The sequence below is a fragment of the Podarcis melisellensis genome (genome assembly GCF_964234715.1).
Source record: "Podarcis melisellensis genome assembly, chromosome: 5".
NCBI lineage: Eukaryota > Metazoa > Chordata > Lepidosauria > Squamata > Lacertidae > Podarcis > Podarcis melisellensis.
In genome coordinates, this window is record NC_138537.1 from 3,826,748 (window position 1) to 3,940,655 (window position 113,908).

Here is a 113,908-nt window from a genome sequence, read left to right on the forward strand (position 1 = left end):
ACTCAAGTGCAACAGCACTCCCCCCTTCAGCAGTTCCCAGCAAGTGAAAGTCAAAAGCATTGCTGCCTCAGAAAGTGGAGGTACCTTACTGGTGGTTGGGTCTTTAAAGGGGTAATAATCTGCAAAATAACATGTTCCCACTTCCTGATTATTGCAAAGAGAGGAATGGAGAGAGGAATACCAGCATCTCTACCCAAAGCAATTGAGAAGGCAGCACATTTTAAACCTGGCCAGTGTGAAAAAGCCTTTTGATTTTTTAACCGCGTGCAAATTCCCCCAAATGAACAGCTAACCAAGGAGGATCATCATGAGAAAAGGCTAAGGGGCAAGGTTGTGCAAGGGTTAGCCTACAGGTTTAGGCCTTTGGGGGGGGGGATCATACAGTTATTGCTTTATCAAAGCTAATGCAGAGTTGTATCCCAGTTGGAGGGTGACATTCGAAGATGAATGGGTTTAGGGATTCTCTGGTCTGACCACTCGGACCTCGTCCCAGTCAGCTGAGCAAGTTACAGTATGCAGAAGTATTTTCAGCAGAGTGAAGGTTGGGGGCTTAATGCAGGCTGAGCCAGAGATCTGCATCCTGGCAGATCTTGCCATTGGTTTGCCCCCTTATTCAATTAAATCCTGCTGACCTAGTTGTTATGTATTGAAGTTCTCACCCTGGCCACCAGGAGTATTGTGTATGTAGTTTTCACTCAGGTCCACGTCAGTTATTTTAGGGAAACCCTGGGTTGTTGTTGCTACATTGTTGACAGCCGGCTGCCTATAAAAGCAGGCCGGCTGAGCTGTTTGCTGTTCAGTTTTCTGTTCCAGCTTACAAAATAAAGAGCTGCTTTGGAGAAATCGCTGTGTCGTCTGCCATGTCTACCCACTATTTAACACTGGTGACGAGGATGGGATGGATGGACATCAGAGCACAGCCAGATGCAGCCACCCTCTGAGATGAGCTGAATCACGGAGCTGAAACACTGAGCGAAATCACGGAGCAGAACCAATTCAGAGCTGACCGTCTGGCTAGAGCACGGTGTTCCATCCATCGCCTCCACGTCGGCATCGGAACCATGGCTTCACTCGTGCCTCTACCGCTGTTTGCCCCAGCCTCTGAATCATGGGACTCCTACCTCACTCGGTTTGACTGCTACCTCCAAGCAAATGAGCTGACAAGAGTGTCTGTAGAGCAGAAGCGGGGCCTCTCCTCAGCCTTTGTGGCCCCGAAGTGTTCGCGACGGCCCGAGCATTGGTTGCGCCTCTAGCAGTCCAGGCAGCATCTTGGGTTGTTGTTGCTACATTGTTGACAGCCGGCTGCCTATAAAAGCAGGCCGGCTGAGCTGTTTGCTGTTCAGTTTTCTGTTCCAGCTTACAAAATAAAGAGCTGCTTTGGTGAAATCGCTGTGTCGTCTGCCATGTCTACCCACTATTTAACACTAGTAATGCAAGGGGATATGGCTGTGCCTTTCTTGTCACATTTTACACCACTCGGGTTAAGTGGTATAAGCCTTATGATTACAGGGCTTTTTATTCACAGTAACTGTAAATACAGTTTTCTGGATAAGGGTGTCAGGGTTGGAATAGCTGCAGCTTTTTAATATATTCCCCTCAACTGCCGGCCCGCGCTTTGAGGTCAGTGGGGAGGTCCTCTTTGTAGTGCCACTGATGGGCATAGTTCATGCAAAGTAGGCCTTTCTTGGTGCCCCATTTTGTAATTCCCTCACTCGGAAAGTTGGGTTGGACTCCCCCATTGATCAAGATGCACTTGTTTGCCCTGGGACATAACTGGAAATAAGGAATTCTTTAAAGTTCCAATATTATTGCCTGCTGCATTCAGATTTTTTTGTTTTAGACATTGGCCGGTTATTTTAATTATTGGTTGTTATGACTATGTTTTTATTTTTGTTGTACATTGCTTTGAGCTCCAAAGGGCGGAAAGATGGTTTACAAAAATAAACCATATTTTATGCATTGCGATAAATGAAGGATAGACGCAAACACAACCCCCCCCCCAAATGACACAACTATTTGTACTATTCAAAATAATACACCACTTCATTCATTGGGGCGAAAAGGCGCGTCAGAAGTGGGCAACCTGTATATCTTTTTATTTACTTATTTTAGGATTGCATGGAATTGCCATGGCCTTCGGCTATTTAATTTTATTTATTTATTTATTTTAAAATTATTTATTTATTTGCTTCCCGCCCATCACTGGGTAGGTTTACAGCATGGAAACTCAGTACAAAAACTGCTTTAAAAAATAACTTAAAAGCCAGAAAAATGAGCTTGTGGGACTCCAACTCCCATCAGCCCCAGCGCAGCATGACGGGAGTTGTAGTTCAGCAGAAAGAAAAACCTTCCCGGTCCGGGTCTAACTCCCTTGTCACTCGCCCCGCCCCTTTCCCTGCAGCCGCCCGGGTCCTTCCTCCGCGCAGGCGCGTTCCCCTTCCGTGACGCCCTCAGCGCGCGCTTCCGCCCGGCCCGCCTCCCCTCCCTTTCCCCGGCCGGCGGCTTCCGCGGAGCATGCGCAGCTTGGCGGGGCTCCTGAGGGAGGAGAGCGCGGGGGGTGGGGGAAATGGCGGCCGCGGTGCTGGCGGCGGCGGCGTCGGAGGGCGGCGGCGGCGGCGCGGGCGGAGGAAGCAGCGGCTGCTCCGGCGGGGTCTCCGGGGCGCTGATGCCGGGGGGAGGCGGAGGCGGCCTGGGTTCGGGGGGCGGCGGAGGCGCTGCTGCCTCTTCGGCGGGCCCGTCGTCGTGGACGCGCTCGCTGGAGCGGGCGCTGGAGGAGGCGGCGGCCAGCGGCGCCCTCAGCCTGAGCGGCAGGAAGCTGAGGGACTACCCGCGGGGCAGCGCCGCCAGCCACGACCTCAGCGACACCACGCAGGCCGGTGAGGAGAGGGGAAGCGGGGCGGGGGGGGGAGAGGGAGGGCTGCGCCCCCGAATATATGGGAGGAGGAGCCCCCAAGACCCTCTGGCGGCGGGAGGGGGGCAAGGGGTGCTCCCCCCACCCCTCTGTGTTGGGGGGCGGCAAAGGGTGCTCCCTCCACCCCCCAGTTTTGGGGGGGCAAGGAGTGCTTCCTCCACCCCTCAGTGTTTGGGGGGCAAGGAGTGCTCCCTCCACCCCTCAGTGTTTGGGGGAGCAAGGGGTGCTCCCCCCACCCCTCAGTGTTTGGGGGGCAAGGGGTGCTCCCCCACCTCTCAGTGTTTGTGGGGCAAGGGGTGCTCCCCCCACCTCTCAGTGTTTGTGGGGCAAGGGGTGCTCCCCCACCTCTCAGTGTTTGTGGGGCAAGGGGTGCTCCCCCCACCTCTCAGTGTTTGTGGGGCAAGGGGTGCTCCCCCCACCCCTCAGTGTTTGGGGGTCAAGGGGTGCTTCCCCCACCCCTCAGTGTTTTGGGGGTCAAGGGGTGCTCCCCCCACCCCTCAGTGTTTGGGGGTCAAGGGGTGCTTCCCCCACCCCTCAGTGTTTTGGGGGGCAAAGGGTGCTCCCCCACCTCTCAGTGTTTGGGGGAGCAAGGGGTGCTCCCCCCACCCCTCAGTGTTGGGGGGGCAAGGGGTGCTCCCTCCACCCCTCAGTGTTTGGGGGAGCAAGGGGTGCTCCCCTACCTCTCAGTGTTTGGGGGCAAAGGGTGCTTCCCCCCACCCCTCAGTGTTTGGGGGGCGAGGGTGCTTCCCCCCACCCCTCAGTGTTTGGGGGGCGAGGAGTGTTCCCTCCACCCATCAGTGTTTGGGGGGGCGAGGAGTGTTCCCTCCACCCATCAGTGTTTGGGGGGGCAAGGGGTGCTCCCCCACTCCTCAGTGTTTGGGGGCGAGGATGCTTCCCCCCACCCCTCAGTGTTTGGGGGGCAAGGGGTGCTCCCCCCACCCCTCAGTGTTTGGGGGGCAAGGGGTGCTCCCTCCACCCCTCAGTGTTTGGGGGGGCAAGGGGTGCTCCCCCACTCCTCAGTGTTTGGGGGGCAAGGGGTGCTCCCTCCACCCCTCAGTGTTTGGGGGGCAACGGGTGCTCCCCCCACCCCTCAGTGTTTGGGGGGCAAGGAGTGCTCCCTCCACCCCTCAGTGTTTGGGGGGGCAAGGGGTGCTCCCCCACTCCTCAGTGTTTGGGGGGCGAGGATGCTTCCCCCCACCCCTCAGTGTTTGGGGGGCAAGGGGTGCTCCCTGCACCCCTCAGTGTTTGGGGGGGCAAGGAGTGTTCCCTCCACCCATCAGTGTTTGGGGGGGCGAGGAGTGTTCCCTCCACCCCTCAGTGTTGGGGGGCAAGGGGTGCTCCCCGCCCCTCAGTGTTTGGGGGGGCAAAGCGTGCTCCCCCACCCCTCAGTGTCTGGGGGCAAGGGGTGCTCCCCCCACCCCTCAGTGTTTGGGGGGAGGGCAAGAGGGTCGCCTTCAGGGGCGCTGGCCCAAATGGCCCTCTCTGCGCCCCTCCACTTATTTATTTTATTGACTGGACTGCTTCGTTGGTCGCATTCATAGCCCGCCTTTTAATCTGAAGGTGGGCATACATGGTTTCCTTTCCCCGCCCTCCTCCTGCCATCTCCACAACACCCCTGTGAGGTGGGCTAGGCTGAGAGAGGCAGTGGTTGCCCCCCCCCCCGTGAAACTCAGTGAGCTGAGTGGGGGGACGGGACTCGAACCCAGGTCTTCGTTCCATGCGTCCTTGGTTATTCTGGATTTGGCTCCACCTGTTCTCTGCGCCACAGATTAGGATCCGTTGTTACAAATATATCCCGTATTTTTCCTCCGTGGGTTTCATGATAGGTCAGTCGGGGGTCAGGGTCATTGGTTTGAGTCCCACATTGGGCAAAAGTTTCCTGCATTGCAGGGGGTTGGACTAGATGGCCCTCGGGACCCCTTCCAGCTTTAGAAGTCTATGATTCTATGACTGAAGGGCAGTGTGTATTGTTTTCCCCCTCTCCGCCTCTTCAGTTAACCCCCAAAACAACCCAGTGGGGGGTGGGTTGGGCAGAGAGAGGCAGTGGCTGGCTGGCATCCAAGGCCACCCATTGAACTTCATGGCCGAGTGGGGATTTGAACCCTGGTCTCTCCCAGGCCCTAGTCTGACACTCCTTAACTACTGCAACCCACCGGCTCTCTCAGTTTTTCTATCCTTTCTTTCCAGTGGGATGCAGCAGCCAAAAAAGCTAATGCAATTCTAGGCTGCATCAACAGAAGTTACAGTGTCCAGATCAAGGGAAGTTATAGTCCTTCTCTATTCAACCTCGGTCACACCCCACCTGGAGTAACATGTCCAGTTCTGGCCACCACAATTTAAGAAGGTTGTTGACAAGCTGCAGCATGTGCAAAGGAAGGTGACCGAGATGATCAAGGGTCTGGAAACCAAGCCTTGTAAGAACGGTTAAGGGAGTTGAGTATGTTTAGCCTGAGGGAGAGTAGACAGAGAGGACATATGATAGCCATCTTCAAGTATCTGAAGGGGTCGCATGGAACATGGAGCAAAAACTTTAGGAAGGACTTTCTGATGGTAAGAGCTGTTCGACAGTAGAATGGACTCTCTTAGAAGGTGCTGGGTTCTGTTTCCCTGGAGGTTTTTTTTTTTAAAAAAAATATTTATTGGGGTTTTTAATAAAAGAAATACAAAAGTGATAAACAGCATTGCTTTGTTTTAACAAAATTTCATAACTTCTTTAGACTTCCTCACGTCTCCCGCTCCCACTTACATCGTTGATAAATTTTTTCAAGCAAATTATCATCTTATTTGCAATTTTGTAACCACTCATTTAAATATAATATAACAATTCTCCAACAGATTTTGTTTCCCTGGAGGTTTTTAAGCAGAGGTTGGATGGTCATTTGCCAGGGATTATTTAGCTGTATTGCATCGGGTTGGACTAGATGCCCCTTGAGGTCCTTTCCAATCCTACAATTCTATGATTCCTCCTAGGAGCTCAGTGTAGTGCATAGAGTTCTCCCCTTCCCAATTTTATCCTCAGAACAATCCTGTGAGGGGGGTCGGACTGAGAGTGACTGGCACCTAAGGTCACTCATTGAGCATCACTGAGTAGGGATTTGTACCCTGGCCTCCCAGGTCTTCATCCGACACCTTTAACCACGATGCCAGAAAGGCTGCTTTGTAACTCTAACCAGAGCAAGGCGAAGGCTGCCTTCCTTCCTTCCTAGTTGGGTTGTGTGTGTGTCTGTGTTGGTGAGCCCCAAGAGCCAAGGATGCTTCGCAGTGCTGGTCAAAATGCGCAGCCATACCTGTAGACCACCCTAGTAAGGCTGCTAGAACCCTATTTACTGGGGAGTATGCCCAATTGATCTCCCTGGGACTTACTTCTAAGTAAACATTGCCCTGCTATTCCACAAAAAATGTGTGGATTAGTGAATTGTTTCATGCCAGTTTGCATGAATTGGGATGTTTGCAAATAAATGCAGTTACCAGTATTGCGGTTAATTTCAGATAGGTGGTGTTATGATTGCAGTCTTCAAAACACTTACTGGGGAGTAAGCCTCATTTGAAGTCAGTAGACTGATCTCTGAGTAAATAAGCATAAGTTGTGGGCCGCTTATGTGTGGATTTTGTATCTGCAATACAAGCAGTTGTATATTACAAACCACCAGCACTGGATGCCAAAATGGTGTTGAATGTATTATGTGGTGTTATTTATGAAATATTATACTTCTGGGATCACAGAAAATGAGAAAATGATCCTGCAAAAGTAGAATGGGGAAAAATGTTTGTGTAGCTTAAATATTAGATTTATTAAAAACACTTAGAATCATAGAATTGTAGAGTTGGACGGAACACCAAGGGTCATCTAGCCCAACCCCCTGCAATTCAGGAATCTCAGCTAGATCTTATATGACATGTGGCCATCCAACCTCTGCTTTAAAATCTGCAAGGAAAGAGAGTCCACAACCTCCTGACGGGGACCGTTCCACTGTCAAATAGCTTTTACTGTCGGAAGGTTTTCCCTGATGTTGGATCAGAATCTCCTTTCTGGTAACCTGAAGCCATTTGTTCGAATCCTACCCTCCAGCAGGGCAGGAAAAAACAAGCTTGTTCCTTCTTCCATGTGACAGCTGTTCTAACCTGCCTTTGTGTTCAAAGGGACCCCCAAGATGCCAACATAGCACCATCAGTTTGGTTATATGTACAGAGAAAGAGGTGCAAAAGGCAGGTCCCTGCCCCAAGGAGCCTTACAAACCAAACTTGATCAAGGGGAGAAGGAGAGCTTTAGCTGAGAAATGATTAATATGAGCAGTTGCACACACGAAGGCTTTGATTCAGCTGAGGACTGTAAAGTTTCCTTCTTTTCTACCGTATGAGTGTGAAAAGTGGTGTACAACTGCCACTCCCTTCTCCACAAATCGAAATGATTCAAAATAATTTTGAAAGCATAATGGGTGGTGGTGAATAATGGTCTTGATCACTGGAGAATTAGGGAGTCCCCGAGGAAAAGGAAAACCCCCACAGTGGAATAGTCCACCATCTGGAACGCTTCCCTGTTCTGCCCCTACCCCGACTTGAGAGGGTATTTCATGAGACCCTGTAGGCTGGGAGAACCTGCTGGAGAATAGATGGCAGCATTTCAAGGGTGGCATCTAGGGTGGGCACCGGTAGAGCTGGACCCAGGGATCTGTGAGGAATTGAAAAAGCAGGACACTTTTTTGTTGTGGGATAGTGAAGACTTGGAGCCTGGGGACTGGGTAGGACCTCTTTCACTCTGCAAAAAATGCTGTCGCATGAATGTGTATTTGTTCGTTGTACGGTTGAAAATTCCACTCTAAATATGGGCTTGACGGCCTGGTAACTGCCAATTTCATAGTACGCTTACACAAGCAAATGGAGCCCAATTGTGGCAGCCTGTATTTAGGATGGGTAGAATAATTCAAAGTAGATTAAGTATTTACAGGTCTGTCTAAATGAGAACAAGCTGTCAAACTGGACTATGTGGGATAAACAGAATGCAGATGAACCCAGATGAATAGTCAAATAGCCAAGAAAGGGGGGGGGGGGAATTCAGTGAATGGAACTACAGTGTTTATTTTGTATCATTTGACATGTGACTATGTCTAGAAGTGTTTATTATAAATACAAATACTATGAGTCATCATTGTGAAACGTCTTAATCTCCATTGTTAGATGAATTCAGATGTTACCATCTGTGGCTGCAAACTTGATTCTGATACAACTTTTTGCAAAATTTGTGTGGTTTGAAACAGGTTTGCTGGCAGAAAAAGATCAAGTTGAAAGATTTCTGGATATGAAACCTGTGGGACCTGGGTTCAAAAGTCTGCCTGTGGACCTGCAGAGTGATCTTGGGATAGGTCAGCATTAAGTTGTGTATAGTAGGGTGTAAGCTGTGCATAACAGGGTGTACAGACCAGATTTCCTCAGCTGGAATGCTGTACTACATCTTTTCATGTTAAGAATACTGCGGACATTGTGAAGATGGTAGAACCAATCATATATTTGTTGTGGTAAACTTGATTTTTAAGGGATTTTTTAAAACCTGGCTAAAAATAATATTTGAGAAATGTAATACTATTTTTTAAGTACTACAGATCATATTTCTTTGGATAAAAACCAACCGTCCTGCTTTCCTCCAAGTCCTCGGATACATTCTCAGTAATGCCATCAACCCTGTAAGTTGGGCTAGAAGTATTATTCCCCTATTACTGATGAGGGGTGAAGCTGAGAGAGAGTGGCTTGCCTAAGGCCACCTAGTGAGTTGAGCTGGCTGAGCTGTGATTTGATCTGGGGACTTTCCGGTTCATAGCTCATGCTCTTATGACTACCGCAGTTTCAAAATGGGAATATGGCACATGGCCTCAGAAGCTTAGAAACAAATTAAGTGAGCCTACAGCTGTAAGCCCTGAGCATGCTTGCTTAAAAGTAAACTTGCTGTATTTAGGCTGCAGGTGTAGATTGTCTGACTTCAGTTAATTCTGCTTTCTTAAGATGCTCGGCTGTGGTTTAGCACTTGTGGTTCACAGCACAATGCAGTACGGTTAAAAATCCATTCCTGTCTGTTCTCATCCCTTCATAATCAATAATTGCTTACGTTTTTCCATTCTCCATGCTGTTTGGGACAGGCAATAATGTTACATACTCACCCCAGTCCCTTCTCCATATTTAAAATGTCAGCTGTCATTAGTGCTGCCAATTGTGAAGTAAGGCTGGAAACAGCTTTTATTTAGCACCTTTGAGAAGATCGGTGGCATCTAGTCCTTTCACCAGCTTTTGCCCCTTACACTCTTCTGTTAGAAAACCAGAGCTGTGAGGTGCCACACAAAGTGATGCACAGGGCTGATAACATTGTATGTCAGGTGCTTATACTGTATAGATCTGAAGTATAAAGCAGAATGTTATTCTGCATGAAGAAAATTAGCTGCTGGAGTAGGAATTGTTTGCTTACAAGATCTAGTTCCAACTTTTCTATTTTTGAGGGTTTTGTAATACTGGAGACTGCCATACATACATAAATAAATAAATGCTGGCAGTGGGATAAAACTAAGGGGGCACATTTAATGAAATGAAACTTTCTTGAGCAGAAATATAAAATGTAAACAAGCCCTTAAGATGCAGTAAAATATAAGGAACAATAGTTAGCTGTGGCATCTGCTCCTTTTAAAAAGTTTATTTGGAGATAGAGTTGAGAGATGTTTAGTTAGATTTAAATGAATAAATAGATGGTCCGAATGTCATCAGACACTTACCTAAAACAACTGTTAATCTAATGCCTTTCCGTGCAAAAACGTCTCTTAATTCTATTCCCTGTCAGTTTACATTTAAGCCTCTTACCCTTATTTTTACTACTTCCTTGTCAATCCCTAGCCTCAATCTTTAAAAAGAAAGTTCCCAATGTAGATTGAAACCTTGTTGGTTCTGTATAGTACACTGCATGCAGTAGCAGAAATGCAGGATTCAACATATTGTAGTGAATGAAGTGTTGCATAGTTGCTTCCATTGGATGAAGCCAGAATGCAGGCTTTACTTAAAACATGTATCTGCTTTGAAACCCTTTAGGCAGCTCAAAGGAGTTAGACTGCGCTATAGATCATCTTTGTAAAATGGTTGTTCATGTGGCCACTTATGTGAAGAAAGAATTGCCTTCAGACAGAGAAGCTCTAAGAACATAAGAAGAGCCTTGCTGGATCAGGTCCAAGTCCCATCTTGTCCAGCATTTTATTCTAGGACCTGAGTGCAACAGCAGTCTCCCCACCATGGTTCCCAACAACTGATGCTCCATGTCATACCTCATCTGGCAGTGGAGGTAGAATATAGCCATAGTGGCCAGTCTGGTAGCCATTGATAGCCTTGTGCTCCATGAATTATCTAATCCCCCTTTAAAGCCACCCATATTGGGGGCCTTGACTGCCTCTTGTGGGAGTGAATCCCATAGTTTTAGCTATGCCCTCTGTGAAGAGGTCCCTCTTTTTTTCTATCCTGAGTCTCCCAACATTTAGCTTCATTGGATGACCCTGAGTTTTAGTTTTATGAGAGAGGGACAGAAACTTTTCCCTATCCACTTCCTCTGCATCATGCATAATCTTGTACACCTCAGTCATGCCCCCTGCCTTCCTTGCCCTTTCTTTTTAAACTAATACGCTCCAAATGTTGTTTCTCAAAGGAGAGTTACTCTGTTTTCTGAACCTTTTCCAGCTCTGCAATGTCATTTTTGAAGAGAGGTGACCAAGGTGGTCTCCCTGGTCAGTCACAGCTGGTTCAGACCCCATATGTGAAATTAGAATTTCTAGCCCCAGTGTGCTTGCCACGTTGGCCTTTTCTAGGCCACAAATGTCTTAACAAATGGGTATGTGTGCTCTAATGAAATCTAGGCATGTTATTTTAGTGGACTTGTTTGCAAGGTTATTCCTGGATAGTACATAGATCAAGCCCAGTAGGGCTGTTACAGTGTGAAGCTATTCAGCTGCATTGCGAGTTAACAAATGGGGAACAAAGTATGTGGCATGCATGGACCTTTCATGGAATCTATTGTTGTTTAGTTGTGTCCGACTCTTCGTGACCCCTGGACCAGAGCATGCCAGGCACTCCTGTCTTCCACTGCCTCCCGCAGTTTGGTCACTCATGTTAGTAGCTTTGAGAACACTGTCCCATCATCTCGTCCTCTGTCGTCCCCTTCTCTTTGCGCCCTCCATCCTTCCCAACATCAGGATCTTTTCCAGGGAGTCTTATCTTCTCATGAGGTGGCCAAAGTAGTGGAGCCTCAGCTTCACGATGGCTGTTTATTGCTGCTGCCACTGTAAGGTTGTAAAAGTGGATAGTACCAAGGTCCTGGAATGACCCTGTTCTACAGTTTTCCTGACTGCAAGAAAGCAGCTGTATGCACAGCTTTATTTTCTAAGCTTTTAATCATTGTTTATGATCATCTGGTTGTGATAAGATGGTATTTGCAGGGAAGCAGATTTTAGCTCAACATTAGGAGAAACATCCTAACAGCAAGAGGAGCTCAGTAAAGGAGCAGACTTCTTCAGAGCTGGTGGGCTGTCCTCCCATTGCTCTGACCCAGCTCCTGCCAGCGTAGTAGTTCAAAAGCATACCAGCGAGAGTAGATAAATAGGTACCACTATGATGGGAAGGTAAATGGCGTTTCCATGCGCTCTGGCACTCATCACGGTGTCTTTTTGTGCCAGAAGTGGTTTAGTCATTCTGGCCACATGTCCCGGAAAAGCTTTCTGCAGACAAACGCCATCTCCCTTTGGCCTGAAACTAAGCAGAGATGAGCGCCTCACCCCATAGTCAAATTAGCTGCCCAGGGGTCCTTTACCTTCTTTTTACCTTCTCCAGAGATATTAAAGCAGAGGCTGGATGGCATCTATCAGTTACGTTCTACTTTATGCGGGAAGGTTGAACTAGGTGACCTCCGATGTCTCTTCCGCCTCGTAGGCTCTTTGCTGATTTCTCATATCAGGTTATTTGACTTAGTTTTTCCTCCACCCTCCAGTCACTGTCCTTTCAGCCTAACCTATTTCACAGGGTTATTGGGAGGATGAAATGAAGTGGGAAGAGCTACAGATGCTGCCTTGAGCTTGTTGGAGGAAAGTTGGATGATAAATAAAGAAAATAAATAATAATAGTAATGTTCTAAAAGTAAAAAGATCTTAGTTCATCAGAACCATGTGTTCAGTGTTGTTCTCTCTATTTCCAAGGCAAATATAGCCTTCACTGATCCATGGATGAGTGGATTCAAAACAAGGTTGTGGCTAGACAGCCACACAGTGCTGTTAACCTGTGTATTGCAGGTTCAGGGAGTCAAGACCCTGTGCTGCCTTACCGTAAGATAAATTAAACTGTGGTTACACTCCTTTTACCACTTGGTAAGCTTGATTGTTTTCAAAATATGTCATAACATAGCCCTGTCAGGTTAAATACTTAGCAATTAACTTGAGGATATCCCTTTTTGTCTCAGCTGCTGTGTCACAGATAGCTTAACCTTTCTTATCCTAACCATGCAGTTGAAAATAAGAAGACTAAGGTTATTATTAGAATAAAATCAAGATGTAAAACGACAAAATACCTAATAAAAAGAACAACCCAATAGCCCCCCCTCCCCCGCCAAAAACAACACCACACATTTTAAAAAGGCATAGGATGTAAATCGGCTCAACCAATGGCCTGGTTAAAAAAAAGGAACGTTTTTGCTTGGCACCTAAAGGTGTATAATGAAGGTCCCAGGCAAACTTCCCTGGGGAGAGCATTCCACAAATGGGAAGTCACTGCAGAAAAGGCCTGTTCTTGTGTTGCCACCCTCTGGACCTCATAAGATGAGATCAGGTTCCGGTTAGGCTCATATGGAAAGAGGTGGATCTGTGTCTTCCATCACGATTTACTGGAAATGTCCCTGTTTTCATACATTGCAGGTATTTGTTCCACATCCAACTCCTTTACCCTTCATACCGGCTCTGAAATTGATCTTCATATCAAACAAGGCTACTCTCTTTGGGAAATGTTTCTAGCCTTTATTTTATTTTTAGAATCACCTATACCTTGCTTTGGAAGAGCTCTTAAGTGATAACACATAAAATAATACAAAACGATTGTAAAACATACGTCAATAAAGTCAGCCAGAATTTTAAGTCAAGCTTGTGCAACTAAATTACATTTCTGGGTATAAAGTTTTTAACAGGCATTTAAAATAGTATAGCAACAAGAAGCAATTCTGAGAGAACACTTCTCATAGGCACATGATAGAAAGCATCTGTATAAAATCCTCATTGCAATGAATGATTAGCTGGTTAGAATGATAAACAATAGTCCATTTGTTCTCTATTGTCTTCATTGAGGCTCATTGTACTTTTACAGTAGTTTGTGGGAATACTAGCTGTCACCCAGTTCCCATCCATTCTAATTGTTCAAGAATTGAACAGCATATTGGAGGCAGGAAAAGTTTGGCTTATTTAAAATATTTATGTTGTTCTTAACAGTCTCCAAGGGAGCTTACAGTAAAAGAGAATTTAAAACACTCTAGGATATTTTTATTTTAAAGTAAAAAAGGCTAAGGTAATTGAAAAATATATTGTGTTCCAACTGCTGCTTTTAAAGCGTTTACAGTGAGACATGGGGAAATAGCCATGGTCTGCATTTCTAGGCTTAATGTAATATTTTCTGCTTTGATTAAATCACACTTTGCTGTTTAATTCCAAATTGGCAAACTATGGTCTGCAAACCTCAGTTTGATCCTAGTTTAGAGGACTCACTCAAACTACAATTTGTTAATTTGGCGGCAAATTGCGTCTTCATCAAACCAGGAAATACTCTGTTCACCCCAAGTGCAAGAGCACAGGACTTACTCCCAATTCTCCAAGTCATGGCTTGGAAGATTGAAGAACTTGCCAACTTGTTTATGACTGAGCAATGATTTGAACACAGTGTTTTAGTGAGATCAAATTTTAATCACCTGAGTTGTGATAGCAAGAGGCAAACAGAAATAAACAGAACTAGTAGCAAAGGCAGCTACTATACATGTTGTCAAATATTTACATTGCTGCTCAGCCCATCTTCTGAAAGAGCTAGGCTTAACTAATCAAATTGGTTTGTAATCTGTGATAAATCTCTGCAAGGAGTTGATTGACTCTTTGTGAATTCTTGTTCATTAATTGTCCCAGAATAAAAAGCAGAGGGCTGTGATGATTACTTCAAATAGTTCTTTACTTCATTTTTGAATGGTTAAAATGGTAGTAAAATGTTTCAGGTTGTGTTACAGGCTAGATGACCCTTGACTTCTTTTAATGTTTTAAAAGAATAGCTGGGTATCAGTATTTTCATGTTTGCTCACTGGTAGGTTGTGGGATTTCCAAGTAATAAAATACTGAAAACTGAACTGGTTCTCTTTTTTTCTGCTTGTGAAAGGGTACTTTTTGTCTGAAGTCACATGCATGACTTTTAAGATATCATTTGGTGTTGTCTTTTTAGAGAGGCGGTGGTGCTTTCATATCTTTAAGAGCTAGAGCACTGAAGATGTGTTTAGCCTGTTCCTCGGTAGACGTTTTTTAAATTGGGCAGAATCTGCACAGATGGTTAAAGGGTGAGGAGGAAGGGCAGCAGTAGCTAAAGCTGTAATCAATTTAGTAATAGATGGTTGGACAAAGTGGATTTGGAAAAGAGATTTGGAAAAGCAAAGGTTTTGGCATATGGCGGGCTGCATTTTAAGCATTGTAATCAGCATTATTTCACACCAAAGTAGGACACCCTGTTCAGAACTTTGAAGCCACATTTTATGTGGTCTCTAGTGTCTTTGTGATCCCTGTGAAGAAATGCAGTGCAGTAGACAGGCCAGCCATGTGTAGTCAACAAAAAAGTGGGTCTGACAACTCTAAATAAATTGAAAGAGGTTTCTGAATCCTGCAGGAGTTTTCGAAGTGGGTGAACAATTACCCTGTCCTTATGGAGACCATTTGAAGGGAATGTCATAATGAGCTCATTTGATCTCTACTACAATTTTGCAGCCTTATTATCATAATTTTCATATATTAATGCATAATTACTTGAATGAAAAGACAGTCACTGCTTTCAAACTTCAAGTGACTGCACCTGGTAAAGTGGGAGCAGGGTATTGTCAAAAAATTATGTAACTTGGTTCATTAAGAAAATTCCATTGCTGTTCTGCAGTTTATCTGTTAAAGTTTTTTAGACAACAGGTATCTTAAGTCAGCAAACAATTTTGAAAATCTGATTGAGCCTTGATTCTGTGTGATGGTCTGAAGCTGAAGCTAAGAAGGCTTGGGTCTGGTCTGGTCTGGTCTGGTCTAAGATAAGAATGGTGAGGTATAAATGTAAGAAAAATGGATGGTTCAAACTGAGAGAAGCCAGTGAGCCAAACAAACCAAGACTAATCCTTTCTACTTGGATTTTTTTATTTTAGTGGGATGCTACTGTCAGTGACAGTATAGCACTAGTAAGACAATTATGATTGTTGAGATTTAAAACGAAGAAATAGGTGTATGGTAGCATTAACAATGAAAAATGTATAATCATGAATATGCTTAATGATTATATTTTATGCTGACCTTTCATAATTACTAACCAAAGAAATGATTAAGGAGTCAGTTTTGTAACACCCATGGAGCCTAGTTGAAGATCTAGTGATGTGTCCATAGAAGTATTTTATTACAAATTATTTTCAAGTTATGGCAGAGATGCAAATAAAAGCATGGGGAGCTGCTAGAAAGAGACTCATTTTGTAGAAAAGTGTCCTTAGAGGTTTCAGCCATGCTGTCTCCTCCCTCTTTAATTTTGCAGCCTTAGAGGTAGGCCATGTCTTCAGTAATTCTTTAGTGGTTTGTTCTTGCAAACTATAGTTTTGAAGACGAGTCAATTTAACCTCTATTTTCTGCAAGAGCTTCAATAATATAATCTATCATGGGACTAGATTAAAGTGTGATCTTAACCCAATGATGTTAATCCCACATCAGTTTAACATCTGGAGTTGTTCTTGTAAGTGTTGTGAGCATTTTTGGAAGCCTTCAGTTACAACTTTCTCTTCAGCTCCCTCTTCAGTTTGGGATTCCTGATCTAAATAACAACTTTCACCTGTAGGGTACGCATCTGTGTGTATTGTCTTTTTTCTCTCATGGGTATATAATGCATGCTCTGGATGAGTGAGAGACTTAGTCTCAGTCAGCACCAGTTGTTAGGGCATCTTGGATAGAAATACCTTTGACTCAAATTCTCAGATGAGGTAGTAAAGCTGTACCTGAACCGTACCACTTCTAGTTACATGAGTCCCAACTGGAATCTCAGTTCTCCTCCATACTCCCCATCCCACACACATAGAAAACTGGCTAAATCAGAACACCTGTCTCTGAAGTACCTGATTCTGCTTTACATACAAGGAATCTTTTCTTTGGAAGAGCTTTCAGGCATGTGAGCTCTCACCTGCAGTCTCAGGGTTTTATGGTGTTACTGATTTAGTATACAAATCAAGTTAAAGCAAGCCTTTCCACTCCACTGTGCAAGGAGAGAAGGGACTCTTTGGCCTTGAGGAGGCATGCAGGATGCAGCAGAGAATCTTAACCGAGGCCATAATACTGTATTTTTCGCCCTATAGGACGCACCGTTCCATAAGGCACACCTAGTTTTTTTGGGGGGGGGAATAAAGGGGAAAATTTTATTTTCTCCCCCCCCCCCGGCGCGGGGCTGGGGCGGGGGAAGCTTCCCCCGACCCCAGCCCCCAGAACAGGCAACTCTCCGCAAGCCGTGGGAGCCCGGCACGGAGAGCTGTGCGAAGCCTGGAGAGCGAGAGCCTGCATTCGCCCCATAGGACGCACACACATTTCCCCTTCATTTTGGGTATTTTTGGAAATACGGTACATCCTGCTGCCATGATGTCATGCAGCACAAACAGAACTTAGGATGAAAGTGGGCAAATGGAATCGCTCACTTATTTTAACCAAAGACACTGGTCTTCTGATTGGGACAGAGAGTGATGACATTGTACATCTTAGCCCGGTGTGGCCTGTCATTTAAGCAAGGTGGAGCCAATTGTTTCAGGTGCTCCCACATTGCCTTGCTGCCAATCCCGCCAGGGCCTTGCCCGCACCGCCATCACAGCCACTGCTGCTGCATTGTGGCAGTAGTGCTGGTGTAGTGGCAGGTGAGGGTACAGTTGTGGTGATGGGGCAGGCAGCAGTAGGGGGCATGGTGGGGACCTGGATTTGCAGGGGGAGGGCATAGAGGGGGCGTTTTGGCTGCAGCGGCAAATGTCTTGGGCCATCTTAGGCAACCCTCATTTTAGGCATATATTTTTGTGATGTAATTATAATAATTTGTTAAATTTGTATACAATATACAAAGCACAAAATATATAATAAAAATAACCAAAGCACAAAATACATAAGAAAAATAATCAAAACATAAAAAATAATCAATACAATTAACAATACAAATGTATACACACTAATAAACAATACACTCCCCAACAAGTGCTCCTAAAGAATACTCTAGCTCACAAATACAAAAATCCAAATTAACAGATATCATTTAACAACACTTTAAAACAACCCCAGCCTCCAGATAAAACAGCACCCACCAAAGTTAAAACCCCATCTCTGTTAAAACAGTAATTTTCACACAAGGAGGCTGTCCCACGCCCTCGTTCCACCCCCAAAGTGCTGCTACCAAAGGGATGACACCTCTTAACTATCTGTCCAATTTAAAAAGAAGTCTTCTGAGGCTAAACACATCTTCAGGCAGTGATCTAGCTCTTAAATATATGAAAGCATCACCGCCTCTCTTAAAAGACAACACTAAATGATATTTTTTCTGTTCTTAAAAGTCTAAACAGCAGTAAAGTTAGCTCAGCGTCTGTCTCTAGATAGTTTGATTACTGTACAAAGTGAATTTTAGCAACTATTACATAGCATTGTAGTTTGGGAAACTTGCCTGCAGCAGTAATAAAACACCTCTTAATCAGATTGAGAAAAGATAAAATATTCCAATACATAACAGCTGCTTAAAATTTAAAGGAACTCTGCAAACTATTATTTGTCACCTCTGCCAGAATAATAAAATGTCAGAATAATAAAATTGCTCTAACTTCCTCATTTCCCGCATACTATTCCCTCGCAGTCACAACTAAATCAGATTATTTCCATTTCTGGTGCTTTCTCACACCCCCACCTTCTTAAAGGTGTGTGTGTTTGTGTGCTGCTGCTACTACTTTTCCTGTTTCTTGATACATTCTTCCGTTTTGGTGTTGATAGCTACATCCTGCTTCCTGTTTGCTGATGCTCTGACAACTGGCCCATGTGTTAAATGTTCAAGAGCGAGAAGGGCCTACAGGCACTGTTTTGCTTTTGAAACAGAAGCTTCTTTAGATTTGTCATCTTCAGTTTCTGCAGTTAGAGAAAGATTAGTGTAATTAACGGCTTATCAAGAGGATATCCAATTATTTTGGGTTCATGTGTCCTGCAGTTTTCCTCACCATATGGTAAAATATAGTGGGTCCGGACCAAGAGTGTTTGAAGACCCCCTTCTCCCAAATTGACCAGCCTTTTCATTCAGATAATTGTTGGACTGTTTCTTTTCTGGGGTACCCCCATCTCAGAGCAAAGAAACATGGTCCTCACAGAGGTCTATCTAGTGCCTTCGTTACATTCAGGCACCAGGCAAGACCTTTATATTTCCTTTTACCAGTTTGTTCTGCTCTAGTTGATGAGCTGTTTTGAGCATGTTTTGTGGAAAAGTGGGTTGTAAATAAATAATGCTTGACTACTTTTTGCTAGTTTCTCACATATATAAATATAATAATAGCTGTCTCACCTTAATGTACAGTGTGACCTAGCTTTCGATAAACAGATTAAAAGCTGACTAATGTTTGGATGAGTTGACAGCCAAAGTGTTGTAAGACACAGCCTTTGTGAAATTAGGTGCTGCGACTTGTGTTCTTCACTGCTGCTATGAGCACAAGACTGTAAGAAAGTGAGAGTACGTATTTTCAGTTAGGGAAGAAATTATGCATGCACATTTTATTGTAGGTCACTTGCAATTCTAGAGCAGATTGAGGAATGAAGTAGAGGTTGCTTGATTCAAAGTGCTGCCTTCTCTGCTACCAAAACTATTTTTGTTTATAAGTAAAAAAAAATTGACGTAACTACTTGCAAGCATAAGCTAATGTTGCTTGTATGTGATGCCTGTTTTCGGCTTTTGGGAAGAGGACTGTTTTATCCAAGAAAATTTGCTTCTTTTCCTTGTGCTCGCCTTTGTTGCTGAGATTGATTTCCCAAATAAGTCTTGCCCCTTGGCTCTTCTGAGTGAACAGTTCTTTTAAACAGCTATCTGCTGTGCTTATCACACAGACACAAAAATCTGGTTCTGACTAATCCCAGCTCGGATTATGACTTTCTCCCTGTCGGGCACCACCAGCCTCAAAGTCGGTGGGATGCAGCGTTCATCACTTCCTGTTCAACAGATGTTTCAAAAGGCTTCTGTGCTGTTTTCAAAAAGTTGCTTCCAACCTGCACATGATTGCAGTAAAAGGAAGGGGGAAGAGAGTGCAGTGTTTGTACAGAAACATTTCAGTTGAAGTTCCTTATACAAAAAGTTGTCCAGCAGATGGTTACACCTCTGTTTGTTTTGCAGCTTGTTTTGGTACTTGTTTTGGTACTCAGGCCTCCCTTTGGCACGCAGTATATGTGGCTGCAAACTTGTTTCTGGGCTGTACCTTCTCAGTCTTCAGGTGTGAGCTTATATGATTCATTGCAACTATGTAGAAAATCAGGGTGTAAGGGAGAAACTGCTGAGCCTAGTCTCCCTAATATGCTGATTTTTATGTGCACTAAAGATTTTTTGTTTGCACAGAAGCATTGTGAACCCTTGCTTGCAGTTTGCAGTGATGTCTGCTTTATTATTTTATTCTGCTGTAAGGCTGGATTTAAATTGGCCCTCTGGTTTTGATACATGCTGCGTGAATTGTGGTGGTGATAGTAACAAAGAAAGCTCAGGTAGGTATCCATGTTGGTCTGACGCAGTCGAAATAAATAAAAAAATTGTCCGGTAGCACCTTAGAGACCAACTAAGTTTGTTCTGGATATAAGCTTTCGTGTGCATGCACACTTCTTCAGGTACCTTCAGAAAGCTCAGCCACCCTTGTGTTCTTACCTAGCCATTCATCAGATTTTTCCAAGCAGAGACGAGGCTGCTGGGAACTTCCCCAAACTTGCTGTGACTTCAAGGGCAAAGTCACTCACATCTGGGCTGATCTTGATACAACAATTGGTGCTCGTCTTATAGAGAAGGTGTCTAGTTCACAGATGATTTTCGGTGTGTGCTTACATTAGTTCCTTTATATCTGACCTGGTTGTGTTGTGACTCTTTCGTTTTCTCTTTAGGAACAAAAGCAGCCTCCCTTGTCAACTCTCACACCTGTCAGGCTAATAATACTTTTTATGGGTCTGAGAGCAGCTTCCTTTAAATGTTCTGAGCTTAATTTCTATCTGCATGGAGCTTCCCACTGTGCAGGATGTGTGCAAAAGAAAGGAGAGATTTCTTCATAACAAAACTATTCCTCCCCCCAATGCCACATCAGTGAAAATGGGCACATGATCCGTTTTGTTGGTGTTATAAACTATAATGTATTTTTAAAACATAAATGTGTTAGTTGGAAACTTGACATCCCCGATTTCACATATGTGCCTTGATATGATGGGGAAGCATCAGGTGGAGAGATAATAGGCCTCAGAGCTCAACTGCGAAGGTGACATAAACAATATATTCTTATGTAGTTGCACATCTGATCATAAAGTTGGAAAAGTAGTGTTTTGTTTACAGATTTGCATTTTTTAAAGGGAGGAACCATCAATAAAGTACATTTAATAAGGTTTGAATGTTATGGTCAAATATACTCAAAGCTTTAGTTGGAAATAATGTTATTGGAATATTTGTAAAATATGACAATTTATAGGATGCACTTCTTTTGTATTATTTACATTTTAAGGGGAGAAAGGAAGGTACAGTACTCACTTTTGCAAGCTCCAGTATGCATTAAGCATGTGAACATTTCCTAGGTTTTGTTTATCTGAAATGGAACTAATTACAACGTTGAAACTGCTGGATTTGACTAGAAATGTGAAGACCTGGAGGGGAATGGAAAAGTGGGAGCGGGGCACAGACTTACACATCTCTGGATTTGACTGGTATTATATCCATTCATTATGTTGTTGATTAATTTTATGAAACAACATTTTTAGAAATAGTTATTTGCGCCCCCCCCCCCAAAAATACAGAGCATCAGAAAAATCTCCAGTATGAAAACTTTTTTATTCCACATTACTGTGTTGGGAAAGGTTCATGTAGGGTTCCTGTCTAATCAGAAAGATGAATTTAGTGGGGAGGTTTCTAGTTTCTTTCCAGACCTTCCACTAGATGACCCAAAATACTTGGGATTCTGGTTTACCAGTAATTTAAGACTCACAACATTTTATACCGAATGGATTTTTATTTATAGATGATTAAGATTAATGTCAAAACATTACTTGCATACAGCTGTTTTTTAGGCACTGGAAAATGTTTGTCTCAGTTGTAGCATTTGAAAAGCAGATACAATTTGAATCAAGCCAAGATACTTGTAGCTATTTAACTAGCCATACTCCTTTAGTTCCAGCTTAAATTTACCATGTATTCTTCAGTATGAAGGTGACCTTTTTGACTTGCTGTGTCTAAATTTAAACTTTGGGGAAACTATCTAGTACTTTATTCTTTGGATGGTCTCTTAGACTTGGTTTTCTGAAAGCTTGCGCTGCATTGTTAATTCATGTCTCAACATTGATTTATCTTGTACTGAACCAGTAAGCTGGCACCAGTCCAGTTTTTTTGGTAGAAGCCTGCTAATTGTCGTATCGAACATGGGAGGGAGGGAGGGTTGACTTTAATGAAATCTATTTGTTAAGAATGATATCAGCAAGAACGATGGAGTTCTTAAAAGAACATTAGACTTCAGTCCACCAATGCTTCTTTTCAATGGATACTGTTCTCTTAAAGACATTACGTAGGGTCTACAGTGCAGCAAGGCAATTTGATGACCTTGCTGTGTCACCATATATTGCTGTATAGAACCATTGTATAATGTTAGGCAATAAAATTCCAGTGTCATCTGCAGCCTGTCTGATCATTTACAGTTTTATGCATCCACGTGTTTGAGGAAATGTAGGACTATAAAGCAAGTTTCTTTACAGATAGGTAGCCGTGTTGGTCTGCCATAGTCAAAACAAAAAAATTCCTTCCAGTAGCACCTTAAAGACCAACTAAGTTAGTTCTTGGTATGAGCTTTCGTGTGCATGCACATGGTATCTGAAGACATCACACGGATGTCTGTAATTTAACCCACAGTGCCACCCTCATCCCAAAGGCACACTTAAGCCCCACTAAAAAGCACACAATTGTGCCCCTGCATCCAGAAGCCACTTCACAGGTCAGCCCTCCTGTAAAGTAACAACGCTGGCAGAGTGCTATGAAAGATTTTGATTGGGCTGCTCCCATTGTAACTTTTTAGCCACAACACACACAACATTTTTCCAGCTATAATTATATGTTTCTAGATAGTTCAAGTTGCTCCTCAAACCTAGATACATGTTATTTAGCATTACAGAATGACTGTGTTCTTACCTTTCAAGGTGATTGCAAGGGCAAATCAATACATACTCTACATTTTGCTTTCTAAATTATGATATCTGTGCAGATGTATATATTTGCTTCCTTGGAATTAAATATAGTTTTCAAGTAGACATGAAATGTGTTTGTGTGTGAGAGAGAGAAGATGCACTCTTCAGGATGGAAAGGGAATTGAATGATGGGGTAGTAAGCAAAAGGTTAATAAAATGGGGAAATGATTTTAAATGAGGTTGTGATTCTTTAAGTAAAGCGATTTGTGGGTGAGGTTGTGCTTGGGTGTAAGAAGAGAAGTGCAAAAAGTTTGGGGGTTGCCTGGGAGAGGGCATTCTCTGTGGCAGCCCCTAAGTCATGGAACTGCTGCCCCACAGAGGTGCACCTGGCACCTTCATTATAGTGTTCCCATCATATGCTGAAGACACACTTCCTTTACCCTGTCATTTGCCACTTGAGATGCATATTTTTAGAACCTATCCTATTCTTGTGATGTAATTTGCTTTAAACTTTTTAATATGCTGTACCCGCCCTGGGACCTTATGGTGTAGGATGGGTAAGAAATTATCTCTCTCAAAGCAGGTGGAAATAACACTGGGACTGAATATTAACAAGTTCCTGAATATATGCAAACCGTCCATGACATACATTCAACTTTCACCAAAAAAAGCCATGATTTATCATCCTGGGAATAAACCACAGTTAGCCTCAGACTCATACACTCTTCTTTCCTCCAGTGCAGCTTTTGTTTCCATTGTTTTTATTAACCACAGTTCAGTGTTGCATCTGAACCCTAAACAGTGGCTTGTTTTAACTATGTTTGATTGAACAAGTCACCTTTGTGACCCACGAGAAAGCTTCTGATCTTTCAGCTGTGCCCACAAAGCAGTGAGGAGTCTGAAACTAGCTCCTTTCATAATGTTGTGACATTTGGACTGGCCCAATATAAGACAGCAGAGGGAGGAGGAAGGCAGCCAAAAGCCATGGCCAGCCCGCCTGGGGTCCTGTTGCCCCTGCATTACCCAGACTGACTCTTCATTTTATTTGGCAGTGGTAGCAACAGCACATCTTCAAACCAGGCAGCCATTGCTTCTGGCAGCCTTCCCCCTTCCTCTTGCTGCTCTACCTGCCAGCACCTTACCTGGGTCAACTTTTCATCCTAATTGACTGCAGCTGCTGCTGCAGCAGCTCCCCAGGCTAGCCAGGTAGGGGGAAGGCAGCCAATCGTGCCGGCCACGGCAACTGGATCCTAGGGGCCGAGGAGTCAGCAGCAGGGTGGAGTCTGGGGGTCTGCTGCAGCCTGTTCTGGCTCACTAGGCCTGCCCATCCACCACCTCTTGTCATGCTGTAGTTCACGGTGCCTTCTGTCTAACCATGTGGATTACAGCACTGTGACATTTAGTGAAAATGTATATACAGTATATATGTGGTCACATCTGCAATTGGTGGTTTGTATTCCGTCTATAGGGATGTGGGTGGCGCTGTGAGTTAAACCACAGAGCCTAGGACTTGCCGATCAGAAGGTCGGCGGTTCGAATCCCCGTGACGGGGTGAGCTCCCGTTGCTCAGTCCCAGCTCCTGCCAACCTAGCAGTTTAAAAGCACGTCAAAGTTCAAGTAGATAAATAGGTACCACTCCAGCGGGAAGGTAAACGGCGTTTCCGTGCGCTGCTCTGGTTCGCCAGAAGCGGCTTAGTCATGCTGGCCACATGACCTTGAAGCTGTACGCCGGCTCCCTTGGCCAATAAAGCGAGATGAGTGCCGCAACCCCAGAGTCGGTCACGACTGGACCTAATGGCCAGGGGTCCCTTTACCTTTACCTTTTATTCTGTCTGTATAGAATTGCCCTCTTCAACATGTGAACAGACCTTCAACCTAGAGATGTTTAATGTATTGAAGAGAAGCTTATTAAACTGCTATACTTCATGAGTATGGGCTAAGAATATGTCAAAAGGCTCTTGGCTCTTCCCCTGCCGTTCCTGTTGCTACTGTGAATAACTCATGCATCTTTGCTAATGAGCCCTCACATTTATCCATGTGTAACAATGGCTGCCGTATGACAGAGCTCACATGGCAATGCCATATTAATTTCATTTGACTGGTTTTTAACAGTGCACACGTACAATCATGAGCAAAACGGAAGATGATATGGTGATTAGGACTGGATTGCCAGCAGTTACTGGAAGCAGCAGAAATTTGGTGCAGCTGACGTCTCAAGGGTTATCATTGGTTGGACATAACCTACCCAACAATTTGGTTATGAAATATTGCCTTGCATGTTTACATAGATACCCTGAACTTCCTCTCTAAGAGTCTGTGTTCTCCGAGAAGTTTGCCTCATTCATTTATGAACACAGTTAAACTCATGAGTCACTTCTAAGTAGATTGGACATAGCAGTGGGTAATTCAAGTCCATCCATATGCTTAAAAAAATCCTGTTGCACTTGCACATGCATTGAGGTCCTGGGTTATTTTCACGGTGTAAGAATTCCTTTTCCTTTTCTATAGAATTCTTAGCAGTAGCAGAGACTGACTTTAAGCCTGTTCCCTAAAATCATGAGCGCACTCAGTTTTACCAAATCTTGTAAGCCAGCTGAGACGTCTAATTCACTCCTCAGCATAACTGTCTCGCAACATTTATTTATTTAGTTCAGCTTATTTTAGCCAGCTTGGCTCAGTACTTTCCCCTTGCTTGAAAAAGAAACTTACTTAAGCTGTTGGCAGGGAGCCTGTACTAAAGGGGGAAAATGAAGGATGATTCAACTGTTGTAAGGGAGAGGGGTTTGCTGGAATTTTGCAAAGACCGGGCGGGAGAGAGAGAGAATCCTGGAAAGTACTAGGACCCAAGACCAGTTCTAGCATAGACCACACAGGCTTTCTTTCCTGTAACTATTTCTCTTGTGGCATTTATGTGTTTTTGGGGTGGGGGTAGTTCCGTGAAAATATCAACTTACAGGCTCATTTCTAATTTGCATATATAGTTAACATGTTCCTCATCATTTAAAAGATAATTTCCCAAAGTTTCATTATCTGGGAACAGTTTTCCAAAATGGCGTTTTGCACATGAGTAAAATAAATGTGGATCTCTATCATAGACTCATAGTCTCATAGAATTGTCGAGCTGGCAGTGAATTGTTAGATGTTATATTGATCACATTACATTGGTCACAGGTCATTTGCCAGAAAACCTTTTCTCCACCATTTCCAATAAACACTACTGTTTGATATTTACCCATGAAACATTTGGTTTTTATGTATTTTGCTGCAGATTGATTTTAGAAATCCATTCCGATAGAGAAAATGCATAGCCAAGTTACAGATACTTGAGGCTGAAAACCTGTTAAATTAGTCACATATTTTAAAGCACAATAAAAATAAAGCACTTAAACTATCTTTTCATACTTTTTGATTGTACAGAAGACGAAGGCAGTCAACAAATAGTTTCATATTAATTTCAGTTAAATAATTTTAACTAAAACACAATATATGATTTAAAGAAACTTACAAATGTTACATCAGGCATAGGCAAACTCCGGCCCTCCAGATGTTTGGGACTACAATTTCCATCATCCCTGACCACTGGTCCTGTTAGCTAGGGATGATGGGAATTGTAGTCCCAAACATCTGGAGGGCCGGAGTTTGCCATGCCTGTGTTATATTATTCAACATGGAATCACCTGGGGGTAGAACATCATTTCTGGCCTTCTTCCTAAATTAGGCTTTAAAACTTTGGGCCACGCCCCTTCCTTTGTCATTAAATCAGCCTGAAATCAGGTGTGGGCTGGAAGATGTGGGTCAATTAGTGGTTATTAACCAAGATAACTAAAGGAAACATCAGGTTCAGAGGGCTTGGCCTCACCCCCCATGCCAATATTACCTTTACCTCTTTTTAAATCAATAGGAATTGGATGCAGGTAGCTCTCTGCTGGGTTGCAAATTAAGTCCTTTTATTTCACTTGACATTCATCCATAATTCACCTTAAAACATTCTTGAGGAAAATGTTTGAGATTAAGCACATACTGTTAATGAAGAAATAATTGTGTTGCTATATAGGAGGAATTTTGCAAGTGGAGTTGCTATGAATTCAGCAACACATGACTTGCTTTCTGCTGTAGCAGTAAAAATTGGAAGCCTATTAAAAATAGTCTTTTCCATATAAGGACCACTGTTCATGCTTGCCTGAACTCGTGATAGCAGACAGAACAACCATACAGCTCCGCAGAGTCCCTCTTTTTGCTTATTTTAACCAGCAGGGATACTTTTATTCTATAAAAAGGAATAGCATTTCCAGAGTTCTTTTGGGAAGTTTGCCCTTTCTAATTTGTAGTATTAATATAGGTGGTCTGGCATGTTAGTCTAAAACGACATTGCGATGTTAAGCTACTGTTTTGCTTCCGATTGCCGCATGCAGTGTGTGACTTGTGTACAGGTCTAAGGAATACATAGTCATGACTGCTTAGTCAGGCCTTCAGGTCCACTTGATTTTTCAGGCATTGGTCAGAAGGGGGTTAGGTGAAACTGGACCTTTTGGCTTCCTTAATATATTTGCCACATGGAAACATTATGAGTTGGTCTTGCACTGGAAGTGTGATTTTTGTACACAGGTTTACCAGTTTATGGCCTTTCAGCAGATTTTGTTCTTGAGTTTGCAAACTTGTCACAAATAGGATTTTGGTAAAAAGCCTCTTAATTTTCACACTTTGTGTTTCTGAAGTCCATCTGTGTGCTGGGGGTTCTTGCTGAGAATTTCATTTCACAGAGCAGGGCAGCGGTGCTAGATACATGCACTTATATGTCTGCTATGACAACTGGCCTTTGATTATTTATAATATAATGTAATGTAATGTAATAATATAATATAATATAATACATTTCTATACTGCTTCTTGAATCTAAAACAGTTCCCAAATATTTATTTATTTAATTAATTTGTTAGCTGCCATTCTAAATACAATATTTTCCCGAAGCAACTGAATCACAGCTATGATAACAAGTAGTAACGTGTTTCAGATCAGTTGATCAAAGCCAGCCATACCATTATAAGAACAAAAAATGTAGGCTATGATGGTTATTTGATTTAAAATAATCTTCCATTCTTTGTTTTGAAAAATAAATGATAAATAACAAAAACATTCCACCCAGTTCTCCCAGTGACTGCCTTCATTTCGTGATAAGAGTAATTTAAAAGTTGCACAATATTAATACACTACTGGCATGGTGTTATATTTATAATATTCAGCCCCAATGTTAATTTATTTTCTGCCCTTTGGTTCTTTGTTTTGCCCTTAGCACTTACCCTACAACTGTGAATGCATACAAGCTAGGAATGAAGAGAGTTGAAAACTCCTTCTTAAGCCATGCCTTGTGGGCAGGAGAGATGGTATTGTTTCACAGGGGTTGTTGTTGCAATTTTAAAATAAACCCAGTTCAAAAAATGCTCCTGCCGTAGTCGGCAAGGAGGAAGGCATGAGATCATCCTGCCCTCCTGTTTCAGGAAATCCTCCAAGCATGGAACTAGCAGTATTTATTACAAACCTTATTTAAGTGCTTGAAGAGGAAAACATTCAGTCACATCAAATGCTTCCCTGATTGAGCCTGAGATTTGTTAAGAGGCTGATGGTTTAAGTGATTTTATGATGTTGTTCATTATGTTACGTGCAAAAACAAGGTAATTGAAAAACATAATAAACAGAAGCATTAAAACAATTATCATGTTACATAAATCATTTCTGATGGACAGTATGGAAATCTTTCAGATATAGATAGATATAGATACACACAGAGACACAGAGTGGGAAAAATATTTAATTCCGTTTTACTGGCCTGCCATATCAAGTTCCCAAGATCAGTGGCCGGTGAGATTGGGTTTTTGTTGCAGAATCCACGCAAAAGCTGCTTTGTAGGCTTACTGGAGAGGTCAGAGCAGGCTTGCTCAAACTCGGCCCCCCATAAGCTTTTGGCCTACAACTCCCATGATCCCTAGCAGGACCAGTGGTCAAGGATGATGGGAACTGTAGTCTCAAAACATCTGGAGGGCTGAGTTTGAGGAGCCTGCTCTTACTCCTCCAGTGTTGGTTTTTTAAAAACTCTGTAACATAATTCAAGCACCTTTGCCATTGCTCTACTTTTTAAAATGATTTCCCCATGCAATATTTAAGGCTGATGTTAGGGAGAAAGGAATTCAAAGCACTCTTGGACACATTAACCTGGTGAACAGATCTGGGACATGGATGAGGGACGAGGGCTGGAGCATCAGGCAGGTTTAATTATTTAAGGCCACAAAAATAAGGATCCACAGTGCTTTAAAGAGTTTCAGAAGTAAAAAAAAAAGGGGGGGCAGGTCCATGTCTGCAAAAGGGTTATAATTTAAAACAAGAAAATGGGTAGGTAGCTCAGCAAAAAGCTGGGAGTGGAGGTAGCAAGGGATGAAAGAGGAATTGAGCTCTACGAATCTAATGCGTGTACATCACAGATTTCCTCATAAAATTAGGATATTTTTGTAGAAATGCAGCAAATGCAGTTGAATTGTCTTGTAAAGATGACTGCATCAAATTAGTCTAGTTTGGGATTAATTCATTAAATATTTGTGTATACATAGTACAAGTGGTACTTCGGGTTACAGATGCTTCAGGTTACAGATGCTTCAGGTTACAGACTCCCCTAACCCAGAAATAGTCCTCGGGTTAAGAACTTTGCTTCAGGATGAGAACAGAAATTGTACTCCGGCGGTGCGGCGGCAGCAGGAGGCCCCATTAGCTAAAGTGGTACCTCAGGTTAAGAACAGTTTCAGGTTAAGAATGGACCTCCAGAATGAATTAAGTTCTTAACCTGAGGTACCACTCTATTTTAAAGGTTTTTTTGGTGTGTTTTTTAACACAGACAGTTGGCTAGAGACATTTTCTTCTTTTCTTTTACCCATATGATATTCCCTCCATAGATACTGCTGCCCCATTTTCCCCCCAGTAAGGCTTAAGTTTTCCTGTAGACTTGTGGAAACAGGTCATTCTGATTCCTGAATGCCAGTCCAGAAGAGCAATCACACTCATTCCCAAATCAGCACCAGTGTGATTTTCATTTGAGTGCCGTTCTTTCATTTTATAGAAAATTATATGCTGCGGAAAACTTGCTTGTAGATTTTTTTTTTTACGTGAAAACACCCCAAATGTTTGAGGCACGGTGAAGAACCTGTACAGAGACCTGCACAGTCTCCTCCACCCACCAAACTTCCCGGGAAAGCAGGGAATTTTCATCTCTGAGCTCACTTTATTGAAGGTGGAGACTTGAGGGAAGAAAATGGGCAGCCACAAAAGGGGTGTGTAGCGGCTGTACATGCACAAGGTACTGCAGTGTTGTTTCTTGCTGTTTTCCACTACCGCTCTCAGATTCCTCTTCCTAAACCCCCATTCACAAAAACAGATTTCATTTGTAATTGTTTTGGCTTGGCTTGGCTTGGCAATTGTTTTTTTTAAACTGGTCTCTGCGATTGCAAAATCTTGATAGTTCAGGGGAAAGGAGTTGAGCTTGCTTGACTTCAAAAGAGCTTGGCAAGTGGCACCACTAGAGAAACCTTTTCCTTTTATTGTCCCTTTTAGCTACTATTTACAAAATAGCTTATTTTGAGCCACACATAGCTAATCATTTCCAGGAGGGTTGGCCGTGTTAGTCTGTCAATTAGTGGCGATCTGTTGCATCAAAACCATGAGCTTGATGGCGCCATAATAAAAGAATAGCAAATTTATTAGGATGTAAGCTTTCGTGGACTAGAATCCCTATCCTGCATTTTAATTGTTTTAATGTATTTTAATCTTGTTTTTAAGTTGTATTCATTCAACGCGTTTTTATTATTGGTTGTTAGCTGCCCTGAGCCCGGCCTTGGCTGGGGAGTGTGGGGTATAAATTTTTATTTATTTATTTATTTATTTATTTATTATTATTATTATTATTATTATTATTATTATTATTATTATTATCCTATATCCACATGTCCTACATTACCTGTGTTCTACAGATAATGGTCACCTGCTTTTTTCCCCTTATTCATTCAGTCTCATGTTATGTATTGTTTCTGTTTCAGATTTATCGCGGAACAGACTCTCGGAGCTGCCAGCAGAAACTTGTCTCTTTGTTTCCCTTGAGAGCCTTAATTTGTACCAGAATTGCATTCGCTATATTCCAGAAGCCATTCTGAACCTGCAGTCCTTAACGTTCCTGAATATCAGGTAACCGTGATATAAAAGTAGCAGCGCCCAACATTATGCAACTCTTGAAAAGCTCAAGCCAAATGGGTGCAGTGTAAGGGAAAGCATCTGTGGGGAAAGCAAGCAATTCTTCACATTTCTACCATTCAGTGCTGGGGCTAAACTTGAATAAAAACACTGGCTGTGATTCAAAGAATTCTGCATGCATGTTGGGACTCTCTGGGTTTCCTGTTCTGACAGCATCTCCTTGTACTCAGTTCGAAAGCATGCCACTGCAAGTAGATAAATAGGTACCGCTGTGGCGGGAAGGTAAATGGTGTTTCTATGTGCTCTGGTTTCCGTCACGGTGTTCCGTTGCCCCAGAAGCAGTTTAGTCCTGCTGGCCACATGACCCAGAAAGCTGTCTATGGACAAACACTGGCTCCCTCGGCCTGAAAGCGAGATGAGCACCGCAACCCCATAGTTGCCTTTGACTGGACTTAACCGTCCAGGGGTCCTTTACCTTTTACCGGAGGGTCCTCTGATTTTTAAGGCTGCATTATTTGTAGTAAAAACTGCTTAGCATGAAATATTCAAGCGTATGGTAGTAAAAACTTGAATTTCTGCTGACTTGATAGTAATAGGCTATCTTATTCATTGGGTCCTTTGGGTTAAATCAGGAAAAGTGCTTTAAGATGTTTGTACAGAGAGATGTTTTTATTCAGGCACGCTTTGGGCTTTATAAGCTGACCTTGTACCCTTTGTAAATATGTTGCATACTGGTTGACTGTTGTTTTTATTGAATTTATTGATAGGCAGTGATATATTCTGTTGTTACCTTGTATATTTTATTCTCTCTCGGACCACTGTTAGCTTCTTTGAGCACCGTTTGGAAAGGCAGGATACAGATTGAACTAGTAAATAAATAAAAGAGTGTAAAAATAAGTAATAGAGTTTGCTTTGGCACTATCCTAGAGCCAATTCAGTTTTGCCTAGCTTCCTTAATTTTTTTACAGTGAGTCTTTTTTTTTATTCAAAGGATGTGAGTCAGAGGATAACTTCCCATTGTTGTGCATTTTAAAATATTCATTATGTGCTGCCAATTTATGTTGGACAGTCTATGCTTCTTGAGGAGAGGATTTTTCAGTACAAAGCTTAGGCTCCATGCATTAAAAATAACCATCCTTCTCTCTGGGCAAACTAAAGTATTTAGGAGCCACACAGAGTGGAGCAACTGCTTGTCAACAATGTGCTCCACTGAAAGGAAAGAAACATTGAACTGAGGGTTGATTTTCTTTTGGAAGGAAGGTATCCTGCCCCACCCATCCTGCTTCTAAGTCCTTGCTGTTTAAAGAAGAGGAGATACAGTGGTACTTCTGGTTACGGATTTAATTCATTTTGGGGTGTTGTGTGCACCCCAAAAAATCTGTAACTAGAGGTGCTGCTTCTGCGCATGTGTGTGGTGTGATAGAGCACTTCTGTGCATGCACACGGCATGATAGAGTGGTTCTGCGCACGCACGTGACACACAGAGCACTTCTGCGCATGCACGAGCAGCGAAACCCGGAAGTGTACACTTCTGGGTTTGCCACGGCCCTAACCCTAAGATTCCGTAACCTGGAGGTTACGCAACATGAGGTACCACTGTACTACTCCAAAATCACACAAGCCCCCTCAACGTAATCAAAAAACAATGGGAGGACGACATAAGCCATGAAATTAACCCTATCCAATGGACTAGAATGTGGTCTAAACCTCCCTTTCAATCCATCTCAGCTAAAAGAAAATAACTCACCCTGAAACTCACTTACAGATGGTACCTAACACCACAGAAACTAGCACTGATTCACCCAGGAGTCGCACCAAAATCCACAGGCACATACCTCCACATGTAGTGGGAATGTCCCAAAATCCAACAAGAAGAAGAAGAAGAAGAGTTTGGATTTGATATCCCGCCTTTCACTCCCTTTAAGGAGTCTCAAAGCGGCTAACATTCTCCTTTCCCTTCCTCCCCCACAACAAACACTCTGTGAGGTGAGTGGGGCTGAGAGACTTCACAGAAGTGTGACTGGCCCAAGGTCACCCAGCAGCTGCATGTGGAGGAGCGGAGACGCGAACCCGGTTCCCCAGATTAGAGACTACCGCTCTTAACCACTACACCACACTGGCTCTCAAGAATCCACCAACAGCATACGAATCAATCTGGCTAACCTTAAGATTGCCATACGTCTGGGGGAAATTTCTGAAAGGCGGTGCTTTGTTTTGAATCTTTGGCGATTGAAAAATTGTGGGTTTTTTGGTGTTTTTGTAAAAGAAAGCTCAGCAACTTTGGAGTTTTGGGGTCTTACTTAAATTTTAAGACAAATGACCAAGACAACCAACCAGACCAGCCCCAACCTCTTTCACCAAGGAAATACAACAAGCGAATAGAAAGAGAACCTACACAAGTGACGCTGACACAAAACCCCACACATACACTAAGTAGAAGAACAGAAGATTGCCACCCCACCCCATGCTCCCTCCCCGCCCTCCCCCTCTTCCCCTCTCTTTTCTTCCCAACCTTATACTGCATGCAACACCAATGTCTCACGACAAGTTAAACTGATCTATAGAAAACACAACCTGAAAAAGAGACAATGCACGTATTTTTGTAAACTAATAAAAATCTTCTTCTTCTTCCTCTTCTTCAAAAAAGAACAAGAGTTTTAATCAGTGATAGTTGAAGCCCTTGGGGTGGCCCTCTATATTATCCATTTTTCCTGATTCTGTGTGGCCCCTGTGTTTCATGGAAGTCTCCACATTGTAGTGCTGTTTAGCATTGCACTCCTCATGAGATTTGAGGTTTGTAGCATGTTAGAATTCTTTGCTGCAGAACATTCCAAAACTGAGGAATCTTCTCCCACCAGAAGGCACAAACGCCATTTGTACTGCTTTGCCTTCAGCAGCCAGGATGAGCAACCCAGGACTATCTTCTTCTGTTGAAAAGAACAAACCTTCAAGGCCAGTGTTTCTTTTTCCAGCACTTGAGATCGAGAGCTGTAATCACCCGCCTTCCACTTGCATCTGCTCATTGTAATTACTGTTTGCAAACACAGTATGGTTAACCTACTTCATCATGCCCGATTCACTTGGTTACTGTTTTTCCTTTCATGACAACGTACCTGAATTTGAACACAGTTTTCCGGTACAAGCCATTCCGTTGCTCCATTGCAGAGTTTACATGTGGGTTGTACATCTCCCTTGAACTGTTTATAGTTTGCTTTGTACTTCTGTTTTCTTCTGTTTCACTCTTGGGCGTGCTCCTTTATGTGGGATTTAGGGTCAAGTTAAATTAATGCTAGAAAGTCCAGCTGCAGTTGACTGTGGTTTCCTTTTTAGATGCTTCACTGTATAAGATCCTCAGGCTGCCAGTTTTAGCCACATGGTTCCCTCCTTTACCCAGACAGGCATAAAGACTGAGATCTTAGATAGTACAGATGCACTTGGTTACCCAGATGACTTATCTCAAAGGAGGAAGATGAGGCAAATATTAGCCAGTTCCCACCAATTTATATCCAGCAACGCCATATAAATCCTTTCCCCATGCTACATAAGCTTTTTCTTCATAGTTAATAAAATGTGTAACAGCTGTCTTCTGATCCGTGGATGACCCGAGGCAATATTGCAACCTATGGATGGAGAACCATTGATTCCAGACTTCAGATTTCTCGATTCCTGTCAGCTGCTGGTTTTCCCTGACTTTTAAAGTCATAATAATAATTTTATTGACTGGGTTGTCCCAGCCACTCTGGGCAGCTCTGAACAAGATATTTAAAAGCACAGTAAAGCACCAACCATTATAAACTGGTTATGCCAGTCTAAAGTTATTTCTTAAGGTTAACTATGTAACATGAAGAGATGGGCATTAATATTCAATGCAGATTCCCATACCTGCGTTGAAAAAGAAAATGCAGGGGACTGCCTTTCTGGCCATCTGAGCCTCTTTCCAATATAAAGCTTTCCATTTTTCCCTTTCTAAAATCAAGGGATTAAGGAGCATCACTAACTTTTTTCTCTGCATGGAGGCCAATCGGATTCCCTCCATACATTTCAGGAAAAGTTATCCAGAAAATATGGCTAGGACTTAACTTTCCCCCTTTTTGCCTTCACACAAACTACCTTTTCCCATTCCCTAACCTCTGCCATAAGATAGTCTGGACATCAGATGGAAAGCAGCAAAGGAAACAAGTATTGCTGTAGGCTTTTTCCAATGCTTTTGTTCCTCTTAATCTTTCGTTGAATGGCATTGACAGAAGACTGAAGCATTTTAACTGTACGATAGCTGTTTTTATTGTGATAACTGAGCTGTATGGAATTAGGGTTGATTCTTGGTTAGCAGGGATCTGTCAAGGAAGAAGAGCCGATGGTGAAATAACTCTCAAGTGATGTGATGGTGGTTTTCTTTATTCAGGGAGGCTAGTTTTGACAACTTGGTCCCATAAGTATGGGACTTCAAACAGCTTTTGGGCATTTCTATCTTGTGGCATAGCAATCAAATGTGAAAAACAATGAACTGTTTAATGCATATAAAACAGGACTCTGCAATTCTCTGAATCACAGCTTGGTGCATACACTGGAAGTTCTTCTAGTATTTCCTTTTAATTCCAACCCCAGAATTCAGCTCAGCTTGTCAGAAATGGATCCTGTACAGCCATGATTTTTCTTCATAGTCATTTGACCCTGTGGCTATAGCAGGAGATCCCAGCTGTTGATTTATGTGCCCAAACTGCCCTGTTCTTATATTCTGACAACAGTGCATTTTGATTTTCTCATGCTGCACATGAGCTGGTTATATGTTTCATTTAATGTTCTGACTACTTGCCTTTTTGTGTTTGTGTGTTTTTCCTCGTCTTGTTGAAAAGCCGGAATCAGCTTTCAACGTTGCCAGTTCACTTGTGCAGCCTGCCTTTGAAAGTTTTGATAGCAAGCAATAATAAGCTCGTCTCACTACCTGAAGAAATTGGGCAGCTAAGACACCTGATGGAGCTTGTAAGTTTATTTATATCCTTAATTGTCAATCTTTTATCAAGGAAGCATCAGCTTTTCCCCCAAACTGATTGTTAGATAGACTCCTTTTATGAATCAGGGATATCCAGGGATTGCCACACTCTACTAAACATATGTTGAGTAATCAGGATAAGAATTCCAGTATAAACATCCTGATACATCTTGAAGGTTATCCAAACTCTGATGTGTCCCAGAACACACATTTTAACATGATAGTCATGACTGCAAATGGAGCAGGATGAATGCTATTTTTGTGCTCTGTTTTTAAAGCTTGACATGCTTTCTTCAACCTTCCTAGAAATGAGTGGGATAGGTGCCAAATTATGGTGAGCTGCTAAAGAGTGTTGAATTTGTTTAAACAATGAGATGTTGACACATTGAGAGCCACAAGTGATTTTTTGTGTGTGTGCTTACATCCTTTTGGCTGAATCGTTAGAATTATGGAGGTTATCATTGTATTTTCCACTGATAGCCTGCGGGCTTTCTGATGTGTTTAATTAACGTAGTAGCCTGAGCCTCCGATGGCACAGCTGGATTCAGAAGCACCCCAAACTGCGAACTTGTCCCTTCAGGGGGAGTGCAGCCCCACCCAGGGGAGGCAACTGACACGGGAGCTACTTGCCCACAGTGCCTCCATCTTGCCAGGCTTCAAGCTCAGCTTGGTTCTCCTCAACCATTTCACCAAGCTATCTGAGTGACATTTATGATTTAATCTTTTTTCAGTTTTGTATTGCCAGGTGTTTTGGAATGCATTTTTACAAAACTCCTTATTAGCTTTGATGTTTTAATTTCACAGGACTATGCATTTATTACTATATTCCCGATTTGCATTTCTGGGCTGTACGTTCTGTTGTTTCTGAAGTCTGTCTCTAGTAAATGATTAGCATATTTTGGTAGCCTCCTTCTTGCTGTTTTTAATCTGCATGTATGCATTCCTGACCTCTGTAATTTGGATATGACATCGGAAGCAGCCCAATGTAGGGAGGCTTTTAATGTTTGATGCATTGCTGTATTTTAATATTTTGTTGGAAGCCGCCCAGAGTGTCTGGGGAAGCGCAGCCAGATGGGCGGGCTATAATTTATTATTATTATTATTATTATTATTATTATTATTATTATTATTATGATGTCACCTCTTTTTCTGACTGGTAACAGCACCTTAGATGCTTAGAGGCTGGATACCGAACTATTGTACATCAAAAGGATGCTGTGTATACCATTGAGTTATTGATCCTCTCCAAAGAGGAGGTATTCTGCATGTGTACAATGGGCTTAAATCTCATGACTTTTCATTTACAAGGCAAAGCTTTGAACTACTGAAATGGTGTTTATATCATGGTGCACATTATTAAAATCATTAAACCACAGCTCACTCCTCTTCATGATTTTCTAGGATGTAAGCTGTAATGAAATACAGACAGTTCCATCACAGATCGGCAGTTTATATTCTCTACGGGACCTGAACCTCAGAAGAAATCACCTGGTGCATTTACCTGAAGGTGAGAAATGCAGGGGAGACGTTATCTACAACCGCTCTTATTTCCAAAATCAAATTGGTTGCTACATGTGAATGTCTCATCTTCTTCTGCAGTTAATTGACTACAGTGTTTTTCATGCGTGTGTCTTTTCTCCTACAGAGCTTGCCGAGTTGCCTTTGATTCGGTTAGATTTCTCCTGCAATAAAATCACAACAATCCCGGTTTGTTACCGTAACCTCAGGCACTTACAGACAATCACCCTAGATAACAACCCACTGCAGTCACCCCCCGCACAGGTAATGTATCATCTAATGTTAGAACACCATTCTCAACCAGAATACACTTTCTCTAAGAGTAGCAAAGAAATCCATGGGAGGAAATCTTTTACTTTTCAACTTAATGCAAGCTTTGCATCAGGATTGCTAGAAGACTGTCCTTGATGTACTCTTTGTCTTAGGATACAATTCACTCTGGAAAATGAAAAATTCTTGGAAACAAATTACAGTGGTGCCCCGCTAGACAGAAATAATCCGTTCCGCAATTCTCTTCGTCTAGCGGTTTTTTCGTCTTGCGAAGCAAGCCCATTGACAGCTTAGCGGATTAGCGCTACAGCGGTCTAGCGGCTTTCAGCGATCAGCTGTTAAGCGGCTTATCAGCGGAACAGCTGATAAGCGGCTTAGGAAAAGCGCGAAAAAACCCCGCGGGGGGATGCAAGATTTTTTCGTCTTGCGAAGCAACCCCATAGGGAAGTTCGTTTTGCGAAGCGCCTCCAAAACGGAAAACCCTTTCATCTAGCGGGTTTTCCGTCTTGCGAGGCGTTCGTTTTGCGGGGCACCACTGTACACATTCTGTTTAAACCTTAGCGCTGGGAAGCTGCCATTCTCATGCATTGCTTGATTTTGCTGTTTCTATGCTGACTGATGCACAGTGCACAAGCAAATAATGGTGCAGGAGATAGTGTGTGCAAACCACTACCAAAAAAAGCTGCTTATGTGTATATATACACTGCACCCTCAGTGTAAGAATGCTGGCCAGAAATGATTGCTTATGCCAAAAAAGATAGGACTAAGTTGCATAGGAGAGGATATATAATTCATATGATGTGTGTTTACGGGTTACATACGCTTCAGGTTACAGACTCCGCTAACCCAGAAATAGTGCTTCAGGTTAAGAACTTTGCTTCAGGATGCAAACAAAAATTGTACGGGAGCCAGTGTGGTGTAGTGGTTAAGAGCGGTAGTCTCCTAATCTGGGGAACCGGGTTCGTGTCTCCGCTCCTCCACATGCAGCTGCTGGGTGACCTTGGGCCAGTCACACTTCTGTGAAGTCTCTCAGCCCCACTCACCTCACAGAGTGTTTGTTGTGGGGGAGGAAGGGAAAGGAGAATGTTAGCCGCTTTGAGACTCCTTTGGCTAGTGATAAAGCGGGATATCAAATCCAAACTCTTCTTCTTCTTCTTCTACTCCGGCGGTAGCAGGAGGCCCCATTAGCTAAAGTGGTGCTTCAGGTTAAGAACAGTTTCAGGTTAAGAATGGACCTCCGGAATGAATTAAGTACTTAACCCAAGGTACCACTGTACTCATTTGCTGGAGGAGAAATGCTAAGCAGACAGCTTCATAACTGCAGAGTGGTTCAGCCCAGCTTCGGATGGGGGAGGCAGGCAAGTCACAAGAAAGCTATAAAATCAATGCCAGAACAGCTGCACTGCCTGCCCATGAACTTCCAGGAAGTATTGAAAGGTGTTGGTTTTATTGTGTGGAGCCATAAATGGCCTGGGAACATCATTACATTGTGAGCCACTGACCTCAGCACCCTAGCGTGTGTGTTGTGTGTGTATTAAAAGGTTCTTGCATAATTTCCAGAAGACCCTTACAGTTCCTCACCTCACTCACTGAGGGCGGCATTTCAAATCCTTGGGCAACAGTGGTAACAGCTGATTATTTTAGTTCTCATAGTGAAGGCAGTCAAATCCTACCCCAACTCTAATTGCAAGAACAGCATGGACTCATATAGGGACAGCTAACCCTTTGTACTCTCATTTAATTGTATTATAACGTACTCTGTTTTATTTTATTTTTTTAAAAAGTCTTCCCCAAAACACCTCCCCCAGAGAAGCCTGCCAGAGCCTGATGAGTCATCTGAAGGAGGGAAAGCATTATTGTTAAAATCTACATTGACCTGATTCATATGCAACATTCAACCAAAATTAATTTTTATATCTGCTTTAATGTGAATTGAGTGAGCATGTTGGCGTACATTGCACAGACGTTCCCAGTTTCATCCTTCCCTGGCTCTTGTCGCAGTGCCAGTTAGGAAACAAACCAAGGGTTGGCTTTCTGCTACATGCAAACCAGCACCTGCGGTTTGCTGCTCTTCAAACAAGCCACGAGCTACAGCCAGGCTTCGTTCTTGGCTTATTGCTCATGGTTTGTTGAGCGATCTAAAAAATAGGAAGAAGAACTCAAGGTGTGAAAATGTAGTTCGTTTATAAGGGCAATAGGCATTTTGGAAAATTCATTCAAGGACACACCATAAATAGAATAAGGAATAACAAGATACAGAATTTTCTAAAAATTGTCATAATATACAAATAATGAATGTAGACTATTAGAGAATGTATCATCATAAGTTCACAGTAGCAAAATAAAAACCACCAATTTTCTTTTGGTAATGTTTACCACAAACGTTAAAATATAATGCCATGTATGTTAATGTTAACAACCAAATTAAAAATATATTCCTAAATAAAAGATAATCCCCCCAAATACACCCTTTCAAACTGAGAAAAAGCCTGAATAATAAAAAATAGCAATGATAAAAAATATATAACCTAAAGTTCTCTGTAAGAATTCAGAATTATCATGATAACCAACATAGATAAAAGGACCATTTTAAGCAATCATTCTTTCACTCGGGGGATATTAACTCCTGTTGCATGAAGGATCCAAAATGAAACTTTTTATATCCACTTGAACCAATTGCCTGTGGAGACATGTGCTGCCAAATAGAGCAGAATTGGAAGGGGGAAATCTTCTTTCACCAGATGAACTGTTAAAGCCTAGTCAAATGAAATGGAAAGAGAACTTTAACCCCTTGCTAGCATAAAAGATCCTGAGCATACATGAAGAGGTAGAATAAAGAATCTGGAAACAGATGGCGAAACAAAACAGTGAACCACGAAAGGGAACTCCTGTGAGTGCACTCACATCAAAGAGAGGAAATCCATTTTCTCATTGAGCCCTTTTGGGATTTGTCTGCGCAGGGCAAGGATCCAATACAGCTCCCTCTTTAAGAACAACCTGACATCATGCTGATGGATCATCTCAATGACCCAGTGTGTTTTCTCTGCTATGCCTCTTTTCAAAGCTCTTATGATCTGGCCAATGCAGATCTTTTCACATGAGCACTTGAAGTTATTGTGTGCATGAACTTCAAAGGGTTTACTCTGAGTATGACTGGCTGCAATATCTATTGTACTGTTACCCTGCTTTTCCTCTAGAGTACTCAGCTTAATTGTGGTTTGTTAACAATCTTTTGGACTGGCAATTTCTTCGGTGTTTATTTTTTTTAATATAAAGAAATATAATATATTAGTTGCAATAGATAGCAATTGTTTGTGTATCATTTCCAAATATTCACGATGGTTTTCCCACCCCCTTTTTTAAAAAAAAGATATGCATAAAAGGAAAAGTCCACATATTTAAGTATCTGAATATGGAAGCGTGCAAAGTAGCGCCAGATCTTCCAGATTACGACAGGCGGCCGATGGGGTTTGGTTCTTGGTAAGTGCGCACAGATTTCAGATTCACTGTTTTTTAAAAGAATCTTTGTGGATAATTTTTACTTTTCTGTACAGTGGTGCCTCGCAACACGAAAAGAATCCGTTCCGTGAGTCTCTTCGTCTTGCGGTTTTTTTGTCTTGCGAAGCAAGCCCATTAGCGGATTAGCGGCTTAGCGGGCTTAGCGGATCAGCTGATAAGCGGCTTAGCGGCTTGGGGAAAAAGGGGGGGGGAGGAAAAAAACCCCGCAGGAACTCGCAAGACATTTTCGTCTTGCAAAGCAAGCCCATAGGAAATTCGTTTTGCGAAGCACCTCCAAAACGGAGGTCTAGCAGGTTTTCCGTCTTGCGAGGAATTCGTCTTGCGGGGGCACCACTGTATTAAGATGTTAGTGGGCTTTGTTGCGGGGGCAGAGAAATCTCATTGTGCTGTATGTATTAACCTTCTGTGCATGGTTGTATAAGATCTCTGGTCTAACCACAGGTGTAAGCGTTGATCTCCTTTCCCATGATAAAGCTGTGTTGCTCTTGGCAGAGTCTCCTTTTGGCTCAGCCGGGCAACATTCATCTCTGAGCGGTCAGCCGCATCATGAGTTGCTAAATTAAGGTGATGGGGGCTAGGAATGCAGCCTGTGTTTATATCATGCAGTACTGAGTAATGCAAGTAGATGAAGCAAGGCCCTGGAGGAAGGAGAGAGAGAGCAGTGAGCACGCTGAACCACAGACAGTTTAAGGCAGGGCACGGAAGTCAATGAAATACAAGTTGGAGAACCATAAATGCATACATAAGAAGCAGGCTAGTCTGGTTGTGGCCGGGTCTCGGTGAAAAGGGGAACTTGAGCAGCCAGCCAGAGAGTTCCTTCTCTAGTCTGGTCCCTGCATCCAAAAATACGTTTCATTACACAGCTAGTGTGGGCATTTTTGGGTGTTCCGTTTGTTTTTTCAGAGTCTCGGTTTTTAATGTTAAAGCCAGTGTGTGTGAATGAGAGACACAGAGAGAGACAGAGAGAAAAAAGGAGTGAGGGGTGTGTGTGAGTATATTAATATACCTCAAAATTGCCAGTAGGTTTTCCCAGGGGAATTATCCGCCCCTTGCTGAACGGTGCAGCAGGGAAAGGGAAAAGGGGCAGCAGAATGCCCTGTGCCGTGGAAATGGAAACTGTGACCTTACGCTCTAGAAAGGGCAATCCCGGCAGGGGAGCTGAGTGAGTGAGACAGGCAGATGTATTTGGCAACATCTGTGTAGTGCTTCCTCTTCCTGCCTGGTGCAGCCTTGCTAGCCAGGCCAGGCGGAGCAGCAGCAGATAAATCAAAGGGAGGAGCAGGAGATGGTGGCAAGATGAGTATGCAGCACTGGCTGCTACAACAATTCTGGCTGCCCCTAAGGTGAATTTCTTGGCCCCGAGACAGTAATATGCAGGAAACTCAGCCCTACAGCAGCTGTGCTTGCGGCGGCCTCTGTTTCTGGTTTTTAGTGCAAGGCTTCCTGTGACTGAGAACAAGCTGCCCTCTGCCCCAGCTAGGACTAATAATAATAATAATAATAATAATAATAATGCTGCCGCCCATAAAACAATTAAGATATCCAATGCCGGGGCAGTAAAAATAATAGCAATTAAAGAAAACTGGAGTAGGTCTAAGCAAGTTGTTTATTAAAATCTCCAAAAAACTCCATGGTCTAGCCTACATATGAAGAGCAATGAATTCCCTGTGCTGAAAAGGCAATAAAAGTGTAGTTGAGTTTTTCTGTTGTTGTTGTTGTTGTTGTTGTTGTTGTTGTTGTTTGTTAATTTATTCATAGTACCCCACCCATCTGATTGGGTTGTCCCAGCTACTCTGGGTGGCTTCCAACAAAATATAAAGGAACACACCAAAACATCAAACATTAAAAGGTTCCCAAAACAGGGCTGCCTTCAGATGTTTGCAAAAAGTCATATGATTGTCTCTTTGATATCTGACGGGAGGGCATTCCACAGGGCGGGTGCAACTGCCAAGAAGGCCCTATACATTATGCCAGTTAAGCAAATTGGCTTATATTTGCATATTTTATTCTTCTGGTAGTCCTGGGAAAGCGGGGGTTATGTAGGGCACTGAATAACCTCCCATGGTTACTTGAAATCCAATTCAGTGCATCATCTGCCCACCCACTCAAGAAAGCAGAATTTCAGCCTTTGAGACTTGACCAGGTATTGCCCACTTGCCTCCAGACTTACCTTTGCTCAGGAGTTGCTTTATTGTAAAATGCAAGTGTTGAACTCTGTGTTCTTCAGCAATTGCATGGTGCAGTTGTAGAGTACCCACATCCTACTTAATACAATTGTATGGAGAATCACACTAGTAACAGTTGCACAGGCTCAGCTTGGTTGTCATCATTAATCAGGAATACTCTGTAACACAGGGGTCAGCAACCTTTTTCAGCCGGGGGCGGTCCACCGTCCCTCAGACCATGTGGTGGGCCGGACTATATTTTGAAAAAAATAATGAACGAATTCCTATGCCCCACAATAACCCAGAGATACATTTTAAATAAAAGCACACATTCTACTCATGTAAAAACACGCTGATTCCCGGACCGTCCGTGGGCCGGATTGAGATGACGATTGGGCCGGATCCGGCCCACGGGCCTTAGGTTGCCTACCCCAGATCTAGTCTAACCTCCTGCAATGCATTAGGAATCTCAGGTAAAGCATCCATGACAGATGGCCATCTAACCTCTACTTTAAAACCCCCAGTGATTCTACCACCTTCCTGCTCTTAATACATTTATGATAACAGCTGTCCCACTGCATAGTTTCCTAGCCCGGAAACTTTTCATGCTCTTCCCCACTTGCTGCTGGCCTGACATTTCTATGCACATGATGTAACAGGTCGGCATTGCCACGTTCAGAGTTTGCCTTGCACTTGGTGGCGCAGCGTGGACCGCAGACCGCAGGAGCAGCAGCCCTTTGGTTCTCAGGGCTTGCAATGGCAGCAGGCCGGATTGAGAAGGCAATTGGGCCACATCCAGCCCCCAGGCCTTAGGTTGCCTATCTTCTCTAACACTACATATATACATGCAGAGAAGAAGTGAGGCATGCCACAGTAGATGCATTAATGGCAACCTGCCGCTTCTGACACCTTGGCTGCCGCCTGGCTTGAAGTACTTAATTTCGGCAGTCCTCATGTTTGCAACACACTTCCTGTAAACATCTGTTGTTGAGCTCTGCCCTCTTAGATTGCAGCTCTCTCACAGCGGAGACTCTTCTGCACACACGGTGCCACATAATTAATAATTACAAGTTGCATTCCAAGCAACTGATTTTCAATGCAAGTGACAAACCAGCCGCAGCCTAATCAGCAATTAGCAACGCCTGGGTGGAGCCGTCGGTTTGCTGAACTTCCCATTTGCCCATTATTACTGTCTTGCTGCAGATTTCCCTGGGGCATCTAGTGCCAGTAGGACAGTTGATTCATTGTTAAATGCCCATTTGCAGTGGGCCAGGCAAGCCTCCTTGCTACGTCTCTGCTGTCTGCGGCATTTTCCATATACTGTGTCTGTGATGGCCGCAGTATTGAACTGTCTAGTCACTATGTACATTTAGAGCAGAGATAGCTTACTCTGTGCTCTGTATCCTCTTGCTGAGTTCCTAGTACCATGGATGTCATGCCTGTTTCTGGCAATAAATTAAATGCATAAAAACTTCCCTCAACCTGCTTCAGGGCTGATTTGAAACACATTCAAAATATTTTATGAATTAATAATGGTTAACTTTTAAAAAATGCATTATTTAATATTTTGAGTATAACCATGTTCCAGTTTTTGTAAACCATATTGAGTTCAGACATTTTGGGTATAATTCAGCATTGCGCTACTACTGACATTCTGTCTGCACAAACATATCAGCCTGCCAGATATAATCTCCCTGCCTCTCTGCTCACTGTTCTGGGGGTTCTCTTCGACAGCTGCCCCCCCCAGTCAGTTTCAAGGGTACATGGGTGGAGGAGACATGGGAAAGCCGTGTTTTGCAGGTGTAAGCCCTTGTGGAGGGTTTCCAACGATGGGGCTCATTAGGCAAATCCCACCTCAATTCACTATGTGAATAACGTCTTTTAAAAGTAAAGGGACCCCTGACCGTTAGGTCCAGTGGCAGATGACTCTGGGTTTGCAGCGCTCATCTTGCTTTACTGGCTGAGGGAGCCAGCGTACAGCTTCTGGGTCGTGTAGCCAGCATGACTAAGCCGCTTCTGGCGAACCAGAGCAGCGCATGGAAATGCTGTTTACCTTCCCTTTATCTACTTGCACTTTGACATGCTTTCGAACTGCTAGGTTGGCAGGAGCAGGGACCGAGCAACGGGAGCTCACCCTGTTGCAGGGATTCGAACCTCCGATTTGAACCACCGATCTTCTGATCGGCAAGCCCTAGGCTCTGTGGTTTAGACCACAGCGCCACCCATCTCTTATATGCCCTTAAAAGCATTTCATACTGGGTTTCTGCAGGGTATCCCATATAAGTGGCTGCTGCTTACATGGCCTCGGTCCAGTATATCTGAAGTAGCGTCTCTACTCCCATCGTTCTACCCGGACACTGAGGTCCAGCGCCGTGGGCCTTCTGGCAGTTCCCTCACTGTGAGAAGCCAAGTTACAGGGAATCAGGCAGTGGGCCTTCTCGGTAGTGGCACCCACCCTGTGGAACGCCCTCCCACCAAATGTCAAAGAGAACGACGACTACAGTACCAGACTTTTAGAAGACACCTGAAGGCAGCCCTGTTTAGGGAAACTTTTAATGTTTGATGCATTACTGTATTTTAATATTTTGTTGGAAGCCGCCCAGAGTGGCTGGGGAAGCACAGCCAGATTGGGCGGGGTATAAATAAATTATTATGATTATTAATTGAAAATGATGGTATACAACATTCTAGCCCATCTCCAACACAAACTAGGGCTGTGTACATGTACCTTGAAGCACAATTTTCCCCTCAAAGAATTCTGGGCATTGTAGTTTACCACTTACAGAGTTACAGATTTTTTTTGGGGGGGGGGAAACATGCATTGAAATGTAGTTGTGTGTTTTTTTGGATGGAGCCTTTCAGCTGAAGCACCAGAGCTAACCCCAAATTAGTATCTGTGTATATATTTTAATTAAATCCCATTTTTTCTTGTCTTTCGTGAAGCCCAAAGTAACCTTTAAAGGGCTGCTCTTATTTTGATGTTTTTGTCCCCTGTGTTCTGAGTGCTGTGCAGACCATAGGCCTGGCCCATATGTTTTCTGCCTGAAGAACATGGCTGCACATTAAAGTTTAGGCAAAGATGACAGGGAAAATGTGCCACAAAAAAGGAGCAGCAAAGGTTCAGCAGTGGCTGGTAGACCTTGGTTTGTAGAGGAGCTACTTTTGCCAAGATGGCAAGTTGTACTCTTTTGCAGTGCTTGAAAATTGTTTTGGTAGTGGCTGAATGCTTTGCAGGCCAAGGCAACTGATCAGCAGCCCAAACAGTTGGCTAGCAGAAAGGAACATTTCTCAGTCTGGAAGAACAAGACCTCTTTAGCTGGATCGCATTATGTATGGAAAAATGCAGTATGACTAACAGGTTGAATATGTCCCCCGGTACTGTCTGGTATCTAATCTTCTACCCCCCCCCCAAAAAAAAAAAAAATCTCGTTTGCTTTTTGCAATAAAATAACTAACATTTTATCTGCTTGACAGCCATGAAGAACTATATTCCAGCCGACCATATGGAGCACTGGATTCTGGCTTCAATAGTGTGGACAGCGGAGACAAAAGGTGGTCAGGAAATGAAGTAAGTGTACTTGTTTTGTTTCTGTTTGGTGGATAATTGTAGCATATGTGAAAAGGAAAAAAAATCAGGGAGAACAGCCGTGGAAGACTCAATTGCTAAAATGCATAGGGCTGCAATTTTGCAACGGCTTATTCCGCAGTCATCCAAGGATTGAGGCCAGTGTGCCATTTCCACATCTGAGATTATTTTCAATCTGATAATGGTGGTGGTGCAGGAAAGGACTTGCAAGCACTGCTCTTTGCTCCACATTTCATTTCAAAACTCTTTAAACTGAAAACAAACTCACAAAAAAGTGTACTTTGTCTACATGTGATTCAGATCACTGGAGTGACTTGAAGGAGGAGCTCTTTCTAACATTATATTAGAGTGCTGCAGATCTTGTTTTCAGAAGCTGGATAGATAGAAGTGGATGTATTTCACAATCTTTGTTAATTGTCCGGTGTATTTTTTCAATGAAGCCTACAGATGAATTTTCTGATCTTCCTCTGCGAGTGGCAGAAATCACAAAAGAACAAAGACTGAGAAGAGAGAGTCAGTACCAGGAACATCGAGGGAGCATGGTTGTCACCAACGGTGGAGGTAAATGGCACTCATTTGAGAAAAAACCCATCAGTGCATATTTGGTTGCTCCCACGTTGCATGGCAAGATTCTGGTGTGCTTTGTGGAGCATGATCTATGTCCAAGCAGTATCTTTTCAGATCTATTTTATTTTACCCCTTTGTCTTAAAAAGCTCTATATGCAGCTTAACTGGAGGAGCCAAATGGCATTTTTACACAGCCAGGGTGATGGCGGAATCTTTATTTTAGTTTCTCCTTCAAATGCTGATAAGTGGAATGACTGCAAGTAGCTCCCAGGAGAAGAGAATCCAAATAACACTTGGTTCCACTACCACAAGAAGCTGTAAAAGATTGAGGACCAGGAAACAGTAACCTTTAACTGAGGGAAATTGGGCCTCTTTGAGTTTTATATATCTTCCAGCATAGCACCTTTAAAAAATAATTTTAAAACCTGTTGACTTGCTCCTTGTGTAATTTGCTTCTTATCTGCACTATTCTAAAGGATAATAGTTCAGTCCACAGCCCATCAGGAGCAAGAATCCTTGAGGGATTTTGGATGCTGGGCCGTGCAGTATTTTCATAAGGTTTGCTGCAACAACAACATAGCAAAGCCTTATTGGGCTTACAGAAGCAGTGATGAATAAAAAATGCCCCAGTTAACATAATGAGTGGAGGGATCAATGAGAGCAGACCTTTCTGAGCTTCATGCTCTTGTTGTAGCTTTCATACACTTTTGAATGTGTGTGAGTCATAGCTGTCAACTTACAGATTTGAAAATAAGGGGCCAGCAGCCTTGAAAATAAGGGACCAGCAGCCAAAATAAGGGGCCTGCAGCCTCACCTGCTCCAGGCACTCCAGTCTTCCTGTCCTCCTGCAGTCTGGTCAAACTAATGCCGGTAGCTTCGAGAACACTGTCCAACCAACTTTGTAACCAGAGGTTCAACTGAATAGAATCTGAATCACATGCACCACAAGGCCTATGCAGCCTCAACTTAAGATGGCTCCCCGGCCTGGCTTTGCACTGCAAAGTTTGCAGCAGCACATGCAACAAAATGGCCTCCAGCCTTCAAAAAACCCCTCAGCTTGCATTAACTAGCCACACACAAGGCATGCAAGCTCCACCCCCCAGTCGTTCTTAGACTTCTTATTGGGTGAGCAACACAGCCAAGCAACACAGTTGGAGCCTCCCTCCTCCCTGGCTGGCAGGGAGGGAAGGAGGGAGGGAGAGGAGCTGCTTCCTTTAAAATTTAAGGGACATCATTTAAGGGACAGCAGCAGGACATGGCGCTGGAATAAGGGACTGTCCCTTCAAATAAGGGACACTTGACAGCTATGGTGTGAGTCCCTCCCACCATTTTATTCCATTTACAATCCCTTCCTCTTAACCTTCTGCTTTCTTAATTTCACATTTTATATGTCAAGGTAGCCAAAATAAAATATAATTGCAGGCTTGACTGCAAGCATCATCTTTGGTGTTTGCAGCATAATCGTAACAAACCAAAAGCTGTTCTAACATGTCATTTTACAGATTCAAGTTGGTCAGAACAGTATTGCTTTGCATGTTAATGTGCATGTCTCACTTACCAATTCACAAAGGTGCTTCAGAGGTTTCTGAGTTCGCATATTGATTAGAAGCCAGAAATACCCGTAACTTAAAGCGCTTCTTTGGATATGGATAGCAAAAGTCTAAGCAACTTGTGTCTGCAAAATGCAACATTAGATAGAATTGGGATGCAAGATGACCTTAACAGATTGGAGAACTTGGCCCAAACTAGCAAAATGAATTTCAACAGGGACAAATATGAGGTTCTGCACTTAGGCAGGAAGAACTAACTGCACAAATATAAAATGGGGGACACCTGGTTTGCCAGAAGTACATGTGAAAAGGATTTAGGGGTCTTAGTAGACCACAAGCTTAACATGAGTCAACAGTGTGATGCAGCAGCAAAAAAAAGCTAACACTGTTCTAGGCCGCATCTACAGAAGTATAGTGTGCAGATAAAGGGAAGTAATATTACCACTCTATTCTGCCTTGGTCAGACCACACCTGGAGTACTGTGTTTAATTCTGGGTGCCACAATTTAAGAAGGGTGTTGACAAACTGGAAGGTGTGCAGAGGAGGACAACCAAGATGATCAAGGGTCTGGAAACCAAACCTTATGAGAAACTGTTGAGGGAGTTGGGTATGTTTAGCCTAAAAGAGTATACTGAGGAGATATGATAGCCATTTTCAAAGAGCTGTCACATTTGGAAGAGGAATCAAGCTAGGAAGTTGGGACCCAAACCAATGGATTCAAGTTGCAATGAAGGAGATTCCAACTAAACATCAGGAAGAACTTCCTGATGGTAAGAGTATCTTCAGCAGTGGGACGGACTCCCTTGACAGGTGGTGGACTCTCCTTCCTTTGAGGTTTTTAAGCAAAGGTTGGATGGCCATCTCTAGTGAATACTTTAGTTGAGATTCCTGCATTGTAGGGAGTGGACTAGCTGACCCTTTGCATTCCTTCCAACTCTACAATTCTATGGTCTTCAGAAACTAGTATTGCTACTCACCACTAATAGATCATTCTTGGCAAGTAAGCCAAAGTGCAGGTGGAAAAGAGTTTTTCAATTTAATGTATGTTACGTAAGTGAATTGCTGTAAACTATTCATTTCTGGTTACATTAGTGAGCAATAAAACCCTAGCATGGTGGGATTTTTCTTTGTCTCTAATGCATTCTAAAGTATGAAATGGCTCTTTGTTTAATATTAGTTGGAAATCTCCTCCCAATCAGCAGTTTTTATAAAGAGCTTGATCTATAGTTTGCTCGCTGATTGTATGAGCCACTCTGCAGCAAGAGATTTCTTGAGTAAATATGGTCAGACCTGATGGAGCTGCTGCAGTCTTAACTTCTGTTAACTCTCTCTGCGCCTCCCCCTTCCCCCAGCTGCTTATCTAATTACGGTCCTTCTCTTTGTATATGCCAAGTGGAACATGATCTGGATCAGATCGACTTTATTGACAGTTGTGTCACCGAAGAGGAGGAGGAAGAGGTGAGGCAATCCAAGTGCATGGAGTCAGACAGCCTCAGCTCACAGTTCATGGCATATATTGAACAACGGCGAATATCTCACGAGGTGGTGCTTCCTTTTAATTTGTGTGTGTGTGCCCCTGTGAAATTCCCTTTTGTTTGTGTGTTGTTTCTCATCCACAGTGGCTATTATTGGTTGACTTTTAGATCTGGAGATTCAGAGTTTTTGGAGCAGCAATGCTGTGCTTTCAGCTCCTGACTCAAAGCACTGTGCTCTGGGGTCTTGTAGGTGTTCAAGGTGCTAGTTTTGACTGCAGTAGAGTCTCAATTGATATCTGCTCAATTGGCTTTTCTCTCCCATGTGCTCTGTCCATGGTGGTCCGTGCAACAGTCTGGGTGCAGAATCTGAGAAGTATCCAATGGGACGTCGCCTTACTTTTCTCCTCTCTCCACGCCGCCCCTCCTTACGTGCCCAAAAATCTGTTCCAGATTTTGAGTCTGCATGGGTCTGCAGGAGGGAGGAGAGGAAGGTGAAATCCCATTTATGTGAGCAGAAGTCTGTTCTGCTTGCACACAGACAGTTTTCCAATGCCGTATAGCCTCACCTCCCATTATCACCCCCACCCCTAAATCCAAATAAGGGTGCTGCAAGCAAGGGGGGGGGGCAAGCAAGGGCTTTTTTCAGAGGTACTTGGATGTGTAATAATAATTATATGGTGCTTTGCTATCCTTTTATTGTAGGCAGTTTTATGCCACTTCATTGTATATGTCAAATCCATTCTGATCTGCTTTTAAGAGTTTTCTTTTAGCTAGTCTGCATTTGCATCCTCCTTGGGTGGGTGTACCTCAGATATTGTCTCATCAGCAACCAGAGTGTGGATCCAAGTCCATCCACTAATCTCAGGAGGGGGGGGGGGATGCAGGCCTCTTGGCCTGTTAGCACAAATCTACCCCTCCCAGTATACTGTCATGGCAATTTCTGATGCCCCAAGGGAAGGCAAATATAAAGGTCAAGCATCTGTAAAGTATGACTTTTCTGGCTTCCTAAGAAATAAAGACATTCAACAAGTTTTGGGATTTATTCTTGGAACATAAGATTGAACAATGTACAGCCTGTGTCCTTAAGCATTGTGCTGTTTTAAATCTGCCCCGTGGTATTTCAACTGAAAGGTTACAATTAAGAAATCCAGGCTCATTTCCTTGTTACCAGCATTCTCACTTTAGAGTCTCCAGTTGTTTTGTGGGCCAGCCTAAAGGAAGCATCTCTTCCCCATAACGAGAAGAGTAGGGAGATATTTTCTTCATTTCATATAATTAAATGCATAGCTTTACAGTAACAAAAAAATTAGGTCCAGAAAACAGAACTGAATCCCCATTGTTCTGTTATATTGTGCCTTCTGGTTTTTCAAAATTAGACCAGTTTAGTTTTTATGCCACAAAATGGAGCGGGCTTCTTGAATGAATGAGCTCAGCCATTTTGGGACGGCATGCTCCTTGAGATAACAGTGTTTTTTGAACCTTCTTTTTGAGCATGCTTTTTATAGGGCCAGTTTGATTACAAATACCAACTTTGAGAGTTAAGTGGTTGTTCATTCTGTCATACTCTGCAATAATCCTGAATCAGTGTAAACAAGTCTTTGGGGGAATGTATACAAGTGCCCTTCTATGCCACTATTAAAGTAACACTGGAGTGGCTATTTCGCTTTTTTAAAAAAACACACACACAACCAAACACCTCTGGTTGGAAGCAGCTAAATGGCTGAAGTTTATAGGCAGTTAAATGCTGAGGCCAGTTTCCTTGTGTTTAACGCAAAAAAGTGCATCCGTCGTTGCAATTCTGAAAACTTTATAAGATTTCCCTCTTGACTGTGCTCTGCATGTGCCACCTGTAAAAAAAAAAGTACAACACATTACATATTTTGTGGCTTCCTGCAGTTGTGCAAATCCTCCGAACTAGACATGCTTGTAAGGCCTTCTCTTCAGGCTGGCTTTTTAATAGATGCAGCTAAGCTGGCACAGGGGCAGTTTGGGATTTTGATGGATTCAGTGCTATGTGGGAGAACATGCCAATGTATTTTCGGATGCATGTTTCTAATCTGGAAATATATTTAAATTAATAGAGCTGTTAAAATGCTCTCCAAACTTTAGAGTGTGTGCTTTGTTTAAAGCTGAAATGCTTGACTGGTTCAAAGTAAACTCAGCAACCTTTGGAAGGGTACTTAATGGCAGTGTGCAATATAATATTGGCTCTTTTTTGCGGTCTTAAGTGTCTGCCTTAAAACTAAGGGCAGTGGGGGTAGAATTCACTTTGGTTTTGGCCTTTTAACTGCTGTGGGCATATTGAGGGGCAAAGGACCCCCTCCTGTTACCATCTGGACTGTAGGAAAGGAAGGGCTCTTAATAAGCCTAAAATCACTAGGAAATGTTAAAGTAATACGTTTACTTCTCCATGGCCTCTAATCTAAACCTTTTCTGCATAAGTCTAATGGGAGGCTTGAAACAGTGGGCTACATCCCATGTGTTCAGGCAGCCTGCACGGGATAATCTTCTACTTTGCTTAACAAGTAGCCCATTCTGCAATCGGATTACAATCTGTGCCTTCACATATATGTTACAATGCGAAACTGGGTTGAAGTGCATTTTGTTTGGCTTATTGTTGTCCCAGGGATCTCTTCCACTTCATATCCCACGCATACGTACTTGGGGGCCCAACATAACCGCCATTATTCTCCTAAGGCTAAGCGGCAGTGAGACTTGCAGTTCCTTAATTACCGGGATGATCTTCCAATTGAGTGCACTGGGGTTTCCCCGGGGGCTGAATATGCTGCTTTTGTGTACTGTGGGATAATACCACCATGTCTGTGGGCCAGCTTAATTGCTATTTGTTCAGTGGTTGGCTAAAAAGGTCCTTTATATTTCCTCCCCCAATTTCCATTCTTGAAATTGCAGTGGCTCATATTTCTTCTGACCGTATATTAGTTCCGCAAGTCCAGTAATGAGACAAGAAGGATCACGTTGCTGCCCAAGGCATGATTCAGGAGGAGACCCGTAGGCTGCTAAAATCCAGAATTCTCTTCAAAGTTAACGAGGGAGCGCCAGCTCTTAGTGAAAAATAAATGTGTATGTGTATGAACTCAAACCACTTTAAATTACAACAGTATTTTGGAAAATAGTACCTAAGAACAAATGGGTCATTTATAGATTTTCTTTCAGTAAACGAGAATTAGTGGCCTTTAAGATGTCTAGATCAAAATTAATCCATGCGAGAAAAATACCAGGCAGGAGGAAGCTAAGGATTTTGCTTTAGGAAAATGGGTTAATTTACATTCAGTGGACGCCTTCATCTGCCCCTGTCGCAATAAAACAGGTATTTTCAGCCACAGCAGGCACTGTAATTCTCCAACGGTTTGACTTCACCTCCGATGGCTGACTCTTCCATTGTCTCTCGAGACAGATAGATGCAAACAACCAGTTTAACAATGGTCAGTGGTGGCGCTGCCATTATGGAATTTCCTCACCTTTAGGTTCAGCATAGGCTCAACATTGAACTAAACCTAACGGTGGTTTATTAAGTTTAAAAGTAGAATAAAACTGGAGTTTTCCTTGCTGAGGTAATCCCCATCCTTGAAGGGGTGTGCTCAAGAAATGAACAGCTTGAGCTGCTTGTCGCCTTGCAAGCATAGAGGCAGGAAAACTGTCTTGGTCACGATTTAATCTGTGCAGATGTAGTACTTAGGGCAAGCCATGATTTGCAAACCCAAATCCTGGCTTTAGGACAACCCTTAACTGCTGTTTAGGTATTCACACATTTCCTTAAGCCATGGTTGATTGTTTTGTCTAGAGTGGGGCATTAGCAAACCTGTTGAAACTTTGCTGGCATATGAAATTCCATGTCCTTTTAAAGTAGTGTACCTCATTAGAATAGTGGATAATACATTTAAAAATAGCTCTTTTTCATCCCCATGTGAATTGAAGCTGGCAGATTTGAAAATCTAAACAAGACAACACTGAGGTTTATAAAACTGACAAGGACCAAATACTAAAAGCAAATACTAAAAATTAACCCATTTTCTTACAGCACAGTGCTTCACTTCCTCCTGTCTAGTATTTTTCTCACACTGATTAATTTCGATCTGGACAACTTAAAAGGCCACTAATTCTCAAACTAGTTTGGTGCGATTGGCAGACTTGCTCTGGCAAAGGAGGTGACATTTGAACCATCCACAATACACTAGAAATAATTATTTTTGTATCTCATTTCTTCCTTCACTAAGGGTTCACCAGTAAAACCAACACCCATCCGGGAATTCCACAGGTCAGAAGATGCCAGAAGATACTTGCATCATAATAGGTGAGTACTTTTGTCAAGACAACAAGCTGGCCATCACAAACACTCTTTTCCAACAACACATCAAGGAATCAAGAAGAGGTGGCAAGAATACACAGAGGAATTATACCAGAAAGATATGGATGTCTCGTACACCCCAGGTAGTGTGGTTGCTGACCTTGAGCCAGACATCCTGGAGAGTGAAGTCAAATGGGCCTTAGAAAGCACTGCTAATAACAAGGCCAGTGGAAGTGATGATATTCCAGCTGAACTATTTAACATTTTAAAAGATGATGCTGTTAAGGTGCTAGCAAGTTTGGAAAACTCAGCAGTGGCCAGAGGATTGGAGAAGATCAGTCTACATCCCAATCCCAAAGAAGGGCAGTGCCAAAGAATGCTCCAACTACCGCACAATTGCACACATTTCACACGCTAGCAAGGTTATGCTTAAAATTCTACAAGGCAGGCTGAAGCAGTATGTGGACCGAGAACTCCCAGAAGTGCAAGCTGGATTTCGAAGGGGCAGAGGAACCAGAGACCAAATTACAAACATGCGCTGGATTATGGAGAAAGCTAGAGAGCTCCAGAAAAACATCTACTTCTGCTTCATTGACTATGCAAAAGCCTTTGACTGTGTCGACCACAGCAAACTATGGCAAGTTCTTAAAGAAATGGGAGTGCCTGATCACCTCACCTGTCTCTATGTGCGACAAGAAGCTACAGTTAGAACTGGATATGGAACAACTGATTGGTTCAAAATTGGGAAAGGAGTACGACAAGGCTGTATATTGTCTCCCTGTTTATTAAACCTATATGCAGAATTCATCATGCGAAAGGCTGGGTTGGATGAATCCCAAGCCGGAATTAAGATTGCCAGAAGAAATATGAACAACCTCAGATATGCAGATGACACAACCTTGATGGCAGAAAGTGAGGAGGAATTAAAGAACCTCTTAATGAGAGTGAAAGAGGAGAGCACAAAATATGGTCTGAAGCTCAACATAAAAAAAGCTAAGATCATGGCCACTGGTCCCATCACCTCCTGGCAAATAGAAGGGGAAGAAATGGAGGCAGTGAGAGATTTTACTTTCTTGGGCTCCATGATCACTGCAGACAATGACAGCAGTCACGAAATTAAGAGACGCCTACTTCTTGGGGAAAAAGCAACAACAAACCTAGACAGCATCCTAAAAAGCAGAGACATCACCTTGCCGACAAAGGTCCGTATAGCTAAAGCCATGGTTTTCCCAGTAGTGATGTATGGAAGTGAGAGCTGGACCATAAAGAAGGCTGATCGCCAAAGAATTAGGGTTGAATTAGGGTGCTGGAGGAGACTCTTGAGAGTCCCATGGACTGCAAGAAATCAAACCTCTCTATTCTGAAGGAAATCAGCCCTGAGTTCTCATTGGAAGGACAGAGAAGACTCCCTGGAAAAGACCCTGATGTTGGGAAAGATGGAGGGCACAAGGAGAAGGGGACGACAGAGGTTGAGATGGTTGGACAGTGTTCTCAAAGCTACCAGCATGAGTTTGACCAAACTGCGGGTTTTGTGGCCACAAAGTGTTGCATTTTTAACAGAGGGTCCCAGAGTCTTTGCATATATTGCCTTACTGGGCCAAATGCAAACATAATGTTTCTGTCCTTGTAACCATGGTTGAGAGATCAGGAGCCCCTCAGTGTGAGGGTTTTTATACCCCTTGCCCCCTAACACGTGCGATTCCCCTCCACCATTCCCTTTCCATAGCAGTGTTGCATCTGTACCTATGTTAGCAATCACCATACTTAGAAGTGGGGGTTGAAAAGTAATTTGTTACAATGATGGTTGCCGTTAATTTTCAGTGTATACATAATACCAGGTCTGAAAAGGGGAATGGAGGGGGGTACATGCAAGGGAAGAAGGAGAGCCATATGCAAATAGCCATGGTTAGGAATCTGATAACATCATGTCTGCACCAGGTTATGGTGTGTTACTGATTATAGTACAATCCTTTTATTGGGTTGTTGGATGCAGAAATATTTTGTCCCACATAATACATGATCGGTGTCAGCAGTAAGTCTTCACTGTTCACCATTTATGGCAATAATGCTCCCAGTTTTTGTTAAGCGTAAGCAGTGTTGCTTCATAAATGAAGCTTCGCAGCTTGTAAGCAACCATTTTTTCCAGAACAGAAAGAGGAACCTGCTAGATTATTATTCACCATGGGATGTTACAGAATAACCCTCCTTTAAAAGGGTTTTCCCTGCCCTGCTCCCGGTTCCATAGCTGATCCAAATGTAGCAGGGACTGCTAAAACAAAGTAAATGTATTTTTTGAAGACTTTGTGTGCTTGGTAGATAAGCTTTTAATTACCTAACCAAAAATGGGCATGATGGTGATGAGCCTGACCTGGGACCCTGGGAGCTTAAATTAGAACAAGGCATCTGAGTGGGATGGTGCCTCAGACTGGCTTATGTTAACAAAATCTCTATTGTTGGTTATCAGGATAAATATAGATCTGGTTAAATTCATGCCAACTTAAACTGCCTTATTCATGATATTCCAAACCAGACTTAAGATTCATGGATAGAGAGCAGGAAACGGTTCGTTGGCTGCTGGTGGGGATGCTGCTAATGAATGCTGCTCGCTTTGGGGAGAACTGATGCTGCTTTACAAATTGTCATTGTCCGCCTGGATGTTTGCCTGCTCTGTTCCCCCATGCTCAACTCATCCTTTGTAAATAAGCAGATATTACAGATCACCAAAGTGCGGCAAGTCTCCAGCACACTCTCCCCGTGAGAGAGCTAAAACCCTGTGGAAGACTGACCCTGGCGCTTCCTGGTGCTCTGCGAAGTGGGGGGGGGGGAGCGCAGAACAATGTGGTTCATTTAATCAGAATGTCATCAGCTGCAGCTAAAGTGAAGGATCTGTCAGCTTTGGTAAATCTCTTTCTCCACTTTGCCTCGAGTGGGAGCTTAGTATGCAAGCCTAGAAGAGAATCTCATTTTCTTCAGAGTAGCAAAAAAAGAGGATGTCACTAGAAATTTAAAAGCAAGATATCCAAATGAAATTTGATGCTTTGTGGCAGACATTCAAAGTGCAAATAAACTTTTAGAGCTGAACTTGATCGATCTTGCCATTTATGTTTTCTCTCACCCAACCTGATAATTGTGGTTAAGGGTGATTAACTGCATCGGTTTTGTTCAGTTTGAATGTTTTTATTTCTGAGGAAATCCTATCTTTCTTCATCTTTTCAAAATTCCATTGCCCAAGGCAGCTGATTCTGCACTCTACTACCCATATTGAATTTAGTTGCTGCTTAGCCCTAAAACATGAACATTTCAGGCCTGGTTATCTTAATTTTACTATTTTCTTAAAAGGGTTTTTCTCTATCTACTCATATGCTGTAACATTTCTTCCATTTCCTTTTTTTCCATTTTCTCTGGGTCAATTACCACTACCACCCACTGTGTATTTGTGTTTTCAGAGATGGAGATGAATTAAGACGACCTGAAAGTCTGAGCTTGACACATGACAGAGACCGGCAGCAACTTCTGAGGAACTGCTTAGACCGAGCGGAAAGGTAAGGCTGTGAGTGATATGTGGTGCCCCTCATTTAAAATGAAGTGCAGGTCTAGCCCATTGTGCAAATAAGCTTTCTTTAAAAGCAAGCTACAGCCGTGGCATCCTATGTAAAACTGACTGCACAGACCATTTACTGTTGCCTATGGCTTACTCACTGGGTGCATGTTGCCCCAAGTGCCTGGAGGCGGTTGGAGGATGGATGGCGGCTAACAGATTGAGGTTGAATCCTGACAAGACAGAAGTACTGTTTTGGGGGGACAGGAAGCGGGCAGGTGTGGAGTCCTGAATGGGGTAACTGTGCCCCTGAAGGACCAGGTGCGCAGCCTGGGAGTCATTTTGGACTCACAGCTGTCCATGGAGGCCCAGGTCAAATCTGTATCCAGGGCAGCTGTTTACCAGCTCCATCTAGTACGTAGGCTGAGACCCTATCTGTCTGCAGACTGTCTTACCAGAGTGGTACATGCTCTGGTTATCTCCTGCTTGGACTACTGCAATGCGCTCTACGTGGGGCTACCTTTGAAGGTGACCCGGAAACTACAACTAATCCAGAATGCGGCAGCTAGACTGGTGACTGGGAGCGGCTGCCGAGACCACATAACACCGGTCTTGAAAGACCTACATTGGCTCCCAGTATGTTTCCGAGCACAATTCAAAGTGTTGGTGCTGACCTTTAAAGCCCTAAAAGGCCTCGGTCCAGTATATCTGAAGGAGCATCTCCTCCCCCATCATTCTGCCCGGACACGGAGGTCCAGCTCCGAGGGCCTTCTGGCGGTTCCCTCACTGCGAGAGGCCAAGTTACAGGGAACCAGACAGAGGGCCTTCTCGGTAGTGGCGCCCGCCCTGTGGAACGCCCTCCCATCAGATGTCAAAGCGATAAACAACTACCTGACATTCAGAAGGCATCTGAAGGCAGCCCTGTTCAGGGAAGTTTTTAATATATGACATTTTAGTGTATCTTTCATCTTTGTTGGAAGCCGCCCAGAGTGGCTGGGGAAACCCAGCCAGATGGGCGGGGTACAAATAATAAATTATTATTATTATTATTATTATTATTATTAATGTTTAGATGATTAGGAAGAGGAGCTTTATTATGTTAACCATCTTTTTAGAGCATTACGCACTGTGAAGGGGAAATATTTATTTTGTATCCAACAATGTTCTGTTTTGCCCCCTCAGAGGTTCTGGCGACTCATCTTGCCTTCTTTTGCTGTCCGGCACCCATAACCAGGTAATTCGTGTTTGCACATTGGGAAGTGTGCTGCTTAGTGTGTAGCTCATGGGTAGGCAAACTATGGCCTGGGGGCCTGATCCGGCCCAATCGCCTTATAAATCTGGCCCGCGGACGGTCTAGGAATCAGCGTGTCTTTACATGAGTAGAATGTGTCCTTTTATTTAAAATGCATCTCTGGGTTATTTGTGGGGCATAGGAATTCGTTCATATATTTTTTTCAAAATATAGTCCGGCCCCCCACAAGGTCTGAGGGAAGCTGGCTGCTTTCTTTCTGATGCCCATTCCCAATTAACGTTCTTCCAGGTCTCTCACTCAGATGCAGATCTACACAAAAGGCGCGAGCATTTAGTGGAGCGTACCCGGAGGGAAGCCCAGCTTGCTGCGCTACAATACGAGGAGGAGAAGATGAGGACAAAACAGATCCAAAGGGAGGCCGTCCTCGACTTCGTTAAGGTAGGTCAAGTTAGGTTTTCAGGTTTAGTGTGCAATTCTCCAGGGAGAGGTGGTGTGGTCCCATGCCTTCCAGTTATACAGAGGCCTCAGTACTCCCTCTCTTGCGACTGTATATTTAAAGGCCAGACCTTCTCCCACCCCAGAAGAAAATTGTAGGGGGTCAAACATAGCATGGCTAGCTGTGCATGCACACACCTGTACACTGTGCGCGATAGGAACCCTCCACCACTCTGAATTAGTCTGCATGCTGAATAATCCTCTTCTAATTGCTGCACAGAGTCTGGCATTGCTGTTAAGGTCCACATATACTGAGGGTGGGAGACAAGTGGTCTTGGCACCATGTTCTGCCCCACCCCTGATTCATTCATCCATACAGGGTTTGCCACACCCCTACCCAGGAGCTGACTCTTGCCCAGTTTTTGTTTTTAAGAAGTCTAGCAGCTGGTCACATGGTTTGGCAGCAGACGTGTAATAAGATACAGGCTACTTCTTCTGAAACTTGATGGGGAACTAATAGTTCTGAAAGGGTTTAAGGTTTTGCACGACTGGTTGTTTAATGATAGGCACTGCTGCTTGCTCTGTTTTACTGGAAATTAGATTGCTTTCGTCACCATTGGGGTTTTCATCACCCTCCACACAGTGAGGTCTTTGAGTGGGGGCTTAGAGGACTGTCGCCCAGAGCACAGCACAGACTGTGGCTGCACATTAGGTGGAAGAAACGTATCACAGAAAGTGGTGAAGATCAGGAATGATTTGGGATATAGTTTGTTTAAAGGGGTCTTACTGTTGGGATACTGCCAGGGAGACATAGGCCATCACTGCCTCCACGCCGACTCCGGACTCCGGACGTCCATCGACCTCCCGTAGATACAGTATCAGCAATTAGCGACATGAGCTCCAGAAAATAGCCTTCCACATTCCAGAACTGATGCACGCTCTATCAGCAGAATTCACACAGCGAAAGTTGCACTCAGGAGAGCATTATTTAGAAAGTTTATTCAGCGTTTGGTCAGAACAAAGAAAAACATGACCGCCTGCTAGTGTGTTCAGGCACCGAGAGACGAAAGCAACAGAAAACATAAACATCCTGTGAACAGGAAATACGCAGACTCTGTGACTCACAAAGCCTGCTCCCTTTTAAGGTGGAACGGAAATATCCTAACTTCATACTTTTGTAATGGATTTATTATCATTATGATGCAATGTAGGAGTTGTAGACCAACCCAGCTTTACAGTAGTAGATTTAGGAGAATGCTGATGTATTTGGTTCCAAAATTGAGTTACCTAAGAAACATAATGCCAACTCTAACCTCTTTCTCCTAAGCAGGTGGGTTCTGTTCACAGGTCAATAAAATGGTTCAGCTTAGGAACTGCTTAAGTTCGTGGAACAGTTCTTGATCATCTTGCCACCTTATTTCCTATTTACTTGAGCCTGCATGCTTTTCCCTAGTAAATTGCTCCTTTTCATTCTTCCAAGCAAAAGGCATCCCAGAGCCCTCAGAAGCAAAGCCCTCTGGATAGCGAGGTAAGAACTAAAGCTAAAAACCACCTTCTTGTCATTTCCTAAGCTCTTTATGGGGGGGGGGGAATCCCTCTTTTACTGAAGCTACAATCACTGGATCTGACTTAAATCTGTTCAGGACTGAAGTGTAAGCGTAGGGTTTAAAGATCACTACTGTGCCACAGCAGAGAGATGTCTCTTCTAAACCTTCCCCCCATCCCCACTCCTGTTTGGACGTTGGTTGGACTGTGGATGTGTCCATGTAGTCTGTGTCCTGTAAATGTGGCAGATGTATGTAAATAGACCTATTTATATCTGTTCCAAGATCTTTCTTGAAACAGTAGAGCTGACGTGAGAGCAGATAATATATTGGGAATATAAAAAAGCACTTTTGGAACTGCTGGTCCTTCAGCCATGTCACCATCAATCAAGAACTAAATCCAGCCTGAACTTCCAAGTTGTCATTGAACTGGTGGGTTGGCCACCAGATCCAGGGCTTTTTGCATTGCTTAACACCACTGAACAGTCAAGCTCTGCTTTTGCACACTTGCTTCTTCTCTGCAAGTGCACTGGCGTCAGAGCACAGGTTGGCTTCACGGCATGCTCTGTTCGCTGAGTTTTAGCAATTGCACCAGTCTTCGCTCATTGGGCATCCTCCATATGTTTTGGACTACAGCTCCTATCACCTCATCTTAAAAAGATACTGTAAATCTGGAAAAGATTTAGAAAAGGGCAACCAAAATAATGAAGGGGATGGGGGGGAGTCACAATATTTGGTGCATTTTAGTCTAGAGCAAGGGACGCAGGTGGCGCTTAAGGACACGGGTGGTGCTGTGGGTTAAACCACAGAGCCTAGGACTTGCCGATCAGAAGGTCGGTAGTTTTAATCCCTGCGACGGGGTGAGCTCCCGTTGTTCAGTCCCTGCTCCTGTCCACCTAGGAGTTTGAAAGCACGTCAAAGTGCAAGTAGATAAATAGGTACCACTCCGGCATGAAGGTAAACGGCGTTTCCGTGCGCTGCTCTGGTTCGCCAGAAGCGGCTTAGTCATGCTGGCCACATGACCCGGAAGCTGTACGCCAGCTCCCTCGGCCAATAAAGCGAGATGAGTGCCGCAGCCCCAGAGTTGGCCGCGACTGGACCTGATGGTCAGGGGTCCCTTTACCTTTACTAGTGTAGAGCAAGGGGAAAACATGACAAAGGTATATAAAATTCTACATGGTGACAAGAAAGTATTCCCTCTCCCTCTCGTAACACTAGAATTTGTGGACATCCATTGATACTGAATGTTGGAAGATTCAGGACAGACAAAGGAAAGTCCTTTTTCACCCAGCGCGTAGTTAAAACTGTGGCATTCACTCCCATAAAAAGTAGTGATGGCCACCAACTTGGATGGCTTTAAAAGAGGAATAGGCAAATTCATGAAGAATACAGCTATCTGTGGCTGCTAGGCATGATGGTTGTGTTCTTCCTCCACTGTTAGAGGCAATCTGCTTCTGATGGCCAGTTGCTGGAACTCCCAAGTAAGTGGGGAGAGGGCTGCTGTGACGCACAGGTCTTGCTTGTGGGCTTCCCGTTTGGACATCTGGCAAGTCATTGTAAGAACAGGATACTGGACTGGGTGAGCCATTGGCCTGATCCAGCCAGCCATGGGAGTTGTAGTTCAAAACATCTGGAAGGCGCCAGGTTGGCAAGAGCTGAACTTCATGGTTGTAGGGTAGCCAGCACTCAAGGCCGATATTGGTGCCTTGGAACAGAATTTTGGTTGGTTCTCAGCCTCTCTCACATTGGCATCTGTCTTTCCCCACAAGAAGGTTTTATACACCACCAGGGCCAATTTTCTTGTTTTGCTAACGGAAAATAGTTTTTACTTCATGATCAGCCTGTCATAAGACACAACACAATAGACCACAAATACATAGGAAAGTGTTTTCCAGTAGTCTGCTTTCTGTGACTCTGGACTGCTTCCAAATAGTTCTGTTCTTTTTATTTGATCTTTGTTTCAGTTCCTCCCAGGCTGTGTGTGTGTTCTTTCCTTAATATTGCAGCGTTCTCCACTGGAAAGATTCGCATACCAAATCCTGCTCTTTCTTGGACTCGGCAGCTGAAAGCAAAACAGCTCCTGAATCAGTTGCAGATGTTTTTAATGCTGAGATCATTAAGAGACTAATAGGTTTCTTTCCCCTCTCCCCATTGTTTCAGTTATACGTTACTGATTACCTCCATGTGCCTTCTGCATTAAGAACCTTGTCAATTCCAGATGTCTGTGTTTGTCTGCATATTTTGTGGTGGTCTCATGTTTCTGATGTTGCCATCTCTCCCGCATCCCCAGTGTCCCTTCCCGTCCAGAAGGTCTCAGCACACTGATGATAGTGCCTTGCTGGTGGTAAGAATCCTGCACGCAATGGCCTGTTTATGTGTCAGCCTCCTAGATCCTAGTTAGCATGTTTTCTATGGTTTGCTGAGATTAGGCAGTTTAGTACTCCTCCTAAATAGCATAAAACATGGCTGTCTTTTAATTATAATAGCAATTTTGGTATAAATTGCTACTTTACCCTCCTTCCTTCTGCCTTGGAACGGATTGCAGCTGATGTTCACAGCTATGTGTTCCTGAACTTCCTGTTCTGATTTAGTCCCTAGAACTCATAAGATATGTGGTTGGTGCAATTCGTGGAAACATTAAAGGTGTGAATAAGCTTTAAGGGGTGAAAGCACCTAAGCAGGTTCTTAGGTTCCTGCCTGGCCTACTCATGGAGTCATCCACACATCAGCTATATAAATAACACATTCATTACAAGGCCCAGAAGTGTTCCAATAAGTACCGGGTGTTATGTCCAGAGATGGTATCTAAATTTTGCATTTCCATTTCCTTGCTGAACCAGTTCAGTATCATAACATGGAATCATGGATTTTGAAGAGGCATGATGTTACCCAGCCTTGTCTATCCAACTGCAGGATCCCTGTGGCCTAAATCATACATCACAGATACTCATCCATGATTTCCCCTGAAGAACTACTTTTGTAGTTGTTTGGAGCATGGCCCTCTGAATGGATGCTGGTGATCCATTTGAGTATGTTTAGCTAACCATGACTAAACGCTTTGTTTTTGCCCCTCTGTTTAAATCAGTGGAGGTACTCTTACATCTCTCAAGTATGAATTGTCTATTTTTTAAAAAAAGTTGTCAGCATTTCATGTAACACCATTTCCATGTTTTATGCTATTTCCTTCCTCTGTTGGTATCTCAAAAATAGCAATTGAAATCCATTTTCATGTTCTTTCCTGGTCTGTTTTGCTCTCCCTGCCTTTGCATGACTTGCATGCCCTCCAGTTTGTTTCCTCATTTATATTCTCTTCAGTTAAGTGCCTGAGGTTTCATAGGTGCAGCCGTGTTGCTGGCTGAAGAGCACTGAAACTTCACCTAGGTATGAAGCAGGGACACCCCTCCCATCCTGGACATTACATTCAGGCATTTTCCTATTTGTGACCTGAGAGTACAGGGAAGGCAGAGGCCAGAAAATGGGTTCAAAAGTGTGGTTGAGAGAGAACTCTGCTTAATGTTTACTATGGTTAACGTTGATGCCAATTTAAACCTTTAAAATGGTGGGAGTAATTTGTGTTGGAGCAGAGATGGGGCACACAGTTCTGCAGCCCAGTCTCTTTACTTGTCTTGTTCCTCAGTTCATGTAAGGACAACTAGTGATTAGAAATAGGAAAACTGAACATTTGACCTTTTCTGACTAGAGAAACCTCTGTCTCTTGAAAATTGTTGTTCAGTAGTAACCAAGCTAGCGAGTTGGTAGCAAACGTGGCACACAAGTTGTTTTGTGTCCCTGTTTCCAGGCATTCTTATAGTTGTGGATGTAAACTGTTTCTGTCCCTCTCGTTCTAATTTCCATAAACGCCCGGAAAGTGGGATTGATGTGGATGGGTAATTGACTTGCTTGGTCTAGATTTCGTTCTTGCCCTGTCCCAGGACTTGGAGTGAGCTTGTTATCTCAGGCATGCATACTTCCCTGTTTGTCGATTTAGGGCACCATCCGATTTTAATTCTTTTTGACAAATCACTGCTGCGATGAAGGGGATTTGGCCAATTCCAGCCATTTCCATCATATGGTTTATGCATCTATTTCTGACTCTCTTGAATTGCACTTGCTTACATGGCGTCAGCTACTCCCACAACATAATAGAATATTGTGTAGAATTCTAACGAAGGCCTTTTGTTCAGCACTTCCCTTATTACATCATAGTGCCTGTTCAGCCAAGACTGCTTTTTTTTCTTTCTCTGAACAATGATGTTAACTCTAGTTTAGGGAAAATTCATGGAAATAGGTCTGACAAACAGGCAGTATGAAATTACCCGTGCCCCTCGCCCTTTTACACTTTTGTTGCTTGCACAAAAGTGGACTTGCAGCCTCCTCCTCCCCCACTGTATGCTTCCAGGTGTGATTAAGTGCTCGCCACCCCCAGTTTCTGGAAAACAGGGTGTTACCACCACCAGTGTGTACTCAACACTAACAGTTTGCATGTTTTCCCTTCAAATGCATGTGTTGAAGGCGAGAGCAATGGAGGTAGGTTTGGGAGGGGCACTGCAGTCGGGCTCTGGGCTGGCTCCAGAGCCCATCGGGCACGGCTGTGTGCAGGCATGGCTAGGGCGGGTACGACGCAGCGCTGCCAAGGCCCTTCCATCTCAGTGTAAGCTGACAGTTTAGGAGCCTCCCGCAAACAAGGTGCAGGAGGTGAACACAACTCGCTTTCAGAGGAACAAGTACAGTGGTGCCCCGCAAGACGAACGCCTCGCAAGACGGAAAACCCGCTAGACGAAAGGGTTTTCCGTTTTGGAGGCGCTTCGCAAAACGAATTTCCCTATGGGCTTGCTTCGCAAGACGAAAATGTCTTGCGAGTTCCTGCGGGGTTTTCCCCCCTCCCCCCTTTTTCTAAGCAGCTAAGCCGCTTATCAGCTGATCCGCTAAGCCGCTAAAAGCCGCTAAACCGCTAATAGCGCTAATCCGCTAAGCTGTCAATGGGCTTGCTTCGCAAGATGAAAAAACCGCTATACGAAGAGCCTCACGGAACAGATTAATTTCGTCTTGCGAGGCACCACTGTAGGCTGCTTATTCCCCTGATTAGATTTCTCATATTTTATATGATTTGTACATCACCTTGAGTCTCTTGAAAAGGGCATCTGGGAAACAACATAGAATCACAGAACTGTAGAGTTGGAAGGGACCCTGAGAATCATTTAGTCCAACTCCCTGTGATGCAGGAATATGCAGCTGTCCCAAACAGGGATCGAACTTGCAGCCTTGGCATTATCAGCACCACGCTCTAACCAGCTGAGCTATCCAAGCTCGGTAGTAATTACTCAGCTATGCATTACTCAGTAGTAATAATATTTGCTGTGTTGATGAAGGCTTCAATTCATGAGCTCCACCCCCTCAAAGTCACTGGACGGCTTTGGAAATAAGTTTAACGATACTTGAAATCATAACATATAGCCAGCGTTAACTTCTCTTTGTATTTATTTACTGTTACTGCTATCCTAACTTTCAGGATGTAAATCCCTCATATTTGTCTTAGGGGAAACTGAAATACATTTTTAAAACTACAGTGAACAGTATCAACATACATAACAATAATAATTCAGGACTTGGTGATGAAATGACAATAGTGAGTGAGTGACAGCCCAACTAGAGCAGGCTCTGAGGTGGTCCTCACCTCCCTGTCTCCCTCTCTCTTCCAGAATCCTTCTCATAGGACAGCTGATAGTAGATGGTTCTGCTGAGAAGTGGCTTTTGCAGAATATCACCCATTTTCCAATGTATTGTTGCAACATGATAACCAATATGGTGCCCTCCAGAATGTGGACCTGAACTCCCATCAGGCCCAGGCGGCATCGTCTGTGGCCAGCGATGATGAGTTCTAGTCCCGTAGCATCTGGAGAGCACCGCGTTGGCTGCCCCTGGGCCAAGCATGCATGACACTTTACACAATAACAAACGACAGGACCCGGGTATCTAGTACTCTAAATTTCACCAGTTATACATACTTAGGCTTCATTTCAGGTGGGGTGGGGGAATGATGGAAGAAATCTTTGTCAAATCATGGGCCCCACAGAAAAGGAAGGCTTTCATGGATTTGGAGAAAGAGGTTTTTCCTAAATAACCCATCATGATTGAAAAATTCACTAAGGATATAAAATCTGTGCAGTGACACTTGTTGCTGGACCATCTTCTGGGATTGGCACTGTGCCAGTTGCCTTTAAAGCTCACCGTAGCAACCAACCGCCGTGTACCTTCTCACACGGCTGCTTTGTCTGCAGTAAGCAGAGTGGCTGGGGAAACCTAGCCAGGTGGGCAGGGTATAAACAAATTATTATTATCTGTTACCTTTCTCCTGTGTTTCTCTGCACTTCTGGTCCCTATGTTTGCTTGTCCTCTTTCATCTTCTACTTCAAACTCCTTGGCATGAGAGAATTCTAATTTTGCATGCAAGTGTCAGATACAACCCAATGCAGCCCTGGGTGGCCTTGGAATACAAACAAGTGTGGTTCGTTTTTGTTGTGCATAATTTCTGGCATCCTTTACTCTCGTGGACAGCATTTTATTTTATTTTATTTTACTATAATGAGTTATTTTACATGATGCTGTTGTTCCTAGTTTGTTACATTCCCAAGGGTTTACTAATTGAGCCTTGAGGACCAAATCTTCACGCAATCCCCATAAACACTGCTTGTTCGGTAAGAGCTAGCAAGGGGGAAATAAGTCAGTGGCTAAGCCCAGGAGAGTTCACTGTACGGGGGCTGCCCTTTGCCAATGTTCCCTGCACCCCCAAAGGTGGTAACATCACCACAACATGCAGTATGGTTGCTGATAATAGGAGGAAATTTTTCCAACCCCTGCAGTACAGTGATAACCACAACCTCAGCAGTGGCAGGGCTACCACCTTGAACTCTACAGTGAGCAACATCTTGACACACACTGCTAAGAGAGTGCATATTTTGCCGGTTGTCACTTAAGAACAAACTTGGTGGGGAAATTTAACAGGAATTGCTTCAAGAAAGACTGTAGCGTTAGGTTCAGGTAAAGAACCATAGCTCAGAGGTACAGCACATGCCTTGCAAGGTGGTTCCATGTTCAGTCCTTGATTATCTCTATTTTGAGGGGTTGTAGTTAGCGGGCCTGAAAGAGACCTCCGCTTGGGACTTTGGAGGGCTGCTGCCAGTAAGGACAGCCGTTGCTGGACTTAGATGGATCAGCGCCCTCACTCTGAGTAAGGCAGCTCCATATGTTGATAGGCCGTTCTGAGACTGTTGTCCAGGGTAGTCTGTTGGATTCTTCTGCTATGCACCTTCTGCCTTCTTCAGGTGATTTTCTGTCTTCCTCCCTTTCTTCTCCCCCTTCTCTCTTCTCTGCCCTCCCTGACAGAATGGTTTTGAGCCTATCTTAGTGTTTGAGATTGACAGTAATACCAACACCATTAAAAGGAGGCCGGGGACACTCAACCAGGTGAAGAGCATGCAGCGTGTGACTGTCTTGGCTGGATTTACGTTTCCTGCGTACCTGATACTGAGGGCAGCGTTGATCCCTACTCTTGGCCTGTCCTGTCATGAGAGAGAGGGAGAGTTTTCATGTCCATCTAATGGAGCCAAGAACCACCCTTGCTTAGTGGATGACTCTGCAGAGAGTTGGTGGTCCATGGGCACCATGTCTGGACGAGTTAAGCTGGGGGAGGTCACCCAAAATACAATAAACCAAAAATGTAAGATCAGCCTTGCTGGATCAGACTGAGAAGGTCCATCTAATCACAAAGTTGGAAGGGACCACACGGGTCATGTAGTCCAACCCCCTTCGATGCAGGAATTTTTCACCCACGGTGGGGCTCAAACCCACGACCCTGAGATTAAAAGTCTCATGCTCTACCAACTGAGCTTCCCCAACAGTTGGCAGCCAGTTTCTTCTGTGAGGCCCAAAGCAAGAGGACACAAAAGAAAGACCTCTGCTGCTGTTCTTCCCTCCGCAGTTCAGAAATATGAAGGGTCAGTTTAGCTATCACAGACCCTCCTCCATGAATGTGTTTAGTCCCATTTCAAGGCTGTCTAAATAGGGGGCCATCATCACATCTGGCGACAGCAAATTCCATGTGATAACTCTCTGTAGTGTGAGGAGGCTCTTTCTCCAGTCTGTCTCAAATCTGCCACCCATCACTGGGTGACTCTTGAGTTCAAGTATTCTGAAAAGGGGGGGGGGGGAGCTCTTTCCACTTTCTCCATAATTGCATGCAACCTCCCGTCATATTTCCCCTTATTTGTCTTTCCCCCCTCTTAACTAAAAAACCCACACATGTTTTAGCTTTTCCTCATAAGGAAGACGCTCCAGCCTCTGAAACATTTTGGTTGCCCTAAGTCATTGCAAAGACCACAGAATTTTGGTTTCTGCATATTAAATCCCATCTGTACCACCAAGAACCACTCCTGGGGCAATTTTCTGGTTTGCCATATGAATGAGCCAGAAGAGGATTGCCAAGTAAACGAGTTGTCAAAGAAAAGCAGTTTTATTCTGACATGATATGATGTCTAACCTGTCTGCAGTAGAAGCTGATAACTATCCTGTAAAACTTTTCTTGTTTGCAAAATCTTGAGCAGCAGATAAAGGCTGTACTTTCTGGCCACTAAAATAAACTGCATATGCACACCCATCACTGTCTGTCACTTTTCGTCTGATGTTTTTGGTGCTTTGCCGACTTCTTTTTTGCAGAGGCCATTATGATTTTTCATTGTGAAAATGATCAGGTCCTGTGCTTGCTTAATATTTCATTAGAATCATTTCTGACAAAAGTTACAAAAAACAACAACATACTCTATTATTATAGAAGATCTGGTTATCTGTCAAGCTGGAGAAAGGGCAGAGACATAGGTGAAAGGCAGCCTGTCTTCCGTTCACCCAAACAAGCAGGCCTGACCTAGAAGCCATTGGAGAGGTCAGGGATATCATTTGACTTTCTCTGGCCTGCTGTTGTTAAATTCTTATTGCTGCTCTTGCTGGTTTCTCCTCTTGGTGGGAGCCTAGGTGGCAGAGCACAAGCCGAATCAGTGGCAGACATCCTTCAGGTACCAGAGTGAGACCTTCAAATAGGCTTGTGGGCTGTTCTCTGTAACTTGCTTCTTCTTGGTGACACTTCACACGAGATGGTGATTGTGGGTCACTCGCTTCCACCCATGCAACTCTTCTAAAACCTGGTTCCGAGTTTGGAGCCCACTGTGCCTCCCTCCAATAGCAGAACATAGAGGAATAGAGGAATATTGGTAGATGGGCCGGTACACTTGCTGTGTGGTGCTTCCTTGTTGTATAAAATGCTGTCTCCTTAACGTGAACTGAAAAGTCACCCTTTTGTGCCTGCATTCCTTAACAAGTCCACTTTGCTTGATTAGTCTGATTATCTTGTACATACATGCTGGAAATTGTAATCAGTGATAATAAAGAGTCCTCACAGGAATGGCAAAATATGTCTAAGAACCGGAGATACTTATGCAGTTGAATATTCACTTTGTACTAATTAGCCTTTGATTAAAGATCTTTTCTTTACATATAATCAGTATTATCTCCTCCCCCTCCCCCCATTGGCTAGCTTAGTGGCAGCCTTCTTTTTTTGTGGCTCTTATCCCAAATACATTCAATCCTGGCTGTACTATTCTCCATTATTATAGTCCCAGAAGTGTTATGCTAATTTTCTAAGAGATCCTTTTTATGGCATGTAACTCCCTCCCCCATCTTATGCTCCATCTTCCTACCCCTGGAATGATATCCTAGATGTGTATAAAGCTTGTTTCTGCTGCGTTCTACTGCTTCATCTTTCTCCTTTATCCACAGAGTGATGACAGATCCACCATCTCGCCAAATTCACCCACAGCTCAAACAGGTAAACTTGGGGGAGAAAGCAAAGGGGGAAACAGATGTATCACTGAGATGCTGAAAAGGTTATCAGCGTGCAAGCTAAGCTGACAGGGGTCTTGGCCATAACCTGTGGACCAGTGTAGCACCACAACCAAGGGTTGTGCCAACACTGCAAGCCAGTTGTGGGTACAGAAGTGCCTTAAGCAATCTTTTCCACCAAGTATTTTTATAGGTGCACTAATTGTCATACTTTTGAGTGTTCGGAGGACTTCACACACATTGTAATGACCCTTGATTTGTAGGATTGGCCAGCACTGTTCTTCTCCTTTCCTAGATTGGGGGGTCGGTGGGTGCCGAGATAGCAGTGCTTTCCCCACAGCCGCCTAGTGAGTTTATGGCAGAAGCAAAACTTGACCCTGTACCTTCCTGATTCATAGCTCATTTCTTTCACCTCCATGCTACACTAGCTCTCTCTCAATTCTTTGACTCATCAGAGAGATACAGCTCACTTCCACACTAATAAAGTAAGGCAATAAAAAAGTTTGTCTCCAAATGAGGTCCAGAAAACTCCATAATCAATTGCCATGGTTAAGTAATGGCACACGAGCCTTTCTCCCACTGATACATCTTGCCTGTGATGTTGGGCCAAACCAAATTATGACCACAAATGGAGATAAACAGGCTATTGTGTTTCAGCTGTGAAAATCCATTGTACTGGGAGAAAACCATTTTGTATGGGTTCATAAATGCAGGGCTATTGTAGCCTGAGCTCCAATCACTTTGGGAGGGCTGGGAGCTTCATTGCATTGGGTTTGTTTTTCTGGACTGAGGCTCCTTTGGACGTTCCTCAGGTTGTGAAACTGTAATAAAATAGAGAAGACTTTTTTCCAGAAGGTACTGAGGAATGTTCGTAGACATCTAGAATGGGCTGGTCTTCCCCTCACGTCTTTATAACACTCAGCGATAAGTTTGTCAGTTTGATCAAGGGAAGTAATAGTGCCACTGTATTCTGCTCTGGTCAGACCTCACCTGGAGTACTGTGTCCAGTTCTGGGCACCACAGTTCAAGAAGGACACTGACAAACTGGAACGTGTCCAGAGGAGGGCAACCAAAATGGTCAAAGGCCTGGAAACGATGCCTTATGAGGAACGGCTAAGGGAGCTGGGCATGTTTAGCCTGGAGAAGAGGAGGTTAAGGGGTGATATGATAGCCATGTTCAAATATATAAAAGGATGTCACATAGAGGAGGGAGAAAGGTTGTTTTCTGCTGCTCCAGAGAAGCGGACACGGAGCAATGGATCCAAACTACAAGAAAGAAGATTCCACCTAAACATTAGGAAGAACTTCCTGACAGTAAGAGCTGTTGGACAGTGGAATTTGCTGCCAAGGAGTGTGGTGGAGTCTCCTTCTTTGGAGGTCTTTAAGCAGAGGCTTGACAACCATATGTCAGGAGTGCTCTGATGGTGTTTCCTGCTTGGCAGGGGGTTCGACTCGATGGCCCTTGTGGTCTCTTCCAACTCTATGATTCTATGAGTTTAAAAACGTGTCCTTCCAATTATTGTTCTGCTGAGCTGACAGCATGTTTTTGCCTGTCCACATTCAGTTCACCTGTCTGCTCCATATCCTGGTCCAGCTGTTGCTGCTGCTCCTCCTTCCTACAGAAATCCTCCCCAGCGTCCTGAGAGCTTCCTTTTTCGAAATGTTGCCAGGGATGAAGTGAGCAAAGGTAGGCTACACAAATTGGACCTGTGAGAGTGTGGCTTGGTGGTCTCCGTTAGCCCCTTGGAGCATCGGAAGCTGGCTTAAACCAAGTCAGACCATTGGTCCATCTAGCTCAGTATTGCCTACCCTAACCCATAGCAGCTCTCCTGGGTTTCAGCCCAGAATCATCCTCATAATAGTAATAATTTATTATTTATACGCCGCCCATCTGGCTGAGTTTCCCCAGCTACTCTGGGCGGCTTCCAATCAAGTGTTAAAAACAATACAGCATTAAATATTAAAAACTTCCCTAAACCGGGCCACCTTCAGTTGTCTTTTAAAAGTAAATAGTTGTTTATTGCCTTGACATCTGAAGGGAGGGCGTTCCACAGGGCAGGCGCCACTACCAAGAAGGCCCTCTGTCTGGTTCCCTGTAACCTCACTTCTCGCAATGAGGGAACCGCCAGAAAGCCCTTGGTGCTGGAACTCAGTGTCTGGGCTGAACGATGGGGGTGGAGACGCTCCTTCAGGTATACAGGACCGAGGCTATTTAGGGCTTTAAAGGTCAGCACCAACACTTTGAATTGTGCTCAGAAATGTACTGGGAGCCAATGTAGATCTCTCAGGACCGGTGGTATGAGGTCCCGGTGGCCACTCCCAGTCACCAGTCTAGCTGCCGCATTCTGGATTAATTGCAGTTTCCGGGTCACCTTCAAAGGTAGCCCCACGTAGAGCGCATTTCAGCAGTCCAAGCGGAAGATAACTAGAGCATGCACCACTCTGGCGAGACAGTCCGCAGGCAGGTAGGGTCTCATCTTGCGTACCAGATGGAGCTGGTAGACAGCCGCCCTGGACACAGAATTAACCTGCGTCTCCACGGACAGCTGTGAGTCCAAAATGACTCCCAGGCTGCGCACCTGGTCCTTCAGGGGCACAGTTACCCCATTCAGGACCAGGGAGTCCCCCAACCCGCCCACCCCCTGTCCCCCCAAAACAGTACTTCTGTCTTGTCAGGATTCAACCTCAATCTGTTAGCCGCCATCCATCCTCCAACCGCCTCCAGGCACTCACACAGGACCTTCACCACCTTCACTGGTTCTGATTGCAGGACAAGGGATTGAACTTAGGACCTTTTCCATTTAGAGCATGTGCTCTATCACTGACCAGTGGATCTTCCCCTACATTGGAGCCAAGTTGTGTTGCACAGAGCAGTTGCTTCATTAACTAGGCTGAAGCGTGTGCTCTAACAAGCAGCAGATGAAGCGATTAACCTGTGATTGGGCTTTCCCTCTTGGGAATGCAAAGTGGAGGGGGCAGTGGGGCTTATGTGGCTGAAGGATGGCTCCCACACACTCCATGTGGTCCTTTATTCTTTTCTTGTCTTTTCTAGCCGCTTCGTCACTGTCTCCTTCTGCATCGACACCTGCTAATAGCCCTGAAGACCATAGTGAAAACCACAGTTCCAAGCTGCAGGAAGAAGAGGTTGAGCTGATAGAGCAACTGCGGAAAGTACGTAGCAAAGTTTTCTCCATTGCTTTGGAAAGATGGGCTTGCTAAAGAAGTTCAAGGCAAATCTATGGGCTTGCTAAAGAAGTTCAAGGCAAAACTGCATCAATAGGAGTATAGCATCTAGATCAAGGGAAGTAATAGTGCCACTGTATTCTGCTCTGGTCAGACCTCACCTGGAGTACTGTGTCCAGTTCTGGGCACCACAGTTCAAGAAGGACACTGACAAACTGGAGCATGTCCACTGGAGGGCAACCAAAATGGTCAAAGGCCTGGAAACGATGCCTTATGAGGAACGGCTAAGGGAGCTGGGCATGTTTAGCCTGGAGAAGAGGAGGTTAAGGGGTCATATGATAGCCATGTTCAAATATATAAAAGGATGTTGCATAGAGGAGGGAGAAAGGTTGTTTTCTGCTGCTCCAGAGAAGCAGACATGGAGCAATGGATCCAAACTACAAGAAAGAAGATTCCACCTAAACATTAGGAAGAACTTCCTGACAGTAAGAGCTGTTCGACAGTGGAATTTGCTGTCAAGGAGTGTGGTGGAGTCTCCTTCTTTGGAGGTCTTTAAGCAGAGGCTTGATAACCATATGTCAGGAGTGCTCTGATGGTGTTTCCTGCTTGGCAGGGGGCTGGACTTGATGGCCCTTGTGGTCTCTTCCAACTCTATGATTCTATGTTTCTATGATTCTATTCCAGGAGTAGCCAACCAAATGACCACCAGATATTGTTGGACTTTAACTCCCATGAGCTCTAGCCAGCATGGAATCCTTAAGGAATGCTAGAGATGTCCGTGGCATTCTGGATTTTAAAAAATCTTGCATGTCACAACTTGTTTATTTGGCAGATCTGCTGCATGCCATTACTGCACTGTGGGCTGCATCCTGTGTTGTTTGTGGTGTTTGTACACAAGAGTGTTCTTGCAATTAGTCTCATGACTAAAAAGTAATGTGAGAAGGATTTATAAATGTCTACTCCTGCAGAACCATTCCCAGTTTCTCAGCACACCTCTTTCTGATTTGTTGCAAATCAGGTTCCCAGATAACTTAGTTTAATTGCAGGAGGAAAACATTTGGGAGTACAGAATGTTGCCCTTGGCTGGATTTGGACAATTGCATCTTGGCTTAATAAGCTGTGGTATGAATGAGCCATGGCACTGCTGTATGCAGCGGTTTTGCAGAAAAGCCAGGGAGTCTTCAGTTAACTATGGTTGTCCGTTACATTAGAACTGGGAAACTGTGGCTCGTAACTTGGGAGGAAGCCAGAATGTGAAACCAACTTCAAACTATGGCTTCTTATCCTGGCTTGTTCCGAAGTTGTTAACCACAGTTTCCCAGTTCTAATGTAACGGAAACTATAGTTTGCTTGCTCATGCAGAGTAAGGAGCAAAGTGGCTGCTTGCAGAGCATGAGATTTGCTGGTTATTTTGCTGAGATAATCCGAACACAGCCATATCTTCATCTAATGTTGTCTGTAGGGTGTACTTTACAGATTTCTTGCAACCTGCTTAAAGCTTGTCTCTGGGTAGCATATATTGTGGCGGCGGCAATGAACTTGAAAGTTTCCCTCCTCTTTCCCCTCTTTTTTCCAGAAAATTGAATCACGGTTGAAAGTGTCTTTGCCCAGCGATCTTGGAGCAGCGCTGACTGATGGCGTGGTGCTTTGCCATTTAGCCAATCATGTGCGGCCTCGTTCTGTTCCTAGTATCCACGTCCCGTCGCCAGCTGTTGTAAGTGCCCCGTTAAGAGCGCTGTGGCTGCTTGATAGAATCTGTACCTGTTTTTCAAATTTGATTCCGTCTTCTGACTTGAAAGGCCCTCAAGCAATGAAACAGCAGATGACTGCTAAAGATAAGCAATAGTGTAAAATGACAAAAGCAGAACAGCAGAGCAGTGGTGATAAAATTATTATTCTTGATTTATTTAAATTTTTGTTAACTTTGTATACCACCCTTCATCTGAAGATCCCCAGGGTGGTTCACAACAGAAAAATGCAAAATGAGAATACAAAATAAAATAAAAACAAATCAATTTACCCCCTCCCACAAATATATAGGAGCCAGAAGGAAATTAGCTGCACAAAATTCCCAGCATATTCTGGAGAGAGGTTGTCTGCTGCAGGGAAGACCCTGCACCTCAAAGAGGTCAGCCTGACTTCTGATAAGGAAACATGCCCCATCCCAGCCCCAAAGATCTCAGTCTACAGAGATACTAGTTTCTTCAAATTTCTCTTTAATGTTGCTACAAACAACCCTGGATCTCTGTGTCAATAATATTCAACAAGAGCTACAAGCACCTATGGCTACTGTGGCAAACACTGCAGTTTTGCATTGTAAGAACCCCCAAATCAGCTGCTTTTGGCATGTAAATATTCCATGCAAATCCAGACCTTCACTAATTTGTCTGGCTGTATAGGCAGCTGCTTTAACTTAATTTCTGGCTGACCAGGATAGTGGGGTGAGAGTAAGAGAGGAGTTTGGACCTCAGTGAGCAAGAGGTGCACACCTAGAGACAGTAGTAGTAGTAGTAATAATAATAATAATAATAATACCCCCACCCATCTGGCTGGGTTTCTCCAGCCACTCTGGGCAGCTTCCAACAAAATATGAAAAATACAATAAAACATCAAACATTAAAAACTTCCCTAAACAGGGCTGCCTTCAGATGTCTTCTAAAAGTCAGATAGTTTCTTATTTCCTTGACATCTGATGGGAGGGCGTTCCACAGGGCAGGTGCCACTACCGTGAAGGCTTGGTTAAGGGACGGCTGGCAGAGAAGTATATGTGGGTACAGCCATGCTGTCATTTGTACTATTTTTCTTCCTAAGTGAAATTTCTAGGGTCCCACCCACACCATTGACTCCTAGCACAAAAATATATTTAAGCATTCTGGTTCATCTGAGTTAAGAATGACATGGTCCTCCTTTCTTCCGCAGCCTAAGTTAACCATGGCCAAGTGTAGACGGAATGTGGAAAATTTCCTGGAAGCTTGCCGAAAGATTGGCGTGCCTCAGGTAAAAGAGAAAACCTTCTGTCTTTATTTTGCACTGCATGTACTCATTTTATATTATTGAGAGCCCAACATTTCATAGCACCAGTTCCTGCACGGGGTTGGGGGCCACAGTGGAAATAAATGCCTAGAGATGTAACCTGCCATACTGCAGCCGATCAAGCCACTCCAGTAATCAGCACCCTTTGTCCTTCAATAATGCCTATATGCAGACTTGCATTCAGAATAGGATCAGTGGAAAGTGTGTTAATGAAAACGTAGCAAGTCAGGAAGTGAAATCATACTCCTGTTTATTCCAGTTCATCTGAGTACCTAATCAGGACTTGCCCAGTCTTGCTCAGTGCATTGAGTAAGACGTGAGGTCTTGCGCTAGACATCAGGTTTATTTCTGCTGTTGGCTTCTGTTTATGAAGAAGGACGGCAGAGGCAAACAGAACTCTGGGTACCATAAATATAATTGTATCTTACAGGTCTGAGAAGTCTTGTCACTAATCTCATTAGTCTACCTATTTTATACCTTCTGGTACTTGTTCTCGGAGACTGTACACAGGATGAAAATTCAGCTGTATGAAAGATTTGTACCATTGGCTATTCAAATGGGGTTCTGTGTTCTGAATCATTCCCACGCCCTCAGATATATTTGCCCAAGGAGTTGGATGTTGGTATGCCAGAGAGCGCAGGAGTGCTCCAGAATATCATACTTGATGCTACTACATGCAGAATTTTTCTGCACTGTGTAGTTTGGGGAGTTTTTTTGGTCTGGAGAGAAACTTTGGGGTCACTCCAATGAAAACCATAATCCCAAGATTGACCTACTGTGATGTATGGTATTTGAGAAGAAGTGGAAGGACTAGCTGACTGTATTTCACTTAATTTAAAGTGATATGTTTGCAGCTAGATCCTGTGACATTTGACCTGGTCTCTGATGGTAGTATATTCCTATATTCAGCAGCTGACATCCTAATCCGGACACTGCGATAACAATTTTTGGACTTGACACTTCATCTTCCCCATTGCTGCAGGTGCTGACTTTAGGCAGAGTCTCCTCCAATGCAGCACTGCAGACATTCTGCACTTCCTAGTCCAATTGCCAGCTCCTTTTGCTTCTGGATTCTGCTCACCATCCTTCAGAGAGCAGCCCAGTTGGTGCAAAAACGAGGCTTGACTGTGTGTGCTGCAGGTTTTTAGCACAGATACTTTTCAGTCGTTTGGTTTCATTATATTGCATGTGAAACATTGTCATTAAGTGCTGTAATACTGTTTCTGGTGGCAATGCTTTGCCAAGAGATCCCTAGATCTTTACCATGAAGAGCAGTACAGTGGTGCCCCGCAAGACGAATGCCTCGCAAGACGAAAAACCCGCTAGACGAAAGGGTTTTCCGTTTTTCGATGCGCTTCGCAAGACGAATTTCCCTATGGGCTTGCTTCGCAAGACGAAAACGTCTTGCGAGTCTTGCGATTTTTTTCGCTCCCCCCCTTTTTTCTAAGCCGCTAATAGCCTTTTAGCCGCTAAGCCTTTAATAGCCGCTAATAGCGCTAATCCGCTAATAGGGTTGCTTTGCAAGACGAAAAAACCGCCAGACGAAGAGACTCGCGGAACGGATTATTTTCGTCTTGTGAGGCACCACAGTATTGACTGTGTCATTACTTGTCTGTGTGTTTTGAATAACTAGCATTTGGCAGGTGTATTATCGAGATGCCAAAGTCTCACACTCCCTAAGCGGCATATAAAATCCACTACCAGCCAAGGACTTAAAGCCTACAGCACAAACCTCCCACCGAAATCCCCTCTCAACTCCTCCCACCCCGTGTGTTAACTGCTATCCCCTTTACCTGCTATCCTCAGAGAGGCCCAGGTGCATAGCACTAGCCCCAGCCTTCCTTGTCCCCCTGCCTGGCTGGCTTGCACTCTGTTTCTCCTCCTTCCTGTTGTTGCCCCTCTGGCTTCCACTACGTAACGCTAGCCATCACCTGACCATTCCCTGTGGGCAGGACAAGGAAGAGTGGAAGCAGGAGCTGTGCTTGAACTAGCCAGGATCTGCAAGCAACTCTCAGGTTGCAGTTTGCCAGTCCCATGTGTTTTGAGTTTGGAACATAGCAGGAATAAATGAGTTGTCTTCTGCTGCCGCCTTCTGTGCATCTTTTCCATATCCCATTTTGCCAGCCGAAACGCCTTCATTCTCATCTTCATAGTAATAGCTCTTGGAGTTGGCAGCCCCTTGGAGTTAACAAAAGGCCAAGTGAAAGAGCTCAGCAGCACTCTCTGCAATCTGACAATTCAAGATGGGTCATGGTGGTGGCTGAGCTGATGAGGCTAGAAGCCATTTTCTTTGCTTGCCTTTTCATTCAAGTTCTTGGGGGAATCTGCTTCAGTTCAGCCTTGGTGCAGACCGGAGAGAAGCAGAAGGTTGTGTAGACCAGGTTGAAGCCGAAAGTGTCAAGTAGGTTCAAGCCAAGGATATTGCTGGGACTCAGTGGGTGACCCGATGGCATTGTTGGTGCTAGCCGTCACAAGGAAGAGCAAGAGTCATGCTTGATGGACCCAGGACCATTGAGTAGGAGTGAGGACAGGGGTTGGGGAGATGGGTCGGAGACACCCAGGAGCCAGAGACCAGCCACTTACGCCATTGCTCTGATGTCTGGGAGTTTGTGGGTTGACACCAATGACCTATCCAGCACTTTGCCCAACTCAGCATAACAAAGGATGCTCAAACTGAAGTCTGGCTATTTTGAGAATATATCCCCCAACAATTTTGAGGAAGCTTAATTAAGTATATTTCTTATAACCAAGAATACACATAGGGTGGGATTCAGCACTCCACCCTTCCAATCTTTCCATCAGCACAAGCACTCCAGGTTGCCAGGTAGAACAAGATCACATCGCCTTCCCCTCTGTCCGCACGCTCTTCTGGGGTTCTTCCTGAACACCCAGAGCCAGTGTCAGGGCGGAAATGCCTTTTTGCACAAGTGGAAGTATCGGTGCACAATTTCCTACGACGGGCCTCATGAGGTGAATCCTACCCATAATCTGTGCAAATTTGACATAACTAAGATCCTACACCTAGAGAAATGGGAATCCTTTATCTTTTAAAATAAAAAATGCTGCTTCTTATAGTTTATAGGGACTCTGAAGCACATGTAGAGCTTTACGCAAAACAGGATCTGGTCCATACTCTTCACTGTTGGGGAACATGTCAGGCAGTGATGGCAATAAGAGATCTTGCCTGCACCAAGTACCACTTAGTGTCTGTCTGTCTGTCTGTCTGTCTGTCTGTCTGTCTCTCTCTCTCTCTCTCTCTCTCTCTCATACACACACACACACACACACACACACAGTGTTGGACCTGGGACAGGCATGTGGTGCCTCCTGTTGGGTTTGTGTTGTAGCAGTAATAAAGAGAAAGGTGTTTGCACGGTCCTATGTAGAAATACTTACCTTTTGAGAGGGCAGATAAGATCCCTTTTTAAAGCTGTTCTCTAAAGGTAGCATCTTGCATAGAGCCACATTCCCCTTCTGCCGTGCCCGCATGCCCATGTTTAGCTAAGTGGTTTAGTGGGCACAGTGCGACAGAAACACATTTTGGGGTTGATGTGCTTTGCACCCTCACAACCATCCACCACCTCTGCCGGGAGAAAAGTGAAAAGTCCAAAAATTGCAAACTTTTTTTTTAAAAAATGAAAATGAAACGTGTTGCATGATGGTACACTGGTTTACCTATGCAGGATACTACACTCAGAGACCAACTTTGCATTCCCAACCAAAAATGGGTGCACTTTCGGGGTGTTTTCCATGCACCACACTCCCAGTTTAAATAACACCCCTTCCTGAAAAATGAAGGCCTGATTGTGCCAGTATGTTTTATGGCTGTTTTCTTCCAACTGAACAGCAATATAAGAATAGAGGTAAGAACACTGAAGGACCCTTTTGTGAGAAATGGATGACCCTGGGCTTTCTTGTCTACTTCATGGATTCTTGCATGACTGATGACTGACGCTAATTTTTTTCTGTCTGTTTTCCCTTCCTGCTCACACTTTGGACAGGACAAACTCTGTTCCCCTTCTGACATTCTCCAGCTAAACCTCAGCATTAAAAGGACAGTAGAATCTCTTCTTTCTCTGGGGGCAGATTCAGAAGAACCGAATCTTGTCTCCCTTTCCACCCAGCTGTGTGGCTTTGCGGCATTTTACTGTGCTCTGATGCTAATGCTCTGTGTGTTCTATCGCTGGGTCTTTTTCCTCTAGCTAAAGCTCAAGGGTGCCATGGACTTAACTCCAGCTCTTCCAAGCGGTTGGTAAACGGTCTGTGTTTCAGTCGAGAATTTTGTATGTGTACGTTGTTCCTGATCCACCAGCAATCTGCTCTGTGTGATGTGAAAAACTCTCTTGCTGATAATGACCTAGTCAGGCAGAATTTGCTGTTAGATAAGTGAAAGCTCCCTTACCTTGTGTGGCTGGAATACTTTATGCAAAACAGAAGGGGGGTTACACTTTGTAGAAATCTATTTTAATTGCACAACGGTGGATATTTTTGTAGAACAGGAAGTTCACCCACTTCCTCTGGGAGGGAGGGTTGGCAGAGACAGTGATAGACATTTGATTCTTGGAACTCATGGAACACTTGAAAAACCGGGATACAGTGTTGAAGGGAGACACTCCCTCACCATAAGATTTTTCCATCCTGACCTCCTTTGGTTTCTTAAGGATTAAACAAACAATGAAATGCATCTTCACCTTTTTCTCCAAGTGCTAGGAATATCACCATCGTTTTTAAAACAAAAAGTAGCGATTGTTCAGGATTCCTCAGAAACCTCAAGCCTAAGCATCGGAGGCCTTATTTTCAAGCAGTGCAGATGGGCAATATTCCTTCCTGTCTCTGAGGCACCGCTAGATTTGCAGAGCAGGCTGTGTTGCACAGCAGAATGTGGAGATTGCAGGTTTTTACAGCCAATGCAGGTTTTATTACAGTGGCATTATCCACCCAAATAGCAGTTTGCACTGATGGTCTACGATGCAGGAGGGGCTCATGAAAAATGGCTTCTCGTCTTCTTAGACCAGAAAATCCACAGCATGCCATTTTTTTCTAGTGATCTCTACTCTATTTAGAATATTTACACAAGTTCCTCTTTGCTGTTACATTGCTCAGTCTGAGCAAACCGCTAGTGTGAGCAAATATCTGTACCAGCAAGTCTGCTACCTTAATCCTGTCTGCACCAGCTGTTAGTGTTTTCTTCAGCTACTGGTGATGTGTAGCACTGGGAAAATCCAACCCTTTGCCTTGCGTTTCCTCACCTCCTTCTGGGCTCACGTTCATATTTGCACACATGTGTGCCAATGTCACAAATGTATTGACTTGTTTATTTCACCGTTAGGATTTCTCAGTTGATCTCTGCTGTCACAAAGAATTTAAGAGTGAGAGGCCTTCGACTTTCTAGCAAATGCACATGAACAAGTTGTTGAAATCCTCAGCTTTAATACCAGTCCTGTAGCTTTCCAATAAATAGTGACAGCACTTTTAAGGAGCAGCGCCTTATCTGAAATACCGTTCACACTGTTATTGATTAATTAGGTGCTTTCATGTTTATAGACATACTCAGAACAATGTGTAACAGTGTTCAGCAAGCTGGACACTTCCCATTTGGGGCTGGTGGCATTTGTCCTTCTTGTGGTTTGGTGAAGCTGGGGTCCAAATATTTCAGCTGGTGCTCAGCCTTGAAAGGGTCTAGTGGGGTAATAAAACCAGGGATGGAGAAAGTAAGTAATTTAACCCACTGAAACTCTAGCCCCTGGAAGCCCTGCTCAGTCTGGCTTCTAAGATTTTGCCAGACAGTTGCCTGCTCCCACCTCCCAGTTTAACAGCTCCCTCTCTCCATGGATGGAGCACCGAGGCTTCGTTCCACCACCTTCAGCCAGCCTTACAGAATGGCTTCTTGGCTCGTCTTGTTTTGTGTAGCTCAGGTACCAGCCGGGTTGATGCTTCAGTCTTTCTTGCCTATCCATGCACTCTGCTCCTGCCTTTCTCAGGGAGACCTTTGCTCTTAACGTGGATCTCAAAGCACAAGCGTTTGCCCTTCTGCCTTGCGGAGGTGTACCATTGGAATTGCCTCAGCCTGGCAGTCATCAGTTCACACGTTTTAGGATTTGTCCTGCTCCGGTTGGCTGGGAGCCAAAAGCTCCACAAAGCAAGAACAAACTCAGTTATGTTTTTAAGAATGTGCACATTTAAGTACTGCTGTAACCAAATACAAAGTAGGGGGACATCTTAGGCCTAGAATGAGTGTCAGAGCAGCAAGTTGCTCTCCGTATGTGAAAATAAGAATATGAAAGTTGAACACATGCAGTTAGGCTCATGAACAGACACATCATGCTCTAACCTTGTTGCATGCGTTGGAATAGCTTTTGAATTGGCCTCTTCTGTCAATTAATGACTGGCCAAAGTGCTTTATGACTGTTGATTCCTAAATGGGAAGGCTCCTAGCAAGCAGAACTCCTGCCTTTCTAGAAGACAGTGTTACCGAAAGACCTTTCTCCACTTTGAATGAATGAGTATTATTTTTGCACTCATCCTCCTTGTCTCAAAATGTTTGGTCCAATACTGCAGGTGTAGCTATGATTATATCTGGCCTCTGCTCACTTTAGGCTAACCTGAGTTAGGTCTGGGTTTTGTTTTTGTTTTTTTACCTTTTTCTGATCCCCTTTAGTCCATGTTTATAGTGGCATTTTGCTGGATTCAGGTAGCGTTGGGGCTGAGTGCCTGGTTTGCCTGCTCTGCTTGCCAGAAATCCCAAGCTTTCTGCATGTCATTGTGTATGTGGAGGAGGCTATCATAGTCACACCAGGTGTGCTGATAGACCACTAAAAGTGCAGGTGCCAAAGCAGGAATGTGTGGGGGATTCAGTGTCGTTCTGTTACAGGTGTTCCACCTGTGCAAGCCTATCAGCTTGTCAGATGGAACTATGCCTCCTCCCTCCTCCACAATGTTCTGGGAGTCTCCAGACCCCCCCTTAAGCCAATTTTAGGGGACGGGTGGGGGGAGTGAGGAGGCGAAGGAACCCCATGACTCAGGCTTCGGCTGACAGGGTTCATTAGGTGACTTCTGTCTTCTGCGATGAAAAGAATTAAAATTCTGCACCCAGAATTCTGCAACCTGTATAAAATTGTGTGGATTGGAGAGGCTTGCGTAATCTATTCTGGTTTTGCCAGCCATGGGGAAAGGCAGTGGTTTGTACATGGCACTGATGTCTCGCTGACTGAAATCTTACTCGGCCACCTTCAGAGATTTCCAGCAGTCATTTCCCAAAATGTACATCAAGCATATCTTCACAGCCATAAGGGCTAGCAACCTTTTTAAAAAAAATAAAAAGACACGTTTCTCAAGCAGATGTATTCTTTGCTCCTGCAAGAGTTGCAACACGTGCAGTGAGTGCATGCGTCCAGTTTTTGCAAACCACCTGATTGCTGAGATAATCCCTGCTATTCCCTGCTATTCCAAAGGGGTTGTCAGGATTTTCACGGGTGGGCCAGCCCACGCAGAACAGTTTTGCATTGAAGCCACCATGCGGCCTTTGCCAACCTGGTGCCCTCCAGATGTTTTGGATTACAACTCGCATCAGTCGCAGCCAGCACAGCTGAAGGGTAGCAGTTTGGTGAAGGCTGCAGAAGAGCATTGTATCTTCTTTTTTAAAGAGGGATGGTGATGCTCCCATACCTTTTAAAATGGTGCCCTTGACCGTCGATCAGCCAGGATGCTGGTGTTTCAGCTTTAGCCAGCTGAATCACAGCATTTCCCCACAATGAGCTCTTACGTTTTGTGCAATAATCACAGAGCTAGAGGCTCTAAATGTCACGAGCGTTTGGGGTCCCTCCCCGCAAATTCTGCTCTCAGTCGCCTCCTATGTGGCACAGCCATCAAGCCTCTTCCACTACCGCCTTTAAGAGTTTCCTGGGTGCCCATTTCCCCCCACAATGCCTTCCTTTTGCCCCTTCCTAGACTGGGCGGCATCTGCTTAGCAACTGTCACCTGGGCCCTGGGGCTAACGCCTCACCTGTCAGGCTGGGGGACTCAAGAGTGGCTTGAGTTTTACACCTGACAGTTACCCGTATTTTTCGTCCTATAGGATGCACTTTTCCCCCTCCAAAAATGAAGGGGAAATGTGTGTGCGTCCTATGGGGTGAATGCAGGCTTTCCCTCTCGCTCTCCAGGCTTCAGGAAGCTATCTGTAAGCCTTGGGAGCCTGCGGGATTTCCCGCCGGGCTCCCAAGGCTTGCGGACAGCAGCCCGAAACCCGGGGAGCACAGCGGAGTGCGCCCCAGGCTTCGGGCAGATATCCGCAAGCCTGGGGAGACCAGCGGGAGTTCCCGCAGGCTCCCAAGGCTTGCAGATAGCAGCCTGTTCTGGGGTCGGGGGAAGCTTGGGCTTCCCCAGCCCCGCGCCTGGGGGGGGGGCGGAAATAATTTTTTTTCTTTATTCCCCCCCCCCAAAAAAAACAAAAACTAGGTGTGCCCTATAGGGCGAAAAATATGGTATAAAGCAGGTTGTGTCCTTCAAAAGCTGATACCTCAGTAAATGTTAGTCTCTAAGGTGCTCATGCACTTTCTGCTGCTACAGACTAATGCCCCTGCTCTTCTGGGGTGTGTGTGTTTGTGTGTGTATTTGACCGCAGACCTGCAGTGTGTTCTCAGAGGAGTCCCACAACTTGCCTCTTGACCGCTCAGAAATAGCAGTTTCACAGGCGAGCAAGGAATAGGGGGTAAAGGAGTCGACCCTGAATTAGTCAAGGAAACAGAGCACCTCAGTTACGTGGATAAATGCGTGTTGGAACACTGTAGTTTGTATATTTTTTTAAAGCTGTTTCTACTGGGGGTAGTTTTAGGAATATTTTAAAAGAAATGAGTGCCTGTGAAAATAAATGGGCTGCTCAGTGAAACTGACTTTCTTAGTTGTGAGTTGATTGAAGGGAGTGGGGAGATGTTGCCATGCCGGAAATGCGTAAAGAAAAGCATTCCAAACTCTTGTATTGACTCCCCTCCAGTCTCCCTTGCTTGTTTAGCCATCATCTTTAAACAGGTATTAATTAGTGTGTGAGAAAGGGTTATTTTTCAAAAATTCCTGCCATCTCTCCTCATTCACATGTTATGCAAACGAAAAGTGCTTCTCTGGCTTGTACTCTTTGTACCAGGTTTTGCATATAAAGTGTACGTCTAATACCATCCGACTTCTGAAAAAAAGACTTCCTCTTCCCCTTCATGTTCACCTTTATAATTCTCCTTTTATATATGTGTGTGTCTTGTTTGCGGGGGACGGGGGTGGGGCTGATTGTGGGTTGCTTTCTTTTTTAACATGTTGATTAAATAAAGTTCCTGTCCTGGAGTCTGGCTGGCTTGTTGTTCACTGTGTCACACATGCAGCTGTTTGTCCGTTCCAGCGGTGGGCAGCTCAGAGATGTGTTTCCTTAGGAATGCATCCTGAAAAGAAGGCTGGCATGCATGCCACATGCCACATTTGCACGTCACTTCCATGTTCATAAAGTACCAAACTACATATTGCATTTCTGCCGGGATAATATTGCTGCCCAGTGATCGCCTTCAGCTTTAAAAAAGAACCAGACATTTGATTGCTGGGGGGTGGGCAGATGGACAAATACAGTATTGTCATACTGGCTGATAAATTGTGTGCATTAGAAACCAGAGTGGTTGCATTTTTCATCCTTTAGTGCTTGGGACCGTTGCGTTTCTCAGGTGTAACCTCGAAGGTCCCAAAATGAAAGTTAAGATCCTGATAAAACCCCACAGTTCTCCCGCCAAAAGGCATACTGAGAGCCAGCTTCTTAACTGCTGCCACAGCTGAGAGGCTTGAACATGTGAAGCTGCCTGGGTTCTAATTCAGAGCACTGGTCCGTGTTAAGCCGGCTCTACCTGGGCTGAGCAGCAGAGAAGAGGCTCCTTTAGAAGTAGAAATGCAATGGGCTGGACGTGGGACTTTTTTGCATGCAGACCATGAGCTCCACTGCTGAGCCGCACCACTCTCTCATTTTATAACATTCCATTTTTGACACATGTACACACACACACATTTGCTTTGATTTAGTTTCCTTTTTTTTGCGTTGTTTTAGTTTTCATCCCTTTTTTTTCCTTTATGTCTTTTTTGTGTTTTCCCATGTAGGAGCGATTATGTTTGCCTCTGCACATATTAGAAGAGAGAGGGTTGACGCGAGTGGCAGAGACTGTACAGGCACTTCTGGAGCGCGCCCCCCCAAAACAGCAGCACCACCACCAGCAGCAACAGCAGCAGCAGCAGCAGCAGAATCAGCTGGCTGCTGTGTAGTGACCCCTCGAGACCTTGTTGCTATGTCCTTGGCCAAGCCGAAGAATGCCCAGACTTGACTGCTGGGGCAGCGTGTCCAGACACAGGCAACCTTGCGTTCGAAGGAGGAAATCTGTATCCGGGATTCCTGAAGGGAATAATTTTTGCTTCATTTCTCCACTTTTTTTGGAGGTCACAAAAGTTTCCATTGAACTTAAAGAGAAAAGAGTTATTTGTAAAGTGAGTTTTGCCTGCACACGTGGGAGGGAACCAGGGGCAGATTTCACCTCCTCTCTGATTCATTTCTCAATAAGGTCACAGTAGAATTGGGGCAGCGGGTGGGAGCCTTTGAAACTACCCCCACCCCCCGAAAAACACCATATGTTTAAAAAACTCTGGGGTGGCTAGTATGTCGTATTCAGATAGGAAATATCTTTTGGTTTTTTTTGCAATGCTCTCATTCGTTTCAGCACACAGGGCATTTCTTGTGGATTAGACCCACCTGAACACACACATACTCCTCAGCCAGGACTTTGGAAGCGTACATCTAAGAGTTAGGTTCTGTTCAACATCACTCCTATTGGACGTATGTATAGGAATACTTTTTCACACAGGTTCTCCCTCTGGCATTTTGTGCAAGAAATTAATTGTAGCATCCATCTACTCGTAACTTGGTAACTCGCGGTTTCCTGAAAGAGCGATTCCTGGTACGACTTTTAATTTTCATTGTCAAATCATCCTACAAAGAAACTGCAGTTTGGAGGTAAAATAGCAGGGCCCTTGACCTGTGCTTTTCAAAAATGATCTGTTAACTGGGTAGGAAAGTGGATTATTGAAGTAAACGGAGACCAGTGGCTCTGTTGCAGAAAGAGAAAAAAGTGCTCTTTGGTGGATTTGAAAGAACAGCTTTTAAGGGTAATTCTTTTCATGAAGTTAATCCAGGATTTCTTTTTCTGCGTTCTTCTGCCATCTACCCTTCCCCTTTAGTCATTGCTTCTCTCATGTGTTCAAAACCTGTAGCTTTGGAAAGTGTGCAAGGGCAGATGAAAACCATGTTAGCAGTTTCTGAAGACTGGATCTGCCCAGCAAGCACCGTAAAAATGAGCTGAGAAGTGCAGACTGGCAGTTGTGCAGTTCCTGCGTCTTCCCTCCTGTTGCCTTATCATGGGCAATTTGAGGTTCATGTCTTGTTTCTCCAACTGGAATGCCTTTCAGACACTTATCTCCTCCCCCTGATGCTAACAGATTTCCAGGTGGAGCCAGCTGTGGGAATTGGTGGTCATGTACTGAAGCATTATGCCGATTCTGTGACTGAGAAGGACCGTAGGGAGGGAGCTGGGTAATCAGAATGCAGAAGCAAACCATGTCATCATGTAGGTGAGCAATATTTGGGCAGCAGGGAGCAAGCCTGTGTGCTGGCTTCAGAGCCACACCCTATAGCCCCTTGCAGTATCACAGAGGATGTTTTTTTTGGGGGGGACTTGGGGGCAGCGAAATCTTTGGCTGCCTCCGTGCAGCATGTTCTCTTGTGGCGCCCATGCAAGACACTGCTCTCAGCAGTGATTCCTGGGGAAGAGAGGCCCTTGTAGCCTGTATGCGAGGTTCACAAAATAAAGCAGAAAACACTGAATGTAACGACGGAGGGCAGGAGGAGGTGATAGAATAGTTCAGCTGAGATGTGTAGACAATGGATTTTGAGGAATCTGGAAAAGAACCTCAGGCTGGCTGTGTTTTTGCTTTTGGCATGCATTTCCTCTCCCCAAGTGTCCGGGTGGCGCTGTGCTGAAACATACCACAAATGTCATTTTCCTGTTGGTTTCCCTGGGCTTTAGGTGGACATCGCCCTTTTTGCCATTCTCACACTCCTTCTGCAATCACTCCATTTCTATTTTGATGCCCTTCCTGCTTAATTTTGCCTTGCTAGGCTCTCGTGTCCTTGCAGGCTGCTTAGTTCCTTTTTGCTTCATGACCCTTGGCTCCCAACTGTCCTCTGAAACACATGAAGAATGTTTTTAGCAAAACAGTAGCATGTGGTTGAAGCAGCAGTTTTCTTCTAGCTCGGATGGCCTCAAGGCCTGCAGGTGCTGGACCGGCTACAGGGCTGCCTGCCTCTTTGCTGATGCTGGGTGTGCCGTGTTTTGTGGGTGCGGTGTTGCCGGCCAGAAGCAGTTCTTGAGGAACTACATCAGATGCAATAGCAGCATTGAAAGCCCTCTCCCAGTTTCCTTTGTGTTTCCGTTTGCCACCTCGCGGACCTCTGATTCAGATGCTTCACCAGTTCTGCTGCTGTGCCTGCCTCACCAATTCTCATCCACTTGTTTCGTACACATCTCTGGGTTTTCTGTTATTTATGCAAGCAGGACCGTCTCAAAGTGGAGGGAAGCAAACTTAGCATAGCGAGGTGGGTAAGAGAGGAGAGATATCATGAAGGTTAGTCTTTCACTCCCACACCTTTTTCTCTTTTTTTTTAACATATAACAGTTTGGAGGCTTCAGCTCAGTTACCAAAAATTAGCAAGTTCATCACCGTATACTGTAAAAACATCTTCTACCATGTCAAGGTCAATCCTTTACCCAGGCAGCTCAGTCTGTCTATTACGGTGGGTTGAGAAACGGTATTTCCTGCAGCCCGGTTGTGTAGGTCACCTTTTAACTGCAGGAGAAAAGCAGCAACGTTTGGTAGTGCGGCTGAAGCTCCCAGCCCATTCCAGCAGGACACATGCAAGTGGTTGGCCGAAGCCCTTAAGGGCCAGAAATTCTTAGCATGCTTTGCGAGAGGACCCAGAAAGGACTGCATCCTACCAAAGACATGCAGCTGCCCTTGTGTGGGGCTGCAGTGGGCCTGCTGGTAAGCTGGGGGCTCTTCTGCCTGGGCAGTCAGTAATGCCCAGGGGTATAACCGCCAGGAAATAATTAAGCACAATACGGTGGTATTGCCTCCCACGCAAATCACCACCTATGACCAGGGCTAAAGCACATGACATGCTTTTTAAAAAAACGAATACAAATGCTCTGTTTTGTGTCGCTGCGTCATTTTGTCTCTTCACTTTATTATAATCTCACGATGGCAAGAGTTCCATGAATGGACATTAACAGCGTGAAGGAAATCCAGGTCCTTTCAGCCGATGGCATGTTTTATGTATTATACCAAAAAAGAAAAACCACTTGAGTTTTCTGTTGCTAGTTTTAAATGGCTTGGGAATTTTTGTGTTTTGTTATATTTATGTGCAATTTTTTCCTTGTATTCAGTGCAAAAGGTTTTTTTGTTTTTTTTTAAGAAAAGTGTATAGAATTCTATTTTGTGTGTTGAAGCAACAATAGATGGCTGTCCTCTTCTGGGGAATATCAGTGCAAGAGATCCCCCATTCCGGAGATGGTGCTTGCTGTTGGGTTCCTATAAATCCTTCTGTTTTTGTTACCTGTCCACAAGCAGTCCCAGGCAAACGTGACTATTCTGAGAATCAGGTGGTTTTCCATTCCAGAACTGGCACTTTTATTTCCATCTTGCAAGGGGCATCATTCATTCAAGGCTGCTCCAGCAAAGGATTGTGCTGTTTGCATATTTTGGTCTCTATTTCCTCCAACAGTGCAAAGTAAGCTTGAAAACTTTATACAACCCCCTCCCCCCTTTGATATTTGGGGAACTATAGATGTTGCGTGCACAATCATTTTATCCCAAATGAAGCTGGTTGTCTGAAAGGACCCAGTGAACAATAATTTATGCAGCACACTCAGTGGGCAAGCTAGATCTCTCCTGCTTGTCCCGTGAACACTGGCTATGGAGTCCATCCGTCATCCAGTGTTGGCTCCTCCCTTCGGACAGGCTTTCCCAAACTTGGGTCTCCAGCTAGTTTTGGACTACAGCTCTCATCATCCCCAACCACTGGCCCTGCTAGCTACGGATGATGGGACTTAAAGTCCAAAAACAGCTGGAGACCCAAGTTTGGGAAACCCTGTGTTAGGGTAAGTGGGGCACTGCCCCACCAACCTCTCTGCTTTCTTGTATCCACTAAGGGGTGGCTGGGCATTTCACTGTATCTGTCCCCCCCCCTACAGTTGGCCTGTCTGCCTCCCACCCTGCCAGTCCCAATGGGCACCAAAACACACTGTATTAAGTAGACCTTGTCCAGCTTTCTGATTCCTACCACATAGTGACATTAAGATGGGGGTCAAAACTAATTTGCTCCATGGAAGGCAAACTCACCTTGTTGCTCTGAGTAGCCCCTGCAAGTTCTTGCTGGAGCAGGCCCAATAGCCTCTGCCTGTCCTAGGGATGGATTGCAGTGTCACCTCTGGGTAGATGGGGAGTATCTTGTCTTCCTTTTCGTTGCTGGTTAATCAGAGAGGGCAGACTTCTGGCGCAGTTCATTAAATGTGCCCAAGAGAACAGCTTCTTGCCAACTCTCCTCTGTGAGGGCTTGTGCAGGAGCTTTTCCTGACAAATCTCTGCCACAAAATATTTAAAGGAATCTTTCCATGACGGTTCAGTAATGTCTGGTGCTATTATGTCTTGGAATGGTTCTTTTAATTTTGTTTTTTGGGCAGTGGGAGGGATATCCTGTAAATTTGGGTGGGGTTTTTTTTTCCTTAAGCATGTTTTGCAGAAGATTTAAAAGCCTCCATTTTCAATGCACTCCAGCTCTCACATATTCATTCTCCTCTAGGCTGGCACTGGGCAGAAAGCCCAGAGGATAAAGACTTCACTCTTGTTGTTTCTCCAGACTGTAAACGTGTAATTAGTAGTATAGCTAAAGGATTTTTTAAGAAGTTCTTTCCTGTATTTGTATGTCTGTAAATACATTCCATAGTTTTCAAAGACTATATAAACATCATAATATCATGTACTTTATTTTAAATTGCCTGTATGCTACCAGTCAATTTCTAGCGCACATGATATTATAAACTTCAAACCTGGGTGATTTGAAATAAAGGCTGAAGCTTTAAAACCTGTGTTTGTGAACAGAAGCATTTATTCTGCAGTGGGTTTGTCCAGTCTCTCACCTGCCCTTGATTGCTTGTCTCCTGGGAGAGGGAGGTTGAGCAGCCTTGTTCCTTTGCTTGTTCAACATCACAACATCAAATGTGTTGCTGCTCCCAAGGGATCATCAAGTTCCTGTAGGATCAAGTTGGGATCCTATTCTGCGTATGCAGCATGTGTGATTATTAGAGTAGTTGTCATATTAATAACTACTTGGTTTTGCTAGTTTTCTAAGGTCTTCAGGTACATGTCCAATATAGGAACCACTCCAAGGACCCTTCAGCCACCCCACCCCCCAATAAAAAAATTGAGGCAGCTGCCCCCCCAATTGATGGACATTGCCATTTAAATGGTCTTGTGATTATGTGGGGCATCAATATCTGCCCCCCTCCAATATTTTATTCAATTTGGCACCCTTGATGTCCACTTACTACCAGTGACATTCTTCATGGTATGTCTCCGTGCAGTTAAAGCTTAAAAAGGCAATTTACACAAGCAATCTTGCGGAGATGACAGACCATTTTTCTTTGCAGCTTTCCTGAGCTCGAGCAGAGGGTGGGGAGACAAGATACAAGATTGCATTATATGGTCCAGGGTAATAAACACAAAATGTTGGTATGGCCTGCTCACTTTCAAAGCAAGAAAAATAGAACCAGCAGCTTCAATGCTCTTCTGCTGACTGGGACCAACAAGCAAGATCTCGCTGCAACTCAAGCCGAGTGCTAAAAGCTTTTATTAATTCTGATCCTTTCAGCAAAGACATATACAATTGTCCCGTTCCTTCATCCCACAAAACCGTGTTGCCCAAACGCCTAATGTGGAGATGGCGCAGGAGCTGGGCTCTGTTCCCATCACTTTTTCTTCTTCGCTCCAGGTTTCCCTTTGCCCTTCTTCCCCTTCTCTTTGGGCGGCTGCTCTTCTTCCCAGAGTTTTTTGAGGACCTTGTAAGGGCCAAGGAATCTGCGGACCATCATGCCTCTCCACCAGGCCTGCAGCTGAAAGCAAGGAAGAGGAGAAGGGTTGTGCATGCAGGAAGGAGAGACTGGGTGCCCACACTACCTTCCAGCTGCTGCTCAAGCTTTGCCAAAAATGGACTCCCAGAAATGACTGCTGTGCAACAAGCCCAGTTCCCCTAGGCTGCTCCCCCCCACCTCTCTAATGAAGCAGGGCTGGCTTGAGTCCAGCATTCCATCTGCTGCCTGTCTGCTCCAAGTCAGCCACAGCATCTAATGCCCACATTTATCCCATCGCTGCCAGCTCAAGCTGCAGAAAGGCGCAGCCTTGGATACGCTCCAAGAAAGCATCTGAGTGCGAAATAAATGACATCTGTTGCGGAATGTCCCTGGGCAGCCAACATACAAAGGCACGCTGCTGCTGCTGCTGCACTGAGGAGAGCAAATGGGTGGCTAGGATTGGGTTTTGGCTATCCGTGAAGCCAAACACAAGGCTGCTTCTCACTTCTGTGATATGGTTATGCCTAGATGAGCAGATTCTGCACTTGTTCAAATATGCTTCTTAATGTGGTACGGCAAGGTCTGCTATCCATGTAAACAACTGATAAACAAATTATACTTCATGCTGTACCCTAGCTAACTGTTGGCTAGAAAGAGCTACAGAAATGGCTATGGATCCCACAGTGTTTCAGGCCTCACTTAATACAGTTTTCCTATATGCATGTTTTTCCCTCTTCCAGGCCAGTCCTGCAGCTGATGGAACTGAAAGTGCAGGTCTCTGCCTAGATAAGACTGTTCTTTGCAACACAATCTGTGGCTGCCTCTTTTACCATACAAGGATGGTCTGGGGAAGACCCTGCTTCTTGTTTAGCTGATGATACTTATCTGAGGAAATGGCTGTTAGGTTAGGGAGAAGTGCTGGAGGAAGTTGGAGAGAACCTCCAAGCACCCCTACAGAAGCAGATGATTCTGCCACCATGCCCCCCGCTTGGCACATTTTTAAAGCACATAAAAGGATTAGAGCACTGAAAGGGGAAGCCATGAGATAGAGCAGCCTTCCCCAACCGGGTGCCCCCCAAGCGATTTGCACTGCAACTCTCAGCCCCAGTCAGCATGGCCAGCAAGGGGTGGTTCAGCAACATCGGGGGGGGGGGGGGGAGCTATACAAAGCAAAGGAGATGATCTGCTCCACATGTTGGAAGATGGGCAGAAGACATGGTGGAGGAAGAGGTTTTTCCCCACCCCCGCTTCCAATTTTTAGTCCCAGGACTCCAAAGGTAAGGATATATTGACTCATCTTACCTTCAGGATACTCTTCAGCTCCAGAGCATCCTGTTCTACTTTCTTCCTTGCATTCTCCTTTTCCTTCCGGTCCTCAATTATAGCTTGTTCGCATATAAGACACTGTAGAATGCAAAGACACCTTTAACTTGAGCTTGGAGGTGGGCTTTCGCTCTCACCCCTCACCCCTGGACTCCTTCCTTAGCTTTCTAAGCTTCCTAGCAAATTGGAGCAGCAGTGAGGATGTGTGGATAGAGCGACTCCACATATAGCTGCCGTGGATCACCAACGGACCAAGGAGCCTGACCATCAGCTTTGTTCCCTACCTGCTTGGCCAGTTCCTGTAGCGCTGCCTGGTCAGCTGCTCTGGAGGCCTTCAGGGAATTGAGCTCTTGCTGCTTGGCTTCTGTATCCCTCTCGTACTTGTCCATCCAGTACTCCAGCTTCTCTTCTATGCTCTGCGACACACACAGGTGGACACTTCACAGCACTCTGCATTTGTCTCCTGACCATTCCGGGGCATGGCTTAGAACCCGTCGCCTCATGCAATGACATGATATTGGAGTACTTGCAGAATGAGGTGCTTGGTGGGGATTTGGGGATGATCAGCTTATCACCTTGTCTAACTCTCTGTTGCTGTCGGAACGCTATTTCAGAGCCAAAGCTCTGTGTCATTTCCTGTATGTACACAAAGCAACTGAAGGAAACGGGGATGATCTGTGCATGCAAGGTGGTGCCCTTGTGTGTATAAGGAGCAGCAATATGGGGAAGAAACAAGAGTCACGGGGAACTGGAATGGGCAATAGGCTGCTGTGTGCAGCACCTTAGATGCTTTCTAAATCTGAAGTTCCCTATGGATTCCATCCCCAAGATATCTTCTGTCTGAGGCCCCTGAGGTGGTCAACTTGTGTGCTGGCAGCTCTATTCCGCTTGCCTGAAAAGATGGGGTACAAAGTAAAGAGGCATCTATTGTGCAGGTGTATTTTGAATGGAAGAGCAATCATATGAGTCGCATGCACACACAAACACACCTGCCATGCGCAGTTTAAAGTGCTACAGCTCAGCCTCAGGGTTCTAGGCCTCTGATCTTTAGATACAGGAGGGTCTGGATCCACTTGCTAGCTCAACCCATAGGAAGTGTATGTCAATAGAAAGTAATGATTTGGATTAAGGGTGGGGATCACATAAACCTCTGAAGAACAAGGAAGTAGATCTAGCAGTTGGCTGGAGAGTGGATGGCATTACAAAAAGCTATAGCACAAACAGAAGACCTGCAGCCTCTAGATGTTGGACGCCAACTTCCATCAGCCTCGCCAGCATGAACAGTGGTTAGGACAGATGGAAGCTGTAATCCAGCAACAGCTGGAGGGCCACAGGTTCCACATCTCTGAGCTCAATGGGGCACCAGAAAGCTTTGTGCCACCTACCTTTTGCTGCTGCTTAAGGAAATTCTCAATGTCCATGTGGACTCTTATCTCCTGCTCGGTTTGATTTCTCAATTTCTGTAATGGGAGAAAGGCATTGCATCAAACTTTATTTGGTTCTAAGCAAATGCCAAGAGGGTTCCCCTGAAGACCTGGGATGGGGTTGCATGCACCACGTCCCTCTCTATGCCATGTTGCAGAGTGAATTTATGGTCCAGGCATAGTATAGTTGTACAAAAAAATGGTCAATGATGCCATCTCTAAATTCTGCCCTCGTTTTCACTGCTGCCAGCCCCATGTCATGACTTGGCTAGCCGTACAGTGATTGAAGGTTGAAAAAAGACCAATAGAAACTGAGAACACTGGGCAATTGAACCAGGTTAAGTCAATTGAATGTGAAAACCAAGAAGAATATCCTGCATATGAGCCAGGTAGAACATTAAATTTGCATGCAAGAGGCCCCAAATCCCACTCCTTGCCATTTAGGATCAGGTGTGGGTTAAACCACAGAGCCTATGGCTTGCCAATCAGAAGGTCAGCGGTTCAAATCCCTATGATGGGGTGAGCTCCCGTTGCTCGGTCCCTGCTCCTGCCAACCTAGCAGTTCGAAAGCACGTCAAAGTGCAAGTAGATAAATAGGTACCGCTCCAGCGGGAAGGTAAACTGAGTTTCCGTGCGCTGCTCTGTTTCGCCAGAAGCGGCTTAGTCATGCTGGCCACATGACCCGGAAGCTGTACGCCAGCTCCCTCGGCCAATAAAGCGAGATGAGCACTGCAACCCCAGAGTCGGCCACGACTGGACCTAATGGTCAGGGGTCCCTTTACCTTTACCTAGCAGGACGCTGCCCAAGACCTCAGAGAGCCTCTGCCAGTCTGAATGGAGAAGCAGTCTGACCTGATATAATGTAGTTTTCTATTAATACCAAGGTTAGCCCTTGACTTGATTAGGAGTTAGATCATCTGCTGCTCACTTAATCTGAACTAAGGTTCAGCACAAGCCTTATTTCTGGCACCAGGAGGACTCAGCTCTCCAAAATAGTTAGTATTCCTGGGTTGCCTCTGGAGCAACCACACAGCAGTCCTCTTTGGGTTGAGGATGCTGCTGAGAAAAGTCTATACCAGGACGCTGAACAGTGGCTGCCTCTATGCTGAGGCCACACATGTCATTAAGGCATGCCCCACACTCTACTGCAGACCACCTCCCTACGAACGCATGTGGCCCAAGGCAAAGTGCTTACTTCAATTTCATTCTGCAGATCGTTCTCGGCCTCAAAGCATTTATTCTTTGTTTGAGCCACCTGGAGGTCTGTGTCCTTCTTGACGTAACGATTCTCCATGTCTGTTTTAGCCTTCATCTCTTGAAGCTGGTCTTTGAGGTATGCAATCATCTCGTTCCGATTCTGTGGAATGAGAGAGTGAGTGAGCGGGTGGGTGAGTAGGACTACAAGCAAGGGAGACTTGATGTGCTGGTCTGTGGTCATCCTCAGAGGTGCTGCTTAAGACTGAACCGGCTTCTGCCTTGCCTTGCCTTGCCTTGCCTTGCCTTGCCTTGCCTTGCCTTGCCTTGCCAGGGTATGGATGGGTTTGCAACTCAACAGTGTGTCCTATGGAACATTCCAACCTTCTTCTCACTGAAGTAGAAAACATATCTGGACTGTACCACTCCAGATGGGGGTTTACATCACTGAATGCTCCTCTGTACAAAAGATTCCTTTTCTCTGGTGTGCTACTTTTCTACATGCATGGATTTTTCCTTCTATAAAAAATGAGCCCACCCATACATGCTGTAGTCCAGAAACATGTTGACTATCTCGCGGATATCTAGGCCTTTAAGGATGACTTCTGTTTTGCCACTAAGGTCTGACTCACTGAGTGCTGTATTTGGGGCTGAAAAATAAACATCCTGTTAGGCAGTTGTAAGTTTTAAAAGAGGAAAACTCAAGATCAGACAGGATCCATTGACTGTACCATGCCTGTTTGAAGCTAGTGCAGGACAGACTGTTGCAGAATAACCAAATTTTCCATTCAGCAGGGAAAGCCTTCAGCACTATGTCGTGGGTTGAGCTGGGGTAGGGCTTTGGTCTGAGACTAGAGCTGCTAAAAGTACATGGGAAGGAATTCTATCTTGGAAATACGGGGTTAGCAACTGAGTCCTGCCAACACAGGAATCCATGTATGTGCCAGCCCCACGATAGTTGTGACCCATGGAGGAGGAGTGCAGCTTTTTATTAAGGTCCTAGAATTCAGTGCCAGAGACACTTGGACTCTGATGTTAGCAAATGCAAATGAGATGTAAAAAATATAGATCAGACTAAAGGCCCATGGATCCCAGTGCTGAGTATCCAACAGCACCGGACTCAGTTGCCTCTGAGAAGCAACCAAGCACCCTCCCTCCTCAGTTTGTTATCCCTCCTCTATAACACAGCTAGTATTCTGAACATGGAGGTTCTCTTAAGCCTCTCAGGGGGCATTCTGATTGGTTGCTGTAACCCCAACGCCCAAACCTCCCTTTGGATCTGTAGGCAGGGCCAGCATCATGCAACACCTTCCCCAAGGCGAGGGCCTGGGCAGCCCTCCAGACCAGCCCTGCCCACTGGCAGGAGACGAGGGCCTTTTCAGACAGCTTCAACAATACCTTGCCATTTTTAAAAACGGCAAGAGGAGGGCCTGTCCCAAAGAACAACAAATCAGAAAAAAACTTTTTAGTGATGACCAATGTCCACAGATAGATCTGAGCCTCCAGGTGTTTTATCTAACCCTTTCTTAAAGCCATCTAAGCCCCAAATCCACAAATAAATGCTGGCATTTAGTTATGTGTTCTGCTGCATTCCCTAGATTTGGAAACTTTCTGCTGTGAAGAGCCCATTTTGCAGCCTGAGCTGCACCTGTTGGTGCTAATTTTATTAATTTCATGCTGCATTTCAAAGGGGGGTTTAAAGGGCGTGACTGCCTAAAGCTCACCTGTAGCTCAAACTCCTTTTCCTTCTTGACATCACTGAGCTGCTTCTGGAGACTCTTTATCTTCTTCCTTCCCATCTCTTCCCTAGAAGGCGAGAGGGGAGGGAAAGGAAATCCCTGGTTTCCTGGGGCACATCAAGACTTAGGCCGGAAAGGGGACTTTGGCAGCAAACTGGCAGATGCTTTATCAAACTCAAGAAACAGGCCATGTGATGATGATGATGATGATGATTTATATGCCACCCATCCAACTGGGTTGCCCCAGCCACTCTGGGCGGCTCCCAACAAAATATTAAAAACACAGTAAAACATCAAACGTTAAAATTATTATTAAGGTGCTTTATGTGTATCTGATTCAGAAATTACAGTGCAGAATGCAGTGGCCCGATGGCTCACAGGAGCAGATTAAATGAAATAAATAGAAATTACTGGCAGCACGACCCTCTGCTGCTGAGAGAGCTGTGATGGTTGCCAATTCACTACTGGGTCAGGTTCAAGGCTCTCGTGTTAATTTAAAGGTAAAGGTACCCCTGCCCGTACGGACCAGTCTTGACAGACTCTAGGGTTGTGCGCTCATCTCACTCTAGAGGCCGGGAGCCAGCGCTGTCCGGAGACACTTCCGGGTCACGTGTTACGAGCTGCATCTGGCGAGCCAGAGCAGCACACAGAAACGCCGTTTACCTTCCCACTGGTAAGCAGTCCCTATTTATCTACTTGCACCCGGGGGTGCTTTCAAACTGCTAGGTTGGCAGGCGCTGGGACTGAGCAGCGGGAGCGCACCCCACCGCGGGGACTCGAACTGCCGACCATGCGATCGGCAAGTCCTAGGCGCTGAGGTTTTACCCACAGCGCCACCCGCGTCCCTCGTGTTAATTTACAAATCCCTAAAAGAGCACCTGATCCCTTATGCTCCACCTCGATCACTGACAGCCTCTGATGGGGCACTTCTGGTAGTTCCTTACTCCCTGATATTTGGTTGGCCTTCCCTGGGCGCTGAGCCCTTAGGGTGGCAGGTCCTGCTCTGTGAGACTCCACTGGACACAGTGGTGGAACCACAGCAGACGCCTGTTTATTGTGTGAGGAGCAGCTGTAAGGTGGAGCTTTTTGGCTCGTTCTCTCCGTATATTAAGGATTGGCACTAGTGGCTGCAGAGAGGCCCTGCCTGAGCACCTGGAGAGTGACTGCCAGTCAGTGTGGGCAATGTTGCGCTAGTCAGCCTAAGTTCAAAAGAGGCAGCTCCAACCTGAGGACAAGGTTATGGAGGTTCAACTTCTTTTCATTTTCCAGGTCCACAGCTAACTGGAGGGAGTGAAAGGTTCCCAGTGCCAGCATTTCCTCTGTCACGTCTTCAATCACGTCGCTCGTGTATTTCCTGGCAGGAAAGGAAGGAAGTGCTTAGCCCAGTAGGCAAAATGGCAGGCGAGATTCCCAGCCATTTAGCGATGGGTCCAACCAGATCGCGTTTCAGGCCCTTTATGACTTAGCACTGGCCGTGCACTCAGGCCAGTTGCAGAGGGGAAGTCTCCCATGGCACCCACACCTCAGCTGTGGACCTGAGGGAGCTGCTGCCCACAGGGGGGATAGACTTGACCTCTGGAGGAAGCCCCACTGCATGCTCAGGGCGAGGGGTAGCAAGGTATGGGGGAAAGCCTACAAAAAGGCACTCTGGGTAGGAGTGTAAACCCTCAAATAAACAGAAAGTTGAAGAATTCCTTGTGAAATCGGAACTCGAAAGTATTTGGTGCAGATAAGCATCCTGTGTCCCATTGCCTGACCAAAGGGTCTCACCTGTCCGCCTGAATCTTCTTGAGGTTCTCTGGGGACAATGCACTCTGTTTTGTGGCAATGGTGAAAAGGTAGTTGGCCCTCTTCAGCTCATTGCCTGTGTCCTTCAGCTGCCGCCCAAGTTCCGCAATCTTGCCCAGCTCATTGGGGATCTTGGCCTGACTCTCTGCCCGGGCGTCCATCAGGTTCTTGTACCTCGTGCTCAGCTCCTTCTGGTTTGCAATAACGCCCTGGATCTCTGTATCATTAAGCTGAAGGGCAACAAAAAGAGATCCTTGCAAATAAGGGGCAGAAAAGAGAAAGAAGGGAAGCAGTCATAGCTGTGGTTATGTGATCAGGAGGAAGCCTAATAATAATAATAATAATAATAATAATAATAATAATAATAAATAATAATAATAAATAATAATAATAATAACTATTATTATTATTAATAGTATATTTATATGCCACCCATCTGACTGGGTTGCCCAAGTGGTTCTCATGCTTCCTCTCCTTGTCGGACTAGTTGCTGCAGGCAAACTGTGGGGAGATCTTGCCTTCCTGCCCTCTTTCTGGGCTTACCAGAAGCCACCATTGAAATTACCCAGATGGAGCCTGGGTTTTGCTAATCGGGGCTCTTCTAGCTGTTCTGGAGCACAAATTTCTCCGTAACTTTTCTCCTGCTTGGGGATTTAGACAGCTGGGGGGGGGGGGAGCAGGGACTTTCAGTCCTGGCAATTGACAGTGGCGTAGCGTGGGGGGTGCAGAGGGGCCCGGCCGCACCGGGCGCAACATCTGGGGGTTAGAGTTAGGGGGCGCAAATCCACGGGTTAGGGGGCGCAAATCCACGGGTTAGGGGGCGCAAATTCACAGGTTAGGGGGTGCAAATTACTTGCCTTGCCCTGGCAACTGATCCATGGGACAAGACCCACCAGGGATGAGCTGCTGTGCTTGTTAGGCCCGACACTCCACCAAGATCTCGTATAATGAGGGAAATATGGAGCGGTGCTTAATCTGACGAACATAGCCAGAACATCTATAACATTCAGCAATCATGTGATTCTGCCCTTGCATGAATGCACACCTGAAGCACGCCGATTTGCATGGGGAAATGAAGCTGTCACTGGTTTGGAGGTGAGGTGAAAACTCCATAGTAGAGCACATCCTTTGCATGACTGACAAGGCTGGTGAGACCTTGCCTCAAAGGCCCTGCAGAACTGTTGCCAGTCAAAGCAGATTGGGTTGGGGAACATTTTTCATCCAAATCGGGGTTGGTGAGAGTTCTGAGGGCCAGGCAGAAAGGCCTGGAAGGCTGCATTTGGCCCCCAAGCTTGAGGTTCTCAACCCCTGGAGAAGATGGGACAGAGCAAGATGCATTATTGGTCTGAGTCAATATTATGAGTTTCATGTTTTTTGTGAGTTAGCAGTTGTGAAAGATGGCAAGGGCAAAGGATAAGGTGGAATGAAGCTTTGGGCTGCCCAAGAGCAGGATGATTTATAACATTATGGGAGATTAACTTCATAAGTGAGAAAGAACAAAAGAATAAATAAAAATAATAAGAGACAACTCCAGAACAGTAGGATGCTAGGCAAAAATTATCAGGCTGATCCTGATAATAGTGGAAGCAGGGGGCAGGGGAAATACAGTGGTGCCTTGCAAGATGAAATTAATTCGTTCCGCAAGTTTTTTCTTCTTGCGAGTTTTTCGTCTTGCGAAGCACGGTTTCCCATAGAAATGCATTGAAAATCAATCAATGCGTTCCTATGGAAACCACCTTCAGACCAGGTCCGGGGACAGTCTGTCCCCCGACCTCTTCTGAAGGCTGGGGGGGGGACAAGGGCTTTTCTTCCCACCCCCAGCATTTTAAAAAAACCCGGGACAGCGGAGGACTTCTACGCTGTCCTGGGGCAATTTAAAAGCCCCCGGGAAGGCAGGCGGGGGGACAAAGACTTTTGCCCCCCGCCAGCCTTCATAAGAGGTCCAGGACCTCTTCTGAAGGCGGACGGGGGGCAAAAGTCTTTGCTCCCACCCGCCTGCCTTCAAAAGCCGTCCGGGATAGCGGGAAGCGCTTCCCTGCTATCCCAGACAGCTTTTAAAATGCTGGCGGTGGGGAGCAAAGCCTTTCGGCCCCCGCCGGCCTTCCTGGACCTCTTCTGAAGGCCGGAGGGGGGGAAAAGGCTTTGCTCCCCACCGCCAGCATTTAAAAGAGGTCCCCGGAGATTTCCCTATGGGCTTTCTTCTTGTGAAGCAAGCCCATAGGGAAATTCGTCTTGCGAAGCAACTCGCAAACGGAAAACCCTTTCGTCTTGCGGGTTTTCCGTCTTGCGAGGCATTCGTCTTGCGGGCACCACTGTAGTGCGAATGCCTCCTCAGTTTCCCTCTCACAAGTCTGTGATGTACTTACATCGCTGACATCTTTGCGGCCCTCGTAGGAAACTGGCATGATGAAGCCAAGAATGGCAAGCTGGTCCACGCAGTCCTCCAGCAGAGCAGAAAATCGTACTGCATCCAGAGGCAGGAGCCTTGGTGTCTGGATGGTCAATTCCCTAGCCAAACAAGACAGTATTCGCCATTTAGAATGCAAACAGAATCCTAGAAGGCAACCATCCCCCAAACTGGTTGCTGCTTTGTGCGTGTGGGCCCTGAACGTTGCACCTTCAAGTTCCACTGCTAGCATCAGCTAGAAAAGCCTCTCCCCAAGACCTGAAGAACAGCCTGCTGCATCACGCCAATGGCCCGTCCAGTCCAGCATCCTGGCCACACTGCAGCCAACCAGACCCCTGTGGGAAGCCTGCAAACAGGACCTGAGCGCATGATCCCTTTCTTCCTCCTGTGGCATCCAGTGACTGGTATTCAGCACTACTGCCTCCAACCATGGCTGGTAGACCCTGATAACCTTCATTAAGGTATCTAATTCTCTTTTAAAGCTATCCCAGTTGGTAGCTGTCACTGCCCTCTGAGTGAGTTCCAGTTGAACTATGTGCTGTGTAAATTACCTGCCCTGAATCTTCCGTTAGAGGGATTCACAAGTTCTAGAGTTGTGATGTTTTAAATAAAACAATATATGTTTTATTGTTTGCTAAGAAAATTATGTGTCTATGGTTATTCATGTGTATTTGTGTTTTTTCTTTTTTCTTGTATCAATAAAAATCTTTTTTAAAAAAACAAGTTCTAGAGTTATGAGTGATGGCAGTGCATACTTTTAAATACCGTATTTTTCGCTCCATAAGACGCACTTTTTCCCTCCTAAAAAGTAAGGGGAAATGTGTGTGCATCTTATGGAGCGAATGCAGGCTCCTGGGCTCTGCTCAACGCTCCCTTTAAAGAGTGTGTGTGCGGCTCTTGCTGGTTTTTCCCTGAGGAAGGAGAAGGGACTGACGGGCTGCCCTCTGTCCCTTCCCACACCTCCCGGAAAAGCCAGCAAGAGCCGCTGCCAGGCTCTGCTCAGCGCTCCCTTGTAAGGGCTCCCTTTCGTCCCTCATCCCTCTTTGCTGGGAAGCCAGAAGAAGAGACGCTGCGCAGCTATCGCTCTTGCTCTACTGGCTTCTCAGCGAAGCGAGAGGAGGGACGGAAGGGTTTAAAGCAAGAAAAGTGAGAGCCACTTACATGCTCTGCGCAGAATTTTTTTTTTATGATTTCCCCCTCTAAAAACTAGGTGTGTCTTATGGAGCGAAAAAATAGATACTTCTATAATGCCACCTCTCTTACTGGCATCTTCTCTAAACCAGAAAGTCCCAAATGCTGCAGCCTTTCTTCATAGGGGAGTCGATCCATCCCCATGATCATTTTGGAGGACCTTTTCGAACTTTTTCTACAATATCCTTTTTGAGGAAGAACTGCACACCGAATTCCTAGGGTGCGCACCAAGACCAGGACCTTGCACTTAGCCTGGTAGCTAATTGGCAGCTCGTTGCAAAGACAATCTAAAAGTACCGTATTTTTCGCCCTATAGGACGCACTTTTTCCCCCTCCAAAAATGAAGGGGAAATGTGTGTGCGTCCTATGGGGCGAATGCAGGCTTTCGCTGAAGCCTGGAGAGCGAGAGGGGTGGGTACGGAGAGTTTCCTGCATGCTGAAGCCTGCATGTGCTGAGCTCAGCGCGTCCAGGCTTCGCGCACCTCTCAGCAAGCAGCGGGAGCCAGCGCTGGGCTCCCACGGCTTGCAGAGAGCTGCCTGTTTGGGGTCGGGGGAAGCTCGGGCTTCCCCCACCCCAGCCCCGCGCCTGGGGGAAAAATAATTTCCCCCCCTTTATTTCCCCCCCCCCAAAAGCTAGGTGCGCCTTATGGGACGGTGCGTCCTATAGGGCGAAAAATACGGTAACTGATTATATATACATCAGAATGAGAAGAGCCTTTGGGAATGCAGAACGCTGGGTAGGCGGAGGCTCATATGGGAAAGTATTATAACCACACAAGAGAATCCTTATTCTCATCTCTGGAATGTTGGAGGGGTTGGCTGGCGTTCAAGATTAAACAGGCATTAAGTCGTTTTAATTTAACTGGGTGTTTTGTTTTCATTATGCATAGGTTTTGCTTTATGCTTAATGGTTGCCATCCACACTGAGCCCTCTGGAAAAGGGGGATAGGAATTAAACGAAGAAACTCTCTACTTGGGATGCTTTGCTGACTTTTGCTGGCAAAACTTGGGTCTTCTTCCTGCCATGCAAATCATGTCTTTGTTTTTTTTGTTCCGGTGATACTAATTCCAGGACCAGGAAAAACAGGAAGCACTTCAGTTTAACCCACAGTGCCCTCTTTGGGGAAACAGAGAGATTAACAGGGTTTCATTTTATTTAAAAAAATTGATATATCACTTCTAAGTGATTTATGAAATTATAAAATAAAACAATCAGTAAAAAATGTTTTAAAACATGTCTGGATAGGTCACAAGTTCACTAACAAGTTTTAAGGGGCTATATGTGAGTTTATAGAACATAGCAGGCACACATTCAGTTGGGAATGTACTAAAAATGATAAAGAGCAAAGCATTTTCTTTCTTTTATTATCGAAACAAATATCGTGGAGCACCTAGCTGAGGAGGATTAAATGGAACTGTGAGAAGAATCCTGCTGGATCAGACCAAAATCCCATTTAGTCCAACATCCTGTTCTCACAGGGGCTAACCAGATCCCTGTGGGAAACCAGGGAGAGGATGTGTGCGCATATTAATAAAATACAATTATTATATGATATAATATATATTATTAATATAATTTTATTTAAAATACATGTGCCCCACTCCCAATTCCAGTACAAGAGATGGCTCACAAAGATGTCTAAAAACAGCAACAAGACACACCCCAGAAAGAGCCCTTCGCCAAGTTCATGTCTCAGATGCCCCTCGTGAAGAAGAAAGCCTTGCAGCACTTTGGAAAATTAGATAAATTAACAGGAAGGATTCGAAAGCTGCGGGACCAAAGATTCTTAGAAGACTGGAGGAAATATATGAATTATTTGAAAAGCAATTGTAATGAACAGATTACACTAACAGGACTGCAAGAAATTCTGTAAGGAGGATTATCTGAACTATTGCAAAACAAAAAAAATTCCTTCCAGTAGCACCTTAAAGACCAACTAAGTTAGTTCTTGGTATGAGCTTTCGTGTGCATGCACACTTCTTCAGATACCTGAAGAACTATTGCAAGAAAGACTATGAAGAGAATTATTAGTTAATGATAATTAAGAGTAATAGAGAAACTAAGAAATGCAGAATAAGTGATAAAGCACGGAAAATCATCAGAGGTGGCTGACGGACGTCTAAAATATTGTATAAGAAGTTATGTTAAATGAATATTGGAAATTATATGCATAAAAAAACTAATAAAAATGTATAAAAAAGAAGAAGAAGCAGCAGTTGTCTCTGGCAGACGATGCCGTTCCAGCAGCCCTGATGCCACCCCCACACAACAATTAAGCGCTGTTGAACCCAATTGGGCATCGCTGAGTTCTTCGCTTCTGAGATCCCCGTCCTGAAAAGGGGGTCGGGCTAGATGACCTTTGGGGGTCCCTTCCAACTTAATAAGTAACCAGCGACCTCTTCACTGTTCAAATTGCCCCCTGGGCCCGGCGCCCACCCTGAGGAAGCGCTCCGTGGGGCTCCGACCCCCGCCAGGCCTCCCTTCACACGAGACACTCACCCGGCGGCCTCCATGGCGGGACCCGGAGTGGTCGCCATGGTTACCCCTCAAGCCGCAGGAGAGGTCCTCGCCGGGAAGGGCTGGCCTAGTTGACGCCTGCCAGAATGGGTTTTTTTTAAGATTTTGGGCTTGTAGCGCGGCGCGGGAGCAGAAAAAAAGCCTAGCCCACAAGCAAAGCAAACCAATCAGTTTTTTGTCCCAAGAGACTCGCCCAAAAGCCCGACCTGGAGCGATTTCAGACAGGCAAGCGGCGTAGACGCCTCAACAGACGCCGGCCGAGGGGTCCTGGCGGTCCCCTATCCCAGCTCGCCCCGCGGCTGCGCTCGCTCTTTCTCGCCGCCATCTTGGCTGGGTGCTGCTGAGGTGAGAGCGGGGAAGGGGCTCTGGGGGCGGGCGAGGCGGCGGAGGGCGGCGGAGAAGCGGCTCCAGAGGCGGGCGGGCAGGCGCCGCGAGGGCCGGAGAGACGGCCTGGGTGGGCGAGGCGGGGTACGGCGGCGGGATGGCTCGGATGCGGGATGGATGGCGCCGGAGCCCTGAGCTCGGGCCTTGGCTCAGGCCGCCACAGGGACTCTTAGAAGGCCCCGGCGCTGCCCCTTTCATTGCTTCGGGGGAGCTTTTTAGTCGGAGGCCAGGGAGGCCCGGGCGCCTCGAGTGCGCGTCTCCGGGGGGGAATGGTGGGCTGGCCTTTGGCTTAAAATCAGTTTGCTTTCCTTTCTCCTCCTGTGAAGAGGCTGCATCCTAATGTTTTAATGTTGTATTTTAATTTTATTTTAATCAACTTGCCTTTATTATTGGTTGTTAGCCGCCCTGGGCCTGGTCTTGGGTGGGGAGAGCGGGGCATAAATAAAAAATTATTATTATTATTATTATTATTATTATTATTATTATTATTATTATTATTGAGGTGAAGCGGTGCCTTTAAGGTTCGCATTAAAAAGAGCCCTGCAGTGTAGGATCAAACAGCCACCTGGTGCAGCGGGGGGGGGCTTGGTGCCCAGCCACGTACCCCCCCCCCGGGGGGGGCACAGGGCAGGGAGACCCTCGCAGATTCTCCTTAGCAGCATTTTCAGGGGTACACTGTCCCTGATCATGGAGGCTCCATTTCGCTGCTGTGCCTGATGGGTTCATCCTCTGCTGTTGTTTTATGCAATTCTGCTGAGCTGAGTTTTCCGTTGATGTGTCTTTTAAGAAAAGGCTTCCTTTTGTTTTGGGCTCATCAAGGTGGGTTAAGCTTAAATCTTGCAGGTGCCTAGATCCCCCAGGTCTTTTAAGCTTTGTTCAGGGCGAGGGCTGTATTCGAAGCTGAAAAGGGGTTTTGCAGGCCGAGCAGCCGCAGCCCAGTGATGGAGCACATGCTTTGGAGGTAGGAAGGAGGATTTGAACCCTTTGGATTTGATCCACAGCATCACCAGCGAAATGGATATTGACTGGGAGGGCTAGGAAAGAGCCCTGCCTCTGCGACCTTAGAGACCTGCTGCTGCTTTTGCAGGCTCAAGAGTAGACAATGCTGTAGCTTTTCAGAACAAATAGGAATTACCAATTCACAGAATGTATTCCTGCCAGCCTTGATGCCCATTTCACGTGGATTTGGCACAGTGTGAGTGTTAATTTATGGAATTCTCTGCCACATGGTCACAGTGGCTGCTTGTGTCTTTAAATTGTAGAGTAGGAAGGGAGAGCCATCTAGCATATTGAAAAAGCAGATAGTGAGGTATTAGCAGTGATGATCACTAAATAACTTTGCCTTAAGAAGCTGTGTGCGCTGTGCTAGGGAGCTAATGCTTTTTCATGGCAGCATCTGGCTAGCCACTGTTGGAAACAAGATGCTGGACCAAGTGCACATTGGACTGATCTCTCAGGGTTAGTGTGGTGGAAATTGTAGTGCTTGTTTGCTGATAGGTTTTTAATGGCCTTAATTATTCTTAGAACATGTGTGCAAGGTGTCTTACAGATCTTTTATGATGGTGTTTAGTAGGGAGGGGACAATGAACTCAAAGCATTTAGACTCCAGAACACAGACATTTGCTGGATGGAGTGAAATCATCTGCAAAGTTCACCTTGATGGTTGAAGATCTGTGTTATCTTGGATGTTCTTTCTTCTCTGTTCTTACTTAAGGAAGTCTAGAATTGCCCACCCCACACACGTTTGTAATTGGGCTGGTGTTTAGCATATCCCAGCTGACAGCTCCTTCTGTTCCTTTCCTTTCTTAGGCCTGCTGGGAACAGGACTTCAAGACAACACCATGACTGGCAGGTAGGAAACTGTTCTTTGGCAATTCTTGCAATTCCTCTGCTGCCTTTACAACCTCGCATGTGTGTGTTATCTTTATTATGCTAGTTTTCACTGTGTCACACAGATTAGTGCTTCTACTTAAAAATATCAAAAGGATTGCCTTAAATATTCTGGTCCCATAAAAGCACCTATAGTTTTCTTGCATGTTTGATGTCTGTAGCAGACTTTCTGTAATACTGAAGTAGATATGCTCTGCAGTCTTGTTTTGTGATATGCTGGAAAGCCTTAAGATTTAACTTTGTGTGCACTTTCTTCCCTAGGTTGTGGTCCAAGGCCACTTTTGCTGGCTACAAGCGAGGTCTTCGAAACCAGAGAGAGCACACAGCTCTTCTGAAAATTGAGGGAGTTTATTCCCGTAATGAGACAGAATTCTATTTGGGCAAGAAATGCGCCTATGTGTACAAAGCAAAAAAGTGAGTGGTCATTGATAATGGGGACTAGAGCTTTACACTTGGATCTTTTGTATATTCTCATGAGCATGTTGAAATTGTTTTCATTTCATGCCATACTACACAACTTTGCGGCAAAGTGGCCTCAGATACAGTGGTGCCCCGCAAGACGAATGCCTCGCAAGACGGAAAACACGCAAGACGAAAGGGTTTTCCGTTTGCGAGTTGCTTCGCAAGACGAATTTCCCTATGGGCTTGCTTCGCATAGGGAAATCTCCGGGGACCTCTTTTAAATGCTGGTGGTGGGGAGCAAAGCCTTCCCCCCCCCCTCCGGCCTTCAGAAGAGGTCCAGGAAGGCTGGCGGGGGCCGAAAGGCTTTGCTCCCCACCGCCAGCATTTTAAAAGCGGTCCGGGATAGCAGGGAAGCACTTCCCGCTATCCCGGACGGCTTTTGAAGGCAGGCGGGGGGGAGCAAAGACTTTTTCCCCCCGCCGGCCTTCAGAAGAGTTCCTGGACCTCTTCTGAAGGCCGGCGGGGGGCGAAAGTCTTTGCTCCCCCCTGCCTGCCTTCCCGGGAGAGTGGAGAAATGCAGCGCGTTTCTCCGCTATCCCGGACGGCTTTTGAAGGCAGGCGGGGGGGAGCAAAGACTTTCGCCCCCCGCCGGCCTTCAGAAGAGGTCCTGGACCTCTTCTGAAGGCTGGCGGGGGGCGAAAGTCTTTGCTCCCCCCCCCCCGCCTGCCTTCCCGGGGGCTTTAAAATTGCCCCGGGACAGCGGAGGACTTCTCGCTGTCCGGGGAGATCTTAAAATGCTGGCGGGCGGCAGCGCTGCCGCCCGCCAGCATTTTAAAAAACCCCGGGCAGCGGAGAAGTCCTCTGCTGTCCCGGGGTTTTTTAAAATGCTGGGGGTGGGAAGAAAAGCCCTTGTGTCCCCCCCCCCCCAGCCTTCAGAAGAGGTTGGGGGACAGACTGTCCCCGGACCTGGTCTGAAGGCGGTTTCCATAGGAACGCATTGATTGATTTTCAATGCATTCCTATGGGAAACCGTGCTTCGTAAGACGAAAAAACTTGCGGAACGAATTAATTTCGTCTTGCGAGGCACCACTGTACTGCTGTGTGAATAATTGAGCCAGGAGAGCCAAGACATGGCGTAATGCAAGACTTGGACCTGCTCAGATGTCGGCTCAGCCATAGGCAAATAACTGACTGTACTCATGCAGCAGTACTAAAACCATACTTTAGTGTGACATGAATGAGTAGCACCACAGACTTGGAACTAGAACCCAGCGACATCCATTGAAACTGATGATAATTGAGGCAAGAGAAAGTACTTCCTCACATACAATGTAGAATTCAATTATGGCATTCACTACCTCAGGCTGTAGTGGTGGCCTCCATATTGGATGGCTCTAAAAGGGGATTAGGCACTTTAATCGAAGAGTATAAGGCTATCATGCTTCCGACTATCCCTCACTGGGGAACAATAGCAGCAGAGGGCTATTTCCCGCATGTCCTCCTTATTGGTCATTGTAGGAAACAGAATGATCCAGCAAGGTGCTTGGTTGGCAGAAGCTGGGACAGCAACGGGCACTCGCCGCGTTGTGCAGAAGCCCAAGAGCTTCAGTGGTTTAGACCAAAGCACCACACTTGATAAGAGAAACTTAATGGAACAGTTCATAATTTCAGGAGATCCGCCTGCTCACTCATACGTTCATTGCTTTATTGAGCATAGCATCAGGGGATGACTTCACATGTGAATTAGTCATCACTGAAAGAACTGAAAACTTTCATATTTTCTCATTATCTATTCTCACTGCTTTTCAGTGGGGAATGTTCAGATGTTCCAAGCTCTGTGTGTGTGTGTGTGTGTGTGTGTGTGTGTGTGTGTACGAACGTGAACATTTTGGAGAGCACTCCTGCATTTGGTCAGTAGTGGGACTTAATGTTTAATCTGTTTCCCTTTGTCAGCAACACCGTGACTCCTGGCGGCAAACCCAACCGGACCAGAGTGATCTGGGGAAAGGTGACCCGTGCCCACGGAAGCAGCGGCATGGTGCGGGCAAAGTTCCGCTCCAACCTACCTGCCAAAGCCATCGGGCACAGGATCCGAGTGGTAAGGATGAGCACTGCGAGTGCCCTTGACAGGCCAGAGGCAGAGAAAATCTTTTCTATAAGCTATCTTGAGGATTTTTTAAAAAGAAAAATTCTGAACTAAAATTAACCGTGAGCCTGACAGACACATATATGTTATCCGTAAACAGGCCCCTGTGTTGCAATATAGACAAGCTGAACAATATAACACAACACGATGGCCAGTAACAGTGGCACTGAACACTATTTATAGACTAATGCAAATGATCAGAAATTACCGTACAAACAAAGTCTCTAAAACTTTTTCACCAGTTGTGGTAGAATAAATCAAAAGTTTGATATATACATAATCTGTCACCAAATATCGCTGGAACAGTGTTTCTGGATAACCAATCTGTTTGGTACAATGATTCATCAGCCAATCTCAATCAATTCTTCATCAGCCAGACTTTTAAGAATTAATATGAGAAGGATACAGTGACTACAGAATCATATGAGGACTGATCCAGAGCATATTTTCTACAGTGTTTATATTTGCTTACATGTAAGATGGGTTTGTTAAGAAATTGACCCTGTGGTAAGAGGCTCCCTTGTATGACAAAGTTTTGTTGCCTCTTAGGAATTTAAGCAGATGTGTTTGGGCCAACACGACTCTCTGTTCTTGGGCAAATAGGAGAGTTATCACCTAGGGCTTGAAAAAAATTGCAGATCTTTCCAGTGTGTCCACATACATGTAGAGCTTGTAAATGTCTTGTCAAAATTACTGGGAACATTGAGTGAATCAATTGTTGGCCATGCTTTCAGTAGACTCCTTGAAATCTGTGGATTTGAGTATAAATTCAGTAATCTCAGTGAGTCTGCTCTGAGTATGACTTAACTTTGATATCCCCAGTGCATTTTTTTGCACTTCTTGAGGATCCTTCTTGTGTGATTTAAAAAATATACAGAAAATATTTTTGGATGTGGGTTTTGTTCCCTAGCGAGATCTTCATAGGGCATGGTTTCTGTTATTTTCCCTTCCAACTGTGTAACTCTTTTTCTTTTCTTTTTTTACAGATGCTGTATCCATCTAGAGTCTAAATTTAGAGTGAAAATAAAATTAAGACTGTATTCCACTTTTGTATATTTGGTCTTACCTTGCCTTTTTGTTTCCTGTCCTTGAGGCTCAGTTGCAGGAAAACACTGTTCTACAATCAAAAGATTCTTTCTTCTTTTTAAGGCATTGAAGCAACAGATTATTTTAAAAACAAAGCTGAGACCTTACCGTTCAGTTGCTTAGCTCAAGTGGAGACTGAAACATGGATTTCTTCACCAGCCCACATGTAACTGTCAGTTTATATAAAACTGAAGTCATAAATGTGTTTCCTTGTGATATTTGCCCCTTAGTAGTCCATCTCTCTTAATCTGATTGGGTCCCAGCTGGGAAGATTCTCTCTGAAGCTGCTACCTATCCCACCTGCCTCTGCTGCTAGTTTCTTCACCTATCCTCTGGTTATGATGCTTTAACTGCATGTGGGAGGGGTGGGGCATATTGGACGAATATGTGGCTCAGGCTTTCTGCGGAAAAATTAGGTACCGTAGGCATCATCTCTAGGTTGCAACCTGGTAAACCCTAGTCAAGAATCACAGGTGATGGTGAAATGTAATGAAATTATTGGCTTCTTGTGGTTAGGGCTATGCTCTGTCTACATAGTCTGAAGGCAGTAATGTTTCTGAAAAGCACAGTGTGAGAGAGTGCTCTTATGCTTGGCTCCTGCTTTGGGTTTCCCACAGG

The 113,908-nt window shown here is 44.8% G+C and overlaps 3 protein-coding genes across 5 annotated transcripts; 2 read left to right on the forward strand and 1 right to left on the reverse strand.

Annotated features, from left to right (window-relative positions):
• Positions 1–2,665: 2,665 nt before the first annotated feature.
• LRCH3 (leucine rich repeats and calponin homology domain containing 3) lies at positions 2,666–85,670 on the forward strand (the record flags this gene model as incomplete). The annotated part of the gene is made up of 22 exons (XM_081910923.1): positions 2,666–2,876; positions 30,639–30,783; positions 35,643–35,769; positions 37,181–37,286; positions 37,425–37,561; positions 40,938–41,047; positions 46,726–46,819; positions 47,278–47,398; positions 50,348–50,496; positions 54,665–54,741; positions 58,182–58,277; positions 59,456–59,507; positions 59,814–59,963; positions 61,441–61,488; positions 63,795–63,848; positions 68,888–68,968; positions 71,330–71,378; positions 72,957–73,079; positions 74,445–74,563; positions 76,152–76,289; positions 77,495–77,572; positions 81,610–85,670. 22 exons carry the CDS (start codon positions 2,666–2,668, stop codon positions 81,808–81,810), a joined length of 2,466 nt encoding a protein of 821 aa, XP_081767049.1. The 3' UTR covers positions 81,811–85,670.
• A 7,890-nt stretch (positions 85,671–93,560) lies between these two features.
• DRC9 (dynein regulatory complex subunit 9) lies at positions 93,561–107,512 on the reverse strand. 2 transcript variants are annotated; one of them, XM_081911252.1, is made up of 10 exons: positions 107,365–107,512; positions 103,633–103,774; positions 101,249–101,496; positions 100,704–100,832; positions 99,464–99,545; positions 97,741–97,902; positions 96,507–96,581; positions 95,406–95,537; positions 95,101–95,202; positions 93,561–93,840 (listed from the first exon to the last, which is right to left on the reverse strand). In XM_081911252.1, the coding sequence occupies exons 1-10, from the start codon at positions 107,400–107,402 to the stop codon at positions 93,697–93,699; spliced, it is 1,254 nt and encodes a 417-aa protein (XP_081767378.1). In that variant the 5' UTR covers positions 107,403–107,512; the 3' UTR covers positions 93,561–93,696. The 2 variants fall into 2 exon arrangements, with proteins under 2 accessions (XP_081767378.1, XP_081767379.1); XM_081911253.1 differs by lacking the exon at positions 107,365–107,512 and having other exon boundaries at positions 101,249–101,519.
• Positions 101,018–113,249, forward strand: RPL35A (ribosomal protein L35a). Of its 2 annotated transcripts, XM_081911439.1 has the most exons (5): positions 101,018–101,028; positions 109,574–109,618; positions 109,918–110,070; positions 112,012–112,156; positions 113,191–113,249. In XM_081911439.1, the coding sequence occupies exons 2-5, from the start codon at positions 109,608–109,610 to the stop codon at positions 113,212–113,214; spliced, it is 333 nt and encodes a 110-aa protein (XP_081767565.1). In that variant the 5' UTR covers positions 101,018–101,028; positions 109,574–109,607; the 3' UTR covers positions 113,215–113,249. The 2 variants fall into 2 exon arrangements, with proteins under 2 accessions (XP_081767565.1, XP_081767566.1); XM_081911440.1 differs by lacking the exon at positions 101,018–101,028 and having other exon boundaries at positions 109,550–109,618.
• Positions 113,250–113,908: the final 659 nt, after the last annotated feature.

Coding starts and splice junctions, on each gene's coding strand:
- DRC9 (XM_081911252.1), bottom strand. CDS start 107,402: ATGGCGACCACTCCGGGTCCCGCCATGGAGGCCGCCGG. Junction 96,582..97,740: donor ATCTGCAGAATGAAATTGAA/GTAAGCACTTTG, acceptor CTCCCATTACAG/AAATTGAGAAATCAAACCGA. Junction 93,841..95,100: donor AGCTGAAGAGTATCCTGAAG/GTAAGATGAGTC, acceptor CCTTGCTTTCAG/CTGCAGGCCTGGTGGAGAGG.
- RPL35A (XM_081911439.1), top strand. Junction 110,071..112,011: donor TATGTGTACAAAGCAAAAAA/GTGAGTGGTCAT, acceptor TCCCTTTGTCAG/CAACACCGTGACTCCTGGCG. Junction 112,157..113,190: donor TCGGGCACAGGATCCGAGTG/GTAAGGATGAGC, acceptor CTTTTTTTACAG/ATGCTGTATCCATCTAGAGT.